This window comes from Pristis pectinata, chromosome 3, assembly GCF_009764475.1.
Source record: "Pristis pectinata isolate sPriPec2 chromosome 3, sPriPec2.1.pri, whole genome shotgun sequence".
In the NCBI taxonomy this organism is placed as follows: Eukaryota; Metazoa; Chordata; class Chondrichthyes; order Rhinopristiformes; family Pristidae; genus Pristis; species Pristis pectinata.
The window spans coordinates 55710642-55848816 of NC_067407.1; the positions used below are offsets into that span (position 1 = coordinate 55710642).

Sequence of the window (138175 nt, forward strand, 5' to 3'; positions counted from 1 at the left end):
TCAGCCCATCCCCCTTGGGTCCGAGCCTAGTATTGGAGACAAGTTGTGGGAGGTCGCACATACCCAGCCCCTGGCTCAAGAAGAGCCGGTGCTTCCGAGCTGGTTGTGGACAGAGTCACTTCCTCCCTCTCCAGGCCTGGCTGAGTTAAGCCTGATCCTTGGGAAGTGGAGAGAGTTTATTCTGACATTGTTACCATGGGGTTTGGGAAGGGATCTGAAGCTAAACTGCTCTCCCAAACTAGGTGGGATTGCCAGCACAGAAAAAGATGTCAAGAGGCTTCAGGATGTGAGCAAGCTAAGTGTATGGGCCAGATTGTGGCAGATGGAATATAAATTTTTTAAATTTTATATTTTATTTACAGCGTGGTAACAGGCCTTTCTGGCCCAACGAGTCCGTGCCGCCCATTTTAAACCCATATTAACCTACCCGTACGTCTTTGGAATGTGGGAGGTAACCGGAGCACCCGGAGGAAACCCACGCAGACACAGGAGAATGTACAAACTCCTTACAGGCAGCGACGGGAATCAAGCACCGATCGCTGGCGCTGTAATAGCGTCGCGCTAACCGCTATGCTACTGTGAGGTTATCCACTTTGCACATAACAGAAAATTGGAGTATTTGTTAACTGGTGACAGATTGGGTAGGGTTGATGCTGAAAGGGACCTGGGTATCCTCGTACACACTTCCCTGGAGGCCAACATACATGTACCATTTGATTAAGAGGGCAAGTGGTAAGTTGGCCTTTATTTGGAGAGGATTTAAATACAGGAGGTCTTATTGTAATTGTATAGGGCGTTGCTGAGACAACACCTGGAGTATTGTCTACGGGTCTGGTCTCCTTAACTAAGAAAGGATGTATTTGCCATAGAAGGAATGAAGCAAAGATTTACTACACTGGTTCTGGGGATGCTGGGTCTGCCACATGAGGAGAGATTGAGGTGACTGGCTCTGTATCTTCCAGAGTTTAGAAGAATGAAGGGCAATCTCAGCAAAACATACACAATTTTTAAAAGGTTTGACAGGCTGGATGCAGGAAGGGTGTCTCCCCTGACCGAGAAGTTTAGGCTCGTGGAGCAGAGCTTCAGGATTAGGACTAAGATGGGGATAAATTTCTTCCCTCAGAGGATGGTAAGCCTTTGGACTTCTCTACCCAGTAGTGCTGTGGGAGGCTCATTCACTGTGTTCACTCAATACACAGATCCATGGATTTCTGGGCATGAAGGGAATCAAGGGATAGTGCAGGAAAATGGTACTGAGGTCAAGGAACAACCATGATCTTGATGAATGGTGAAGTAGAACATAGAACAGTACAGCACAGGAACAGGTCCTTCGGCCCAAGACGTCTGTGCTGAACAAGAGGTCAAATTAAGCTAACTCCCTTCTGCCTGCACATGATCCATTTCCCTCCATTTCCTGCGTATTCATGTGTCTAACAGCCTCTTAATCACCACTATTGTATCTGCTTCAAACACTTCCCCCAGTAGCTTATTCCAGGCACCTACCACTCCCTGTGTAAAACAGTCTTGCCCCACACATCTCTTTTAAATCCCTCCCTCTCACCTTAAATTGCATGTGTCCTCTAGTACTTGACATTTCTACTCTGGGAAAAAAGATTCTGACCATCTACCTTATCTTTGCCTCTCATAATCTCATAAACTTCAATCCAGCTCTCCCCTCAGCCTCCGATGCTCCAGAGAAAACAATTGAAGTCTGTCCAGCCTCTCCTTATAGCTCATACCCTCTAATCCAGGCAACATCCTGGTAAACCTCCTCTGCACCCTTTTCAAAGCCTCTACATCCTTCCTATCATGGGGCAGCCAGAATTGCACACCATACTCCAAGTGTGGCCTAACCAAAGTTTTATAGAGCTGCAACATGACTACCTAACTCAGCTGAAATACGCTGGAAGGGCCTCGTGATCTATTCCTGCTCCTATTTCTTGAGCCATGGTTGAGAATTTTTTTAATCAGGTCTTTTCCTGGGTAGCAGATGTACACAGGTAAGGTCTCAGCTTACTCTGGAACATCAACCCCCACTGAATCCCCAACCCCTTTAACAGAGAAGGTAGGGGATACTCAGTGGGCCAGGCAGCATCTGTGGAAGGAGAAACATAGTTAATGTTTCAGGTCAGTGACCTTTCATCAGATATTCGGCTTTCAGCCTATGCAGCCGGTCGGGACATGTGCACAGCTGAGTAAGAGGTAGGACTCGGAGCCTGTTTCTGGCTAAGACACCGAGGGTGCACCGCAGAGATCGGCTCCGGACGTTCGCTGAACCAGTCCCACAACCGTGCGGAAATCCGCTTAATCCTGAACTGGCGCGCCGCTGCTATCCCGGGATTTCTCCAACAAATCCAGCCGGAATTCCTGCGGGTTTCCCAGCGCCGGCGTTGGGAAATCCGCCCCAGAAGGAGTCAGGCAACAACTTGAATGGACGGCAAGGGTAAGTAGGTGAATTACATTCAGTTTGATTGAATTGTTAATTTACAATGCATTTGGCTGTTTTAGTGTGTTTAAAGGGTTTTTAATTAACGTCAGCACTTTGATATTAGGATATTTAATTTTGAACAATGTTTAAATAGTCACAAATATCTTTCCAAACTTCCAAGTCCTTTGGCTGCCGGTTCAGCCCGGGCGCGGGTGTAACCGGCTACCAAAGTGTCCCGGTCGGTCTGGGACCGGCTCCCGTGTGCAAGTTTCACCCACTGCAGGGGAAGGGTTTGGCGGCGGGGATGATAGGACGTTAGGGGGTGCCGAGCAGTCAAGCAGATATCTCAGGCCGAGGTCTCTCTCTCTGCAAGTATCAGGGGCACTTGTAGACGTTTAAACGACTCTTTCCCGAAGCGACAGATTGAACATGTTTTGTGCACGCTCGGCCCTGTCCTGTACATGTTTAATGATTATATAGAGCCATACAGCACGGAAACTGGGCCCTTGCACTGACCGTCAAGCACCCATTTACACTACTCCCATTTTATTCCCGCCACATTCCCATTAACTTTTTCCGGATAAAAAGTCCAGAGTGGGATGAAGAAGTAAAAGAGCAGGTAACTGAAAGAACGTGGCACAGAGACAGGTCCTCAGCCCTCCGTGTCCGCGCCAAACAGGATGCAAATTAAACTAATCCCTTCTGCCTGCATATGATCCATATCCCTCCATTCCCGGCAGAGTCGTGTGTCTATCTAAAAGCCTCTTGAAGGTAACTGAGTGGAAAGGATGGTATTGTTGCCTCAGTCAGTGTCCTTGGAGGATAAGGAGCAGGGAGTACCTTGAAAGTTGGCACAAGAAATTCTGCAGATGTTGGAATCTGGAGCTACGCACACAAGATGCTGGAGGAACTCAGCAGGTCAGGCAGCATCTACGGAGGGAAATAACCAGTCGACGTTTTGGCCCAGACCCTTCACCAGGACTGGAAAGGAAGAGGGTAGAAGCCAGAATAACAAGGTGGGGGTTGGGGTTAGGGGGAGGGGGTACGGAGTGGGGGTGGGGGAAGAGTACACGCAGGCAGGGGATAGGTGAGTTCAGGTGAGAGGGGGAAGGTAATGGGAGGGGGAGAAGATGTAATAAGCTGAGAGGTGATAGGTAGAAGAGGCCAAGGGCTGGAGGAGGAATCCGGTAAGAGAGGGCAGTGGACTGTGGAATAAAGGATAGGAGAGGAGAAAGCCATGTGGCACAAGATGGCAGCGGAGGCAAGTGCCCAGGAAGGCCACGTGGCTGTGGAAGTGAGTCTGGATGAGCGCCTTGAATGTTGTCAGTTTGACCGTCCGAGTGTTCAGTGGAGAACAGTGTGACCACTGCAGAGTTCAATGTCACGGAGGTAGTGCTGGAGGAACTCAGCAGGTTGAGAAGGAAAGGAAACGTTGACATTTTGGGTCGAAACAAAACTTTGACAATTCCTTCCCCCCCACCCCCCCTCCCCTCCTCCCACAGATGCTGCACAACCCGCTGAGTTCCTCCAGCAGATTGTTTGTTGCTCCAGATTCCAGAATCTGCAGCCGCTTGTGTCCCTGGATATTTGCAGAATCTAATCCTATGTTTGCTGATGTCTAAGTAAGGATGGAATGGAGGATGAGTTGGGAGAGGCCATAGACAGCCCCTTGGAGGACTCCTGAGGTAACAGTGATGTAGCCATTGCTTGGATGTGGTGAACACATTTCCAGTAGGTGGGAGTGGTGGGAAAGGGCTGGCCAACATTGTTGTCACATTGTGTAGTCAATCACACCAAATGTTTGAAGGGGATGAGGGAGAGCCAGTGCACCATAGTAATAATCACATTCATCTCATTATTATAAAAGGCAGAAGTTATACTGGGGGAAATGTTCAGGGAGATCTGAGAGACTTGGACGTGGAGCTGGGAGATTTGTTCAAATTCATGGTCTTTGAAGAGGAAATTGAGGTTATAAAAGAGGAGGTAGGTGGGGAGTGTAGATGGGTCAAGGGTGGTTTATCATTCAGCAAGAGGTGCTACCAGCAGATCTGAAGGGGAAGAGGTCATCAATGAGAATGGAAAAGCATTAACGACGTCAGCAGCACAGTGCGGGAGGGGAAGCTGAACGATATGGAGTGGAGTAGGAACGGCTTCAAATGAGCAGAAGGTTGGTCTCAGAAAAATAGAGCACGCAGACTGCTTGGGGGGAGAAATTACAGAAAATCGACTGGGAATGGAGTGCAGGGAGCCTGGATGTAAAGTCAAGGGGAAGTAATGGAAGCATCTGAACAAAGCTAATTATTTACAGAATACTGAAAGTGAGAGGGAATGGTCAGGGTCAGGGGACTCAGGTAAAGAAACTAAGGTTTTTGCAACTCCCTAAGGTTTCGTTGGAGGAGGAAGTTTTGGCTCCAAGCAATAAATGATTGATCCAAATTCAACAATGAATGATAAGATGCCTCTAACAAAGTGCCAAATCAGGCTATTGGGACAGAATTCATAACTTACCATCTGCAGCGCAAAATGTAAGGAGGATGGATTGGAATATTGCAACATGATTAAAATGGGGTTAATTTTTTCTGTTTGAGTTAAGAAAGTAATTTAATTGCAATTGAGTTTTTGAATTAAGCCTGCTATTTTGACATGCTTCCATGCAGAAAAATAGTCGAATTTTTAAGACTTCATTGATCTTGTGCAACTTCCCTTAATGTGGAGTGACCTCGGGCAATATATGTTCCTGCAGAGAACTATTGTGGCCAGCTGGTATGAGTAATCTGAGTTGGAATACAAACTCCTTCTTCTGTTTCTCCTCCTCCTACTGGTGATTTGCTTCCCCTCCACTTCCATGGCTTCAGAGTCGGCCGACGAGGCCAAATCTGTGTTCCCAACTCAGGGTGGGAAATGCAGATTCCTCCATGGATGGGGCAGGAGATGAGGTTGGGTACTCCTTCTGTCATTTACAGAGGGTTTTAGTGTGCTCCCAGTGCATATACTTGAGGTTCTCAAACCTATCCTGAATACTACTGCTCCCCTTCAATGACTTGTTAGCATTACTTGTTCAGTTAAGTGAAGCAACCAACCACTTAGAATGGATGAATGTGCAGAGAGCTTGATTCAAGTTCATGTTTTGTCTTAATTGAACTTGTATCAACTTCATCTTCTCTTCAGGATTCCATTCTAACCTGATCTGTCTAACAATACTCAATGTATCTGCACTGTGTAATGAATTGATCTGTACGATCGGTATGCAAGACAAGTTTTGCACTGTACCTTGGTACAAGTGACAATAATAAACCAATACTAATAGCTCAGTATAACCTGCACACTTCAGCTCAGGGATTACATTCAAGCTACTTGGGTGAAGTATGGGGTATGATGTGATGAGACTGGAAGGGTAGAGTCATACAACACAGAAACAGGCCTTCAGCCCACAGGTCCCTGCTGACCAAGATTTCCATCTAAGCGAGACCCATTTGCCTGCATCTGGCCCATATCCCTCTACATGTTTCCTATCCATGTACCTGTCCAGTTGCCTTTCAAATGTTGTTAATGTACCTGCCTCAACCACTCTGAAAACTCATTCTATATACTGATCACCTTCTGGGTGGAAAAGTTACCCCTCAGGTTCCTATTAAACCTCTCACCTTAAACCTATGTCCTCTAGTTCTTGACTCTCTAACCCTGGCAAAAAGACTCTGCGGATTGACTCCATCTATGCCCCTCATTTTTTTCCTACACCTCTACAAGATTACCCCTTATTCTCCTACGCTTTAATGAATAAAGTCCCAACCTGCTCAACCTCTCCCCATCACTCAGTCCCTCAAGTCTCAGCAACATCCTCATAAATCTCCTCTGCACTCTTTCCAGCTTAATGGCATTTTCCCTATAGCAGGGTGATCAAAACTGAATACAATATTCCAAATGCGGCCTCACCAATGTCTTGTACAACTGCAACACAACATCCCAACTTCTATATTCAGTGGCCTGACTGATGAAGGCCAGTGTGCCAAAAGCTACCTTCACAAACCTATCTACCCGTGACACCATTTTCAGGGAACTATGTACTTGTACTCTGAGGTCGCTCTGTTCTACAACACTACCCAGGGCTTTGCTGTTCACTGTGAAAGTCCTACCCTCATTTGTCTTCCCAAAATGCAACATGTTGCATTTATATGAATTAAACTCCATTTGCCATTCCTCTGCCCACTTACTCAGCTGATCAAGATCCCTCTGTAATTCCTGATAACCATTGTTACTGTCTAGTAAAGTGAAAATTCATGTCCAGGATTTTGTACAAAATCTTTGTGGAAAAGCAATGCAAAAAAAAATAATTTCATGATCCCATTAATGAGGCATTTGTGCATGTTTAGGGTTTATAATTTTTGCCCAATAAATTGCTGGATTCGATAGCAACGAACTGAGTTAAATGGGGGCAGCTGGGATCCTAGTGAGCAATGGGATAGTGAGATTTAAGGATTAACAAATAAACCAAGGAAGGACTGAGAAGGAGGGTGAACTAGTGTTGGTGAATTCCCGTAACACCACAGGAAGACTGGCTGCATTGCCTGGTCCAGCTTGTGCGAGTGTCCAGAGAAGATCTGGGGTCGATTATAATGGAGCACAATACTTTGTGGACTTTAATCTTTCCTAATGATCAGTGGAGGACAATGTGACCACTGCATGGGTTTGGTACCAGAAAAGTGGACACAGGTGGGGCTGGCTGTGGGCAGCAGGTCTGCAGAAGGTGATTCTGCCCCTGATGGCAATACTGAGGACAGGACCTGAATAATGTGGAGGCGGGGGAGGCCATGGACTGATCCTTGGAGGACTCCTGAGGTAACGGTACAGCAACAAGAGGAGGAAGTATAGGAATAGTGAAGGAAAGGAAGAAGGGTTTAAAGGAGAGGGGAAAGGATGCAATAGAAAAGTAAGGAAAATAACTTTTAAAAATCTCCAGGTAATACCTGGGTAGGCATGGTAGTGTAGTCGTTAGCGTAACGCTATTACAGTGCCAGCGACCTGGGTTCAATTCCGGCCACTGTCTGTAAGGAGTTTGTACGTTCTCCCCATGTCTGCGTGGGTTTCCTCCAGGTGCTCCGGTTTCTTCCCACATTCCAAAGACGTACGGGTTAGGAAGTTGTGGGCATGCTATTGTTGGCGCCGGAAGCGTGGCGACACTTGCGGGCTGCCCCCAGAACACTCTACACAAAGGATGCATTTCACTGTGTGTTTCGATGTCCATGTGACGAATAAAGATATCTTATCTTGTCTTATCTAATATCTGACTAAATGGCACTTGGTCTATATAGAACAGTACAGCATAGGAACAGGCCCTTCAGCCCATGATGTCTGTGCCAACCATGAGGCCAATTTAAAGTAATCCCACCTACCTGCACATATTCTATATCCCTCCATTCCCTGCCTGTTCATGTACCTGTCTACAGGTCTCAAACTTTGCTGTCGTATCTGCTTCCACCATCTCCCCCAACAGTGCATTCCAGTCACCTACTTCTCTCCCTCCCCCTCTCTGTATATAAAAAAAATTCTGTCCTAAATCTTCTTTAAACTTTCCCCCTCTCACCTTAAATCTATGCCCTCTAATATTTGACATTTCCACTGTGGGGGAAAAAGACTCTTTCTCCCTATCTATGCCTCTCATAATTTTATATGCATCTACCAGGTCACCCCTCAGCCTCTGATACCCAGAGAAAACAATCCAAGTTTGTCCAATCTCTCCTTATAGCTAATACACTGTAATCCAGGCAACAGCCTGGTGAACCTCTTCTGCATCCTCTCCAAAGCCTCCACATCCTTCCTGTAACGTGGTGACAAGAACTGCACACGTGGCCTAACCAAAGTTTTATACAGTCGCAACGTGACTTGCCAACCGTTATACTCAATGCCCCGACCAATAAAGGCAAGTATGCCGTGTGCCACCTTTGCCACCCTACCTACTTGTGTTGCCACTTTTAGTGAGCTTCGCACTTGCCCCCAAAGATCCCTCTGTACATCACTGCTCTGAAGGGTCCTGCCATTTACTGTTTTCTTTCCTTTTGCATTTGACCTCCCGAAGTGCAACACCTCACTCTTGTCCAGATTAAACTCCGTCTGACATTTCTCCACCCATATTTTCAACTGGTCTATACCCTGCTGTATCCTTTGCCAATCATCCTCACTCTCCACAATTCTGGCAATTTTTGTGTTGCCTGCAAACGTACTAATCAGCTCACCTGCACTTTTGTCCAAATCGTTTATGTAAATCACAAACAGGAGGTCCCAGCACTGATCCCTGCAGAACACCACTGGTCACAGCTTCAGTCTGAATTACACAGTAGCAGTTAGCACGACACTGTTACAGCACCAGCGATTGGGATTCAATGCCCGTTGCTGTCTGTAAGGAATTGGTACGTTCTCCCTGTGTCTGAGTGGGTTTCCTCCAGGTGCTCTGGTTTCCGCCCACATTCTAAAGACGTACAGGTAGGTTAACATGGGTGTAATTGGGCAGCGCGGACTCATTAGGTCTGTTACCGTGCTGTATAAATAAATAATAAAAACACCCCTCCACCACTACCCTCTGCCTTCAATGGCTAATTACCAAAATTAATCTTTTGAGGTACAACCAACAAGAAATTAATAAACAAATAAAGCAACTTCAAACAACACTGGGGAGTTTAAGAGATTGAAGCTAAGAAGTACTAACCTAAAGCTTAATTTTCCAAAATGGGTAGCTAATAAAGGAACAGATAAAATCTAGCATTGGTCTGTAGTAATTTATTTCTCATGGGATACCTCTTCTCCCATGCAAACTGATGGCGAACATTTCACAATAATAATATGCTTCATTAAGACAAATTTTGTTTATGCCAATTTATGTAAAGATATGATGATCTTGTTGCGGAGGAAGTGTATAATATTCAGCTCTGAGTCAATTAGACATGACTTGTCACATGAAGTTTGCAATTCAGAACATAGGTGGCTCTAAAATTTAGAAATATAATGAGAATACATTTAGCGTAACGTTGGAAGGCAGGAGTCCATTTTCATACTGCTGAGTCTGAAGGTGGGAATCATGAGGCTAAATCATAACTCCCCATAAGGTATAGGTGGGCTTAGATCGGAGATTAATATTCAAACAATCTGAATCAAGAACCCACTCAATTACTTCCAGATCTCGCAAAGACAGAATGAGGGAAAAGTGGCCTAACTACTTGTCGGAGGTTTTGTTTTTCTTAAATGTCTATATCTTACTTTATTAAAAGCCATTTAGACAGCATCCATAGCCTTCAGCTGTGGCTTAGCCTCTGAGTCATGATGTTGTGGATTTAAATCCCCAACTGGAGCACTAAAATCAAGGCTGACCCAGGGGAGTGCTGCACTGTCAAAAGTGCCAACCATTGAATGTGAAGTTAAACCAAAGCCCCATATGCTCCTGAAGGAGAACATGGCTCTATGTTGAAGAAATTATCTGTGTGCCCTAGCCAGTTTCAATCCTTAATCACAACCATGGTTACAGACTATTTGGTTATTATCACATTGCTGTTGGAACTTGCTGTACAACAACTGGCTGCCATATTTACTATAACAATTAACATCAAAAGTAGAAGCAGGAGTAGGCTAATCAGCCTCTTGAAACGTTGACCACCTGCTTTTCTCCACGGATGCTGCCTGGCCTGCTGAGTTCCTCCAGCATCATCGTGTTTTTCGTCTAGATTCGAGCATCTAGATTCTCTATCCTTTTGCATCTACTCCACCTTAAGTCCATCTTTGACCTCAGCTCCACTTTCCTGCACTAACTCCACATCTCCTGACCACATTTCAGAAATAATTAATTGACTGCAAAATATTTTTGGACATCCAGAGTTCGGGAAAGACCCTATGCAATCAAAGTCTTTCCTTTGTGTACACCTGCCACACACCACTCCACTCACTACTTCATTAAATATTTCAAACAAACTATTCCAGTATGAAATAAAACCAGAAAATGTTGGAAATACTTGGCAGGTCAGGCAGCTTCTGTGGAAAGAGATAAGCAGCTAGTGTTTCGGGTTGAAGACCTTTCATCAGAATTGGCAAATAGTCCTTGACCTGATATATTAACTCGGTTTCTCTTTCAGCAGATGCTGCCTGACCTGCTGAGTGTTTTTAGCATTTTCTGTTCCTATTTAATATTTCCATCAAATGTGTTTTTTGATTTTAATTCTGATATAATTTTCCTTCAACAGATACATACCAACTTTCATTTGTTAGCCATTACTTTTCCAAATGCCTATGAATCTTGTCCCAGATTATTACCTCCCAAGAGTTTCCTGCCGTCATTGTTGGGTAGACTAGTTTCCAGTTGCTAGAATACCTCCCTTCTATTTTAAAGAAAAGTACAACATTTGCAGACTGCCAATCTTATTGGGACTGGCTTCAGACCCAAGGATACTGTGGCCAAGGCCAATTTCCACTCTTCCTTCCTTCCTTCAATAACCTAGGGTGCCTTCCATCCTGTCCAAATGTTTCTCTTTCCCTACTTACCTACTGCCAACATTTTATTGCTTTTCCCACATCCTTTGTTATGCCTCTGGCAGAACCCTCTTATCCAGTGATGCCCGCAAAGTATTAATTTGATATCTTGGCCATCAGAGATCCTTTCCTAATCATCCTCGCTCTTCCTTTAACTGTCGTTTTTGTATGTGAATAAAATAATTATGGTTTGCTTTTATGTTAACAGCCAACTTATTCTTGTGTTCCCTCTTTGCCTGTCTCGTTCCTTTACGTGGATCTCCTGTATATACTCAGCTCAATTCCATGCTGGACTATGACCCTTGCATTTATCACAAGACTCCCCTTTCTGACCTATTTTGCCCTCTTTCTTTAGTCATCCAGGGAATTCTGGCTTTGAGTCCCTTTCCACTCATCAGATATGTATTCTAACAAAAGGCACCATTTGCTCAAAGGCTTCCCATTATTCACTTTACTGCCTTGCCTACCAATTTTTAAATTCCAATCCACTTTGGGCAACATCTCTATTTGACTCTGAAATTTGCTTTCCCCCAGGTAGGAATTTGTACGCTGCTGGTGGGGAAAACAAGACTTTGTCTCCAGTTTTCTTCCCTCTCCCTCCTCGCCTCCCCTACCATAACTCAGAATGGTCACTGGTCTGCAACAGTGTTAGGTAAATTTACCTATACTGTATTTGTTTGGTATAAAACAATAGTCTGATATTGTAAAAGAGTATTATGGAATCAGATAGAACAGAAGGAGGCTAGTCAGCCCATTGTTTCTGTGCCAGATCTTTGCTATGGTTAATAAATTAATTTCACACCCCTCTTTCCCCAAAGCCCATGTTTCCAAGATTCTATTCAATTCCCCTTTGAAAGATGTGACTGAACCTACTTTCATCTCCCTCTTTAAGTACCAAGTACTAGATTGTAACAAACCACTGTCAAAAAGTGCTCCCTTTCCCTCTGATTCTTTTGCCACACCTGCCAGTACTTACCATTTACATATTTCACTGCATATTTAATAGTCTTTTTATCCCCATTTATTGCAGTTCTGTCCAGATTTTAAGAGTACTATAAATGTCTGGAAAACAGTATTTTATTAGGACTAAGTCTCAAAGTTTGGAAAATCATCCAGTGTTTTATTGAGCAGACCCCTGGCTGTGACATTTCTAAGATACAAAAAACAGTTCATTTCCAACAACCATGGCTTTGTGAACCACTTGAGCTGGAACATTGCTCCACAAACTGCCCTATAAAGGGCGGCTTAACTGGGATTTCAATCACTCCCAGAGATTGGAATACAGAATCCAAACTTGACACACAAGGGCAGTACTGAGGGAATTCTGCACGGTTGGAAGTGCTGCCTTTTGAATGAGGCATTTAAACTGAGATCCCTCTGTCCCCTCAGAAGGATCCCATGTCACTATTGTGACGAACAGGGGAAGTCTCTCAAATAACTTGGCCACAATGACTACTTCAATAGAACATCCATGGCTGTGGGTTGTGAGCTCCTCACACTTACTTGTTTGTTCTTCTAGTCACTTATAATTGCTGAGCTCAACAGACTGAGTTTCAGTTTTGTAAGAATATAAGAATTAGGAGCAGGAGTAGCTGCAAGACAAGTTTTAACCTGTAAGTAGTTTGTACATTCTCCCCGTGTCTGCATGGGTTTCCTCCTGGTGCTCCGGTTTTCTCCCACATTCAAAAGACATACGGGTTAGGAAGTTGTGGGCGTGCTATGTTGGCGCTGGAAGCATGGCAACACTTGTGGGCTGCACCCAGAGCACTCTACGCAAAAGATGCATTTCACTGTGTGTTTTGATGTACACGTGACTAATAAAGATATCTTATCACTTATCTCTTACCTTGGTACGTGACAAAAATAAACCAATACCAATTCCAGGAGCAGGCTATGTGCCTCCTCTGCCATTCATTAAGATCTTCTACCTCTGTATCATTTTTCAGCACTATCTCCAGGTCCGTGGATCCCCTTTACATCCAGAAATCCATTGATCTCTGCTTTGAGTGAACTCAGTGATTGAACCTCTACAACCCAATTTCTCCTCATCTTACCTTAAACAACCTGTCCCTTATTCAGAGACTGTGACCCTTGGTCTGAGACTCCTCAGTCAAGGGAAACATCCTCCCTGCATTTGGTCCAACAAACCCTTTAACAATGTTATAGGTCGAGAGGCAATCCCTTTAAAGTTCTTCTAAACACTAATGAATACAATCCTCATCTACTCAGTCGCCCCTTAAACGGCAAGCCTATCATTCCTGGAACCACAGAACAAGTGGGAGTGTCACAAAATAAGGGGCCAGCCATTTAAAACGGAGGTGCGTTGAAATCTCTTCTCTCAAGGTAGTGAATCTCTGGAAGTATTTGCCCCCAAGCATGGTGAAGGCCAGATCATTAGATGTATTTTAGGTGGAGATAGATAAATACTTGAAAGATCAAGGAATTGACGGTTATGGAGAAATGGCACAGAAGGGGCCAGCGTAGATCAGCCATGATCATGTTGAATTACAGGACAGACTTGAGGGGCCAAGTGGCCTACTCCTATTTCCCTGTGTTCTTGTGTACATAAAAACAGCACAGAAACAGGCTATTTCCCTAAGTTATTTTTATCAGTGGTTCATATCTCACTGGTGCTACAGTGGCTAGCCTTTGCATTAGTTCAATGGATGGGATGTACATTCAGCGGGGAATGGGCAAGCTGGAATGGTTGCCATGAGCAGAAGGACACTGCTTTCAGTAGTGCTGGTTGCAGAGTCCAAATAATCTCTCTCTCTCTCGCTCTCTCTCTAGGTCCTGATCTGGGCCTGGCAGAGAATGGCCCATCCTACAGCAAGTAGACCAGTAGATAGATAGATATCTTTATTAGTCACATGTACATCAAAACACACAGTGAAATGCATCTTTTGCTTAGGGTGTTCTGGGGGCAGCCCGCAAGTGTCACCACGCTTCCGGCACCAACATAGCATGCCCACAACTTCCTAACCCGTATGTCTTTGAAATGTGGGAGGAAACCGGAGCTCCCAGAGGAAACCCACACAGACACAGGGAGAACGTACAAACTCCTTACAGACAGTGGCCGGAATTGAACCCGGGCTGCTGGCGCTGTAAAGCGTTACGCTAACCGCTACGCTACCATGCCTGCCCATTGTTGTTATTGATCCATTCCCCACCGCTCTGTAATGCTGCAAACCACAACCCCTAGCATAAGCGTGCACGCAAAATACTTGTGGAGAATCTTCTGACCTTTACTACAAGTAGGTTGGAGTATGGACAAAGAGGTTGTCTGATGCCCTTGTACAGACCTGTGGTGTGACTGCACCTGGAAATCTGTGTGCAAATTCGGTGTCTGTACTCAAGGAAAGAAACAATGAAGCATAAATTCACTGGATTTATTCCCAGGAAAGGGGTTTGCTGCATTACAGTGTGGTGGGGAATGGATCAATAATAACTGTGAGGAGAGATTGAGTAGGAGGTGCCTGTAACTCACTGGAGTTCCAAATACTGGAGGTGATCTCATTGAAATCTGCAACACACTGAGAGGTTTTGACACGATCTATGCCAGGATGCTGTTTCCTCTGGCTGGAGAGTCTGGAATTATAAGATGGTCCCAGAATAAGAGATCAGGCACTTAGGGCAGCAGTGATGCTAAATCCCTTCACTCCGAGGGTTGTAAATCTTTGGAATTCTCTACCTGCAGAGGGCTGTGAGTGCTCATGTGGTAGGTATGTCCAAAGCTGAGACTGATAGATCTGTGGACTTGAAGGAGACAATCGATAAGGCATTTGGAAGGGAATATGGTGTTGTAGTCAAAGTTCAACCATGGCAGAGGGTCAGGGTCCATTGACCTACTGATGCTCTTTTTTTTCTTGTGGTCTAATTAGACAATCAGTAAAGAGAAGGTAACTCTGTCAGGAACTTGGTTGGGATGGGGAGAGTTACTGATCCCCAAGCTTTTTTACTGTGTAAAAGCAGCTTGGTTAATCTCTAACTCAGCATATAGTTCTTTCACTAAATCAGTACGTGACTCTTCCTCATTCTTTTGTGTGTGGGTCTCTGTTAATGTCTGGTATGTAGTTCTGTCCCCCTCTCTGTCCCCTTCTCTGTCTGTGAGTGGCACAGGGGTGCTGCTAGTAGCCTGTAGGTCAGATCTGACCTCCAGTGCTATCTGTGTGGAGTTTGCACATTCTCCTTATAACAGTGTGGGGTTCCACAGGTGCTCTAGATTCCTTCCACATCCCACAACCTGATTATTCTTACAACCCTATCATTCTTAAAACTCTGCACAATCTCCTTGCATATTTGTTCTTCTAATTCCCATTGACTATTTGAGGGCCTATAGTACAATCCCAACAATATGATCATCCCCTTCTTATTTCTCAGCTCCACCCATAAAGCCCCATTGGATGATCCTTCAGTAATTTCATCTCTACAGCTGTGACACTCGCCTTAATTAAAAATGCAGCTCCCTCTCCTCTCTTTCCTCCACCTCTATCCCGCCTAAAGCACCTGTACCCTGGAACATTAAGCTGCCAGTCCTATCCCTCCCTTAGCCATGTTTCCGTAATGGCTATAATGTCCCAGTCCCACGTAGCTATCCAAGCCCTAAGTTCATCTGCCTTACCTGTCAGACCTCTTGCATTGAAATAAATGCATTTTAATCCAATAGGCTTTCCTCGATCCTGGCCATTCTCCTGCCTATAAGGGCTAACTAACGTTGTCACTGACTCCTGCATCACTTTCCAGCCTCCCATTTGCCTCCCTGATGCTTGGGATCCCACTCCCCCTGCCAATCTAGGTTAAATTGATGTATTGGTTTATTATTGTCACTTGCACTGAGGTACAGTGAAAAACTTGTCTTGCATACCGATCGTACAGGTCAATTCATTACACAGTGCAGTTACATTGAGTTAGTACAGAGTGCATTGATGTAGTACAGGTAAAAACAATAACAGTACAGAGTAAAGTGTCACAACTACAGAGAAAGTGCTATGCAATAAGGTGCGAGGTCACATCAAGGTAGGTCATGAGGTCAGAGTCCATCTCATTGTCTAAGGGAACTGTTCAATAGTCTCATCACAGTGGGGTAGGAGCTGTCCTTAAGGCTCCTGTATCTTCTACCCGGTGGATGAGGAGAGAAGAGGGAATGTCCCAGGTGGGTGGGGTCTTTGATTATGCTCGCTGCTTCACCAAGACAGCGAGAGGTAAAGCCAGAGCCCAAGGAAGGGAGGCTGGTGTCCGTAATGCGCTGGGCTGTGTCCACAACTCTCTGCAGTGTCTTGTGGTCCTGGGCAGAGCAGTTGCCGTACCAAGCCGTGATACATCCAGATAGCATGCTTTCTATGGTGCATCTGTAAAAGTTGGTGAGAGTCAAAGGGGACAAACCAAATTTCTTTAGCCTCCTGAGGAAGTAGAGGCGCTGGTGAGCTTTCTTGGCCGTGGCTTCTACGTGATTTGACCAGGACAGGCTGTTGGTGATGTTCACTCCTAGGAACTTGATGTACAAAGAGACTTGAGCGCCTTTGCATGTTTGCTTTCAGTGACTGGTCCACGGGTTCAGCAGATAGAATGTTGGCCTTCATTGCAAGAGGACTTGAGTACAGAGGATGTCTTCCTATAGAGACCTTAGTGACACCACACCTGTGGTATTGTGTGTAGCTTTGGTCTGCCAACTATAAAGGATATACTTGCCACAAGGGGACTACAGCAAAGGTTAACTGCTCAGAACCCTGGGATGGAGGAACACTATATGAAGAGAGAGTAAGTTCACTAGGTTCATATTCACTAGATCTTAGAAGAAATGAGAAGGGATGTTATTGAAACTCACAAAATTCTAGCAGGGTGAGACAGACTGGATGTGGAGAGGATGTTTCCCTTGCCTGGGGTATCCAGAATGAGGGTGGTCACGGTTTCAGGTTATAGGGTAAAAGATTTAGGAATGAGCTGAGGAGAATTTTTGTTTTCCCTCAGAGGATGGTGAATCTGAGGAATTTGCTACCATGGAGAGGTGTAGAGGCCAAGTTCAAGAAGGAGTTAGATAGATTTCTAGACACAAAAAGTATGGAGGGGCATGGGGACAGAGCAGGAACACAGTCCTGAGATTGATGAGCCATATCACATTGACTGTCAGAGTGGGCTCAGAGGACAGAGTGGCCTACTCCTGCTCTTATTTTCTACGTATGTGTTTCCTAACAGGAATCATGTACCATTTCAATTGGTAGTCCTGGATGACTGCTATGATTTTTGTAGAAAGTACTCGGTCTATGGAGATGGCATTTCTTGAAATACCTGGCCAAGGGAATGTGGATCTTCTCCACCTTCCAAAGAATAACACGTCTAAAAATTGGATTAATGTAGGATTAACCTAAATGGGTGGTGGATGATCGGTGTGGACTCTGAGCTGAGGGGCTAGTTTCTGTGCTGTACCTCTGACTCCATGACTGAACTTTAGTTGTTGAATTCAGGATTTTCTAGGGATTCGGCAACATGCATTTGACTGACAAAATGACTGCCTGTTTACAAGACAGGACCAAATTCTCAGTCAGTTTGCTAAATGGCATAAACTTCTCTGCTAAAACCTTGTGCCATGCCAATGTGGCAGGCTACGTTTGCCATTTTGATATAGTCAGCAAAGAAGAATTTGAGGGCACTGACATAAACTGAAGGTGTTCTTGTGCCACAGAGGTTTTCAGGAGTGACTTCAGAAAACCAGGTTGATCCCAGGCAGGACTGATCCCTACCAACATTCCAGCAAACAGGACATATCCCTGCAGATACTGTAGTCCTCTGTTGCAAATGTGATCGATCTGGCAATGCCACGTTAAATTTGTTGTATATCATACATACTGTTATCACACTCTCAACACTCAAGAATTGAGGCGATGAGAGGAATGAAATAATGAAACTAATAAGGATTGTGAGAACTTCCCAAAGGAAGGCTTGATCCTGATCCTCTGAAACCTGCAACAAGAGCCCTAATGTTCAGTATTTTACGTATGATGCTTATCCAGTGGCGTGTGTGATTCAGATTGGCTGATCTGGCAAAAACAGGATAAGCAAACTATTGTGTTTATAATCATTGAAACTGCAACTGCCTTCAAGACAGTCTGAACATGTTTGCAAATGACTATGAGGAAATATTCTCTGTAATTAAAGTCCTATAATGTTAAAATTTGGCCAGTCAGATAGAGTATAGCATTAGACTGGACAGAAGCATATTGTCAGCTTGCATGTTAAGAAGTGCTGTTTACTGAATGACCTCCAGCAACACAAAAACACAGAACCCGCAAGGTACATTCCAGTATTTACAGAGAATCTGATTTCAAAGAGAAGTGGACCTCGGGTGACAGATGCCATAAATGAGAAGTGTTTGCAGTACTGACCTTTTACGAAAAGTCAGGTTCAGGTTGCCACAATCCCCTGGTGCCCAATCCTGGGATCGGCACGTTAGCAAGCAAATGACCTGCAGAGCCTGAGAAGGCCACAACTTAAAACAGAACCACAGTTACAAAACAGTGTGAGGGAAAATAACATGAATAAGATGCAAAGCAAACCTTAATTTCACAACTCTGGTCTATGATGAAATTATGACAGAATAGCATGTTTTTGCTTCCCGCTTAAATGACTTCTTACGGGTTTATTCAAACTGACAATATGACATATCACCAAAGATATGCAGCAGTGTTTTGACCAGTATCTATCCTGTTGCCAAGAATCATGTTGTATGCAGTTATCACTTCCAATAATAAAGCAACAAACTTTTTTTTATTTGCAATTTCGATGAAAAAGCCAGTAGAGTAAATATGAATGTGGAAAGGATTTTCTATGGTTCCTAAACAATCAAAATGTTAAAGACTATCATGTAAAGCACATCACTCTAGTTTCAAGACTGATGACGAGAAGTGTTCTAGGGTAACTTCACCGTGAAGGAAAACGTACCATTTTGTGTTTGGTCAAGAATGTGGTTAGACCTCAGATGCTGCATTTCTCCCATGGTGAAGTTTTGGAAAGGATGCAGCTGTTTAAAAGACCCTAGGTAACAATCCTTGCACAAGAGAGGTGGGTCTTTGTACTTTAGAGCTAAAGGGTGGTTCAGAAAAGGGATTAGATAGTTTTCAAGAAAATAATTTGAGGTTACATGGGGTCAGCACAAGATTGAATGTTAGGATGTTACAATAGTGGAATAGGTTACCATGGGTTGTGCAAAAAATGGTGATCATCTGAACTTCTCTTAGAGACGGGGTGGGTCTGTTTTGGGTTGGGTTGTAGATTCTCCCTTACAAGCGGTAGGTAGGTACCTATCTGTATTATAATGCATCAACATGTCACAAGTAGATGGTCCCGCTGGTCTTTTTATACACAACTTTTTACAGCATTCATGCCTAGAATTAGAAGCACTGCGATATTGTCTTTAAGAACTAAATAAATATCATATATGTTGTCACTTGGGAACTGTATATTAGAAGAATTTTAATGGAGTCAAAGTCATGCAGCACAGAAACAGGGCCCTCGGCCTACTGCATCCACCCAAGCCAAGAATTATCTATCTGCACTAATTCCATTTACCAGCCTTCTGTTCCTAGAAAATTCAAAGTGCTTGTCTTGATACTTCTCAAATGTTGTGACTGTATCTACCTCCATCATCTTCCCAGATAGTGTGTTCCAGTTTCCAATCACTCTCTGGCTGAAAATATTCTTCCTCAGATTCTGCCTATAACTTCTCCCCCTTATCCTAAACCTATGTCTAGTTTTTGACCTCTGCCGTGGGGAAACTCTTCCCACTGTCTACCCTATCTATGCCCTTCATCATCTTGTATACCTCACGAGGTTCGCCCTCAGCCGCCGCCTCCTCCATTCCAAAGAAAACAAACTCAACCTGTCCAGTCTTTCCTCGTAACCGAAACCCTCCATCCCAAGCAACATCCTGGTGAATCTCCTCTGCATCCGTTCCTGTGCAATCAAATCCTTTGTAAAGTGTGGCGGCCAGAGCTGCACACCATACTGCAAATGTGGCCTAACCAATGCATTTGTAAAGCTGTGCCATAACCTCCCTGCTCTTATATTCCTTCACCAAGGAAAAGAAGGCAAGCACCCTGTATGCTGCCTTAACCACCTTATCTACCTGTGCTGCCACTTTCAGGAATCCTTGGACTTATACACCAAGGTCCCTCTGTTCCTCAGTGCACCCTAGGACCCTACCATTCATTATGTATGTCCAACCCTTACTAGACCTCCCAAAGTGTCATCTCCTCACACTTATCAGGATTAAATTTCATCTGCCATTGCTCTGCCCAGTTTGCCAACTGATCAATATCTTCCTGTAATCTAAGACTACCCTCCTCACTGTCAATACACCACCACCAGTCTTTGTCTCATCTGTGGACTTACTAATCATACCTCCCACATTCATATGCAAATTGTTAGTGTGTATGACAGACAATAGGGGCACTGATCCCTGGCAATCCACTGGCCACAGGCTTCCATTCATAAAACAACCCTCAACCATCATCCTTTGCCCGCTGCCACTTTTGGATCCAATTTGCTAACTTGATTCCTGGGGGCTCCAACCTTTTGGACCTATCTCCCTTGTGGGACCATGTCAAAGTCTTTACTTCAGTCTATGTAGACTACATCAACCGCATTGCCCTCATCGACGCAGTTTGTCACCTCTTTGGAAAATTTGATCAAATTGGTTCAGACGGGATCTCCCCCAAACAAAGCTGTGTTGACCATCTTGATCCTCCCTACCACTAGCGTTAAGACCAGTTACCAGGCTTATTCCCGCTGCACTTCTTGAATTAAGTACCACATTTGCTGTTCTCCAGTCATCTGGCACCTCACTTGTGGCCAGAAAAGATTTAAAAATCTCTGTCAGGGCTTCAGCAATCTCTGCCCTTGCCTCCCCTAGCAACCTGGGGTTCATTTCATCAGGTGCTGCAGATTTATCCACCTTCAAGGCTGCTAAGATACCTAATACCCTCCTTGTTAATCTTAATGTGCTCTGAAATTTCACTGTTCCCCCCTCCCTGAATTTTCCAGCTACAATGTCCTTGGTAAATATAGATGACAGGTAGACACTTCAGAACTCACTACATCCCCTGGCTCCACGCACAGATTGCCACTATGGTTCCTAACAGGCCCTATTCCTTTTGGAGGTTAACCTTTTGCTCTTGACCCGTGTAAAAAGCTTTGGGATTTTCCTGCTCACCAGTGATATTTCATGCTCCCTCTTTGCCCTACTGATCTCATTTTTTAGTACCCTCCTACACTTTTTGTACTCTTGAAGGGCTTCTCCTGACTTCTCTTCTCTACACTTTGTATCTTCGCTAGCCACAGATGTGGTGCCTGAGGACTGGTGGGGAGCTGATGTTGTTCCGTTGTTCAACAAGGGAAATGGAGATAACCCTGGAAATTATAGACCTGTGAGTCTCGCGTCAGTGGTAAGGAAACTAATGGAGAGGTATTGGTTTTGGTTTATTATTGTCACTTGTACTGAGGTACAGTGAAAAACTTGTCTTGCATACCGATCGTACAGGTCAATTCATTACACAGTGCAGTTACATTGAGTTAGTACAGAGTGCATTGACGTAGTACAGGTAAAAACAATAACAGTACAGAGTAAAGTGTCACAGGATTCTTGGGGGTAGGATTTATGAGCATTTAGAGAAGCATGGTCTAATTAGGGACAGTCAGCATGGCTTTGTGTGGGGCAGGTCATGCCTGACTATCTGATTGAGGTTTTCGAGGAGGTGATTGATGAAGGTAGAGAAGTGAATGTTGTGTACATAGATTTTAGTAAGGCATTCAATAGTGTCCCACATGGTAGGCTCATCCAGAAAATAAGGATGCAGAGGATCCACAGTGACATGGCTGATTGGATCCAAAATTGGCTTGCCCAGATGTTAGTGATGGATGGGTCTCATTCTGGATGGAGGTCTATGTTCAATGAAGTTCAGCAGGGATCTGTACTGGGACCACTATTGTTTGTCATATATCTGATTTGGATGAAAATGTGGTAGGGTGAGTTAGTAAGTTTGCAGGCAACACAAAGATTGGTGGCATTGTGGATTGCATAGAAGATTGCCAAAGGACACAGCGGATATAGATCAGTTGCAGATATGGGTGGAGAAGTGGCAGACGGAGTTTAATCTGGGCATGTGTGAGGTGCTGCACTTTGGGAGATCCAACATAAAGGAAGAGTACACAGTTAATGGCAGGATCCTTACTGATGAACAGAGGGATCTTGGGGTCCAGGTACATGGCTCCCTAAAAGTGGCCCCACAGGTTGATAGGGTGGTAAAGAAGGCATATGGAATACCTGCCTTCATTAGTCGAGGCATTCAGTTCAAGAGCCAGGAAGTTATGTTACAGCTCTATAAAAGTCCAGTTAGGCCACACTTAAGAGTATTGTGTTCAATTCTGGTCACCTCATTGTAGGAAGGATGTGGAGGTTTTGGAGAATGTGCAGAGGAGGTTTACCAGGATGCTGCCTGGTTTGGAGGACATGTGCTATGAGGAGAGGTTGGACATGCTGGGGCTGTTTTCTCCAGAGAGATGGAGGCTGAGGGGAGATTTGATAGTTTATAAATTTATGTGAGGCATAGATAGACAGCCAGTATATTTTTCCCAGGATTGAAATGTCTAGTACTAGAGGGCATGTATTTAAGGGGAGAGGGGAATGTGCAAAGGAGATGTGCGGGGCAAGTTTTTTTTACATAGAGTGATGGGGACCTGGAATGCACTGCCAGGGGTGGTGGTGGAGGCAGATAGCATAGGAGTATTTAAGAGACTCTTAGATAGGCACGTGAATATGCAGAGAAGGGAGGGGTATGGTCAATGTGCAGGGAAGAGGGATTAGATTAATTAGGAGTCATTGGTTTAATTACTTTGGCACAACATCGTGGGCTGGAGGGCCCGTCCTGTGCTGTGCTGTACTGTTCTATGTTCTATACCTGTCATATGCTTGCTTTTCTTTATCCAGGGTTGCCAGCACTTAATGTCATTTCCTTTCACCCTTAAGAGAACATTTTGGCTCTGAACTCTCACTGTTTTACATTTAAATGGTTCCTACTTGTCGGTTGTAGACCTACCTATAAGAAGCTGCCCCCTTGTCTCTTATATTGAAATCAGTCTTCCTCCAATCCAGGATCTTAATCTGCTAGAAATTGATTTTTAATTGTTAAAAAAATACATGTTTGTTTCAGAAAGGATTCAAAATGTCATTTCTGAAGTTTGTAGTAAAATAAATGATGGGAGTTGGATCTGGTGCAAGTGTGTGTGGGTGTTAACATGTGCATCTACAACATGTGTGTGCTTACCCAGATCTGAGAGTGCATGGGTATGCTGAGTTAATTGTGAGATGTGGACATCACAAGCAAGATCACCATCTATTCTTCAACTCTAGTTGCCCTTGAGAAGATGGTGTTGAGCTGCTACCTTGAACATCCTGTGATCTGGGGGTGCTCTCATGTAGGAACATAAGAAATGGGCGCAGGAGTTGACCATGTGGTCCCCTGAGTCTGCCCCACCGTTCAATGAGATCAGGATTTGATATGACCTTGGCCTCCGTTCCATCTTCCTTCTTGATCTCCACACCCTCAACTCTCATACAGTCTGAAAATCTATCGGTTTTGAATACATTCAAGGACTCGGATTCCACAACTTGCGGGGTAGATTCTCTCCATTTCTTCTCCATTTTTAATGGCTGACCCCTTATCCTGAAACTGTGTTCCCTGGTCTTGGATCCCCACATCTGGAGACATCCACTCTGTCAATGAGACAGCAGATGCTGGAATCTGGAACAAAAAACAAACTGCTGGAAGAACTCAGTGGGTCAAGCAGCATCTGTGGAGGCAAAGGGAGTCAGCATTTCGGGACAGATACAGGGTCTTGAGCTGAAGTGTCGACCATCTCTTTGCCTCCATAGATGCTGCTTGACCTGCTGAGTTCTTTCAGCAGTTTGGTTTTTGCTCCAGACTGTCAATCCCCCTCTGAATCTTGTATTTTTCATCTCTCATTCTTATGAAAAATAAGGACAAGTCAGTCTGCTGAACCTTTCTTCAAAAGACAACCCTTTTATCCTGGAAATCATCTAAATGCCTCCACTGTAGGTATATCCCTCCATAACTCTGCTATTTATGACCCTTGTCTGCTGATCACCAGTCCCAGGGATCTCGTTTGCTTTTAATCCCATTAGTTTGCCAACTGCTTTTTCTCTTGTGAAAACAATTGTTTTAAGTTCCTTCCTCTTTGTTGCTTCTCAAATTTGTGCTGTTGTTGGAATGGTTTTGGTGTCTTCACCATGAATGCACTTAGAAATCGAGGTAGGGCAGATGCAGTGAATGGTAGGGCACTCCTAGTTTCAGTTAATGTTCAGTCTCTGCTGTCTCCTGTTACTAATTCTCCAGTTTTATCCAGCTTTGGCTAATTTCTTTTTATATATCTGTGGAAGGTTTTATTTTCTTGGTCATCATTTTTTTCTATCTTTTGGCCTATCATTAATCTGCAACATTTTGTGTTTCTTTCATCATCAGGGATAGTTTGTCCTTGTAGAGTTTTTGTTGTTCAATGGAACATATCTCTGAGAATAACAAAATATTTAATTGAATGCTCATTTATCATAAGTGCTAATCTACATTCCCAGTCCACTTTAGCTAACTCTGCCATTATTTCTTTGTAATTGCTTTTATTTATGTTTATGAGACCAGTTTCAGATCAAACTTTTTCCTTCTTAAAGTGAGTCTGAAATTCCTTCATTCTCTTCTCACTCTTCCTCACAGGACTCCTTGATCTCAGATTGTTAGTTAAACCTGCCTCATTAAACACGAACAGACCAAACCTAGGATGTTACTGCTGGAGGAACTCAGTGGGTTGAGCAGCATCTATGGGGGGAGGGGAAAGAAATGGGGCAGAGTTTCCATCCGAAACGTGGACAATTCCTCCACCTCCCCACCCCCCACCCCCTCACAGATGCTGCTCGACTCACTAAGTTCCTCCAGCAGATTGTTTGTTGCTCTAGATTCCAGCGTCTGCAGTCTCTTGTGTTCCCAAAACTAGCATGTTTCCTGACTGGCTCTGCAAGTTTTAAGAAGCTGCATGATTAGGTTCTCAAGACTACTTTGCCTGTTTGATTTGTCCAACATATATTAAGATAAATACTGTAATAATTATGGGCAATATCTTGCATACATGCCTTGCTTACCTCTTGACCAGTGTCTGAAAAGTGTGAGGTGATGCACTTTGGGAAATCAAATAGGGGTAGGATATGTGCAATAAATGGTAGGGCACTAACGTATGTTGATGAACAGAGAGACCCAGGGGACCAAGTCCATAGTTCCCTGAAAGTGGCTATATGGGTGGATAGGGTGGCAAAGGTGGCATATTGGCATGCTTGCCTTCATCTGTTGGGGCAGTAGAATATAAGAGTTGGGACATTATGTTACAAAACACTGCTTGGGCTGCACTTGTGTGCAGTTTGAGTCCATAGAACAATACAACACAATACAGGCCCTTCGGCCCACCTTGTTGTGCCGACCTTTAAACCATGCCTAAGACTGACTAACCCCTTCCTCCCACCTATCCCCCTATTTTAAATTCCTCCATATGCTTATCTAACAATCTCTTGAACTTGATCAACGTATAGTTGTCGCACTATAGGAGGGATGTGGATGTGCTGGAGAAAGTGCAAAGGAGATTCATCAGGATATTGCATGATTTGGAGGAGTTTAATTATGGGGAGAGATTGGATAAACTGGGCTTGCTTTCCCTGGAGTGAAGGAGCTGAGGGGTGACCCAATGAAGGAATATAAGATTATGAAAGGCATTGAGAAGTGTGAGGTGATGCATTTTGGGAAATCAAATAGGGGTAGGGCACTAGTCAATCTTTTTCCCATAGTAGGGTATCAAAAACAAAAGACAGAGTTTTAACGTGAGAGGTAGAATTTTTAAAGGGGACCTGATGAGTAAGTGCCAGAGGTGGTGGAAATAAGGTACAATTACTACGTTTAAGAGGTATTTAGAGGAGACACTTAAATAGGCAAGGCATTGAAGTACACAGTCCTAATGTGGGCAAATGGCATTAGTATGGATGGGCAAAAAGGTCAGCATAGCTGTGGTGGGTTGAAGGGCCTGTTTCTGTACTGTACAACTCTGATTTGCACTCTGTCCTGAAGCACAGATCCTCTTATGAGACTCCAACAATGACTTGTTTCCCTTGCTATTTTTTTTACCTGAACCCAAACTGATTCATTATCTTGATCCTCATTTATTACACAGCTAGCCCATCTTTTTCTTTCTGCCTAGCCTCCCAAAATGTCAAGCTTCCTTGAATATTCAGGTTGCAACCTTGGTCATCTTGCAGTCATGTCTCTGATGTGGATATTAAATCATTTATTTCAATTTGTATCATTAATTTGATATCTTGCATGCACAATGATTTTTGTTGGGGGCCTCCAGGGTTCCAGCCTATTAATGATTAAGGAACGTTACATTTCCAAGTCATGGTTGTGCCTGTTTGAGAGGTGGAGTTGAGGTTGTAGGTGTTCCCATGTGCCTGCTGCCTTTGTGTTTCAAGGCAGCAGTTATGGGTTCGGGAAGTGCCATTGATGAAGCCTTGGCAAGTTGCTGCATCACAATTAGTAGATGGTCCATTCTGCAGCAATGGCCCGTCAGAGGTGGAGGAGATGGAACACAAGAGACTGCAGATGCTGGAATCTGCAGAAACAAACAAGCTGCTGGAGGAACTTCAGCAGGTCAAACAGCACGTGAGGGGAAATGAATTTTTCTTTTAAATTTTACTTACAGCGTGGTAACAAGCCCTTCCGGCCCAACGAGTCCACGCCGCCCATTTTAAACCCAAATTAACCTACCCATACATCTTTGCAATGTGGGCGGAAACCGGAGCACCCGGAGGAAACCCACGCAGACACAGGAGAACGTACAAACTCCTTACAGACAGCGACGGGAATCGAACCCCGATCGCTGGCGCTGTAATAGCGTCGCGCTAACCGCTACACTACCGTGCCACCTTATGTTTCGATCTGAAATGTCAAGAATTCCTACCCCCCACCCCTGGATGCTGCTTGACTCACTGGGTTCCTCCAGCAGATTGTTTAAAATGGCAAATCAGGTGACAATTAAATCCACCCATCAAGGTTGGTGTCATGTTTTGAGTATTGTTGGACCTGCACAGTATCCTATCAATCTCCGTAATTGTGTCTTTGTAGGTGAGTGGGGAGTGGGAGGAAGGTTAGCCACTCACCATGGCTCATCTGCTCTTATGACTAAATTATTTATGTAGTTCGTTATTTACATTTCTGCTCCACTGGTGAACCTGTGTTGATGGGAGGGAGTTCATTGGTGTTGAATGACAAATGGAGGTGGTCATTGCCTTGCATTTGTAGTGTGAATGTTAGTTGCTGCCACTTTCCAACCCAAACTTGCATGTTGTTTAGGTCTTGTTGCAAGTAGGCAAAAAAGTGCTTTAGTTGAGAAGCTGTGACTAGAACTGAACATCCTCTTTCTGATTTTATGATGGAGGAATGATTATTGGTAAAAGATGGCTTAAGACACTGTAGTGCATAATTTCTGCAATGATATCCTGTGCCTTGGATACAAGGGCCATGTCAATCAAAACCAGCTTTAGCCATGATAGGTATCACTCCAAGCAGTGGAAAGGCTTCCCAATTCTCACCAACTTTAATGAACTATGGTTCCTTTAAACTATTTCATTAGAATGTTTGGAGCAAGATTGTAATGGGGCAGGCACGGTAGTGTAGTGGTTAGCGTAATGCTATTACAGTGCCAGAAACTTGGGTTCAATTCCAGCCACTGTCTGTAAGGAGTTTGTATGTTCTCCCTGTGTCTGCGTGGGTTTCTTCCCACGTTCCAAAAGACATATGGGTTAGGAAGTTGTGGGCATGCTACGTTGGCACCAGAAGCGTAGCAACACGTGCGGGCTAGCCCCAGAATACTCTATGCAAAAGATGCATTTCACTGAGTGTTTCGATGTACATGTGACTAATAAAGATATCTTAGTTTTGGAACTTAATTGGTCCTGGTGCAGCCCTCATTGAGCATCCAATGAGCAGCTTGCTAGTGAGTAAATGCTGCCAAATAGCACTTTTATTGTATTGATTCTGTAGGGTAATTGGCCAGATTAGTTTACACGTTTTGATGGCCCACAATACCTTGTGGTGCCTAATTTTTAATTGTTCCATCTGTTCTGAATCTATCCACTTAGAATAGCGGTACACTCCGACAAATACCATGGAGAGAGTACAAAGGACCAGGATTCCACATCCACTTAGGCTCTCTCTGGAAATCACTGTCACCAATGCTGAGTGACAAACCTGTGCTGGGTCACTCTTGATGATGGGCTTTGAAGTCCCCCACCCCGGAGCCAGCCTGCATCCTACTGCTCCATGCTGTTCAAAATTGAGGAAGATGATTAGGTAGCTGGGAGAATTGGTAATCAGCAGGAAGGCCACTGTTTGACTTGATAAGACAAATTGTGGTGCAGAACTTTCTCCCAATTGTATATCACAACATTTTTGTCAGAGGTGAATCTATTCTGCCTCTAAGAGAATTCAAAGTTGTTTATCGAAAGTTTGTCTAAAAGGAACATGGACTTCTCAGGTTCTTAATTTGACTAATCCCAAAATTCAGGCTTTTTCTTGTTTTTTGTTGAGGTTAGAAGATGGATAGACTGTGTCGGATTTTGTATTCTCCACAGCTGTTTTGATAGAACGGTTCAGCCATATCAGAAAGCAGTTAATTTATACTTAGGCCAGGCTAGGTAAAGGGCAAAATGTCTTCCATTTGCAGAAATGAACCAGGGGGATTTTTAAGATCTTGATCACCGTTATAGATGATAATTCTTTTTATTCCATATTTAATTAACTGAACTTAAATTCTCCAGCTGCCAAAGTGATATTTGACCTGGTGTCACAGATAATCAGCCTCTGGCTGATTAGTCCACATGTACCTTATCATGTCCTGTAAGAATTTGTAAGAGTGAAGCAATTGGAACTTAAAAAACATCAGGTACTTACCTTTTTTTGTTTTGTGTAATGGTACCATAGAAATGCACTCCAGTTTATGTCACAAAATGCACATTTCCTATCCATCAATTTTGTTTGCCTTTCACCATTTTGACTTTTAGTTAAGATATTTTGGATAATGATTTTGCACAAAGTAATTCATTGGGCAGGATGTACTTCAAGGCATCCCAAGGATGCAGATGGTTATATTTAATATTCTTCCTTTCATGTCATTTCTCGTGGTTTTTAATCCCTGATTTCAACTTCTTCCCGTCTCACTATTTGAAGATGTGGGAACTTTTCCCCTGGTCAATGTTAACTTAGGCTAACTTTACATTTCCTCCTAACTGCCTGCATTTTCAATTCCACAGCCAGGATGGCTAGCAAATGCCCTCCTACCAATGACTGGTACCATTCCCCAAGGAAGTGTTTTACTGTAGCCCAGCATAATGTGCCTTCTAATTTTATCTCCATCATACCCTGAGGGAAAATGTCTCGTCTCCAGTTAATGACTCATACAGCCCAGATAACCACATGCTGCTACAATAGCCTAGCTGTGTGATATCCTCCCATGTTTCCAATTTTAGGCAATACACTTTGTGAAGTACATGAAGACTTTGCAGAGTGTACAGGAAAGATTTACCACAGTGCTTATAGAGGGCAAAGAATTACATTTGGATAGATAGACTGGAGAAGGAGGGTTGTTGACCTTGGAGATGTCCAAGAGGAAATTTTACGTAAGTCATGAAGCATTTAGGAAGACTAGATAAAGAGACACCACCTTATTGAAGGATCAATAACCAGAGGACACAGATCGAAGGTCAAGACCAAATGAACCACAAATACCATGAAAATCCTTAACATGCTGAGTGGTTAACATTTGGAATATACCAGCTAATAGAGCAGTGGAAACATAAGAGCAGCTTTCCAAAAAATTAACAAAGGTTGCAGGGATAATACGGATAAACCAGAAGGTGGGAATAATTCCCTCTCTCTTTAAGAGCCCACACAGGCTCATTGAGCTGAATAGTCTCCTTGTATTATAGTCAGCTAGTAACCGATCCATTAAAAATCTAACAATATCATTAACATTTTAAATGTCTCTCTAATTTTCACAATCCTAGTTTCTTATTGTACTTTTCCAAATTGGGGATCACAGTGCCAGCGTATGGAATCATTTTCTACTGCCCTTCACAAGCAAATCCCTCAATGAGTACAAGTGTAGGAGTACCATCAAGTGAGAAATCAGGAGGGCAAAAAGAGGGCACGAGATGGATCTGGCAGGCAAGGTTAGGGAGATTCTTCAGATTTTTTGTTTAAAAAAAAAAGGGTGACTTGGGAGAGAATAGGTCCCCTTAAAGATCAGCATGGCCATCTATGTGTGGAGCCACAGGAGGTGGGTGAGATTTTTACTGAATACTTCTCAATAGTTTTTAACTGTGGAGAAGATCAGGGAAGCTAAGGAATTTAGGCAAATGAGTCATGATGTCTTGGACCACATACAAATTACAAAAGAGGAGGTATTGGCAGTCCTGAAGCACATTAAGGTGGATAAGTCTCTAGGGCCTGACCAAGTGCAATCTTGGACCTATTGGGAAGCTCGGGAAGAAATTGCGGAGGCCGCTGCAGAGACAGTTGCATCATCTCTAGCCATAAGTTCAGGAAGACTGGAGGGTGGCTAATGTTGTACCGTTATTTAAGAAGGGCAGCAGAGACAAGCCAGAGAACTACAGGTTGGTGAGGCTGACATCAGTGGTAGGCAAGTTGCCAGAGGGGATTCTGAGGGACAGGATCCACCAGCATTTGGATAGACAAGGACTGATCAGGGATAGTTGGCATGGTCTTGTAGGTGGGAAATCATGTCTCACAGATCTGTTGAAGGTTTTTCTGAAGAGGTAACCAAAATGATTGATGAGGGCAGGGCCGTGGGTGTTATTATAGACTTTAGCAAGGCTTTTTACAATGTCCCCCAGGAAGGGCTTGCAAAGTGGATATACTTGGCTTGATGGTAGGAAGCAGAGAATGATGGTGGAGGGTTGTTTTTTTTGTGGAGTGGAGGCTTGTGACTAACGGTGTGCCATAGGAGTTGGTGCTGGGCCCATTGTTCGTCACTTATATAAGCAGGCATGGTTGGTAAGTTTGCAGATGACACTAAAATAGGTGGTATCGTAGACAGTGAAGAAGGTATCAAAAATTACAGGGGGATTGTGATCAGCTAGGTAAGTGGGCTGAGGAATGGCAAATGGTGTTCAATCCAGATGAGTGTGAGGTTATTGCATTTTGGGAAGTCAAATCACAGTGAATGGTAGGGACCAGGAGAGCATTGGAGATCAGAGGGACCTGGGAGTACAACTACATAGTTCCCTGAAAGTGGTGCCACAGGTCGACAGGGTGATGAAGTGGCGTTTGGCACATTAGTCAGGGCAATGAGTATATGATTTGGGACGTTATGTTGCAGTTGTACAAGACAAAGGTGAGGCTGCACCTGGAGTATTGTGTACAGGTTTGGTCACGCTGTAATAGGAAAGATATCATTAAGTTGGAAAGAGCGAAAAGAAGGTTTATGAGAATGTTGCCAGGACTCGAATTCTAGCAACAGGTTAGGCAAGCTAGGACTGAGGAGCGATCTTATAGAGGTGCATAAAATCATAAGGGGCATAGATAGGGTAAATACTTCTTCCGAGTGAAAAGGAATTGAAAACTTGAGGGCAGAGGTTTAAGATGAGAAGGAAAAGATTTAAAAGGAACCTGAGGGGCAACTTCTTCATTGGAGAGAGTGGTGGGTATGTGGAACAAGCTGCCAGAGGAAGTGGTTGAGGCAGGTACAACAACAACATTTAAAAGACACTTGGACAGGTATATGGGTAGGAAAGGTTTAGAGGGATATGATCCAAATGCAGGAAATGGGACTAGCTTAGATGGGCATCTTGGTCGGTGTGGATGATTTGGGCCAAAGGGCCTGTTTCCTACTGTATTACTCTGACTCCTTGACTAAGAACTGGGTACAAAACAAAAGACCCATTTCAAAAAATGACTGATACTTTCTTCTGTATTTAGGTTAACAAATCTACAAGCACCTTTCTAAAGATTTGTTATGATTAAGTCAGAGAAAATGGAGAAATATAAATTAGTCTTGATCTCTAAAGAAACTCCTATGATTCCATTGAACCTACTTGCTGTCTTAACAGAAAATGATCTGAAGTTTACGAAGTTTATTCTGGCCACGTTTGCAAGAAATGAGGGTGAAATCACCTACTTAGCTATTCTTCATTAAATCCTCCAGCCTGTAAAATAAAACTTTCAACCCAGGCCTGGAAGCAAACTCAGGTTTTTGAGGCAAGAAAGCAAAAACTCTCAATTTGATTTTCAATAAAAAAAATTAATGAAACAGTGTGCAAAAATATTAATTGGAATTTATTAAATTAAAACAGTTAGCTTGAGTGGAAAGACTAGAGAAGCTCCATGGTGTAAAGAGATTATGATGAATACCTGTTAAATCTCAAAGGATATCAATGAGCAAACAAATATGTGCCCACCTATTAACAACAACTTATGATAAATAGCAAAAAGGCAAAATAGAGATGGGGAGAAATTTTACTTTCACTGTTGATCTAGAAATGTGTTGCCTGAAGGGGTGGAAAAAGTAGATTCAATAGTACTTCTTCTAAAAGGGAATTGAATAAATATATGAAGGGGGTATTATCTTAGGACTATGGTGAAAGCGTAGAAATGTACAACTAAATCAGATGGTGTCAACACAGAAAGGACACAAGCCACCCTCTCTGGTGTTTGATGCAATGACTGAAGTTTGGTTTGTGAACTCAAACCTACTGATTGTATTTTCAAAAGAAAAATGAACAAAGTCGTGGCATTTAGCAATTTGGAGGCTCTACAATTTATGGAACTCAAATGGAGATGGGAATCTTTTCTTGAAGGATACTACTAGCTTTTAAAAAGGTATTTTCTCCAACTATGCAGATCGAATTGTAGATGGCTTTAACTTGTAGTCTGATCCGTTGAAAATGGACTCTAACCTATTTGACTTCCAACAGAGAATGCACAGTAGCAATTTCTAGTGAGAATCCAAGTCAATGCTTCCCTCTAATGCTGAGGGACACCAATGCATTCCCCAAGCACTGGGGAATCAAGTTTGGGACACTCCAGGTGTCAGGTGTGCTCAGCTCATTTCTTTTAACCAGATGATCCACTAGTTGAGCTCTTATTGAAAAGCAGAAGCCACAATTTGACTTTCCCTGTGCACCCTCATTTAAAAAAGCCCTATCTGTGAGTAACGAACTTATCAAATGTGCCTATATCCAGTCTTTTGAGAAAGGGTTCCAGACTTCCACTAACTTTTTTTTGCAAAGACGTGCTTCTTGCTTTCACTCCACAAACACCTGACTTAATTTATCTTGTGGGGCTGTACAGATTAGCAGAAGTGATCAAATTTAAAATATTTCAATTTTTAATAAAAATAACCTGTGAGAATTTTGTATTATTGCCAAAACTATAATAATAGCTGGTCAGGGGAATGTGTGGTTTGAATAGTTGCCATCTTTTGCTACTGGCCAAACTGAAAACTGCTTTTTAATAGTGAGGCAAAGAATTTGCACCTTTTACAACCTTGGGACACCTCAAAGTGCTTAACTGCCAACTAAGTTCTTCCAAGTGCAGCCACTGTGGCAATGTAGGAAACATAGCAGCCTCTTTATATATAGCAAGCTCCTTCACACAGCACTGAGATACATGAATTGTTTACAGATAGTGATATTGGGATACACATTGGGTAGGATATCAAGGGAAACTAAACAAAAACAGAATGCTGGAGATATTCAGGGGTCCACACAGCATTTATAGAGAGAGAAAAGTCACCACCTGAAACATTAACTCTGTTTCTCTCACCACAGATGATACCTGACCTGCTGAGTATCTTCAACAGTTTTTAATTTCAGAGTTCCAGCGTGTAGTTTGCTTTTTGATGACGTTAACTTCCCCACACTTTGAATCTTTTACATTCACAAATGTGACAGAGGTATCACTCCAATGTCCCATCTATGTTGACACTCACTGGCACAATACTGCCCTCAGAAAATGGAATGAAACATGTTTTAATGATAACTGCAGTGGATAAATTCATGCACTATTTACAGATCAGTTTCTGAAATAATCAAAATTCACACAGGATGCAAGAATTAAACACATATTTAGTTTAAAAATAAAAAACACTACATGATTATCTAAGTAGTGGCATCTGCTGTGTTAATTGTTATTTCAATCACACTGTGAAAATTACAGCAAGTGAAAGGTCAGGACTGGACAGAGTATTAGGCAGTCATTTACTACTTTGACATGCCCACATTTTACAGAAGACTGTTCAAATTGAACCTTGCTCCAATCATGGGATAGAAATTCCTTTTTTTCCCTCTCTCTCAATGAACAGTATAATGTGGGAAGTGAAAAGGAACATAAAAAGGACAGCAGAAATCTATGAACCATAAACCACACTGAATATGTGGTATTTCAGTTAACAATCCCCAAAGTGGAATTAAAGTTCAAACTGTGAAAAGAACTATAGTATAATAGCATACAGAAGTTTTTTTTCCAGTCTTTTCCTTTTTGGCAATCAGGGCCACAGACTTGTCTTTTCACTATAATCTCATATCGCCCTTTCCACAAGAATACAAGTAGTAGGAATAGCCTGTATGGCCCTCAAGCCTGCTCTATCATTCAATTTGATCCTTTGCCTCGAGTCCACTTTTATGCTTATTCTCTCAGTATCTAAAGATGTTTCAGTTTTGAATAGTGTCAATGGATTGGACCAATTGGACGAAGCTGTTCATGCTCTCACCTGCACTAACCTTTTGCAGCCACATTGCCCTCAACGATCTCAAGGCCTTGATTCTTTATCCATCCCACAAGTGGATCAAGCCGCATCTGCCGGCCAGGCCTTAAGTTGGCTCCTGAGACCCATCCCACCAGTCACCAGCATCACCCTGATGGCTTGTGGTATCAACGACTGTTTGAGCTTATTGTCACAGAGATTTTAAAAACAGCTAGAATAGATTTAAAAAAATTAAAACTAAAGATGTAAAAAAAAAGTGAAAATATTTAACTATTGTTAATTAATATACAATGAAATAAAAGAAACAAATAAAAACTCAGCCGTATACCATAGTACAGCAAGGAAAAGGGTAACCATCTAATGTTATGGCCTCAAAATCTGAAATTCAGTGAAACATAATTATAATACTTCTGTGTATTTCAGATTTTGATAGTACATGATGAAATTACACAAGGTAATGCTGAAACCTACTCAATGCAAGTTCCATAATATGTGGAAGTTGGGAAGGCAACATGAAATTGGAATTCTGTATGCAATTATACAACTGGCATTTTTCTTAAATGTTGAAAAAATACTTATGTAGTTCAGTTATTACATTACCATTTACTTTGATTCTACTTCAAACAGAATTACATTTTAGCTCATTCCTCAGGTTAACAAGTCTATTTCAGCTGCATCCTCATCTAATACAAACCGTTGTAAGTGATCCCAAAACTAAGTTGGCACTTTGTAAACCTGTAAACAAAAAAAAAGCCAAGTGGCCCACCGTACTTGACTAAATTAAATACATGATCCAGCTACAGGATAAAACTCATTGATAGTTCTACCAGATTACAGCTATTTGATTAGAACTGACAGCTATATAATATCATGGAATCTGAGATAAGACCTTGGAAATTCTACCTTTGAAGGGTATAATTCATTCTTTATCAAATGATAAATTCCATTGAAAAAAACAGGTTGAATAGTCATTAACACTGAAGGAAAGACAACTGCTGATTGATTATCAAATTGCTTAAAAGATCAAGGCAATTTTGGTGTTGGTTTGGAGCATGGGTACATCCTTGTGGAAAGAAAAGTGATCAAATTAGAATAACGTAAACTGCAATACTGGAATGGCATTCTGAAGGAGACTTGAGACAAAACTTCAATTTCCAGATTGAAGTGGGCAAAGTGCACACAACTTGATGAATATTACTTTTAAAAAAATATATATCCTGTTGCTTTTCACACTTACACAAGCCTGGAAATAATTTATTTTCACTAATAATCTGAGGAACAGAACAACAAACTCGGTAATATTGGTGATCAAACAGTAATCAAATGAGGTAAATTAATTGTTTGACTGAAATTTTACCTTAAATCTTAGGGACAGCCTGGGCCTCATGTTTTCATATTCTTACAAAATACACATACTTCCCTTTAAGAAAAAACAGTATTTGTGATAGTGCACACTTTTTATTTTCACAGTTCTCAGTACAACATTCAAAAGGAATCAAAACAATCAAATCACATTATATTGTAAAAACTTTTCAGATGATAAAAAGTATTTTACCTGGAAATTAAGCCAATACTCAGTTTTTTTTTTAAATGGTTTTGGGTATGCTGTTGAATTATCCTTGTTTTCACCCAATTATAAACAGTAAGTGTTTATAAACAGCCTGTACAATGCAGATATACGGATAAAAAACAACACTAAAACAGAGTTACAACACAAAGTAAAACTCAACAAGGTAAACTCCCTTAATATTCAAGTCTTTTTTTCTATTAATGTTTAAAAGAAGTTTTCTTCACTATACCACCCCTAGGAAATTGAATAATGGTGAAAAATATGACATTGTCTTGCAGCCTATTAATTGTCAGAAGCTTTAACTAATGACAACAACCTGCCCTATGAATTGTACAAGTTGATTCATGCTTACTGTGACCCAGTCAGTTGTCAGAGGTGAAGAACTAACAGAGATGCTAATTAAGAGCAAAATATTACTGAGTATACGAGCAGAAGGAAAAATCATTAGACTAAAATAAGTCCACCTCACAGACCATCTTGCAAAAAAAGTCATGCACAAAATGGCACTGGCAAACACCAGACACAGCACCTATATCTGTTCTCTTGCCCATGGGATTATCCATGGTACTAAGGAACAAGGGTGGTGGATGAAGAGCAAGGGAGGGAGGAAGAAAGAGGTACAAATGAACATACACTATTGTAAACATATTGCAGTCATGTTTAAAAAAAAACTAAGGATTTACAAGTTCTATACAGCAGGTGAAAAAGGCAACAATTTTTAGAATTGCACATTGTATGTAAAGCTCTAACTGGGTTCAACGACAAAATAAAAAGGTACAAATTAGACTGCTCTGAGAAAAGTGATTTTGATTACGAATGAAACCCATTTCTATTTGGGTTTGTTCTAGGTCATGTTTTAACCGTAGCAGAACGTAAGTTGGTTCGCAATCCTTCAATCTACGACTGAAAGTAAAAACAGACAAACTTTAAACAGTAAGGTTCTAACATGGCCATAGAACCTTTTGAAACCTATAAAGGAGAAAATCAGGAACCAAATTGTGCTGTTGCTCCTCCATTTATTCAGTTTTAGTGGCCAAGGCTTTAATTGTACACTCAATAAAACAAACTTCTTACTATCCACAATGAAGTGGAAATGCATATTCACAGCGTACTCAATGAAAGTGTTAAATTACAAATGGGGAATGATTTTTTAAAAAATTATAGTTCTACAATATTTGAGCATTTGATTAACAAACTAATCTCCTTTTACAATTGGGTTCACGTCTATCAATTTAGAAGCCAGTATATTCATCATTGGTTTAAAAAAAAATCTACATTTAAGAAGATTTATACTTACTCATTTATGTATATATTTCTCAACTTATCTTTTTATTTAACCAGATGAAACTGCACATTCATTAAGAATTCAGTTATTGCAAAGATTAACCTTCAGTGACCCTCACGAGAAAACAAACAGCAAAAAAAATCAGGTACACCACTCAAGATACTAGAAAAGGACTAAAACATCAATATTGCTGCAGACCAGTCATCTCTTTTCTTACAAGAAGTTACAAAGTGTGATAATGTGGGAAGATATGCTTTTTCATGACTAGAATTGTTTTGCTACTAACTGCTTCTACATTACCAGGGTGTCATTGTGGCTTCTAATTAATTACAATGCATTCGAAAAAAAAATTTAACATTTCTTCTAAAATTCCCAGCTGCTTGATCATGGAGAATGACAGGACACCTGCCTTCAGTTATACTCTATTATGTGAATGCAGAGATCATTACCAAACCAATCACTGTATCTTATTTCCATTTTAAACTTATTTTGCTATCCTCGACAATTGCTTTACATCTTAAGTTGAGAGAGTATCTTAACTCTCAACTTAGTGATTATATCCTTTGGTTCAACAAAGAAGACACGAATCATTTTCTTGCACAATGTTAAATAGCATTCTTTATGACTGCTCAATGCATTTTTACCACACTCACCTCTCATTCACAAACAAATTAAACTAGGAAACCCTATTGGAAAAGTTTTACATTCTTACATTCTTCTTGGGTAGTTTCCAGAGAGCTTGATTATAAACTTGTAAATCTCCTCACTGCTTTGTTAAACTTCTAAGCTCCTATTAACACTTTTTTCTTTTTGAAGAACTTGCGGTGCATCAAGATAATAAATTCAAACTTAGCTATAAAGGCAGCATAGTCTGGGCTGTAAACCCATCTCAAAACAAGTTTGATTAATAGCCAAATGAAGGACACTCCATTATTTACGTATGAAATCAAAAACCTCTGCATATGATTTTGATGCTTCCAAATCTTTTAATCACATGGCTGGTCTGGTTCTGGGTTTTGATGTTTATTTTCTAACGTGGCCTGCATTTATGAGGCCATTATTTAAACAGGCAAATCCAGGTGATTTTACCTACTTATAAATTTCTACAGTCAATCTCTAATGACTGTGGCTTCATGTTACACATTTAAGCTTCTAACCAGGTCAATGACTGGCTTTAGTACATTTTTGCAAGTATAACACTGTGGGACATGTGACAAGGCTTCAAAAGATCTTATTATCTACTGGACAGTTCACTTTTCCAGGCCTAATAACGCACATGTTAGAAAAAGATACAACAAACTCCTACATTACCACTTTTAATAGGCAGTCAAATAAAGAAACAACTGTTTAAAAAAAATAAACTGAAGCACTTTTAGTAAATAAGAGTAAATGAACATACAACTTGATGTGCTATTCCAACTTTGTCACCCCCATTATACTGCACCCAGTATTAAATTGTGAGTATTTCTCAGCCAGAGTTATACCGTCCAACTATACCCTCGAGAGCAAAGAGGGAACAGGCCTCTCCTTGGATACATGCGATTCTCTCTCTAATGTTTCTGTGGTAAGGATTGAAAATGTTGAAATTGAACTCTCTCTATTCTAGCAAAAGAAATTTGAAAACAGCACAGCAAGTTGTCTTAGGTTAGAAAAATAACTTTCCACAGACATAGTCACGCTGCAGCTGATGCAGCGCAAAGATAATTTTACTCCTGAGGTGAAAAGCAAAGAATTAAATAAATCCAGCTCACCAACATCATGTGCAAGTGGCAATCTGGATGATCTATGAAGTATTATGGATTTTATTATAAAATAATTTTTACAATTAAGTAAACTCAAAATTCTGAAGCAAAAAGAAACACCTTAAAACATACAGGACAAAGCATACTCAAAGTAAATAACAGTTTGGCATGGTCAAAAAAATAGTTGCATATAATTTATTATCAATAAGTAATCTCTTAACAAATATATCACATGACTGAGAAAATTCTTCTCAGAAACAGGACATTATGCCAAAAAGCATTGATCCCTACTTCATTGTAGAATCCATTCAATCCTCCTCCACTTCAGTAGATACATCAACTACTTATCTAGTGGTTTGGTCAATTATTGCACCTTCTAATGCAGTACTAAATCACACAAAGCCTGTGGTCAACCCCAGGATTATGCAGGGTTGGTGGATTTCAGTCTGGATGGAAAATAGGGTGTAAGTGGGCTCGGTATCATACGAGCCATGGAACGAGGGGGAAAATTAGCTTGGGTGCTTATTCCTGATCCCTTTCCATTGACCTTGCTGGAACAACTACACATCTACGCGTCTGAGAAAGTGAAGAGGAATGGGTTTTCTTGAGATGTTCTTCACTGTGCAAAAGCACACCAACATTCACTGATTAGACTCGTGTACTAAGAATGCTAACTTGAGCAAGGTACTCTGAAGGGATATGTATTTGTGTAACTTTATCCCAAATGTGAGTCAATTCCCTCAAGAAAATTGGGGAAAGCTAGATGACAATTTGTTTAGATACCACGTTTCACCAAAATCAAATTATCTGTGAAGGGTTTAAAAAAAAAAAAAATTTTCATGGCAATGATGCAATATACTTAAAAGGAAATAAACTACCCTTCCTGTAGATAGCAGTTAGGTAATGTATTGGTCCCCTATTCCAGAAGGGAACTCAATGTGGAGAGTGCTCATGAGTGCAGATTTCTTCTGTAAAAAATGGATAGAACCATAACTGAGATATTATACATGTATCTCAAGTAGTTTCTAGAGACCGAGGCAGTAACTTTCCTGCATTGTCACCGTGCATGTCTCGTCATCATGAGCGGTTCTTCAAAATTACAGGTACTGCAACAAGAAGGAAAACCAATTGTTAATAAAAATGTTTGCTTAGTAATATAGGCATTACACTAAGTTTTAACAACAGCTGAAGGAATTAGCTTCAACTGACCTATTCCTTAATGCAAGGCATCTGCAACAAAAATGGATACTAGATCCTTAAAAAAAGATAAAGCCAAAATAATCCATTCAGTTTTGGAATATTTCCTTCAAAGTCATCTGAAAAACTATTCAACATCAATATGTTTTTCCACATGAATTAATTTAATTCTGCTTATTAAAATTTTTCACAAAAAAAAGTGCTTTGGCTTTTCTTTGTTCAAGGGACAGTCATAGGAAAACACTATGATGCTGGAGGAACTCAGCAGGCCAGGCAGCATCTGTAGATAAAAGCAGGGGGTCAACGCTTTGGGTCAAGACCCTTCTTCAGGACATTTCCAGCATCATATTGTTTTTCATCTAGATTCCAGCATCTGCAGTCCTTTGTTTTTCTGATAGTAATAGGAACATGTGCCACACTGTGGTGAAATATACATTCTGTTTGCTTTATACAGAAATACATAACAATTTAGGGACTCCCTTGTTATTTATACTTCAGAATACTTTGGCAACTTGAACATGGTATTTACTACAGAAATTGAGCCCTATTTACTTTAGGATAGTAAACATACTTACTGATGATAACTAACAAGACAATTACGACAACCACTGATATGATGGCCTTCATCTGAAATGGGAAAGTTAACAAAGTCAAAATATGTAGTACAAAGCAACGTTTCATGAAGCTTTATCAGGGATAGCTGTGAAAAAAATTAAGAGCATCTTTTTTCCAAACAAACATACGAGCTAAAGTTTGATACTTACCGAGTCTCCAGGATCTCTAACATATCCATTTTATGCTATTACAGTGAAGGTTTAAGGAAGAATTTGCACTTTATTTAATGTCTTACATGCCTTTCATGATCTCAGGATATTGCAATGCTCTTCACATTTATTGAAGTTCTGTGGAAGTGTAAATCACTGTTGTAAAGTAGGAAATGGGGCATCAATTGTGCACAGCAAGCTTCCACAAACTGCAATTATTTTAAATTAAGGCTAACTGTGGGATAAATGGTGCAAGACTCTAGATAATGAAAATGCTATGGTTGATTCACCTGTGAGGACTGATAAGGTCTCAGTTTAAAACCTTAACCAAAGAATGGGACATCTGACAATGCAGCATTCCCTCAGTCCCATAAATGTGGGCCAGCCTAGATTTTGTGTTCCTGAAATGAAGCACTGGCGCAATCGTGTAGTCCAGACCCTTCAAGTTTTAATAAAGCCATTCATATCATGAAATAAAGGTGCATCTAAACCTTCTTTATGAAGCCCCATATGCCTTCTACCACATAGACTGGAATAAAGCAACATGGATCAAGAGACTCCCTCATGGCACATCAACACCATTGGCTAGATGAAATTTGAGGTGATCTGTAGATATGTTAAAATTACATAATTTGTTTAAATGACAAATAAATGCATTCAGAACTATAAAAAGTAATTAAACAAAATCCTCAAACAACAAGTAATTAAACAAAATCCTCAAAATTCCAAGTCAATTATGCCTGAATCAGCTTTTGCTAATTAAAAATCTTTGCATAGTTCAGGAGCCTTTTATTGTCCTCGATAGTTTTACTTTACCCATTCACTCAGCAGTCGCTGTACCATCACTTTTCAAAAAAATCACAAATAATTAAATATCTCAAAATACTTAAGCACAAGTTGCAAAAGATTTTGTGTCAAGAAAAAGATGAATAGAACTGGGAGGGAGGATAACATAAGACTATTTTACAGTATACTGTAGGTAAATACAAGTGTCAAGAAGGAGCCACCATTTTGAAGTTTTAGACAGTCATTTGAAGATTTTTTTGTGCTTGGTATGATTTACTAGCCTTGGTGCCAGAATGCAACAAAAGATATTTCTGAAGGGTGAAGAAAAGGTCAGTTACCTTTGAATGAAACGACACAAGAAATATTTCACCAATTTCTATAACTCTGATGTTGTACAAAAAATCAAAGACAGGACAAAAATATTTCCCATTCATTCACATTTCAGATTCTGATTTTGTAATGAGTTAATGTGTTTATCTGTTACAAACTATTAGCAGTTCCATGTTACAAATCTTGTCTGGACATGAACAGGTCATAGAAGCTATGGAGATCACGTCTCTTGGTAGCTAAAGCATCTGATCAAAGTCTGGGTTGTCATGCCACATGTGCAACAAAATCACTCAGTCCTGTGCTTCTATTATCTGGTAGTAAAAAAAAACAACCTTTGGCCATGGTTTTCATCAAATGCAGGCTACTTACAAAGTGAATATTGTGATCAGGGGCATAGGAGAGAAAAAATATGCATAAGATACCAGATAGGATCAAACAATAATGTAGAAGTAAACTTGTAACTAAAATAAAGTGTGGGGAGGAAGAATGAGATAAATTGGGGAAGACAAGTCAAAGTGTTAGATTTTAAAAGGTGTGTTAGAAAAACTGTTAGAAAGCCGAACAAAAACAAGATCATCAAATGACCTAATTTTGCTGTAATGCTAATATTCATGTTTAGTGTGTGAGGTAAAGACTCTTAAAATGACCAATTCAAAATTAATTTCCATGGACCTGCTCACTCAACTGGTAAAAGGCACTGTGTATTTGTTCAACAAAACTTCCACATGACACAGAAGGAAGCCATTCAGTCCAATGGATATATACTGGCTCATGGAGCAATCCCATTCCCCCCTTAATTTTCCCTGTTACCTTTTCACTCCAGGCTCCCATCAACTCCCCCCAGATTTTACCACCCACCTACATACTGGAGGCAACTTACAGTAACCAATTACCCTACTAATCCATATGTCTTTGGGATGTCAGAAGAAACCTGGGGGAAAATCCAAGAGGCCACAGGATGAACATGCAAACTCCACACAGACGACACCAGAGATCAGGACTGAACCCAAGTCACTGAAGTTTCCACTAACTGCGCCACTGTGCCGTTATTTATTTACTTCAAGTCTCAATGTTACTTTTACTGTGCTGTTATTTATTTACTTCAAGTTTCAATGTTACTTTTACATAACACTGTCTACTGGAAGTATATGTTCCTCTGATGTAACAAGTTAAAGAATGGAAAGGCATTTAAGTTGTATGTCATATGCCCATATCTCCATTCATAATTGAATAACAAGTTTAGACAAATAAATATTATAAACTACCTTAAAGAATAAACTGTAAAACAATATTCACTACCTTTATATAGCTCTTTGGTGCAGGTGATGAAGGAATGTGACAGAAACTATGATCAAAGAAAAATCTTGAAGTGAGGATAATGATAAGGATCAGAATCAAGTTTATTATCACTGTCTTATATGATGTGAAATTTGTTGTTTTGCGGCAGGATAATTTGGAAGTTAGCAGATTTGCGTATGGGAACGAACAGAGATATCAGAAATGATCAACAAGTAGAACCTGGACAGAAGAACAGATGAAATTTGGGGCAGGATTAACTAGGGAGATCTAAATTTTAGTAGGATGGGCAAAGTGGTGACATTTTCTCTGGAACTAAGTGGAGTAGAAGAACATGGAGAACAGGGAATATAGAATATATGCAATGATCACGAATAGTTCATAAAATCATAAAAAGAGTAAACAAAGTTCATTTCCAGAGGAACAAAATACAAAAGCAGGAAAGTCATATTAACAAGGCTCTACCTGAAATAGAGACTCTGCCAAAATGGATCTTTCCACAATATTAGGCCTCTTAACACAATTGGAGAGCACGGGAGCAAGCAAATTTAAATTTATAAGGAACCATGGTTAAGCTACAGTTAGAATACCAAGTGCAATTCTAGTCTCCTTGCCACAAAGCAAATATTGAACTAAGGGAAATGGAGAAGGTGTAACTATCAGCAATCAGCAAAGATTAAATAGGCTGAGGCCGCATCTTCAGAAAAAAAGTATACTTGAAGGAGATTTTATAAAGCATGAAGACAGCAGGTGAGTTGCAAACTGAATGGTACAAAATTCAAGTCTAAAAGACCCACATACAAAACACTTGCACAATTTTACTAAAGGAGAGCTTTACTTTTAAAAACTGCCTTTCACCTCATTTAAAAGGTAACATTAAAATCTTTTATTTCTATTAACTTCCCTATTTGAGAAAATGTCTGATTCAAACAAAGTTTCAATGTTAATAGTTCTTACAATAGCTGTAAGAAATTAATGGACTGTATTAAAAGCTGTCAGAGCTTTCGTTGACAAAAAACATCTGGTCCTGTTTATTACTATCCTCATGGCAGAAATCAAAAATTTATGAGGTCTCCCATATTATGCAAAGAACAGAAAATTTACAAATAATAACCATGAGATGGGAGGAAGTGTAAGCTGTTTACATTTCAAGACCCTACTTTCGGATAGAACTTTACATTGAATGCATCACCATAAATTCAATCATACCTTATTAATGCTAATTTGACTTGTTCAAACCAAACTACTACACACTCCTCTAATTTCCTAATTTATGTTATGCCTAATATTACAATTACTATTCGGTGGCTTGTAAGTAACACCTATCAGTGTTTTCTGCCTTTTGCTGTTTCTTAGCAACACCCAAATTAATTCTAATTCTACATCATGATCCACCGAACCAAGATTCTTTTCCTACCACAGATCACACTCCCCACCTCCTTTTCCTTTTTGTCTGTCCTTCCTAAATGTAGAATATGGTTGACCATCCAGCTATCAGCTTTGGTTACCCTGCAGCCGCGTTTCTTTAATGGCAATTAGTTCGTACCCATTTACTTCTATCTGTGGCCTTAACTCATCTCTTTATTGCAAATTGTGTATTGAGGTCATAGTGTTATACTGCGTGGAACCAGGCCCTTTGGGCAACAAAGTCCACGTCAAGCACCAAACATCTATATACACTGATCTTACACAAACCCTACCCTAATACCATCTTATTCTCCCCACACTGCTATCAATTTCCTCCAGATTCTACCACCCACCTACACACGAGGGGTAAATTACAGTGGCTAATTAACTTACCAAACCACACATCTTAGGTATGTGAGGGAAACCAGAGCACCCTAGGAGAATCCCATACAGTCACAGGGATAACAATGCAAACTCCATACAGACAGCACTGGAGGTCAGCATTGAACCAGGGTTGCTGGAGCTGGGAGGGAGCAGCTCTATTAGCTGTGCCACTGTGCTGTATCTTTAATTTCAGCATTTTAACATTTTTCTGTACTTTCACCCCATTTGCCACTTGTTTTTGTTTATGCTGCCTATTTTGATTGCTGCTTTTCTAACTTCTGATGCCTACTTTGTGTTTCTCCTTCCTGAATTCCCTTTGAGACTCCTATTCATCTGCCGAGCTGGTTTAAACCCTCCCAACAGCACTAACAAACTCCCTTTAAGGATATCGGTCCTGCTCCTGCTGAGGTACAAATCTGTTCAATTTGCACAGATCTCATATGTTCCACGACAGTCCCAAAGCCTCAGAATTGTAAAGCTCTCCTTCTGCATCATCTCCAGCCATGCATTCAATTGCTCTATCTTTCTATTCCTGTACTTGGTATCACACAAAATTAGGAGTAATCCCAAGATGAATACCTTTTAAGTACTGCTTTTTAATTTCTTTCCTAGCTCCCTTGAATCTGCTCGCAGGACCTCATCCCTTCATCTACCTATGTTGATGGTATCAACGTGGACCAAAGCTTCTGGTTCTTCACCTCCCCTTTCAGAATGCTCCACAGCCATTCAGTGATGTCCTTGACTGTAACATACCATCGTGGAGTCCCATCCATAGCCACAGAATTGCCCGTCTGTCACCTTAACTAAAGCCGCTATCACAATTGCTCTCCTATTCTAACCATTATTTTCATGAAAAATTATTCGACACTTCAACAAAGTATTGAGTAATAATTGGACTATGACGAAATCTCATGATTAAGTAGTGGACTTGCCCTTGTTTGATTCAAAAGATAATAGGACACTACTGGGGAACAGCAAGGAAGTCACCTATTGTCCAAGTCAAAATTCATCCCTCAACTAACAACTAATATAAAAATAGATTACCCTGATCATTATCTCACTGATGTACCAAGAGCTTGCTGAGCACAATTGCCTCCCATGTTTTCTACCAGAGTGACCATACTTCAAAACTACAACATTGTAAGTGAGATGCTTTCAGATATCCTGAGTCTGGGAAAGGTGCTGTATAAATGCAAATTCTTTCTCTTTCCGCCTTGTTCATAAATCAAACAGACTTGCATTTCAATTTTACGAAAATTTCAAATCTTCAGAAAGGCACATAATTCTGTCTTCAGACTTAACCGTGTTACTTTTAAAAAGAAAACATTCTGGAAATATTATCATTTGTGTGACATTAAAATGTCAGTCAAAACCTATAAATTCTTTACCGGGTACATTTAGCACACTATTACTATGACTGCATACCAGTACAGCCCTTAGCTATTCTGCTCAGAAAAGAATTCTAATGTTCTTGAAGCATCTAAATTTGTTTTACATGCACTTCACCAGCTGCATGCTGTCTACCACCATCCATTATGACACAGAACCTATAATTAAAGGTTATTTATAATGGGTCAATGAAAGTACAAAGCACCGGGGCCAATTTTGAAGTTATGAACTATTTATTAGCTTTCATGAAAAACAATATATTCATCTGATTAGTTGAAATTCAAAATCAATGTTACATATCATAAATAAAATGAATCTTGTCAACATTTATTAATGTATTTGTGAATTATTTAAAGCATTTCTTTTTTGTGTCCAAATTAAGACAAGTATTTATTTTCACAGGAATATTTTAATATTTTTAACTGCTTCAATGTTATTTCTAGTAAGCTCATGCAGAGGAAAACATTTTACTGGAAAGTCACGTTTACAAATCTGACATTAAAATCAATCTTATTGCTAAGTGATATAAAGATAATTTATTCATAATTAATTATGAACAAGAATGGGTAGTCTACAGAATGGTTAACATTTATCAATATAACCAGTATTTATATAATGTGCCATACATTCTTCTTCTCTGGGGATTTAAAAGTAGAAAAGTCTGAAGAAACAAACTAATTAGGATTGATAACTGGCAGGACCCTCAGGTCAATGGAATGTATTAATTCTATGAAGAGACAGCTCTCACTTCCATTTAAGCTCTATGCCCCAGGAATTGCTATCCTGGCTTTCTTGACATTAGTATTTAGAAATCATCTCTGCCAAGTCAACTAAAAAAAAATACACAGCACTTGCCACATCACTCACCTTACACTCTCTCCACCACATCTGACGTCGCAACTGCTTTGCTCTGTTGCTGAAAACTGTGGCATTATCAGATAAACTTTCTGCAAAAAAAATTAACACGTCTAAGACAGAAAGTCTGGAGACAAAAGGAACTGTAAAAGTCTCCAATCAGCTTAAACCTGATCAATAATTCAAACTTTAATAGTAACTTTTTTGAGTTCACAATGATTCCTTTGTTCCGAAAAAGTAATGCTGAAAGGAAAACGGAATTGTGGGCTAGTTTACAGCAACTTTCATAGAAGTTACACAGAGATCAGGTACCAATCTGCAGTTTGCTTTCTTTTCCTAGATTGTTCAAAATGTTTTTACTTCAAAGTATTATTGCTTTAAATATACCATTACACAACACAAAAGATTAATAAAAATCCACTAGAATAGTATCTACCTAGAGCAACAGCTGCAGCAGCTCGGACAAGTAGGATACCACCCCATCTACTTGTTGGTTTATCCAACCCCTTGGATGTCCCCAGAGGCATCACCTGCAACTACCTACACCAAGAATCCACATGGAATTTTTGGAGTTACAAAGGAAGGCCAAAAGCAACTTTACATTGCTCATTGACCTTTCAAAGATGCTTAACCAAGCAGGATACTTACTAGTATCAATTTCATATCTGGTAGCATTTATGATAACATGTTTCTCTGATGCTGACCATCAATAATTTTTCTACACACCCTTCATCAGATCTGAAGCAGACCACCTCTGACCTTCCGTAATTACAAAGGCTAAAAATATTAAAAAGATGTTGGATTCTCCCCCACCACCATCCCAATCTCCTTCACAAATTGTAGCTCAGCTGCTTGTCAATCAAAGAACCATACAGAACCAGAAAGGTTCTCTCCTGTAGTCTATTATCACTTACTGTCAGTCAGGGTGGTTGCAAAGTTACTCCAATAACCTCAGTCAGCGACCAGAACACTAGCTGTAGTTCCTAATCTGCCCTCTCAATGTAACCACTCTCGGATGCAAACTGTATTGAAATGTCCATGTTGAAAGAGAGAACCTTCCACCTCCCTTTCAGAGTACCCTAAAATGTTTTCCCACAAAGGAAGCATCTTTTGGAAGGATAGTCACTGTTGTAATATAGAAATGACACCCACTTGTAAACAAAGTTCCCACAAACAGCTTTCAGACAGTGATCAGACAATCACCTTTCATAATCTGATTGGGGATAAATATCAGCTAGGACACCAGAGATAGCTTCTTTCATCCTTTTCAAAATTGAGCTTTGGGACTTTCTATGTGCACCCGAGAGAAAGGATGTAGCCTTTGGCAACGCACGCTCCCTCACTGCTACATATTAGCATAGGGGCAGGACTGGCACTGGCTGGAATAAATTATAGTTAACCTTCTTAAACAACTGCTTGTATCTATGGAGCAATTTAAGTGTAGGAAACCACTCAAGGGCACTTCAGAGGAGCATCATCACACAAATTTGAGACAGAATCATCCAAGACGATTGGGAGAGATAGCCAAAAGCTTCGTTGAAGATGTAGTTTTTAAGAAGCATCTTAAGGGAGCAGGGAGAGGCAGGTTTAGGGAGCAAATTCTAAAGCTTAGGGCCTTGAAGGTTCTGTCACCACAAGAAACAAACAATAGGAAAATATTGAGTTCTCTTTGGAGGTAGCAAACACCAGTTACTTTGCATGAGTGATGCTACTAAGCAATTTGTTTCCATTACCAAGGGAATCAAGGAAAGACTGGTTATTAAAGTTTAAGAATATGCCCATACAACTCCAAACAATCCTCAGTAAAGTAAACTTGCACAGCATTGGCAATGTGCATTGACTTAGCGGTTAAACTTTAGTGACACACTTTTGGAGAATCCCTTGTAACTAAACTCTTTGAGCTTGCAGGAATATGCCCTGCATTCAGTTTCAGGCAAGGGAACATGGTATTTGTGTGGTTCACAGATGCTTAATTTTGAGGTCCTCAAATAGTGATGGGTTTTTATTTAAGCCCGATACCTTATTGAGCTGTGATCTGGGGTGGAGGGCATTGGTATCAATTTTGATGAAGTGGATCAGAACACAAAACAGGTTATGGTGAATGCTTGTTAAAGAAAGCTGCTGGTCATCTTTGGGCATCTTTCTCAGCTGGGAGGTTGGGACAATCTGAGGTACGGATTTCTTCATGATTGTTGCCAAATTTCTGTTCAGCAGTCCTGGTGACAAACTGAGGTACAAGGTGGACCATTAGTCCAGTTGAGAATTGACTTGAATGATTTGCCCTCCAAGGCATGGATCATTTGTACAGTTGCCCAGAGACCTCGTGACTGGCAACGTAAGCAAATGTGGTCAGACACTTGCAGCAGTACAGGTTCCATATTACTATGGTCAGATTTCTGAAATGCAGAGGGAACTACTACTAGCAGCTGCAAAGAGTAAACAACCACTAGCTTTGAGACCTATCTAAAGTACTTTTATTAAGTAGGTGCCAGAACATCTTTATAAATTATTCTAAGATAAATTTTGACAATAAGGATTTGTTTAGTTAATGCAAGTTCCTTTTAATCTTTTTAATACATGCAGAAGAAAGTGAATTTAAAAAAAACAGCCCTGGATCAGATTTAAAATACCTGCACTAGGGCTAAGTATGTTTTAATGGGTTGGTTCATTCTAAGGAACCCAGTGCAGTGATTACTGACGCCTGTGTCCAACAAAAATATGTGAAAATAAGCTTGTTTTGACTGTTCTGAAGGAAAGAGGTAATTATCCCCTGCAGTTCAGTTTTGGAAAACAGCATTTAGTGAATCAACTGGCATCACAACTTCAATTGATTTCCGTTCCCGGACAGCACAAATCAACATTTTCTGATGTGAAAATACAATTTTTTTTATATAGGGTAAAGTAATAAACCTGCAGAGTTTAAAAGTTTTCTTTCCTCTACCATATGGAATGCAGATTTCCTCCTGCTTTCTTAAAATACTCTCAAAATACAAAATTGCATCTGATTACTTAGGGCCCTCCGCACCGTCTGTGCAGATCTATACATTAATTTTGAAATGCAACATTCAGTTGTCTAGCACATTATTCAAGGATTAAACTAATAGATTTCAAACTAATGTGCTTCTGTTAATACTTGACGTACAACAAAGAAAAACGTATTTTAATTAAGAGAGGCCAGAGTACCTCTCCAGGTGTCATTACAACAATAATGACCCAGCAAAAAAACAGCCAAGCTGGATTTTGAAGGGGAAACCAGGCAAATTTCCTTTGCTGTTCACATGTCTGAGGAAAATCCAATTTAGGTGATGTGCTAAAACCATGTGAAAGGCTGCAGTTACTGGATTTGAAGCTGTAGAAACTCAGGCAAGATCTTGGGAATACGGAAGAGATCGATGGGTGGCAAAACAATGTTTATTACTAAAGCTATCTTGGCACAGGTGGAGTTGGCAAGAGTTGAGTAATGTGGTGGGTGAGGCAGTGAGGGGCATGGTGCCCAAGACTCATACTGGGACCACTACCGATTGTAATTTGTTAGTATTTTGGAATGTGAAATATTGAAAGTTAGTTAAATTGCCAAATGGTGCCAAACCAAAGCTCAGATATGCTTATCTAACAAAATTATATCTACACTTTAGGGTATTAAGGTTAAATTATGTGGACAGGTTACTTGGGTTGTATTCTGTTGATTTATAACAGCGGTGCATGGATTTGTTTGCCTGGAGGGCTGTTCAAAAACTTCAGAGTGTCACTCACTTAAGTGCAAAAATACTGAGCTTCCCGAGAGGTCATTGCAACAGCATTCCAATGCTGCACTGCTCATGGAATTAGGCAGTGGACTGCCATCTTCATGCAATTTCCCAACAATAACCCTGGAAAATCTGCCTGCTGATCTTAGGGGCATTTACCAGAGTTATGTTGACATAAACGTACATAAATGCATAATTGTTTAAGCGTGTTCTGGTGTTTTAAGTGTCATACTTATTCTTGATTTAAGAGTTAATAATTTTAATTGAATTATTTAATACAATTAATTTTTAAAATGTTTTTGTTTTTCTTTTAAAATGCTCGTGAATGTCAGAGGCGTTCAAAGTCTTCTGTCACTTTTGACTGCCAGCAAGTCTGGGACTTTACTTAGCTGGTTGTCAAAGCATTTCTGCAGATGGGGCTTGTTACTTTCAGCCAGGCAGTTCTGCACTGCACAAGCCTCCCCAGTCAGAAGGCAGCTTTTGGGACCAATTGGTTGCTTCCAATAATATTGAACGATGCCTCCGTTACTAGAGCTGAGCAGGGTTAATTGTATGCATTCAAGATACAAAAAGAATTTGATTAATTAAGGCATCAAAAGTGTAAATAAACCAAGACATTTCTGACCAGATTTGTCTTGTAGTTCATCAAGTCGCTCTCCTCGTTCAATCACTCGGGTGATATTCTCCTGCATCACATCAATAACCTCATCGACTTGATTCTGAACACTAACAAAATAAAGAAAAATTAATTTCAACATTGTTTTATAACAATAACACAGAACACCTATCATAGATATGCACTTCATCTCCATTATTCATGACAGAAGCTATTGATAAGGTACACATGAATAAACCTCAGATATCCCCATGGATTTACATCAAGCATCGGCATGCCAAATATCTTTGTTTAAATTTACAATACGAAGTACATTCAATTTACCTTGTACATTATTTCACTGAACATGACCAATTTTTCTGGAGGTGCAAAGCCAATATTCTGCCACACCATTGTTAGCTCATTCACTACTCACTGCCACTATGTGACATCATAACTACCCATTGCATTTTCTGAGTAATTATAAAAGTTTAGAGCAGCATATGGCTAATAAATATTTCCATGGGAGAGACAAAATGTTACCAAATACAATGCATGACATCTGGATTTTCAGAGGACTTTCAATAAAACTTATCAAGAAATCAGTGGCTGCAGTGGATCTTTGTAAGAAAAAAAGGAAAACACTAAGTAAATTGACTGATCATCTATGCTCAAAGATCACTTAAAACTGGCAAGATATTGCTGGATGGCGCATTTTGCAGTAAATAATATGAACTGAACATTTTCCTGTTATCCCTCAAGATCACAGTCCAATTTTACTATGATTTGCTGGCAATGTGAATTGACAATGGCAACAATATCAAAAGGGCAACTGGAACCACAAATGTCACACCCAATGGTTTACTTCCTTAACCAAGCAAGGAGGAAAGAAAATGAACACTGAACAAAGAAATCAATTAGAGACAGGGAAATAAAGAGATACAGAAAGAAAATTTGGATGCTCCAAGAGCTGGCTTAGGTTTAATGGACCAAATCTCATGAGAGAATATGAAAGAAACTTAATACAGTTGTGTTTGAATACTGCTGCATTGGTCTCTGAGAGGTTTATACATGGAATCAAAGGGGAGGTTTGAAAGATGTAAATGTTCTTGAATCAGGAAGTATTAAATCATCATCATAGTCAGAAACAATGGAACTGTTTTCAAGGGACAATGAGAAATCACTAGATGATAACGATTTAGCTCCATCTAATTTGACCATCCTGACAATTACATGACACACCAATAATAAAACAGCTAACTTATCACAGCAATCGACTTCAACATTACCTCTCATAGTCCAAGCTGCAATGTGAAGAAATCCCCACTAGTGTAGTCTTTTTGGAAACTGCAAAACCAAAGTTGCTGAATTCCTACCAAGCATGATACACTTTCCCCATCACATTGTTTTATACATGTTCAATCCCAAAATATGATTTTCTGAAATAAATCTATCTAAAACGGTATTTGAATATTGGAATAGCTTTGTATCCAGAAAACTATTGTATTTTGAAAGTAACAGAACTGTGGATTGCAGGATTGGGACAAAAATATGTCATAAAAGATAAAAATATCAATTTAAGAACTTTTGGCATACATCTGTGGAGGTATGCATCTTCAATTTTAATGTTCCCCTTCTGAGCCTCCAGGATCATAGATAATGACACGGGAGACTGTCATTTGACCCGTCATTTGACCCGTCATTTGACCCGTCATTTGACCCGTCATTTGACCCGTCATGTCCATGCCAGTTGAAAAAGAGCAAATCAACCTACTTCTTCTAGCAACATGTCCAAGGACTTCCAAATTATGGTTCATCAAATGCGCGCTCAACTACTTTTTAAGATGTGATGAGTATTTGTGCCTCTACAACTCTTTCAGGCAGTGAGGTCCAGACTCCTACCACCTCACCTCTCCTCTACTTCAAACTTATGCTCCTTAGTTTTGATCCCTCTGCAAGGGAAAATAGCCTTTCCTTCTTACTTCAACCTGTCTTCTTAATTTTATATATTTCAATTAAATATCCCCTTTTCTGTTCCGAAGAACACAGCTCCAGTCCATTCAATATCTTCTTTGCTAATATGTCCCAGTTCAGGGAACATACTCATCAATTGCTTCTGCATCTTCAAAAGTGTATTCAATTTTGTCTTGCGGTGTTGGGACCAGTATTATATGGAGAACTCTAGTTAGGCCATAGTTTATGTTGCATAAACTCTCTGCTCTTATGTTCTATGCCTCAACTAATAAAAGAAAGCATCTCTTTTGCCTTCTTAACCACTTTATCCATCCGTTCTACTAAGGTTAATAATATGTGGATGTACACCCCAAGGTTGCCCATTCCTTCACATCTCAATATTCTACTATTTGTTTGTCCCTTTGCATTGCTCCAAAAGCATAACCTCACAATATTCCAGAATGAATTCTATTTGCCTCTTTTCTGCCCACATGACCAGTCAGCAACAGCCTTCTGCAGTCCAAAACTTTACTCTTCACTTTCCATTCAAACATACAGCCAATGTTAGTATCATCCACAAACTTCTTTATCACACCCCTACACTTAATTCTACATCATTGGTATACATCATGAAGAGCAAGGGATGAAGTACCAGACCCTGTGGAACATCCAATGGTAATTGCCACCTGACAACCACTATTTTTACCTTCCTGGCACTGGGCCAACTTTGGATCCCATTTGCCACTCTCCCTTAAGCTTTTCCTTTTTTTGACCAGCCTGCCACAAGGGACCATCTCAAAAGCCTTGTAAACATCTGCATAAAATATATTCCTTTTGTGACCGTACTAGTTGATTCCTCAAAAAAAGTCCTAAATAATAATAGATCCATAGAACATGATAAACCAAAGCAAGAGTGGGACATCTGGCCCTACGTTCCTACTTCAGTTCATTGAGATCATGGCTGATCTTTTACCTCAGTGCCATTTTCCTGGACTGACTCAGACCTCTCAATTATCTTACTATCTAATAATCTCTCTCTCTCTCGAATATACTCAGAAACTAAGCCTTGCAGCCTTTTTGGATAGAGAATTCCAAATTCATCACCGTCTGGGTGAAGCATTTTTTTCTAACCTCTGTTTTGATTCTGTGGCCTCTCATTCTAGACATCCCAGCCAGAGAAGGAATCATTCCTGCACCCTCCCTAGAAGGCTGGTAAGAATTTTGCATGTTTCAATCAGAGCACTTCTTAGGCCCAGTCTGCTGAACCTCCCCTCATGTGATACACCACCAGGGAAGGAATCAACCTTTGCTGCACTCCCTCAAATCGGGATTATATCTTTCCTTCGGTACGGATACCAGTCCCACACACAATATTTCATATGCAGTTGCATCATGGTTCTATACAATTGGAGCAAGACATTCCTACTGCTATACTCAAGTCCTCTTGCAATAAAGGCCAATACACAATGTGTCTTCCTAACTGCTTGATGTACCTGCATGCTAATTTTCAATGACTTGTGTGATTCATGATGAATGTTCCCGATTAATCTACATCTTTCCAAATGAAGGCTTGTACTGTTTCTTAAAAAAATGATTCCAATAATTTGTTCATCAAATTTAAAGTAACTGCTTTAACCCCCTTCATTTTAAACAACAGTGCAAAGTTAGCAGTCCTCCAATCCTCTAGCACCATTTCTGTCACAAGGAGAATTATAAGATGATGATCAGCACCTCCTCAATTTTCTTCCTTTGCTTTTATTAATATCTTGTTAGGTATTTTATCAGGCCTGGTGACATGCCTCAATATTTCGTCTCTTGCCATATTTACCCCATTCAATATTTTGCACTCTTTCTCTTTAATGTCAGCATCATCCCCCATTTTGTGAAGGGAAAGTTTTCATTAAGAACCTGACTCACAAACTCTTTCTCCTTAGTTGAATTCTGTGTTAAAATCCCATGAACGATTTGCTTTAAGATTGTAAATAAATGATTTCTATGATGTGCTAATGTTAACAGGAATATCATGACATGTTATAAAAATATTGCTGAACATTTTGTATTAGATCATTCTGATTTCTTATAAAATCTATTTTGAAATAAAACAAAACAATGGTTACCTTTCCGATCCCTATTAGATCTTACTCTATCTTAAGTTAATATTTTGCACTTTATGTAATTTAAAACATTTTGATGTTACTTGCCAGTATTTTATCATACACTCTTTGCTTTCTTAATTCCCCTTTTAGATTCACCCCTATACTTTCTGTACTCTTCCAGCTCTCTGCACTATTGAGTTCTCGGTATCTGACACATTTCCCTTTTTGGTCTCATCTTAACATCCCTGCACTTTGTCATTTAGATTTGGCAGTCTAAACCTTTTGCTGGAACACTTATTTTCCTCTTTGAATGCCTCAGATTGTTCTGATCCGGATTCAAGATTCTGTTTCCAATCCACTTCTGTGAAATCACTTCTTAGCCTAAATGGTCTTATCTCAACTTAAGCATTACCCTTAGTGTATCTTTATCCTTTTCCATTGTTATGGATCATACAGCATGGAAACACGTCATTTGGCCCACCACATCCACGTCAACCAGTGGGCACCCAACTGTATTAGTCCCATCTTCCACCACTTGGCCTGTAGCCTTCCATATCAATTTGAGTGTTCGTCTAGACTCTTCTTAAATACTGTCAGCGAATTTGCTTCCACCACTCTCTCAGGCAGTGTATTCCAGGTACTCACCACTCTCTGAGTGAAAAGGCTCCCCTTGGATCCCCTCTTAATCTCTTACACTCATCCTAAATCTATGTCCTCTGGTTTTATCCAACTCTGATATTGGGAAAAGTTTCCTGCAATCTACCATATCTCTGCCCTTCAATTTTATATACCTCAATCACATTGTCTCTTAACCTCCTCCGCTCCAGGAGGAAGATAGACACAGCCTCTCTAGTCTCTCATGATTCAAATGCTCCATTCCAGGCAACATCTCCTCTGCATCCTCTCCGTCACATCTTTCCTGTAGTGTGCTAAATCTAACTAAATTATGAGCACCATCACCAACATGCTGATATTCCATTTAATTGCCCAGCTTCATTGCCTAAAACTAAATCTAGAATTCCCACACTCTCGTTGGACTTGCTAGATAACTGGCTAATATTGTCCTCCTGAATGCAATTAAAGTAATCTATACCCATAAGATAAGACGTAGGAGCAGAATTAGGCCATTTGGCCCATCGAGTCTGTTCCACCATTCAATCACGGCTGATTTATTTTTCCTCGCAACCCCATTCTCCTGCCTTCTCCCCATAATCTTTGACACTCTTACTAATCAGGAACCTATCAACCTCTACTTTAAAAATACCCAAATACTTGGCCTCCACAGCCGTCTGTGGCAATGAATTCCACAGATTCACCACCCTCTGGCTAAAGAAATTCTTCCTCATCTCTGTTCTAAAGGAACACCCTTTTATTTGGAGGCTGTGCCCTCAGTCCTAGACTCTCCCACCACTGGAAATATCCTCTCCATGTTCACTGAGATCCACCCCCCCCCCCCCATCCTTCTAAACTCCACCGAGTACAGGCCCAAAGCCATCAAAAGCTCCTCATACTTTAACTCTTTCAATCCTGGGATCATTCTTGCAAACCTCCTCTGGACCCTCTCCATTGTCAGCACATCCTTCCTTAGATATGGGACCCAAAACTGCTCACAATACTCCAAATGTGGTCTGACGAACCCTTTTCAAGCCTCAGCCTTACATCTTTGCTTTTATATTCTAGTCCTCTTGAAAGGAATGCTAACATTGCATTTTGCCTTCCTTACTACCAACTCAACCTGCAAGTTAACCTTTAGGGAATTCTGGACTAGGACTCGCAAGTCCCTTTGCACCTCTGATTTCTGAATTCTCTCCCCATTTAGAAAATAGTATACACCTTTATTCCTTCTACCAAAGTGTATGACCATGCACTTCCCTATGCTGTATTCCATCTGCCACTTCTTTGCCCATTCTCTCAACCTGTCCAAGTCCTTCTGCAAACTCCCTGCATCCTCAACACTACCTGCCCCTCCAACTATCTTTGTATCTGCAAACTTGGCCACAAAGCCATCAATTGTCATCCAGATCATTAACGTAACATGAAAAGTAGCAGACCCAACACCAACCCCTGCAGAACACCACTAGTCACTGGCAGCCAACCTTTATTCCCACTCTGCCTTCTGCCAGTCAGCCAATCTTCTATCCATGCTAGTACCTTTCCTGTAATACCACAGGCTCCTATCTTGTTTATCAGCCTCACGTGCGGCACTTTGTCAAAAGCCTTCTGAAAATCCAAGTAAACAGCACCTACTGACTCTTTGTCCATTCTGCTTGTTACTTCCTCAAAAGAATTCCAACAGATTTATCAGGCAAGATTTCCCCTTAAGGAGACCATGCTGACTTCGGCCTATTTTATCACGTGCTTCCAAGTACCCCGAAACCTCATCCTTAATAATGGATTCTAAAACCTTACCAACCACTGAAGTCAGGCTAACTGGCCTATAATTTCCTGTCTTTTGCCTCCCTCCCTTCTTAAAGAGTGGAGTGACACTTGCGATTTTCCAGTCCTCTGGAACCATTCCTGTCTCTAGTGATTCTTGAAAGATCACTGTTAATACCTCCACAATCTCTTCAGCTCCCTCTTTCGGAACCCTGGTGTGGCACGTTGCTGGTGTCTTCCACAGTGAAGACTGATGCAAAATACTTATTCAGTTCGTCTGCCATGTCTTTGTTCCCCATTACTACTTCTCCAGTGTCATTTTCCAGTGGTCCAATGTCCACTCTTGCCTCTCTTTTACTCTTTATATCTGAAAAAACTTATGGTATCCTCTTTTATATTATTGGCTAGCTTACCTTCATATTTCATCTTTTCTCCCCTTATTGCTTTTTTAGTTGCCTTCCGTTGTTTTTTTTTAAACAAAGCTTCCCAATCCTCTAGTTTCCTGCTAGTTTTTGCAATATTGTATGCTCTCTCTGCTTGTATTCTCTCTTTGACTTCCCTTATCACCCTTGGTGCTATCAGGTTGTTTGTACCGTTGTATTGGGTGAAATGCCCCATTAATATGGACCTTCTTTTCACATTTGCTAGGAATTTGCTCTTCTATTCCCTTCAGACTGCTTTCCTCCCCCTTTTTAGTTCATTAGGACACACCGTAGAGCCGTATTTGATGAGGCCAACATATTATTCCTTCACATAGCTGCAAACATTTCTTTAACCCAGTCCTTTTTTAAGCTCCTAATCTATCTTGTCTAAAACCTATGTAACCAGGAACAGTGAGTTGCCATTTCTGCTCCTTGTTAAGCCATGGAAATGGAACTTCAGTTCCAAACTAACATGGTCCTTACCATATAAATTGCCAGATGTGAATGATCATGTGAAATCAACTTGCATTATCTAATTAAATGCAAGTTATTTAGTTAGTGAGAATGCAATTTTGCTCATTCCCAATGTTCTTGATATTTGACAGTCAAGCCATGAATGGAGGCCTAGAAACAACAGACCATTAGATATTTCGTGATCTACAATTAAAAAGGTAAATCACATTTAAAAATGCCCAATGCAATATAGCACCACAGGACTAGCCTATGCAAAAAAATATTATTTATAGTAGTCATTTTCAGTTTGACTGGTCTGCAAAAGAAAAAAAATGTATAGGACCTTTCACAACAATATCAGAGCTCTTCAAAGAGCTTTACAGCCAAAGCTGTACTTTGGAGATAGCAGAAAATGTGACGATTGAATTGCATACAGCAAGCTCCCAAAAACAGCAACACAACACTGACGAGATATTAGAGTATTGGGCAAGGGATAAATTTTGGCTGGGGCACAGGTGGTAAATCTTCAAAATAACATCATGGGATCTTTCCCTGAGAGGAAAGGCCCTCAATTTAAAAACATATTGGGACAGCGCAGCATTAGACCATCAGTATAGGTTTGTATGTTCAAGTACCTGCAGAGGGGTTTGAACCTGGAATATGACCCAGAGGCAAGAATGCTACGCTATCAGCTGAATTAACCACGTCCTTCATTATTCATTTACGGTTTTAAATTATACTGCTGGTACAATGCAACAGTAGTACCAGAGACTGGGCTGTACTGACTTAAAAATATTATTTTCCCTATAAGGTCAATAAAATTCTGTAACAGCAACGGGAAAAGCAAAATGTCAATGGAACATACAGCAAGGTAATGAATAATAAAACTGAAATAAAATATTTTCATGTATTAAATGTATATTTCATTAAATTAAGATGGACCAGGGAAATGAGCATTGTAATTTCTGGCAACTAAAATACCATTGCATTATGACTGCCAGTTATGTATCCGATCACAAGCTCAGGGTGATGAAGTGTTCAATCAATAAAGCATGAATGAGTTAGCAAAGTGTATCCTATGTTCTATTTTCTAAATGACTTTGGTTATGAAAACAATGGAAAGGGGGTTATAGATTTAGTTCACTGTTCTGTGAAGTGTCAGGTCTGAACATAAATGAAAAAGAATGTACATGATCCAAGTTTTAAAACTTAAGTATGAGATTCAACAGGGTGGTGTGAAGTCACTTATGTGCAGCAAATTAACAATGGATCACAGTAAAGTTGACTTAAGCTGTAACTTGTTCACATTTAGAATTATTAGTTTATGAATAGACTGCCATGTAGCACAGTGAATGTAGACTCAGTTGAAGCACTCAAGAAAGGAAATGGAAATATTTCAAATTCAGCATGGGGTAGAAGCTTGACGCCAGGGTAGAAGGAAGCTGAAAATGATCTCAGTGGGTTCAGCAACAAGGACCTAAATCAACAAGACCAGCTCAATGGCCTTTTTTATTCCCATGTTCTTATTTTTATAAGTCAGCTAACATTACATTTGAATCAATGAAGCTTATATGGTGAAAATTTAAATGGTTCTTTAATTACTGACAATTAAGACTAACCAACTTCCAATTTAATTTTATTCACTATTTTAACAGGTATGAAAGATGTGGAGTAAAATACCCATTATTCCACAAAATCACTTCAGTTCTCAGAGTCTCTTTATGTTTCTGCTTTTATTTTCCATTTGGAAGTCTTCTTTTACTTAATTTATTAATATTAAAAGGAATCATTTAATGTCTAGAGATGGGGTAGACTACAGTTTAAGAAAGATATCCATTTACCTTTGGCATTTGTATTTGCATTCAGCCAGACTGGCAGGATGGAAGTTACACTTCATTCCCCCACCCCAATCCTGTAATCACACAGCTACCCACCCATCCACTACCCCCCACGCAGCCCCAACCCCTCCGCCAACTATGTCTCCTGCATCGGAACATATTAAATCAATTTGGACAGTCTCACAGTCCCAGAAGTCAGTACAAAACTGAACATAATTCATTACTAATTGGTAACTCCAAAACAAAAGCACTGCTGTTGTGTTGAGGTAGATTACATGTTGCATTACTCTACATTTCTAACCAGCAAATGTGCCCATATGAATATGCAAATAAAAAGTATTTTCAGCACTCACTTTATATTGATCAATGCAATTGACTTAAAAAAAAATTCATCATGCTTGGAACTTTGTGCATCAAAACATCTTAAAGTATTTTAAGAAATACTCTTTAACAAATTAAAACTTGGAAATAATTAAAATCAAATCCGAGTTGTAGAAGAACCAATGCAGAAATTTGTCTGCTGCAAACAGATTATCAATTTTATTTTATCAAACCTATTATCATTTTCAGCTGAAACAAACAAACAAAACATTGCTAGAAAGCCTCCTTGCTTGCATTATTCCTCCACCAACTCCTCTCAAGTTTGTAAATCTGAAATAAGACTACAGCATTGTTGGATTTGCAAATTTGCTAAAATAAAACTATAATGGTTCTTTTGTGCTGGAGTGTTAAAAGTCAGGCACAAGGACCAATCATCAAAAAAAAGTTAAGGCTTTATCCATCTACGCACAAAATAAATTTGGTGATGATACAAGTGGTTTTAAGTAAATTAACCCTAATTCAAAATTTAATATTGCAGTAGATTTTGCTGGTGCAGGTATTTTGTGTGGCCAATTAACTGGATATTTTAACCTCGCCATTCAGCTTGAAACCTTTTTGAGCTTCAAACTACCGATAACACTGGTGGATAACAGCACAGCAAGGGCAATGGGCTGTGGGACCTGGGTTAATGTTCCATTACTTAATGAAATTTCAGATTGAAGAAGCTAGAGAACAATGAAATGGATAAGCAAATCAGAGTTAAGTAATTTGGAGAGAAAAGGGGGAAAAAAAAGCTGGATCAAGAGAGGAAGAAGAAGAAAAAAACAAAAATCTAATAATTTTAAAAATGTTCAATTTACCACCTGCAGCAGATAAACTTCAGTTTCTTAAGTTCCCTTTCCAGCTTGGAGACATTGTGCAGTATTACATAAATTATCAAAGCAGACCTTTCATGTTAAGTATCAGCCCTAACTCCGTGATGTCTTTAATTTGCAGTGAATTGCATTGAAACACACAGCGAGGTTGAAGGGGAGAACTGCCCTTCTCTTAACTTTGAAGGACTGAGAGTTGCAAACCACCGAGATTTACCTGGTAGCAACTATGTGCATGTGAAACAATTTTGCCAGCAAATTCTTGCCTATAAAGTGTCATATGACTATTATTGTGAACTGAAATTCATACACTCTAATCATTAACAGAAACACAGAAAAATCCTTGCAGATGGTAGAATTCGGAAGTTCACAAAATAGATCCCTTTCCAGACAGTTATAAAAAAAGACAAAGCATGAATTGCCAGTGCTGATGCAATGCTAAACACAGTTAGCACACGGTTACAATTTTGAAACTTTGCACAAGGCAATACAATACGAGCAGTATGCAAGACAAGTTTTTCACTGTACTTCGGTACAAGTGACAATAATAAACCAATACCAATTTGTGAAAGTGAGACAAAAATTTAAAACCAAAGTTGCAACTGAACAAGTCATATTTTTTAATCCTTCAGATGAGAGAACATCAATACGAACTGTCACTGTATTTGTCTCTCAATAGATGCTACGCAAATTTGAGTATTTTTACTACCCACAGCATTTCAATTGTATACTCATGATATAATTCAATAATCTTGTCCTAGTCCTATGAAGCCCCAGGGTGATCCTATCACACATACTTTGATTTTGTTTTTAGTTTATCAAAACTTATCTCCCAATTTTGTTCAGCTTTATTTTCTTTAAAACATAGGACGATACATATCTATTCTGACTTGACATTACAGTGCCTAAAACTTAAATTATTTGTACAATAGAAAATGAGCACATCATAGAGAAGCTGAACAGTAAAAAAATACTGCGGTGTCTGTTCAACAGACAATTATTACCTTATAAAAGAACAAGCTAAACAGCACGAAAAAATACTGTAATATGCATTATGCTGCAGTAACAAAATTAACTACAACTGCCTGTAATATCTGCATACTTAATTCACCAATGATTCTGGGCAAGTATCAATATACAAACAGAAGAGGTTGCTTTTTCTAGCCTTCACTAATCTGAAAGCCATGAACAATGTAACTATCATATGATAAGTCTGTAATGGTGTCAGCATTTTACATTGTACAGTTATTGCTCACAGATCTTAAGGATGCCTGACTGGTTAGATGTTGAGATGTTTCCACTAGCCTGAGAATCTCGAACAAGGGGACATAATTTCAAAATAAGGGGCATTAACAACCGAGGTGTATAGAAATTTCTTCTTGCAGAGGGTGATGAATCTCTGGAATTCTGTCTCAGAGTTGTGGAGGATAACTCGTTAGCAGTACTTAAAGTGGAGGTAGATTTTTTTTAAATATTGGCTGATTGACGGCTGTGGGGAACTGGCACAGAGGAGAAGCTGAGGCCTGGGGTAGATCGGTCATGCTCATATTGAGTGGTGGGGAAGTCAATTGATTTGATGAAATGCTGAGCCAGGATTTGACTCAAAACACAATTCATCTGGTTAAAAGGTGAACGATTAAAGAACAACTTCAGCTAAATAATGTTGGCTTAAAATGCAGTACTGAGGGAGTATACCTCAATCAGTGTCATCTTTCAAAAGAACCATCCTGTTCATCTCACTCCTGTGCACTTTACCCATAGCCTTGCAAATATTTTGTTTTTAAAATCTGAGAAATTCAAACTTTCATGAATGAGACTCCACACAAGTAATAGGTAATATTTGCAGCCAGAAAAGTCGTACAACAACATCTACCTTGCATTGATAATTAGCAGTCCTAGATGTGCAATAACTTTAGTTTTTATCTAAAGGGCAAATAATTACCTTCATGACACTGAACACTAGTCAAAGGCGAGACCAATATGAAAATAAGTTAAAATAAACAGAAGGATCTGACAGCAACCTGTGGATACCTGAGCTTAATCAAACATCAATGCATCTGAATTTACTGAACCATTTATGCATATTTTGGCAGCAAGAACTGTTCATCATCTGAAACTTAATGACCTCAAATGGTGCAAAATATCATAATGGTAGAAATATGCACAGTCAGCATTTATGAATTAGAGAAATGAAAGCCATCTTAAAAAAATAAAAACTAGCAAAGCAAATCTGGATTTCCAGCTGTTTGTAATTATTTTTATGATTACCTCTGTGGCCAAAAATGTACCTGAAATGTGAGAGCATAACTTAAAGGACGTGATGAGAAGATATCTAATGCTCATAATGGACGAGATACAGACAGTAATAAGAAGCCAAGCGTGACGGCAGAGCAAGTGTTGGATTGAATGACAGCACACCGTCTCCTTCTTCCATGTGAAATGATTATGGAGTACTAAATTTATTTTTGGTGTAGTCAATTATCACAACATTAAGGAATCACTGTTATACAGATTTCCCCTCACTCTTTCCTAAAAGCCAAAATATCTACAAAAAATACAAAGATCCAATGTAAAATATTTTTCCAGAACCCTTTTCTTCTGTTGAGGTCAGCAAAGAAACTTGTTTACTTGTGACATATTGCACTGCATGTAGAGATGAGGAAGATTAGAAAGCGAAATATCTGACTTCCTTACAGGCTCAAATGTCAATCTTAGCAATTTGTATAAAACTAGAAGCATAATTTCTTTGCTACGTTACTCAAGCTACTGTATTCTTTCTTAGAAATAGTGACTCAATAATCTTTGAACAAATTTTGGCAAGACTGACAAAAGGGAACCGAACACCCAAAGATCAGATCATGCTGCTTGTTTAGCCAGTTAAATGAACAGCGACAGTCAGTTTATTCTCCACTTCTGTGCCTGCACAATGCAAAATGCAGGTCAGAAATCAGGTGGCGGTCAAATCCCAACTAACTTATTGCACTCAGAGACAAAAGAGTGATAGCAGATGCTGGAAATCTGGAGCAATGAACACAAAATTGCTGGAGGAACTCAGAGTCCTGATGAAGGATCTCAGCCCGAAACATCAACTGTTTATCTCCCTCCATAGATACTGCCTGACCTGCTGAATTCCTCCAGCACTTTGTGTTCATTACTTATTCCTGATTTCTGCAATAAGTTGACCCTAGCACTGCAACTAGTCAGCAACCCTCTACAGAATAGCCCTCTACAAGCAGCATGACATTGATATTAAAAAAAAAATTCCCTATTGGAAGTGATATCAAAATTAATTCAATGATTAATGAGCTCCAAAGTAGGATACAGTAGCCTGAGTAAAATAATTGATACTATGTATCCAATTTTGCACCTTAGTTCAAAAAGCCTTGGGCAGCAACAAGCTATTAACAGCCATCAGGATGGTCTGGGAAATGGCCTCAGGAAATGCCACCTGAGGTCTAGTTGCCATTCACTGATAGCTTTGCTCTGCTAAATGTCAACAGCTCTGAAGACCTGAGCTCATTTAGACTTGGCAACTGCGTGATTAGTGTGGGTGGTGGGTATGAAAAATGACAATGTCTGTTATTTCTCAAAAATTCAGGATTTGTGATGTATCAGTCAAATCTAATGGGAAGGTGTTTGTACTGCATGAATATATTTTGAAATATTTATGCATCTCTGAAGATAAGTAATTGATTTTGTTGAAGGAACCAAATGTAATATTACTAAGTTTGTTAATAATACAAAACTGGAAGAGATTGAGAGTTCTGAAGAGAATGTGAATATTCCTCAAGGCAATTTAGGCAAGTGAGTAAGCAATTACACGGTGGATATTGAATAGAGTGTATAAATGTGAAGTTATCAACTTTAATAAGAAAAAGGCAGACTATTATTTAACTGGTGAGAGATTAGGAAAAATTGATATACAAGGGCACCCGGGAGTCCTTGTACACCAGGAAAGCAAATGGTACGTTGGCCTTCATTGCAAGAGGCTGAGTATAGGAACAAGGATGGCTTGCTACAATTACAGAAAAAGGACTGCAGATGCTGTAATCTAGATGAAAAACACGATGATGCTGGATCGAGATTCAGTTAGTTTTTCATCTAGATTCCAGCATCTGCAATCCTTTGTTTCTCTAGTCTTGGAACCTTGCAGCCTAACGGCATGAATATTTAGGTAATCCCCCCCACCACGCTTCTTCTCTTCCCTTTCCTAGCCTTTTGTTCTTCTCTCTTCTTATCTTTTACCCATCCCTTGGTGGATCTGCTCTCCCCCTCCCCCGCACCTGCTTATCACTATCTTACCTGCATCTACCTATCACCGCCCTGTGCCCAACCCACCTCCCCTCTTTTGTCCACCCATTGCTGCTCTGCTTTTCCCTCCGATATATTGGGCTTCCCCTTCTCCCATTTTCAGTCCTGAAGGAGGATCCTGACCAGAAACGCTGACCACCTGCTTTTCTCCACAGATGCTGCCAGCATCATTGTGTTTTTCATTTGGTTTGCTACAATTATTCAGGGACTTGGTGAAGATCATATCTGGAGTACTGGGTGTAGTTTTGGTTCCATTACTTCAAGGATACATTTGCCATAGAGGGAATTCAGTGAAGGTTCACCAGTCTGATTCTTGGGGCAGTAGGATTGTCATGAGGAGAGATTGGGTCTACATTCACTGGAATTTAGATGACAGAGGATTTCATTGAAACATCTAACATTCTGACAGTGCTAGATAAACTAAATTAGGAAGAATATTTCCCCTTGGTGGGGGAATCTAGAACTAGGGGTCACAGTCTCAAGATACAGATCAAAACATTCACCTGTGCAATTCTCTACCACAAAGCCAGTGGGAGCCAATTTGTTTAATATATTTGAGGAGGTAGAAGACAACCGGCTACAATTGTACTGAATGAAGGAACAAATAAAGCTACAACTACTAATATAAAACCCTACAAATTTACAGACCATTCAGCTGTGTTCCTGCCAGGCCACCAACCGCTTTGTAGGCAAATCTCACTTTCCAGACCTTGAGCCATGACTTTTAGGTTACAATGGTTTAAGAGTTCATTCAGGCACTTCTTATAAAATTGTTTGTTTCCTCCTCTACCACCCTTTCATGGAGTGAATTCCAGGCCTCCACCATCCATGGTTACCCCATCCAAGGCCTTTATAAATGTATACAACTCAGTTAAATCTCCCTCTGCTTCCTTTCTTTCAAAGAAAACCTCTGCCTTGATTACTTTCCTTTTGACTGATAGTTCTTGTGAACTGCCTGTGCACCCTTTCTTGTGCATATCCATTCTGTAGGTGATAACCAGAACCGTATATAGTACTCTTGCTGTAGCCAACGAAATGGTTTAAATGCTTTGACTTCTAAGTTTACAGAAGACATGAAAATTGATGGTGTTGTAGATAGTGAAGGTTATTTAAGGCTATAGCAGCATGTAGATCAGCTGGAAAGTTGGGTGGAGCAATGGCAGATGGAATTCAATCCTGACAACTACAACATGAAGAAATGACAAAGATGATTGAAAGTAGGGCAGTGGATATTGTCCACAGAGACTTTATTGGCTTGGTCATAAAGGTATGGGGGTGTGGAAGGCAGAGTTTGACTGGAGGTTTGTGCCCAGTGATGATGGAAGTATGTAAAATTTTGAGAGGCATACATAGCATAGATCGTCAGAGTTGTTTTCCCCATGGTGGGGATGTCAAATACTAGATGGCATAGGGTTTAAGGTGAGAGGGGAAAAGTTTAAAGCAGATTTGGGAGGCAAGTTTCTTTTCTGAAAAAAACAGAGAGTGATAGGTGTCTGGAATGCACTGTCAGAGGAGGTGGTAGAAGCAGATGCAACAGCAATATCTCAGAGGAATCTAGGCAGGTATACAAAAAGAGCGGAACGGACCATGTACAGCCAGGTGGGATTAGTTTAGACTGGCATCATGACCAGCAGATGTGGTGGGCTGAAGCATCTGTTCTTGTGCTGTACTATCCTATGATATATTTTGGGAAGTCAAATAAGGGTAGGGCATACACAGTAAATGATAGGGCCCTAAGGAATGTTGATGAAAAGAGGGACTCTGGGGTTCAAGTCCATAGTTCTCTGAAAGTGGCAACACTGGTGGATAGCGTGATGAAGGCGGTATATGGCATGCTTGCCTTCAAACAAGGCATAGAATATAAGAGTTGGGATGTCACATTACAACTTTACAAAACATTGGTTAGGCCACACTTGTACTACTGTGTGCATTTCTAGTCACCAGACTAAAGGAGGGATGTGATGGTGCTGGAGAGGGCACACCGGATTAAAGGTGTTTTGTTGTAAGGAGAGATTGGATAGGCTGGGTTTGTCAAATGGCTTCATTCATTGATCTTCCTAGTTTATCATTCTTTCCCCCCGCCCCCCCCCCCCCCCCCCATAGCCTGTAATTGTTTACATAATCCACATTGGAATAAAAAAAGCAGGGAGAGCAAAGTTTTGCAGCAAAACCCTGGAACAAGAATACTGAGCTGCCATTCCTTTAGTTCAATTTCAGGAAAAGCTACAATATCACAGTCAGACAAGTTGATCTGTGCCCTCAGTTCATGAATTTTTATTTCCTAGACTCCTTAAAACAGATGCCATTAAGCACTGCCAGAATTTTGTTGCCTTTTTCCCCAGCCTTTGTTTCCCTTGCCTTCCAAACCTGGTTATTAATCTTCTAAGCTTCCACTTCTAACGTGCTTCTTTCCCTCAGAAACAGCTCTCCAAGTTTCATCCCTGCCATGCTGATATACATAAACAAATACAATAGCAACCAGGTGCATTTAAATATAAAGCTGGTGTCCTATTTCCTACACGGTGTATTAGCAGCTCTCCTTTGGGAAAGGGTGGTTCCCCCTGCTGTCTGGCCAATATCAACTCTATAGCAAGCTGTTATTTTGTGATAATTTCAAATTCCCAAATGAGATAATTGTTGTCTGCATGAAAAACTACTCTTCGTGATTAGCCTTTACAAAATCTTATTTAGAACCTTGAGTATTAGGTGCAGCATAGCCACATGCTATCATGACTTCAAGAAGGAAATAGCTCAGAATTAACAAAAACACTGCCTGGTAAATATGCAAAGATAAAATTGACAATCATGGATTTTTTTTTGTTAGACTGCACATTACGGAGGCTGCGTATTTAAAATTATCCAAGGATGGGAGAAGTTAGATAGAGGAAGACTTTATCAGTCTCGATGAAGTCATTGAAAGGACAAGAATGAAGGACTATAAATTTTGAATAATTTGAGACACCAAGAAAAATGTCTGTGCAGAGAGCTGACAGGCTACTTGCATTTTGATTGAACAGCTGAGGCAGAAATTACAGCAAGGTTCATGATAACATTGAATAGATGAAGAAAAGCAGAAATAGAATGGAGAAACCTGATTAAAAATATTTGCTCATGTGGTGTAAATACTGACATCAACCAGTTGAGCCAAATAGCACATTTCGTAACTTCTATGCATTTGGCAGTTGATTCAGCCTTAAATGGCCATGAAGTGTTTCTTCTTAAGAATGAATAAATTTAAATTAATAAACTTTAAAATGAATACCAGGACTTTAATATTACTTAAAAATAAACTGTAGAGAAACGACATTCGCCTTCAAGGAGGCTGGATTGCATCAACGTAGAAGTGAAAGCAAGTATTGAAAATTCCTTTTTTTTCCTGAGGAGTCAGTCAAATTACATCAATCATTCAAAATCAGACAGGTTGTCACAAGGAGATCATGCAGACATGCAAACAGTACTGGGACCAGCCTAAAATAACTCCCTTTATATAGTACTAAATAAGTTTCCTTTTTGACTGTTTATGTTAACATTATCACATTAAAACATAGTAATAAAAATGATGAATAGAAAACAGTCAAATGTTAACACAAAAATTCTGAATGAAACTCAGTACTTGATGAAGAAAGAATATTTGAATTTAATTAAAATCTAAATTAAGCATAATTTTAAATTCCTGCAGCGACAAGTTAGCATTAATGAACACTCAGCAAAACAAGTTGTTTTACATGAAAACCTATTCTAAATTAAATACAGTCAACAAGGAAAGTCATTAAATGGATAATACAATTACATTAGAACTTTAGTTGTTATCTAACTTAGCAACATTTTAATTGGGAATTCTCCACCCCAAGGCTATAGATGCTCAATGTACTGAAGACTGAGACTGATTATTTGACAACAAGGGATATTAGGTATAGGACAGAAAATTCGTATTGATGTAAAAATTTAGCCAGTATCTCATTTAATGATAGAGCAGACTTGAGGGACTATAGACTTTACCCAAGGCAGCACAAGGACTATTCTTGTTCCTCCTAATTCTTAATATTGTGATTCCTCCAACTAAATGGAGGACTCTAGAAGAAAGCAATGCGCCAAATGCTGCACCACTAAATTAGCATAGTGCCTCCTATTCCCAGCTGTTTCCAACTCATTTAGAACAGTGACGTGGAACCCAATACCTCACGGTGAAGTCACCTATAATGATGTTCCCCACTCACAATCCTGGAGCTCGTTACTGGGTAACCCTAGCAGGTTACCTGCCTAGGATGGGATGCCTGGAAAGGAAAACGGAAGCAAGAAATAAAAGTAACAAAAACAGAAAAGATAAATCAGCATTGAAAGATAAAGAGCAATTTCACATTTTGACGAAGTCCTTTTCAGTGAACTGGATTTTTTTTTTAAAAACTTTTTTTTAATTGCGCTTTCATCCTGTGAACTTCAAGCATTTTCTGTTTTAAAGGAAGACACCCATTATTCCTTGTTCCTTCTTGCAATGCATGTTAGTGTAATTTTAAGAACCAAGTGTAACTCATGGTATGACTTTTGACACGTTAGTTGAGAGTTACTGCCTTGAATAAAGGATGTTCTGCTGATGTCCAGTTCCGAGGATAGGCCCCCAACACAAAACATTAACTGGTTTCTCTTTTTACAGATGCTGCTTGGCTGGTAAAGTTCTTCCAATATTTATGTTTTTGATTCAGCTCCCAGCATCTGCAGTTTTGTTTTCCATGTTCCGTTGATAATCCTACTTCTGCTATTTGCCTTAAAATCTGCAAATATTACCTGGCGTTTGAAATATTATAGCTTGAAAGAGTAGCAGGATAGTGATCTAGTGCAAAAGAAAGAAACAGGAGCAGAGATGATGACAGGCAAAGAACCTTGTGGATATGTCAGTGAGCTCAACACATACTCAGTCATTCACCTGTATTTGAAAAGGGTGCACAATGTTATTGTGATATTGGAATATGACGCACAACAGAGAAATGCAGGTATAGGTGAGCAGAGGAAGGTGACAGTGCTGCAGGTGAGAGGGCCAGAGACACTGGGAGTCCAACACCGCAAACTACGGACAATGTTTTATATGAAGAGTTTAAAAAAAATAACGTTCTTAATCTGGCACTCTAAGAAAACTGCAAAGTTTGATATGTGCAACAAAGGACCAGAAGGAAGAGTTCGTGAATATCTGATAAAATGGTGTAATTTCCAGGTGTTTTTAGATTAGTCTCATTGTAAGCAATCAGAATCAGGTTTATCATCACCGACTTATATGTCGTGAAATTTGTTGTTTTGTGGCAGCAGTACAGTGCAAAGACACAAAATTTCTATAAATTACAAAAGAAATTAGTGCAAAAATAAAATAATGAAATAGTGTTCATGGACTGTTCAGAAATCTTATGGCAGAGGGGAAGAAGCTGTTCCTAAATCATTGAGTGTGGGACTTCAGGCTCCTGTTCCTCATTCCCGATGGTAGTAATGAGAAGAGGGCACGTCCCGGATGGTGATGGTCCTTAGTGATGGATGCCACCTTCTTGAGGCACTGTCTCTTGACATCCTCAATGATGGGGAGGGTTGTGCCCGTGATGGAGCTGACTGAGTCTACAACCCTCTGCAGCCTCTTTCGATCCTGTGCATTGGAGTCTCCATACTATGATGTGAGGCAACCAGTCAGAATGATCTACACTGTACATCTATAGAAATTTGTAAGAGTCTTTGGTGACATACCAAATCTCCTCAAACTCCTAAAGTAGAGCTGCTGGTGTACCTTCTTCATGACTGCGTCGATGTGTTGGGCCCAGGATAGATCCTCTGAGATGTTGATGCCCACCCTTTCCACCGCTAACCCCTCAATGAGGACTGGTGTGTGTTCTCCCGACTTCCTCTTCCTGAAGTCCACAATCAATTCCTTGGTCTTGCTGACGTTGAGTGCAAGGTTGTTGTTGTGACACCACTCAACCAGCCGATCTATCTCACTCCTGTACGCCTCTTCGTTGCTATCTGAGATTCCACCAACAACAGTGGTGTCATCTGCAAATTTATTATATAGATGGCATTTGAGCTGTGCTTAGCCACACAGTTGTGAGTGGAGAGAGAGCGAGAGAGCATTCAGGCAAAACAATTTGGTACAGTGGACTCAACATTCAAGGGAACACTAATAGTAGCTGCCTGTACAAAGACAGTGTTTCAAAAAAAGAAAAAAATGACAGTTTCACTCAGGATTCTGAGGTGCAAGCAGGGAACAAGCCCACAGAAATGGTAATAGCATTGGGGTCTACTTCTACAGGGCTAAGTAATGTGGAGTCTGCAGGTAGGTCCAGTGGGAAACCAGGTTGTGTGTGCAGAGAAGGCAGGAGGCCTTGTTATTGATGCAATGTGATCCATTTGGCCTTAATGCCCATTCAAGAGAGGCTTGTGCTACAATTATCTGAGGGTAAGGTTAGTCCCTGAAGAAGGTAACTGCTGGCAAGGATGGTGGCCAATGAGATGCTGTATTTTGGAACAAACATTAAAGCAATGCCCCACGTGTCTTCATCATTTGATCAGAATGATGTTAAGGAACTGTTAAAGAGAGAAAGGGGCTTTCCCAGATGTCCAAGACAACTTGTGTTTCTCCAAGTGATGTCACTAATAAATCGGAATAATTGACAGTTCATAGTTTCTTTTTGGTAAATTATTGGTCAAAGTGGTTGCTGTGTTTGCAAACGTATCAATCATGGCTGTTTGTACTCAGCCAATACCATTGCTTAAGCAGAAGATGAATCACTCCATCATAATGTCACAAGAACAAATAGCCTGCCTTCTGGCCAATACCTTTTTTTTGTACATTCCCTCAACAGAGTAACAAAACAAAACCTGAGTACTGTAATTTCCTGGACATAAACTTCAAAAAGTAAGTACAAACAATTCCTTTGCTGCATAAAGCACAATATGAAGATATTATAAAGCCATTTTATATAAGCTGTCAACATTATTTTGTTACTACTAAGATTTTCTGTTATAATTTTACACATATGGAGAACTGTGCTTCAGTCACACTGGAAGATGTCCTATTTGTTTACATATTTACACATCAGTGTGCCAGACACTCACCCAAAAGGCTCTGCAATTTAGAAGCCATATGTGGTTTTCTTGTGGGAAGGAGTGAAATGTGAAGAGTCTTGGTGGATGGTCATGTGATTAGATAAAGAATAGTAATAGTGAAGTTACGAGGAATAGAGTGGACAGCCAGCACCTCTTTCCCAGGGCACCAATGCTCATTACAAGAGGGCATGGCTTCAAAGTAATGGGTGGGAAGTTCAAGGGAGATATCAGAGGAAGGTTTTTTACCCAGAGAGTGGTTGGGGCATGGAATGCGCTGCCTGGGGAGGTGGTGGAGGCAGGTACATTGGTCAAATTCGAGAGATTACTGGATAAGCATATGGGGGAATTTAGAATAGAGGGATATGTGGGAGGAAGGGGTTACATAGTCTTAGGCAAGGTTTAAAGGTCGACACAACATTGTGGGCCGAAGGGCCTGTATTGTGCTATGTTCTATGACATATTAGCCTGAATTCACCTTATGAATCTTTTGTTTCAATAAGGTGCCTACATAGTTGCTATCAAATCAATGCTACATACAATATGAAAAACCTTTGGAAGCACTCAGCACATTAGGTAGCAATGGGGAAAACAGAGCAAGCATTTCAAGTCAATGACTTTTTGTTCATGACCTTTCCAACAAAGGTCACCAATTTGAAAATTAACACTGTTTCCCTCTCCACAAATGCTATCTGACCTGAGTATTTTGGTTTTGGACGCTATTTATATCTGAAGCCTTATCTTATATTTTTTGAAAAAAAGAATGCTTCTTCTGGACATTTAGGAATTTTAAAGCATTTAGTGAAGTTATGGGAAGGAGATCAAAAGTAAAATTCATGGCAGATGCCGTTAACAAATATGAGTGATACATACAAAACAATAACATTGTTGGTAAGTTTTGTACGGCCATTGTATTTAGTTATCTTTCACTGATTACCAAAAGAAAATCAAAGATTTTGGCCTGATCCTCCAAGCTAGTGACAAGATTCTGGCCAAATGTCCACGTGATCATTTCTCTTGGGGTACCACATATATGTTGCCTACATACATCACACCTACTTTTTGATCAGGAGGAAATGGGTTTATTGTTATATCAATTATTGCAATATAAAATGTCGAACAGCTGACATTTGAATCTCAGACAAGATGCCAAAATTTGCCTAGGACTAAATCTAGTACAGACTATATTCCTTCTCCACCAGTTCTGCTCTGACCAGAATGTCATTCAAATGCACTGGGATCAATTCTTTTCAACTCTCTGCGTGTACAGTTGGTAGGAAAACTTGACAACTTCTGCTCACAAAGCAGCGGCCTCAGTGCTGTTTGGCAAGGGGAATTGTATCCAGTGAATTAGCAACCAGAATCAATATGGAGCAGAACTGTGCAAACAGCAACAAAAATAAAGCAGATATTATGCAAGGAAGGAGGAATTGGTTGGAAAGTGGATGGGGTTGGAATAGGAAGAGGAAATGTACAGCTGTGCAAGGGATGGGAAAGAACAGAAATGAGTGGGAAATGATGACAGCAGAAAGGGAGAAAAACAATAATGATGGGCATGACAACATGGGAGCAAGGTAACAACACATTTTTGTCTTTCACCTTTAAATTTCCTCTTTAAACCTTAATGTATTTCTGTTGCTATGTTCCACTAATCCAGGTCAAGAACTGCCTATACCTGATGCTGAAGTTTAAAAGTCCATGTCCCTGCTGAGTCAGAGTTATGTTCAAATGCTTTGCTTTTACAGATGGTCTGGTTTGTTTATTCGAAGCAGTTGATCAGCTTTTGCTAATCTTTGAATGTTTGACGGGAGTAAGGCCAGAGTTGGTCCCATCGTTGTGTTGGTCTCCCTGGAATAAAAGTCCTTCTTCACTTGTATACAAAACTAAATATGCACATTACATTTCTACATTTTGCTTCTACGTCGACTTGAATGTGGCATCTTCCCAGTGTATCCAAAAGTTTTCTGCTGCATCAGTTTAAACCTCTAATATTAGTAACAGTTCTCCAACACTGGTTTATTTTTGATGAAGGAGCAGATTTTATTACCGCATTCCATTTGTGCTCCTCAGCCTGTTATTGTCAAATCACTGACTTTAATGGCAGAAAATCAGGGATCAGTGTTCATGGATGTGGAAATCTCTGGCCTTTGTTTTTAAGCAAAGAACATTATTTCCAATTTGCACACTCAGATCTCATAAGCAAATGCTAGAACGCCAAAGAATTTAACATGGGTTAGCAGTTCATTATAAGCCACCAAGCCAGGGCTCAGTAGTATCTCCTAATTGATCTCTGAGAATTCCACACATTTCAGCAGCTGCTGTTCTGGAGGCAGGTTGTTAAACTTTGGCCAAATTCTGTGCTGAGACACAAACAACTTAGTTAAATCAGTTCCACATTTCTTTTTGTTATTGTGGACTTTGACATTATTTACAAGCCAGTCAGACTAACATCCTAGGTCCCCCCCTTGGTCTTTACTTCTCGTTGTCTGGGTGTAGCAGCCAGCATAATCAAAGACCCCACCCACCCAGAACATTCTCTCTTCTCTGCTCTTCCATTGGGTAGAAGATACAGGAGCCCGAGGGCACATACCACCATAGACTTAAGGACAGCTTCTACCCCACTGTGATAAGACTATTGAACGGTTCCCTTATACAATGAGATGGACTCTGACCTCACGATCTACCTTGTTGTGACCTTGTACCTTATTGCACTGCACTTTCTCTGTAGCTGTGACACTTTACTCTGTACTGTTATTGTTTTTACCTGTACTACATCAATGCACTCTGTACTAACTCAATGTAACTGCACTGTGTAATGAATTGACCTGTTTGATCAGTTTGTAAGACAAGTTTTCACTGTACCTCGATACAAGTGACAATAATAAACCAAAGGTGGACAACTACTTGGAAAAATCTGAAGGGTAGTTGCAAGTCACTTAAAAAGGCACAGAGAAATCATTGGCAATCAGCATGATTTTAAGGAAAAGGATTCAATCTAATTGTTCAGAAATCCCAACGATTAGACTTCACTCACTGGATGTCAATCGCCATTCTTCCTCCAGCGCATCAGGTCCCCGTGGGCAAGCTCTTTTTAAACTCACCTGTGCCCCAGTACCACATTCCCTATAAACTCAACTGGTTCCGTTTCCCACTCTCCCTTGAAACTTACCTGGTTCACTCAAAAAATATACTACTGTAACGTGTAACATCTCAAAACGGTAAATTGAAAGCATGTTGGAGTATTAATTGGAATAACAACTAATAGTTCAGAAAACCTGCCAGTTTGGCACCTAAGTCCAAAGTGTCCCACATTAACAGATTGTGGTTATTGGCACATTTTAGGAAGAGAGCAAAAACACTACAAAGATGAAGAGCAGACGTACATAGACATTGCTGGGCCCAGGTGTACAAAAGGGAACACAAACCAGGAAACAGAGTTACTGTTTCAAATAAATGATCTTTTATCAGATATCTGCAGATTTGAATGCTGAAGTTAGGTGGTGGAACTTTGGTGTACTAATTAGAGGGTACACGAGGGCAAAAACTCCAATGAGGAGTGACTGCAATTTTAACATATTTGTACCTGAACAGAACAAAAAGGAAATCAACGCAACTACAACATTGTTACTACCATTAATAGAAAGACAGCCTTGAACCAGAATTTCTCATGTTGTACTGCTACATTTGTTTGATGAACATTTTTTTGGTAATCAAGTAGAACAGCTTATGAAACTTTGAGAAAACAATACATTTTAAATCTCAAACAAGCGAAGAATATACATACTTAAAATATATTTTTCACATTGCATTCTTGCAACATTGCACCGACCTGGCATCTACAGATATTGCCATAGAAAATGTTTGGGCTGAGTCTTCATCAGATGTGGACTAATTGCTTTTGGCATTAATTTTTAGTTATTCATAATTAGAAAACAGTTTGCAGTACAGCAAGATTTTTTTTTGAGGGTTACATAAATAAAAACAGCAGAATATCAAAAGAAATGAACACATCAGAATTAGTCTAAAAGCACATACTGTTTAATCTTGTCATTCTTTGGTCCAAATTTAGGTCCAGTAGGCCCTCTTCTGTAAAAAAAATCATAAATGCTGAATCATATTGAGACAATCCATATTAGACCAGCTATCCAATCTTATTCTTATTATCTTTAATCACAGTCTTCATTAGTAAACCTCATGCAAAGCAACTGATTGAGCAAAGTTAACATTAGCGCCCAAATACACTCATGGAATTGTATATCGCAGTATAAATGACCAAACTGATCAAAGATCAAAAACTAATTGCTATTGCCCACAGGAGACTCAAAACTAGTTAAATAATTTTAGTTACATTATAAATTTAAAGCACTAGTCCAGTTAAAGCTAAAATTTAATTTGGATTGGTGGGAAAAAAAGGCAGCAGGGAAAAAGCATGGAAAGAAAGTTAAAGCAGAAAGGAAGCTTTTGGCCCTATAAGTCCATACCAGCCACAAGAGGAATTATTAGATCTCATCCCTCTTCCCAATTCACAGTCTATAGACTTAAAATTTATGGTTTCGCGAGCACTCATTCAGACACTTTTTAAATATGACAGAGGTTTCTGCATCTACCACTCTCTCTGGTGTTGAGTTCCACCCCTACTTAGTAAGCGTTCTTCAACTCTCTTCTAATCCTTTTATCAATTACACTATATCCTTGTTAGCTGCTGACTTACTATCCTTGGAACTCCGTACTCACGAGGTCAGCCACAGCTGTCACGTCAAATTTGTTCTGAAGGCACAAATTTGTCAAGCTGAAACTTACTTAGAAGTTATTATATCTAGAGGCGTCACTGCCAGCAGCCTTGCATTTTTTGTTTACTGTGGGAAGTCCATGCCCCATCACTTGCAAATAATAAGAACCTAGTGCAATTTAAATCTACATTCCATATTACTGGCCTCTTCCTTGCTGTTCATCCTTCCTAGGCAATTCAAAGTTTTATACAACACAATTTAATCTTCATTCTAAGTAACGTTAGCCTGATCAGATTCTCCTCTTAACTAAATAGTTCCAGCCCTTGCAACATGCTCAAGTTCCTTTACATCCTTTGAAATACAGACATGCCTTCTGCAAGAATGCATAACTCACTGTGAACCAAAATTAACTGAAATTCCTCTCCTGAGATGCTGTGGGAAATTCAGTGTCAGTGCTGAACTTTTCAAATTTTCAATAAGCTGAAAAGAAATTCTGGAGATGCTATAAACTACAGGCTTTTCTTCTGGATCCCTGTGGTATATGATATTACTGAAAGTTCCATGTCATCACAAAAGTAACAAGACGATTACATTGATTTCTATCCTCAAATGCTTTTGAAAATGGTAAATGTCAGGGGAAAATAAACTCATTTACAACCATTTAAAAATGCTGATATAAACTCTGATTCTCTTCCCTCTTCCCAACCAAAGCACCTTTGCTGTGCAAATGGCTTGATATCAAACATTTCCATATGGAACAGTTCATGGTCTTGATGCAGGCAAAATGGATGAGATAGTACAACCAAAAGGGAAGGTTGTGATAATCAAACGAATATGGGTTGGATTAGAGAGTAAGGAGGGCTCAGGGAAGACTTTGGCAACTTTCAGAAAATTATAGGTTAGGGAGGTTCGGCATGTCACCGAACACTCTAACGCTTCTATAGATGTACTGTCGAAAGTATACTGACTGGTTGCATCATGGTCTGGTATGGCAATTTGAATGCACAGGAACAAAAGAAGCTGCAGAGAGTAGTGGACTCAGCCCAGGTACATCCCTGCCCACCATGGAAAGTATCTGCATGAGGTGCTGCCTTAAGGCGGCAGCATCTATAAAAGATCCCGACCATCTTCTCACAGCTACTATTGGGCAGAAAGCACAGAAACCTGAAGTCCCACACCAACAGGTTCAAGAACAGCAAAATCTCTTCAACCATTTGGTTCTTGAACCAATCTGCACAACCCTAATCACTACCTCAGTATCGCAACACTATGACCACTTTGCACTGCAATGGACCTTGTTATTTTTGTTCTAATTGTGTTCTTTCTTGTATAACTTATGTTTAATTTATGCTTTTCTTGTGCATGCTGCTTATATGTATCTATGATGCCGCTGAAAACAAGCTTTTCACTGCACCTGCGCATACATGTACTTGTGCATATGATAATAAACTCGGCTTTGACATTGACTAAACAGTTGTACTACATTCTTTTAAAATATGTGCTCACTGGCATGTTGAGGTCCCATTATCCATCAGGTTTCCTTTTTTGTTTTATTCTACCCTATGTGCTTCTTGACATCCATGGGGATGGTGGGGATGGGGTGGGGGTGAGAGGAGAGAACTTGATATGTGGGGTCCCCCTTCTCTCTCAATGAGAATACAATTTCAATAACTAATTCATGATTTGGCTTAAGCAACATTATAGTTATTTCTTAAAATGGGCTACTTTACCAGACTATGTGAAACATCAACGTCAAGAGTTAGACTATAGAATTCAAAATTACGACAGTGAAATAAAAGTACAAACTCACAGAAAAAAGTCTTCTTCTTCATCAGAGTCATCTTCCAACAGGTTCCGCTGCAAAATAAAAGTCATGTTTATCATGTGGGACACGAACTGGAAATCCTCAGGTTAATTTTGTAAATTGCTCCATCACATCTTAAACTATACCTTTGACAATGTATAGTAAAATTGACTCGTCATATGTATTTGTTTCTCATGCTCTGCTTCACAACACAGTGGTTGTATAGTAGATATCAAAGTTAATCATGCTGAACCCAACTTGACTCCAAGTTACTACATTACACTTTCACCTCAATAACTCAGAAACATGTTCAGATTATTTAATAGATCCAGATTCATAATTGGCATTTGCTAGAAAGGAGCATCATAAGTGTCCTCTGCTGTTGGACTTGATTGTTCCTAAAGTCTTTGGTTAATTTTTTTTAGAAAAGAGAGAAAATTAATAATGGTACGCCAATAGTAACAATGGAAACTCGGTAACTAGGAAAAACAGCAATGAGATCAAAGGACTGGAGAAAGAAACATCTGAGAAGGAAGGAAAATTTAAGTGGAGTGAATTTAATATCAAATCAGAGCCAAAAGATGAAAAAGGAAATAAAGAATAAAAATGAAAAGGAAAAATATAATTTTAAAAAACACTGTTTTCCAAAATCTCAAACATTGATGCACTATCTGAAATAAGATTCCACTGCTTCAATTGTCCATTTTCTAGCAAATAAAAAGAATCACATATTTGAAAGGACACCCATTCCATTAATTAGTAGATTCCACTTTTAGTGGCAATTTCATGTGCAAATGTAGGAATCATGAAAAATCACAGGGCGGTTAAGAGCTAGATGCTCCTAATATGCTACTAAACACAGAGCACCATAAATTGTGCATCAACATACTAATTTGCTGGATCTCTCTCCATTGCCAAATGTTGCTGCCCGATTTGGACATTACAAATATTTCCACAAATTCTAGTCCTGCAGCTTAAGAAATACCATTACATCCACTTATGCCATTGCAATTACATCAAAGGTGACTTCTACATTTACTCTAACAAAGCCAAAAAAAATCTTCTGAAAGCACTCAACCACCACATTAAAACATATGTTTAAAAACATCTTGAAATCATTGCTGTAATTTACAACTGGTATTTAAGAGCTTCATCTACTGGAATCAGAGGTTCCAAAGGGCAAAAGGGGTAATTGCTCTGTTCCTTGTTTTTGTGGCTCCATCACAAGAAGGTGCCCATATATTCATAGTCTGGGTTGGTATCAGCTAGAGTGATGGCAGGGCAGCATCATTTACCCCCATCCACTTGAGTTAGGAAAGACAACAAGAAGAAAAAATGGTTAAGGCATCTGAAAGTACTCATTTATGTTGAAATGTTAAATCATAATTATCAGAATTGATGGAAAAAGTCAGCCAACTCCTTGATGCCTATTGCCTCCTGTTGTAAGTTATCCAGTTTGAAAATACTATGAATTAGATGAAGAATTTAAAATAAAAAAAGGTTAGTATTTACTTAAGGTTTAAAAATACATTGGATAATGAGCCTTACCTACACGTTACCAAGGATTTGGCACAGAACCAGAAAATGCTAGAAGCACTCAGTAGGTTAAGCAGGGAGAGAAACAGAACTGACATTTCAGATCAAGAACCCTGCATCACAACTGAAAAAGTGAGAAAACAAGTATTATTTAAGTCGCAGACAGGGGAACATGGAGACTACAGGCAGAATGTCTATGATAGATGCAGACCAAATTGTCAAGGTAATAAGTACTTTAAAAAAAGAGTCTGAGAGAAAAAGATTGAAACAGAAAAGTATAGCCATATATATGGAGAGAGGGGAAAAAAGGTCGTCATCTGAAATTGTTAAATTCAATATTGCAGCATCCCAGATGGAAAATGAGGTGCTGTTCCTCAAGATTACAATAGGCATTGTTGGAGTAACATAGGAGGCTGATATTAGAATATTTGAGCTGTTGACGAATTATGGTTATTAATTTGTCAACAGACCAGGAAACTAGGAGAGGTCAAACCCAAGAGGTAGAAAGTTTTGGGGACCAAAATTCAACCGATTCCTCCTAAGCATCTTATACTTAACACATGTCTGATCTCAAATCACTTACACATAGGCAATATTATCTCCTGAAAGAAACACATTTGACTTGCATTTGAATTGGGCCTGATATAAAAGAATTTAACTATGGGATTAAAAAAAAATTAATCCCACTTTAGCCACAATTTTCAATCTCACTGTTAATAACAAAATAACAATGTTTTTGGATGGGCCAATAGAAAATGTTATGAACTTGTATCTCCTGATATAATATAAAATTCTCATTGTATTCAAATCCATCCCCTGGGCTTGCACTCCAGCCTAGAAACTTCAGACTGATGTTCATCCAATTTCCATTTCTTCCAACTCCAATTTCTTTCACACTATCAACAGTAACCAGGATGGCCACTTTCAAAAAGCACACAAGCAGAATTTCCAGGCAATATTCCTTAGCAAGATTAACATCATCCTCATAACCAGGAGTTGGAACGGAGTCTTTCAAAAATCTGTCAAAACTAGTAGGGCCTAGACTACTGGCTTGGAAAAAAACCATGCCAGTCATGGTACTATGCACGCAAGCATAGGTCATCCTATGACCATTCATCCCAATTCCCCAACACACTGTCATTGGGAGACCTATCGCCCACTCTCAAAATCTTCTCCAGAGTGAAAGAACCTTTCATTCAAGTAACAAAATTGTTCTGCTGACAAAGACTACTATGCAGATCAGTTGTTTAAGCTAAAATAAATCAATACCTTTGACTCTTAAATTCTTTACTATATTCATTTCAAAATAATATAATTCTTAAATGTAATCACATTGAATTTCATATATGTTTATATAACAGCAGAACACCATTTTAATTCATTTAGAGTCAAGCAATTTCAGTTAACTCAGTGGACTTGAGGATCACGTAGTAGTCTGAGGTAGGACACCCAGAGAACCCTTTCTCTCCCCCTCCCCACCATTCTCTCAGTGATTCTAGCCTTAGTTCCACGCACAGCTCCACTACTGTCCTGGAATGAGATGCTGCCATTTAGCTATGCTACAAGTGGCAGTCTGTTTTCCCCTGGTTACAAAGAGTCACAGATTACGATCTGTGCAGGCCATGGAAGTGAGGCTGCATCACTTCTCTCAGAATCTTCGCTTATGCTCCATGCAGGTCAAGTTCAATATATGCAAGTTGTGTTCACTGTACAATACATAAGCAATATAAATAGCATTTATTTTTAAGCAGGTTTTTTTTCTTACCTCTAATTGCACAATTAATGCATTTAAAAAAAAACACTGATTTGCTTTCACATTAATTGCACACCTTAACATTAATTGACAGCTAATTTGAACAATTCAACAATATCCATTTCCTCCATGTCCTTAGAAAGCCTTAGTTTGAACAATGTGCCCTAATGTGTTTCCACAGATTCATTTTAAACTGGTTTCCTCTCCAACCTAGCCCCCAAGCTGCATCAATCCCACCCTGCCTTTTGTGCGCAGGCCACTTTTTCCACTTACATCGTATCTTTATTTGGAAACAATAATCTAAGCCAAAATTAAAAGTCATTTGGGATGCATATGGATCAGTAAATGGATCCAGCATTGCTTCATAAGAGGCAAATCATGTTGAACTAACTAACCCTTTCTGTTTAATGAGGACAATGGTGTATGGGGACTTCAAAAAAGGCATAAAATAAATTTCACCTAATAGGTTTGACAGCAAACTTGAAACCCATGGAGTTAAAGGGGTAAAGGCAACATGCATAAATAATTGGCTAAAGAGCGCAAAAGGGAGTCCAGGTAAACCATTTTTCTATATAGTGGAAAACAGACAGTGGTATTCCCACCGATTAGTAACAATAGTCAGTGCTGGGCACACTGCATTTTTTGTCATCTATTAATGACTTGGATTTGGGCATTTACGTATTATTTCAAAATCTGCAGATGACACAAAACATGCAAGTACATTGAACAGTGGGCAGCATAGTGAAATAAAGACAGAAAGTGCTGGAAACATTGAACAGACAGCAGCCATGGAAAGAGAAACAGTTAGCATTTGAGGTCGAAGACCCTTCATAGGTAAATCTTGGACCCGAAACATTGTTTTTCTTTCCACAGATGCTGCCCGACCTGCTGCGCGTTTCCAGTGCTTTGTTTTTGATTTCAGATTTCCAGCATCTGCAGTTTTTTTTTGATTTTCAGTGAGGAGGATAGTAATGGACTGCGTATATAGGTGGGAAAACATGCAGGAAATTAAACTTAGTGCAGAAGCTTACAAGGTGATGCACTTTGGTAGAAAGAACAAAGAGAGATGCTGTAACATAGGTATTGTCAGTTGCAGGAAGGGGGGGACCTCGGTGCAATGTGCAGAAATCTTCCTTGGGCAGGCTTAGGAAACATTTTAAAAAAATGTACAAGATCCCAGACTTCATATATAAAAAAATAGAGTACAAAAGCATTGAAGACACGTAGAACTTTAATAAAACACTGGTTTGACCACTTCCAGACAACTGTATCCAATCATGGTCACATATTTTAGGAGGGATATGAAGAGTTCAGAGAGGATGGGGAAAAAATTTATGGAGAGATAAAAAGTTAACATTTCCCAGTTCTGAAAGTCAGAAATGTTCCAAATTTTTCCCTGCTCTGGTGAAAGATCATTCATCTGAAACATTAACTGATTCTCTCTCCACAGATGCTGCCTCACATTAGAACGCAAGAAATAGGAGCAGGAGTAAACCATTAGTCCTTTGAGCTTGTTATGCTATTCATCTCGATCCTGGCTGATCTTTTATCTCAGTTCCATTTCCCTGCACTACCCGTGTTCCACAATTCCCTTAATATCCAGAAACCCATCACTGTTTAGAATGAACTTGATGACTGAGTCTCCACTGTTCTCCGGGGTAGAGAATTAAAAAGATTCATCACCCTAAGAAATTTTTCCTCCTCTCAATCCTAAATGATCTACCCCTTATTCTGAGACTGTGATCACAGGTTGTAGACTCCTCAGCCACTGGGAACATCCTCACTACATCCAACTTGTGCCTGTAAGAATTTTGTAAGTTTCAATGAAATCGCCTTTTATTCTTCTAGACTCTAAAGAACACATACCTAAATCTACCTAATTTCTCATTATATGGCAAACCCATCTCTGGAACTGATCTAAAAAAATCTTTGCTGCATTCGTTTTGTGCCAAGTACATCCTTTTTGTTTTAGGTAATGAGATTAAAACTATACACAATATGCCAGGTACTTCCTCACCAAGGCCCTGTGTAACTGCAGCAAAGACACACAAGTTGCTAGGTTAATTGGTCACTGAAAATTGCCCCTGCTGTGTAGGTGAGTGACAGAATCTAGGAGGAGAATAAAATGGGATGTCTAAGATTAGCATAAATGGATGGTTGGTACAGTCTCAGTGGGCTAAAAAGGCCCATTTCTGTGCTTTATGACCTCCCTATCTTTACTCCTGTACTCAAATACTCTTGTAATAAAGGCCAAAATACCTTTTGCCCTCCTTTATCACTTGCTACTCTTGAATGCTGCCTTTCACTGACTTGTGTATAAGGACACTTGGGTCCTTTTGAGCATCACCAAATCTCACCATTTTAAAAAAATACACTTTTTATGCTTTGTGCATAAAGTGGATAACTTCACTTTTGTTTTTAAACAGTACACTACATTTGCCATATTCAGGCTCACTCATTTGGTTTGTCTATATCCCTTGAAACCTCCTCCACCTACTCACAACCTCACTTGGTTTTGTGTCATCAGCAAATTTGGAAATATGACCTGCTAAGTATTTCCAGCATTTTCCATTTTTATTTCAGATTTCCAACAACCACTATTTGTTGCTTTTGCAGAAAAAAATATTGGTATGGTTCCAGGGATTAAGAATTTAACATTAGGGGAAGGGCAGGAGAATGGGAGATTGGTTTCAGAGTAGAGAAGTTTAAGCTGAACTGTGAAAGGGGTGTCAAAACTAAAGTGTGGGAGGTGTGGAATTGTTAAAGATACAGTAGATAGAAACAGTCCCATTGAAGAAGGATCAAAGACTAGAGGGCACAAATTTACAGTAACTGGCAACAGAACCAAAAGTGACATGACAAGAAAAAAAAATGTGGCAAGTGATTAGTATCTGGAATACATTCCCCAAGAGGGCAATGGAGACAGGTTCAATCATAGCCTGTAAATGGAAATTAGGTCAAGACTTGACTGTAGAAAAATTGCAAATGTCTGCGGAAAAGGTCCAAAACCAGCAACGAATAGAAGGGCTAAATGGCCTCCTTCTGAACCGTTACCTTTTTATGATTCTACAAAATCTTTTCAGTGCATGCATAATTCACAAACATGATAAAGAGCATCTACTTTGTCATAAAGACAAAGGAAAACGACTATTTAAATCTGAAAGTGGATGTTGATCTAGGAATATATATTATAGAAGAAAATGACGTTGATCTGCCTTTTCAAATGTTGTTGAATATTGATCAGCCAGGAGGGCAGCCAAAATGTTCAAGATCTATTAAAGTTAATACATGCTTTCAGTTGAATTGAATTTTACTATTGCAAAGGTTTATAGGACAAATGTCTCATGGTAATTCGATCATGACCTTGACACTTAAATGCATTAGCAACAGAAGAGTAAATTAACATTTGTTCTTTAGCTGTTATCTATCAGACTTTAACAAGCATCATTTTAAAACAAAATATATGACTTTATGTAGTCTCTTTAAAACCTCAGGACACTCAAAAATGCTCAGCTAATAAAATGCTGAAATGTAGTCACCGTTACAAAGTGGTAAATGCTGCAGCCAATTTGCACACAGCAAGTTCTTATAGATACCAAGTTTTCTGTGAAAATAATTTTGATATAAATATCGGCCAAAACACAGGAGGTAACTAAGATGCCCTTCCAAGTTGGATTACGTTTTTTTAAATCTACCTGAGAACACAGGCATTAATGGTTAATTAAAATCCTAAATGTCACTATACCACAAAAAGAAAACTGTATGCCATTTCATTAAATGGTCAGTAGGGGGAGACCATATAGGCCACAACAACAGCACCAGCTCATCACTTTTATATCCTCATAACAATCAAAAAGTGCTGTACATTTATTTTTCAATACAATTGTCCAATACAATTTAAGAACTGAATGGCACTAATACAAACATTCAATGGTAACAGACTTGATTTTACATCCTTAATAGACTCGATTCAACAACATGCATTAACTTGGTAAAACATCCCAATGCAATTCATAGGAGTATTAGCAACCAAATTTGACATAACGATAGATGACAAATGGGGCAAGTCTTAAGGTGCATCTAAAAAGGAAGAAGTGGGAAGGCAGAGGATTTGGGGGCGTGGATTTCAATTCTTATAGCTTTGGCCTCTGAAGGCACAGCCACCTATGGTTGGAATTGGAATTGGTTTATTATTGTCACTTGTACCAAGGTACAGTGAAAAACTTGTCTTGCATACCATTCATACAGATTAATTAATTACACAGTGCATGGAGGTAGTACAAGGGAAAACAATACAGAATGCAGAATAAAGTATCACAGCTACAGAGAAAGTGCAGTGCAGGTAGGCAATAAGGTGCAAGGTCATAACAAGGTAGATTGCTGAGATGTTCAGGGGGATGCAGCTCCTAAGATAATGAAGGTTATGAAGTAGTCCATGTCTGGCTTCGGCAAAACCTGAAAAGCATTTAGGCATGGGGTAATGAGCAGTCAGGCAATGGCCATCTTCAACTAGAGAGATTCTAACCACCTTTTTTTTTTGGATATTCAATAGTATTAGCATTGTCAAATTACCTGACACAAGCAACTTGAGGGTCACTACTAACCAGAACTTAACAGTCCCAACTTTATTTTATTCTAATAAATATGCTCATCTACAAAAGCAAGTCAGAGATTGGGTATTCTCCAGCAAGCAACTTACCTGACACCCCAGACTTTTCCCAACGTCTACAAGATAAAAGTCAGGACTGTGATAAAATACCATTGTCTAGCAGGGATCTATGCAGCTCCAACAACCCTTGAAAAGCTCGATATCCTATCGAATTAAGCAGTCCACATGACCGGCACCCCATTCATCACTTTAAAATTTCACCCCTCTAACACCAATGCACCACTGCCACATCGTTTACCACGTGCAAAAGGCACTACAAAAACCCACCAAGACTTAACTGACAATGAAACCCATACCCATTTCCTCTATTGCTCTATTTGGCAAAGGCAGCAGATGAATGAAAACACCGCCAACTGCAAATTCTCCCCCAATGCTCAGATAACCAACACCAGCGTTCCTTCATCATCACTTGACTTAAATTCCCCAGCCAACCAAACTGTAGTAGCGCATTCCCCACAAGGCCTGCAGTGGGTCAAGGGCAATTAGGAATGCAAAATACATGTAGTTCCTTCCAATTATGCCATTAGTAAAAATAAGGTCAAAGATTACAGATAAAAGACAGGACCACAGAGAGATTTACAAACGAGTTTTGGAATTTTCCATTCTGGGTTGCTTTGACATATTTGGCCTTGGTTGAAGATATTGCGTAACAAGAAACAAAGGTAGATCAGCAACCACAGGGGTGGTGAGTGAATGGGACTTGGTGCAAGTTGGGACACTGTCGGTTAAATTTTGGATATCCTCAGGTTAATAAAGTTTGGTGATCCATTGTAGTATTGAAGTTTGTTGAACAGGTTGGTCAGCAGAAATGTATAGTGATGTCTCAAATATGGACATAGATTTTATCCTGAGTGAAGGAGAAAGTGGTCTTAGTGATATTGCTGCAAGGATGTCTGAACAGGTTAAAGTTGAGAACAGTTTAGTTGAGTCTCAGATAATTCCAAGGAAGGGTTGAGTTGAAGATGGTGGTTAAGAAATGGGTCCTTGCACAAAGAACAGAAAAGAGGTTTTGTTCTATCCACAATTCGAACAAGGCCATTAAAGAATTTAAACACAAAGACAATAATTTTAATTTGGAAAACTCTGAGCTAATGTAGGCCACAAGAGCAAGTATAACAGGTGAACTAGACTCGGTATAGGATAAAGTACAATCTCCAGAATTTTACATAAATTTGAGTTCATAAAAGGTGAAGAATAGGTTGGCCACATGCCTAGTAGAATATCTAAGTCTGATTGTAATCAGAATCAGATTTATTAACACTGACTTATATGATGTGAAATTTGTTGTGGTACAGCAGTGATACAGTGCAAAGACATAAAAATTACTATAAATTTCAAAAATAAATAAAGAGTGCACAATTAAGGAAACCATTGTACAAGATGATAAGAGGCATAGATTGAGTGGATAGTCAGAGACTTTTTCCCAGGGCAAAAATAGTGAACACGAGGGGCATAATTTTAAAGTGATTAGTGGAAGGTACAGGGGGTATGTCAGAGGTTACACAGACAGTGGTGGGTGCATGGAACACACTGCTGGCAAAGGTTGTGGAGACAGATACATTAGGGACATTTAAGATACTCTTAGCCACATGAATGACAGAAAAATGGAGGGCTATGTGGGAGGGAAGGGTTAGATAGATATTAGAGCAGGATAAAATGTTGGCACAATATTGTGGGCCGAAGGGCCTGTACTGTGCTGTAATGTTCAATATTTACAATTCAGCTGGAGGAAAGCTCTGCTCATCCAGCATTCAATGCAGAAAAGCAGTGTGACAATTTGGAGAGTAGATGGACAGCGAGGCAACAGTGAAGTAGAGGGTCACCAGCATACATAAGAAAAACCAATGCAATGCTTTCAAAAGACATTAATTAGATGATATGTGCAGATGAAAAATTGGAGACACTGGAGGGAATGGTGCAGGAAGTCATTGCAGCAGATTTAATACAAGAGGATACAAGAGTAAAGACACCACTGGAATTATATTTAGCTCTGGTGAGATCACATCTGGAATAATGTGCATAGGTCTGGATCCCCAACCTATCCCCATACTGGTAACAGAGAGAATGCAACAAAAGTTCTCCGGCTTGTTTCCTGGGATGGTGAAGATGGTCTTGCAATGAGATATTAAGCAAACTGGGCACCCACCCTGTAGAACCAAAGAGAATGAGAGACGATTTCAATAAATCATTCAAGACCCTTACAGGGTTTGATAAAATAGATGCTGGCTGAGATGTCTAAAACTAGAGCTCAAAATCTCAAAATAAAGAGTCAGCTCTTTATGATGCTGAACAGATGTGAGGAAATTCCTTCACCCAGCATGTAGTATGTCTTTCAAATTCTCTACCCGAGGAGGTTGTGTAGGCTTGGTTGTTGTGTATTTTCAAGGCAGAGATTGATAGACTCTGGATACAAAGTGAATTAAGGTGTACAAGTGAACACATGGAAGTGGCGCTCAGCTAAGTAAAGATCAGCCATGATCTTATTAAATGGTGGAGCAGGCATGATGGGCCAAATGGTCAACTCCTGCCTTTACTTCTTATATTCTTATTCCCTAGCTACAGGAACTCAAAAGGACAGAACAAAACCTGTGTAATACCACTCAGTGATGAGAAATTGGAAAGGGTTGGTGTCGGCAATCATGTCAAATCATGCAGAGAAGGCACAAATTTGGGAAACAACAGAACAGTCAGGGACATTTGGAGGTAGAGAGATTGAATATGGGGGCAATCATTGCAAGGACACAAGAATTGAGGATAATTTTTTGGGGATGCAATTCATCCAGTGGTGTGCAGCTTAAGATCTTTTGATCCCATTTGTACAAGTCCCAGCCAAGGACTTCAACTACTATCACCAGGCCTGGGGAAAAGTTGCTCCTTATTATTTTCCAATGACGCCTTTGAGTGAAGAGACTGGAATTATGAAACACGACAAGCATATTTTTCCTGTATTACCCCAAGTGCAACAATGGCAAATTCATGATACTGCATAATGGTATCGTTGTACATATTTTATGTCATGAATCAATTGCATTCATTGTAATATCTCAATGCAATAAAGACAATTAAATATTATAATCCTGAATGTGGAAGAACTATGTTGTTATCTAAAATGTATCTAAAGATTAGTTATGACATAAATCATATTGCCTTATGAGATAAAAAGGTTGAAACAAGCCCGATGAAGAAACAAGGTATCTATAACATATAAACAGCTCAATTCCAAAACCAATGAACATACTGGCTCCTTGAGCCTGTTCTGCCACTCAATAGATCATGGCTGATCTGGTTATCAACTCAACACTGCATCCCTTTCTATCCCAGTAAATTTTCATTCCTGATGAAGAATGAATTAAATTATTGAATCCAATGAGGGAGACCTTTCCAAGTAGAGTCAATTTAACAAAGGGTGCTGACAAGATGTATGAAACCATTCAAACACAGACCAGCTGCATCTGCTGTCTAGAGCAAAACAAACTTCTGGAGGAACTCAGTGAGTTAGGCAGCATCTGTGGATGGAAATGAACAGTGAATGTTTCAGGCCAAGGTCCTTCACCTGGCCTAGATGAAGGGTCTTGACCTGAAACGTTGACTGTCCATTTTCCGCTGCAGATGCTGCCTGTACTTCCGAGTTCCTCCAGAAGTTTGTTTTTTGCTCCAGCTGTGTCTGTTTGTAGATTGTGAACAATGTTGACATCATTCATGTAGAGCTTGTCTCTCTCAAACTGATCTTCAAATCAAGGACCAAAGAGATTAAATCATTTAATTAAACATTTCACATATCAGCAGTTTCCTACATTCCTATCAGCCCTTCACACAACTCCCAAGTTGAGCATCATTTGCAATACAATTTCATGGATTTATACTTCTGTCACTCCTTCAAGGACAGTATACAGCGGAATAAAATTACTGCATGCTACCGTCTATTTTGCCAGCCAGAATATTATGCAGAACTTTAAGTAATTAGGCTTGTGTGTTCAGCTCTTCATAAACTGGGTCCAGACTGTTGTACTTAGATTATGTACTATCCTACTATAATTTCTATAAATTAATCTATCCAAGAATAAAATCCAATTCCACTTATTATTCAACAACCATTCCAATGTTGGGGGGAGGCATACCCATCCAGTAATAAGAACATTATTCATCCCCAACATGATATTCCAGATTACTTAGCATTTGAGATCACATCTCTGTTCATGAGTGGACCTCTTGTAAGCAATGCAATTAAAAAGTATCTGCACTGATTGATTGAACTTAGGGTCTCTACATGCAAACCCATTTCCACATTGCCCCATATTGACATTTTTGAGATGGAGTCAATGAATAATGTCATGGAATGATAGTCATTCTGAAATTTGGTAATTCGAACCTCACGTGGATTCAACTGAAAAACTAACCATGCCTTTAGTAACTAACAGATGGAGTGGAAAGCTATCAGGTAATGGGAAATCTTTGATTGCAGTTTGACTCAGAACCTTCAAAAAAAAAACATTGACCCCTCATTCAATGGACATTCAGCTTCTGCAGGATTCTGTTTTAAAATGGTGAGCTCAAAGTGCTAACATCTATTGGCCCTTTCATGATTGGAAAAAAAAATTTCTTCTAGTGGTCTGTTGAAATACAAAGGAATCACATTGACAATGAGCCACTGAAGCACTGGGAGTGTTATTAAATCTGTTAAGTACAGCATTGCAGAAAGAAGATTTACTTACCCTTTCACTTCTTATAGAACCTGTCACATCATCATCATCTAAGTGTCGTTTAAACTTAGGTGGCATAGTTACAGTCCGATCGAATGTAGTCTTTCCCTCAAACTGACGAAGAACAAATACTCAACCTAGAACAAATTAAGGTGCATTATTAATGTATTTATTATGAATAGGACCAAGCCATTTAACACCTCAGGCTTGTGTCATTCAATCAAATCGTGGTAGAAATGTACCTCAGTTTCTTTCACTTGCCTTTACTCCATTTTACTTGATATTCTTACTAACAAAATCTATTTTTTTCCAACTTGAAAAATCAATTTGGTTCAGCATCCGGGGACTTTTCTTGGGAGAGAATTCGAAATATCTGCCAGCGGGGAGGAGGAGCCTGAAGAGTCACACTCAAGAATTTAAGAATAGCTTCTTCCCCCGCCATCAGATTTCTGGACGGTCCATGAACACTACTTCATTACTCTCATTTTTGCACTATTTATTTTGTAATTTATAGTAATTTTTATGTCTTTGCACTGTACTGCTGCCGTAAAACAACAAATTTCACGACATACAAGTCAGTGATAATAAACTTGATTCTGATACTGTGTGAAAAGATGTTTTCCTGATTTTGCTTATGGATGACCTAATTTTAAAATCTAATTGTAAAATTACCCCTCTTAATTTAAAACACTCCAGAGCAAATATTGAATCATTTCAACATTTTAGACAGGTCGACCAGATCACTCTTCATCCCTTATGCCTAATGGAATACAATCTAAACAACATATCCTTGTAATTTAACAAACCCTAGTATCTTTCTGATAAATCTGCACTTCATAGCCTCCAAGGACAAAAGATGCTATCCTGACAGCTAAAGGTACAGTGCCTAGAAATGAATATTGAACTCCGATGTGGCCCGATTAAGGATCTGTGCAGCTGATTGCCATAATTTTATTAACAATTTTTTTTGCAGACTAATTATTGTAAAACAAGTAAACTGGCAAAAAAATAGTGCAACTTATAGCATAGTGAAGGTTTCACAGAGCTGTGCTTTGGAACACAAATGCAATTCCAAAGTTGGGTCTCAAAACAGAAAATGTATGGTTCTAATTTAGCATGTTACTGGAAGGTCTGCAGAGCGAGAACAATAATTTCACAAAACTATAAAACAGATGGTCCACAATTTACCTGTGTTCTTCATAAGTTCAGCAAAACAACACCATTAGTGGTCAGGCACGAGTAGTGGAAAGTGAAAAAGTAAACGCACTCTGCTTTGACTTCAGATTTCCAGCAACCTCTAGATTTCCTTTGTAACTTCAGATAAAGATTCTGCCTCTCTCACTTATACCTCAGATCTGATTTAGTGAGTTTACTTGTCCAAATACCACACTCTTTTACCTTGCTTAATCGTTACAACCATCTCTTAATCACTTCCGCTTTCCAATACAGTTCATCCATCTCTCTTCTTAATGGCCTCCATCCTGCTGAGTATTTACAGCATTTTCTGCTTTAAAACCACTATGTAGTTACAAAGCCTTGAACCAAAGAGAACCTTGACCATTTATTACTATAGAGGGGTTCAAAATTTAGCAGCAGATATACAATAATTTTAGCAGAAACTGACGGCCTTTTATTAAACTCATTTACAGTTATTGATTTTAGATATCATTTCCAAATGCTCCACCATATGTCCACTAAAGTTATACAGACAAATGTTAAATGCTCAAATTAGATCACATGTTCCACAACACAATCCAATTACCCTCTTACTCTCCTTCCTAAAGTTATTTAGTTTTACAATGAGATCTCAAGGAAATGTGGCAGCAAAGAAAATTTTTTGACCACCAGGGAAAACTCCTTGAATGGAAAACCTCCAACTTAAAAGTCTAGAGAGAAATGCATATGTTATTTTTCATAGAGGGTATCAGGAATAAAAAATATTTCTTAATTTTAGGTTTAGAAATGCAAGAATGTGTTGATCATCCATAAATTCCTTTAAGATATTGTGGTGAGATGTCCTTGCAAAGTACTACAGTCCTTCCAGTGAATGAATTCCCACAATGGGTATGGAGTTCCAGGATTTAGACCCAGCAATGATGAAGGAACAGCAATATATTTCCAAGTCAGGACAGTGAATAATGACAGTGGGCATCCCAATGCACTCCCTATATCCTCATCCTTGTCTTTCTTTGTGCTAAATGTCACAGGTTTATGAGATGCTGTTGGAATAGTCTAAACATGTATCTATTGTGCATTTTGTAGATGGCACACACTGCAGCCATTTACATCAATGAAGAAGGGAATGATTAGGGCAATAGATACTATACCAATCAAGTTGCATGCTTTATCTGACTGGATGGGAATTAACCAGATTGAATCTGTCCTGTTTTTTTTGCAGCCAGGACTTACCTGGGCAATTTTTCATATTGTTGGGACGGTGTTTTAATGGTGGTGATCTCAGGAAGCAGCACAGTCAAATGGTTCACTTGGCATTTCTGGCTGAACACAGTTGCAAATGCTTCGATTTCATTTTTAGCATCTACTGGTCCTGCCATCACCGAGGATAGAGATATTCTTAGAACTTCCTCCTCCTCTGTTGCCCGCTACCATTACAACCGGTGTGAAAACAGGAACATCTCCACAAGGACTTTGCAGTGTTCACTTCTCAAAGGCTATCATGGACAGATGCACCTGCAATGGATGGACTGGCGAGGATGGGGGTCAAGTAGATTTATCTTTTATATTGGTTTGCTCATTACCTTCTGCAAGTCCAGTCTGGCAGCTAAGTCCTTCAGGCCTCAGCCAGCTCGATCACTGGTGGTGTCTTAGAATAATACAGTACAAAAACAGGTCCTACAGCCCAACTCATCCATGCCAACCAAGATGCCCACCTAAGCTATTCCCATTTGCCCATGTTTGGCACATATCCCTCTAAGCCTTTCCTATACACGTACCTGTCCAAACATCTTTTGAATGTTGTTCATCCTCTTCCTCTTCCTCAACCTCAACCTCTTCCTCTAGAAGCTCATTCCATATATGCACCACTCTCCATGTGGCCCTTTTAAATCTTCCCCCCTCACCTTAAACCTATTCACTCTAGTTTTTGATTCCTTTTCCTCGGGGAAAAAAACTGTGTACATTCACTTTATCTATGCCCCTTTCATGTTTTTATACACCTCTATACTCCTACAAAGCCATTCGTGGTAATGGACAATGAAGTTCTCCACCCATAGTACATTGAGGGCTTTTGCTATTTTTCTCAACAGCGAGGAGGACTGCAAAAGCAAATCAGATGCAGAAAACTCGAAGTAAAAACAGAAAGCTTGAAATAAAAACAGAAAATACACAGGTTGCAATCGGTTTTCATGAAAGGTCATCAACACAAAATACTAATTCTGCTTCTTTCTCCATAGGTATTGCATTAAATAGTGATTAGGTTTCCTTGCCCACGTTTGACTCAATGTCATGAAAGTTCATAAGGTCTGTTGCCAATGTGAGGACTCTCAAGAGTATCCTTCAAACCTGTATACCACCATATCTGGTGTATCTGTCTCACTAATGGTCCACAATATACCACAAAATTGTGATACGAGAGTCTGATGCATTGTAAGATATAATTCTTAAGAATACAACTATCTCAGGCTATTGCTTGACTAGCCTATGGGACAGTTTTCTCAATTTACACACCAGTCCCCAGATCTTCGCAAGGAGGACTTCAGGGTCAACTGTGGCTCAGCAGTTGGCACTGCTGCCTCACAGTTTCAGATTGATGAAAAAAAAATTGCAGATGCTGGAAATCTAAAACAAAAACGGAAAACAGCAGACATACTCAGCAGGTCAGGCCACATCGGTCAGAAGAGAAACAGAGTTAATGTTTCAGGTTCTGACAAAGGGTCTCCGACCTGAAACATTGACTCTGATTCCTTTCCCACAGATGAAGCCTGATATGAAGCCTGATCTGCTGAGTATTTCCAGTTTTTGTTTTACCTTCAGATTGATCCTGTCCTAGGATGTTGTCCATTTAGAGTTTGCACCTTCTCATGACGTGCTTTTCTGCCAGATGTTCATGCTGGTAGGTTAACTGTCTTCTGTAAATTACCCCATAGTGCAAATTAATGGCAAAAAGAATTAAAGGCAAGTTGCTGGGCATGTGAGAGAGCAAATAAATTATAAGGGTACAGGGAAATCAGAGTGAAAATGAGACTAATGGAAGTGTTCTCCTGAGAGTTGGCATAAATGGAGGAGTCAAATGGTCTCCTTCTGTGTTGCTATAAGTATAAAAGATGGGAATGGAATGAACCAATTTTGGTGCCTGTGTTAATGCAGGATGAACAAACTTTTTCTTTTCTGTTTTAATGTTACAATTATGATACAACCGAGTAAACTGTGTGTTTTGATGTACATGTGACTAATAAATAAATATCTTATATCTTATTTCTAGGTCATTTCAGATGGCAGTGAAGAATCAACCACATTGCTGCAGGTCTAAAGACACCTATGAATCAGACTAGGCAAGGATAGCACTGTTGAGAAATTGGAAATAACTCAGCAAGTCAAGTAACATCTGTGGAGAGGGAAACAGTTATTGTTTCAATTAGAAGTCCTTTCATCAGAACTAGTCAGATCTCATACAGACTGGAAAGATGAGTTATTTGAAATTGTTGAATTTGGTGTTCAGTCCTGAGGGTTGTAATGTGCTGATCAGAAGATGAGATGCTGCTCCCTCAGCTTGCATTGGGCTTTGTGGGAACAGTGCAACAGGCCATGGCTAAAGAGGTCAGAATGATATTGAATTGGAAGCTCAGGTTCACTCTTGAATGGAAGTGTTCTACAAAGTGTTCACCCAGTCTGTGTTAGAGGATACAAAATCTTGAGAACCCCTGCTTGTCTCAGTTAAGCACATACTGGAATTATACAGAATAGCACGCCTAGAACAGAGGTGGTTGGGAGAAACTTAACGTGTAGAAAATTATGACTAGTCTAGATAGAGTAAGTGAAAGATCTATTTTCATCTACAGAGGCATCATAAATGGGGGTTACAGATTTTAAAGTAACTGGTATAAGAATTAGAGGGGAGATAAGGAAAAACTTTTTTCATCAAGATAAGGGTCTGGAACTCACTGTGTGAAGGGTTGGTAAACCCTCAGCTCATTTAAGTAGTACAATGGAGACACAAGTGACTGCTCGACCTGCTGACTTCCTCCAGCAGATTGTTTGTTAGTAGCAGTCGGGTATATACTTGAAGAACAATGACTTGCAAAGCCACAGACCACATGATGGTAGGTGAGAATAAGCAGGAGAGCTCTTTTCCAACCCTCATGAACATGGAGCTCATTCAACTCTGTTCCCTCAGCCACTGGTCTGCTCAAAAGTTCCACTCATCAGCCCGAACTACCGAAGTTATTATTCTGACTTTTTGCACTGCTGCTATTCACACAAATGTTTGCTACTGATAAATCCAAAGGTGCTGATTAATGAGGAGAGAGAAAGATCAGAGTACAGGAAGCTCTACAGTTAACATGATTTTCAAATCTAATCAAACACTCAATGTCTAAGTTTACCACATTAAATATAATATTGTTCAGAACCACTATTCCTTGTGCTCAATCTCACATCATTGATCAATGTGTTCTCCAGCCTCTGTGGTCAGTGCCATTTTTTAAAAAAAGTGTTTCAGGGACATTGGGGAAAAAAAACAAAACAGATTACAAATCCAGGACTACTAAAAGCATTACTGCTCTGGACACTCATTTGAGTGGTGTATATATATATATATATATATATATATATATATATATATATATATATATATATATATATATATACACACACACACACACACATATACATACATATACACACACACACACACACACATATATACATATATGAGAGAGTAATACAGGACCAGTTAACCGGCATTTAGCTGCAATGCAGGAAACAATCTTTGTACTTACAAGCAAAATTTTCTGTTAAATGGGGCCAGATACAAATATCAAAATTGATCAGCAGAAAACCAGTTGCATGAAATTTACATCCTTGCTAGTTTGCCACAATTCTCAAGGGAACTATCCAAAAACTTTGGGATATATTAGACAAAATTAATCTGTTTACAGCATATTATAAATCAATAACCCTTAAAACTCATTACCCCTCTGCATTACGACTATGTTGTTTGCGGTATTTAATTAGCTGTACAAGACCTTGCGCCATTGAGAAGTCATGAATGGCTGACTAAAAATGACCTTCCCACTTGTCCAGTTTAATCCAAATCACACATCGCCAACTGTCAATACATACGGCATCAGACCGAGAGCCTTGACCAAAGCAGCTTGCTGCACCTCAGATTCACATCATCAGCTGAAACGCTGTAGTGATTATCCCTTGTCCTGGATGCTGTTGTTTATACTTTAATCTACAACACTGATCAATTGATGAATCTGATATATTCATTGTTTGCAGTACTGATGTTGATATTCTGGTGAAAAGTCAGTCAAATAAAACTCTGACTCAGTTTCTCACTCAGTGGCATGACCTACTGACTATTTCCAGCATTTTCTGATTTTATTTCACTTATAAAGGACTAGTGACAACTATGATTATGCAAGTCATACTTATGAAATCCTCCTTTGCACAGATCTAGTCAGGGGTGCCAAAATCTTTTTACTTGGAGGGTCATTTTTAGATCAGGGCAGAAGACCACGGGCCAAAATTATCAGCATTTCTGTGCACAAGATTTGCGGGCATATGGAAGCCCAAGGCACGTAGTGAGGACATACAATGCTTATTTCACATCAGTTGTGCAGAATTAAACCACACAAACCAGACTCTCAAACAACGCAGACTGCAAATTCTGAAGCAGATCTAAGTTGTAGAGGTGAGATCTACTTCAGTATTCAATGGTACAACCTTAACTAGATCTTTATTGGAGAATCTGAGTTACCAACTTACTTGAAGGTGTTATTTTGAACCCATAAGATGTTTCCACCCACATTCCTTGATACCGAAGTTCTCAAAACTACCTTCCCCAACCCTACCAAAAATCATACACTGCATAACCTCCAGATTTTGATCCACTCCCTCACTCCACACAGACCCCTAGCTTTGATGCACTCTCTTCCAATCTGGATCACAAACGTCTCTGACATTCTCTGCTAAACACAGGTTTCAACCCTCTCTCCCAATTCCCAAATAGAGGGTTCTATTTTGTTTCCAATTTCTCTTCAGTAGGTCTTGAAACTCTGTCCACACCCTACCTACTCCCTTCACCAAGGTTTCAATTCCTTCTCAGACATTGCATGATCTCCCACTTCTCCCCATCTTGATCTCTCTCTGATCACCACAGTTTCAAGCCTCTGCAGCCATCATCGTGCTACCTACCATAATCATCTCCATGACGTCTGCATTTTCACAACAATCTCCACTTTTCTCAATGGCTAGTGATAGTCACTGAGAAAATTCACTTTAAAACATACCTACTGCACAAGTGACACGTGCACAGAATACTCAAGCCTGGGCCAATATATTAAATTTGACTGCGAGCCATATTTTGGGTGAACCTGATAAGATAAACTCAAATTCAAAGCTACTTCTTATTGATGATCTTTTTCCTAAATCTGAGACTGGTCTGGGCCTGCATAGCTCTATTCCTATACTTCTTGCATTGTTCTGATGCACAGTATGAGGATCACTTCTTTATAAACTCAAGCCAAATAGATCAAGTGGACCCAGATTCAATTTCTAACCTGAGCTAAGTCAACTGATCTAACTTCCAACAGTGAATGGACTATAGTGGGTTTTAGTACCTTTGGTCTTCCAGGAACAAGATGGGCAAGGGTCTACAACTGATTAATATCCAGTGACTTCTGCTGAAGTTTACACACATGGTGATCAACTGAAATAAAATCAGACTGTCATCTATAGTTGGGAAAGTCTCACATCTTCCCTGAACAGGGTCAAAAATAGCTACTTGGACTTTGGAACAGTGAGAACTGTCGGAATCAAAACTTCCCTCCAAGACAAAGCTGGATGCTTCCATGATTGAAAGGTGAATAATATAAAACCACAAAATACTGGAAACACTCAGGAGGTCAGGAAACAACAGTGGAAAGATAAACAGTTACTATTTCAGGTCAAAGGTATTTTATTGGAATTGGGAACTTGAGAAAATAAATTAATTGAGTTAAGGAGCATGCAGTGATCTATTTTGTAAACCTGAGACTAGTTTGATCCTGTAAAGTTGTATTCCTACATATTTTGCATTTTTCTAATGCAGGTTATACTATTCAGCAATCCAAAATGCTTTCCGCATTGCACTGTCTGACACGAGTGTTTCCAGTGTTTTCTGTTTTCATTTCAAATTTCCAGCAACTGCAGTTTCTTTTGATTTTCAAATTGTCTCTCTCTTTTAACGTATTGCAACATCGCAGGACACAGCACAAGAACACTGTTAAGTACAGTATAACACCCAGTCAAAGAAACAAGATTTTGGACTAGGACATTGAGGGGGGAGGTTTAAAGAAGGAACGAGAGATAGGAGAGATGTTATCTCCTTTCTTTTTAAAAAGGAAAGAGATAACAAAGTACAGAGGTTTAGGGAAAGAATTCCAACACAGGGAAATGAAGACCGTTGGTGGAATGATTGAAATCAGGCTGATGTAAAAGGTCAGAATTGAAGAAACAGGATTATCCCAAAGGATCACTAAGCTGGAGAAAATATAGAGCTAAGAATGAAGCCTTGGAGTGATTCAAACTAAATGATAAGATTTCCTAAAATAAAAAAAATCAAGCATTACCAAACCAGCAACTATTTGTAGACCAACATGCGCAGGACTGAATATTTCCTTTTGTGGTTTGGGATAACAACATCAGAGGTTTGGATGTTTATGAAGGTGAGAAAAAGGAAAGCCAACCACAAAGACTTCATAAAAAGGCATAGATGAGGGTTTCCACAGATGATACGAGGCAGGATTGAAGTTAACCAATGTTAGAAGTGGAATAGGCAGACATGGTGATAGTGTACTGGTCTCAAAATTCACTAAGGAGACACAAGAGATTGCAGATGCTGGAATCTGGAGCAACACACTAAAAGCTGGAGGAACTCAGCAAGTCAGGCAGCATCCATGGAGGGAAATGGACATTCGACATTTCAAGTTGAGGCCCTTCATCTAGGCTGAAAGATAGAGGGGAGATAGCCAATATAAAAGGGTGAAGGGAAGGGGTGGGACAAGAGTTGGCAAGCGATAGGTGGATACAGGTGAGGGTGGGGGTGACAGGGAGATGGGGGAGGGGAGAGTGGGAATAGCACCAGAAGCTGGGAAGGGCTGATGATGATGAAATCTGATAGGACAGGAAGGTAGAGCATGGCATAAAGAGATGGAGAGAGCAGATGAGAGTAGTGTGGGTGAACCAAATCTCTCTGCAGGGGCCTTTGCAATTTCTTCCCTAGCTTCCCACATGGCCCATCACCCACACACTCCTCCCACAGATTCCGCTTCCCCAATACTCACCTCCGCCCTCTCCACCTCCATCCATTTATCCCATGCTCCACCTTCCTCTCTTATCAGATTCCATCATCTTCAGCCCTTTGTCACTTCCTGCTATCACCTCCCAGCTTCTAGCACTATTCCCACTCTCCCCCCACCCCCCAATCTGCCTATCACTTCCCTCTCAAATGGATCCACCTAATACCTACCAGCTCTTGTCCTACCCCTCCCTTTCACCTTTTTATACTGGCTATCTCCCCCTATCTTTCCAATCCTGACGAAGGATCTCAACCCGAAACATTGACCCTCCATTTCTCTCCATAGATGCTGCCTGACCTGCTGAGTTCCTCCAGCATCTTGTGTGTTGCTCAAAATTCAGTAACATAATTGTTTGCAGGGTTCAGTCTCCAGGAAACACAGACGACACAGGCAATCAATACTAATTCTTTTAGTCTCCCCAATATTTGGGAGAAATTCCTTACAATCTAATACAGAATGTCAGGCAAACAATACAACAGTTTACAACCCCCAGTGGACAGGGGAAAAGAGTAAGGTAGTATAAATTGAGGCAGGGTGATCAGTGCACTTGTGGAAACTGGCACAATGCTTTTAGCACTATCTCCAGAATGGAGAGGCTCCCATGGATTGGATCCAGAAGGAACAACCAAAGAGCAAGAGGGAATGCATTTACTAGAGTTTAGAAGAATGAGGAGAGACCCCAGAGGGAACAGTGCAAGTGCTGGAGGACAATCCATTTGCACATAATTATCACAGCTTTTAACCAATGCCTATTTCTTTTCCACCCTCTGCGCTTCTCGATGTCATTACATCATGCGCAGCAATAACAGGGGTTCCCCGTTCAGCAGGTGCCCAGGGGATCCCGGTGCCTCCCACTGCCAACACCAGAATACATCACTGCGTATCCCGAGCCCAGCCTGGTCCATTCCAAGGGCCGCTGGTGTCCAGGCTGCGGTCTGCTCCCCCCGCGGGGATCCCCTCGGGAGGGGGCCAGGCCAGGCTGCGTCTTTACCTTCCGCCTTGGTGAGGTGCAGAGCAGGAGCAGCAGTGGCAGTGGCGGCGGCAGCAACTGGTGTCAAACGAAGCCGAGAGAGAAGCAGCAGGAATAGGGACCTCTCCCAGCAACCGGCCGGATGGAGAGCTGGTCCTTCCTCTCGCTTTCTCTCTCTCTCGCGAGATCTGCGCAGGCCACGCCCCCTTCTAGTCCCGTCCCCATGGCAACCAGAGGATACGTTGTTAAACGAGAGGGAGGCAATGGAGGTGAGGCAGAATGAACAGGGAGAGGGCGGCGGTGGCGGTGGCGGTGGCGGTCATTTACTACGGGATGATGCGTGATGGCAAGAGGGCAGCCTGGAATGAAGAGGTGAGCATGGGAATATTGGGGAGAAATGTAGAGGGGATAATGGGGAAGGGAGGGAGTTTGGGTGATGGAAAATGGAGAGGGGGAGGTTAAGGAGAGGGGTTGGGCTGGGGAATGTAGAATGGTGAATGGGTGGTGGGGAAGAGGGAATGAGGAGGGGAGGGGAGAGGGGAATGGAGAACTGGGAGGGAGGTTGTGATATGAATACCAAGGAGGGAATAAGGAATGGGGAGGAGAGTGATCTGAATAGGGAAGGAGGAACGTGGGGAAGAGGGAATTGAGGGAATAGTGGTAATAAGCCAATGGGAGGGTGGTTGTGATGGGGGGGTGGAAGGGAGGATGGGGAACTGGAAGGAGGTGAGGGGAATGGGGGTGATGAGGATAGAAAGCAAAATGATGAGGGGGTGGGAGATGGAGAATAAGCAGGAGATGAAGAGGGAAAACTGGGATATGAGGATAGAGAAATTTTGAAGATGAGGAGACGGTAATTGGAAAGAGGAGATGGGGAAATAAAAATAGATTAGAGAGGATGGGGAATGAGGAGAGAAGGCAATGAGGAAAAGGGAGGGGTGAGCAATTAGGAGAGGGGATTGATGGGAAGAGGGAGCAAAAAGACAGATGGGGAATTTGGAGGGGATATGGGGAATGAAAGAAGTAAAGACATTTGGAGTGGGATTTGGATGAGGGTGATTGGGGAAAATGAGACATGCATATGGAGATGGAACAAAGAGACAGGAGAGAAAACGGGGAAATGAGATGTAGCGCTTATAGAAAGTGGATCTGAATGTACTAAAGAATGGAAAAAGAATATTGGGAATAAGAATGAATTTTAAATGAATGGAGGGAAACAGAATTGGGGAGAGGGAGTTGGGATAGCAAGGAAATTGATAGGTGTGAGAATGGGGAGATGGAGATGATGTAGAGGTACAAAAAAGAGAGAGAGGGGAAAGAGGAGGAATGCAGTGAACATTAGGGACAGTGGAGAAATCAGCTTGGGAATGGGGAATAGAATAAGGAAAGGAGATTGATACAGGATAATCAAAATTAAAGAGGAGGAATGGAAAGTCTGGGACTAGGGAGGGGAAGATTAGAGGCATTAGAATGGGAAAAGAGAGATAGGAAACAGTGCTGAGGAATGGGAAGTGTTAAGACAAGGAAAGTAGGAGACTATAAAAGGGGTGGAGACTGGAATCTAGGTCAATAAGAGGAAGAGTGAGTGGGGAAAGGGAATATGGAATGAGACAGGAGAGGGAGACAGGTTGGGGATGAGGTTTGCCTTTTAGCCTTCTCTATTGAAGGAATTTTTTTTTTATAAAAGAAGGAAAGAAATGACATTCATTATATAAACAGAAAAAAAATTAAGCCACACACACTGAACACTTGGTAAATAAATTGTGTAAGTGTACTTTAATATCTTTCAATGAAATTCTGTTGAATAAATCGGTTATTTTTAATTTGGTTCATGGTACATACTGTTGTTATTCTGTCACTTCTCAGTCATATATTAGATCATGCAGAGGCATGGCACAGAACTAGTAGCTGAAGAAAGCAGAAGCCGATTAAATGGATTAAATAGCTCAGAAGTCTAAAGAAGAAATTCCATTTATTATCCTGGTCATATTTACATAAATAAAAACAGAGCTGGAAATGCTCAGTGGGTCACATGACGTTCCATAAATTTTGTGATAAGCGTTCACATTCTTGAAATTATAGAATGTTGCCTTGCCTGTAAGAATCATCATAGAGTAAACTGTAATAAAAGGATAAGAATATCTAGGAACACAATTGATTAATGAGAACATCACATACTAAGGATATCCCAGCAAGGCCATATGGATAGAACTTAGAAATAAAAAAAAGGGGGGGGTTTACTTTGATGAGATTATATCATAGAAAAATCACAGATAGGTGTACAAATAATAGGATTGTAATAGTAGGTGATTTTAACTTCCCTAATGTTGACTGAAATTGCCTTGGTGCAAGGGAATTAGATGAGGCAGAATTTAAGTATGTCCGGGAAAGTTTTTTGAAGCAATATGTAGAAGGCACATTTAGAGGAGGGGTTACACTTGACCTCCTCTTAAGAAATGAGCAAGTGGTTGATGAGTTGATGGGGGTGCACTATGGGATGAGTGACCATAATTCTAATGGTTTCAAGATAATCATGGAAAAAGATAGGACTGGTCCTCACTAATGTATCCTAATAATAAGTCCTAAATTGGGGGAAGGCTAATTTCAATGGCATCAGACAGAAATTCTCAAAAGTTGATTGGGAGAGGCTGTTTGCAGGCAAAGGGATGTCTGCTAAGTGGAAGGCCTTTAAAAATGAGATAAGAAGAGCTCAGCACTAGCATGTTCCTGTTAGACTGAAGGGCAATGTTGGCAAGATTAGGAAACTTTAGTTGATGAGGGATATTGAGGGTCTGGTCAGGAAAAAGAAGGAGGCATTTGTCAGGTATAGGCAGTCCTTAAGCAAGACCTTGAGGAGTATGAGGGATGTAGGAATACAGTTAAGGATATTAAGAGAGCAAAAAAAGGCCGTGAGATATCCCTGGTAAATAAGATAAAGAAAATCCTCAAAGGTTCTATTTATATTAAGAGTAAAAGGGTAGTTAGGGAGAGAGTAAGGTCCCTTAAGGATCAATGTGGTAATTTATGTGTCAAGCCACAAGAAGTGGGCAAGGTCTTAAATGAATAATTCTCGCCTGCATTTACTGAAGAAAAGGACATAGAAGCTAGTGAGCTCAGTAATATTCAGGAGTATATCACCATTACAAAGGAACAGGCGTTGGAGGTCCTGAACTGCATAAAGGTGAATAAATTCCTGAGGCCTGATCAGCTATATTGGAAGACGTTTTGGGAAGCAAGAGAAGAGATTGCTGGGGTTTCTGGCTCCTGGCCAAGAATTTTGTAACTTGGTTAGCCATAGTGAGGTACCAGAAGACTAGAGGATAGTTAATGTTGTGCCTTTCTTTAAGAAAGGCAGCAGGGATAAGCCAAGGAATGACAAATGGGTGAGCCTTACATAAGTGGTGGGAAGGTTATTGGAAAGGATTCTGACAGACAGCATTTATTTGCATTTGGAAAGGCAAAGACTGATTGGGGACAGTCAGCATAGCTTTGTATGTGGCAAATCATGTCTCATGAATTTGATTGAGTTTTTCGAAGGGGTGACCAAAAGGATTGATGAGGGCAGAGTTTACATGGACTTTAGCATGGCATTTGTCAAGGTCCCACATAATAGGCTGGTCCGGAAGGTTTGGAACACATGGGATCCAGGGTGAGCCAGCCAATAGGAAACAAAAGTGGCTTGGTGGTAGGAGGCAGAGGATGGTAGTAAACAGTTATTTACAGTTTGGAGGGCTGAGACCAGCTGTGTGCCGCAGGGATTGGTGCTGGATTCTCTTTTGTTTGTCATATAAATGATTTGGATGAGAATGTAGATGGCATGGTTAGTAAGTTTGTGGATGACAATAAAATTGGTGGCGTGGTGGACAGTGAAGAAGGTTGTCTAAGGTTACAACAAGGCACTGATCAACTGAAAAAGTAGGCAACAGAATGGCAGAAGGAACTTAACAGGTAATTACAAAGTGATGCATTTGGGAAGTGAAAGCTGGGCAGGACAGATACAGTAAATACCAGGGCCCTGGGGTGTGCTGTTGAACAGAGACCTTGGGGTACAAGTACATAGTTCCCTGAAAGTGGCAACATAGGTGGACAGGATGGTGAAGGCCACATATGGCATGCTTGCCTTCATTGTCCAAGGCATTAAGTACAAGATTGGGATATCACCCTACAATTGCAGAAAACACTGATTAGGCCGCACTTGGAGTACTGTGTGCAGTTCTGGTTGCTACACTGCAGAAACGATGTGATTAAGGTAGGGAAGGTGCAGAAAAGATTCACAAGGATGTTGCCTGGATTGGAGTGTTTGAAATATAAGGTGAGATTGGATAGGTTGAGTCTATTCTTCCCTGGAGCAAAGGAGGCTGAGGGGTGACATGATAGAAGTATATAAAATTATGAGAGGCATGGATAGGGTGGACAGCCAGTGTCTGTTTCCCATGGTAGGGGTGTATAAAACTAGAAAGCATGGGTTTAAGGTGAGAGGGAGGATGTTTTGAGGGGATCTGAGAGGTAAATCTTTCACACAAAGATTAGCTGGTATCTGCAATGAGCTGCCAGAGGAGGCAGGAACAGTAACAATATTTAAGAGGCAGCTGGACAGATACATGAATTAACAAGGCATAGAGGGATATAGAATTAATGCAGGTAAATGGGATTAGTATAGAGAGGCATGATGGTTGGCATAGACATGGTGGGCCAAAGGGCCTGTTTCTATGCTATACAACTCTATGACAAGAAATGGAGGGGGTCATTCAGTCCCTTGAACCTCCCAGACAATTGATTTAGGTCACGGTTAACTTAATTCCAATACGTACTTTGATAATGCCACTAAACAATTTCAATTTTGAAATTTTCATGGTCAGAAAAGTGAGGTTGGCAGAAAAGGAGAAGGGAAAGCTAACTCCTGTGGAGTCCTCTCCTTATGAAGTGCTTGGAACAGAGTCTTGACATAACCATCAACCTGTTCCATCGGAGAGAGAAGCTCAAGACCTCATGGCAAAGCCCCCAGTCCTGGCTCCAAACATGGTGGATTATGTTATTGCCCCATGAAGAGACCATAAGGATGTTAGCATCATCTTGTCCATGACAGGTATTGATAATTGTTGAGCCAACCACTGCTGTTCTGTTGGGTGCATCAACCTGGACTGAAAAGAATAGCTGCAAAAGAAGCACTTTTGCTAGAAAATCAATGCTGAAGGTCTCAAGAACCCTGCAATGAAAGCACTTCTCAGATAGTGCCTCATAGACAACTTCATGACTTGCAGCCAGCAGGAACCTCTAAGTCCGGAGTGCCTGGACTGCCCTGAAGTCAACCCATAATTACACATGTGAAGAGATTCTTGGCTTCCCTATCAGAAAACACCAGAAATGATTTGATAAGAATGACTGGCAACTAATTAACCACAAACTCAAGACGTTCTTGGATTGGAAACTCCATCACACGTTCAGGGAAAAAGACTGTACAGTTAAGGACTGACAGCCAAGGTCAACCAAAAATCTCACGACCTCAAGAAAAAATAGTGTATGGAAAAAGTGCAGGAGTTCAAGCAACTAACTGAAATTATACATATGAACATATGATAATTACAACATGCATGGATTCATCAATACTGACAAAGTTTTCAGAACCATTTATGGCCCAAACACCAAAGGACCTATCCTAAAAATGGAGGAGACCTTATCAAAGTCAGAGAAGTTACTAGTGGCTGCTGGAAAGAACATTTTAAAGAACTCTTCATTTGAGACTCTCTCCCTGACTTGAATTTCCTTGACTTCATTCATGCTACTAAACCCAATCTGGCCACCACTCCAGATGGTCTACAGATACATCAAAGCGCTGGAAAGATACTACTTTTGCTGTCTCTGCATAATCTTCCAAATCCATTGGCAGCATAAGCAAACCAACATTTGTGTCCTCTCCCAGGCCAACGTTCCCAGCACTGAGATTCTATTTGACATGGCCAACTCTGATGAGTAGGACCCATCGTTCACATGCCCAGCACCATGTTTCCAAAATTGGCACTCTACCAAGAGCTCTGCAAAAGCAAGAGATTACCAAGAGGATAGAGAAAGTGCTGCAAGAATGTTCTCACAACCTCCTTGGGGGAAAAAAAATGTAACTTCCTCATCAACGTGGTAATTCCTGACTGATGAGGGAGTAGCACCATCCTGGAAGGCACGAGGGACCTCGAGTCTTTTTGTTAGGAGCATATGGGAACCCAGTGAAAATGATGAAAGGAGTATACCACCTTCCAAGTTACCCACTCGTCTGCCCACCAAGCATCTATTGTTCCACTTGTGGCTGAGTCTGCAGAGTCCACATAGGCCTCACCAACTACCACAGAACCCACAGAATGGTTTGGAAGTAAGTCATCCTCAAAACTGAGGGGCGCTGGAAGACCTTCAGGCCATGTATCCTTTGCAGATGAGAAGAGCAGTGGTTTGTTGCTAGACTATTTTGATAGCTGCTTTTAGCTGGCTACCAGTTGATGGGTCAGTAAAGTGCAGTGAAAACTCTACACTAGCACTGACTGCCCTCAGCTGAAGTGTCTGCATACTGTTGACTTCTCTCTGCTGCAAGAACACTAAGCTGAGGAATGCCATGGAGTGAAAAATAGATCAGGACCCTGCCACTGCAACATATACTTCATTGGCACTTCAGTATGCTACTTTTTTTTTTAAGCACTATGGCTTTGTTATGAGGGAAAATGAACAGCTCGAAAAGCTACTTGATATTTCTGCATTCATTCAGGAACTGTTTTTGTGATGCAGTTAAAAATGCAAAAAAAAAATTGTCTTAGAAATACTTCTGATTAAGGGTCATGATCTTAATTGTGTTGTAAGATTGCATTGCAATTTGTATAATCATTTTCAACCTTTTTGGCGCAATCAACAGCAGAAACTCAGCAGGTTGTGTTATAAATTGGTTCCTCTGTACAAGCAATTACTTCTGAGTTCCAGAAAGTATTTGACATGAACATATGAAAATATGATCAACAGATGCTTGTTTATGAATTTCTACACTTGGGAGACTTTATATAACATCTGGGAAATTCTCTATTTTGCCTGTTAGAGGTTTTGAAACCATCCAGAAAATTGCTATACAGTGTGCTGTCTCAGCAAAAGTCCCTGACTTCTTCACTAATCTGAATTTGAAAACTACGGCAGGAGTAAATTTCCATCCACTACAATAGCATTTTTAATACTTTTAATAATTATCTTTGGAGCAGAGCATTAAAAGGAGGAGCAGAAATTTGTCTGAAGGCCCCTTGTGCCTGCTGAAAGATCATACAGAGATAAATGGATACACTTGAAATGTATACCAATTTCCATCATCTTTGGTTATGTACAGATTAATTCTTGTATAATGGTTGCTTTGTCAATACTTCATCCAGCTTCCAATCTGTAAATTACGCACCATAATAGTCCATCTTAAACTATTTAAAAATGGAGAATACACAGCAGATTGATGAACCAGAAGTATGATATAAAGACTTTGGTGACACCCAAAATATTGACTTATGCTTCTTTCAGAAGTAAATAACTAACTCTACATTTGTGTTAAGTTTACTTCAACTTTATTTTCCCAGCATTCAACATTTGGTTTTTAACCTAAATTCAATATTTTTCTTGCTTTGCCATACTTACATGCTATCACTGATAAATGTATTGGTGTATTGCTGGTGTTGAAGCACTATGTAGCTTCTTTGGCCAAAATAGTTCTGTGATTCATGATCCTATTGAATGGCAGTGAAGGTTCAAGGGACGTATGGTCTACACCTGAACAGACTTGTTCTTTTGGTCCGTACTAAAAGTTAAATGTTCACTGTGCCTGGCCCGCTCATTGATAGTTGTCAGGTATTAAAGTAATTTTGCACTATTATGGGACCCAGGTTTGCATAGTTGATGTGGTCCTGCCTGGCCCATCCTGGTGGTTTGGAATAAGAATGATAAATTACAGACCACAATTTTCAGTGTGCTACCACATTATTCCCTCTGATAAGAAGCACTTTTAAATGGGGCAAAGGAATTAATAGCCCTGGAAAGCTACTGAGTTAGAGTTGGAAATGTCCATGGAAAAAGGAGAGGGCGTATAATAAGAAAGTTGGGGCTGGAAATGGTCAATAAGGTTAACACTTCTTGTGTTTCTTACTTAATTTCCTTGAATAGACTGTTGATGCTTCAGGAAAAGAGCAGCAAAATCAAGTTAATGACAATGACACACTGCTGTTTGATTCATTTCTAGAATTATCTTTCCAAGTTATTCGTGGAGGTTGGGAATGAGCTGACACTTGGACTACAGCTGGCTGACAATTGTCTGTGGAACTGCCAGCTGAGAAACAACACATTCTGACCCAAAATGTCTAGAAGTGACCATGAAACAACTGGATTATCTTTCAAAAAAATTGGCTTACTATTAACCTTAGGGAGGTAATCTGTTGGCTTTAGTCTGTATGGTTATATGTTACTTCAGACCCACCAATGTAGTTGACTCCTCCGTTCAGAGCAATTTGAAATGGGTAATATTGGGCAAAGATGCTAATGTCTTCCACAGCCTGAGAACAAATTTTTAAAAATTGTAAAAAGAATTACTTGCATGGAAAATTGTCATACTGCAAAACTGAAACTAAATCATAGCCAAGTCTCAATACTATTCAAGGGGTGAGAATGGATGAAGAAGGGAAAAAAACAGAAGAAAGAGAAGTGTAAACAAGAGAAAATTCATGAATGAAATTATAGAAATTGCAAGTATCCACAGCATGGAAAAATTTAAAAGACAGTTCAGCAAAGACGGCAACATTTTTCCTACTATTTTATCCAAAAGTAATTTTTCGAAGTAAAGCAATTCTGCTGCCAAGTTATCTGCTTCATGTCCTTGCATTTTATAAAGGATGTCAGAAGTCTGTTTACAGCTCCCACTGTGTACACTGGGAGGAATCTATATAATTATTTTTAAAATAAATTTTAATTAGTTGTCTGCTTTTTAACAATTTTTAAATGCCATTGGTCATCAGAGATGTTTAAAGCAGTTTCGGGGCCTTTGACGGCAGTTCAACTGTAAGCTCAAGTGGACCTCTAGGTCCACAAAAGGTAAGTGGTATGTGGCACATAACAGCTATAGACTGAGTCTTATAGCATTGCTTATGGTCAAAAGAATGGGATTTCTGAATGGAGCAACAGCTGGCAGCATACATTGCTGTAAATCAAAAATAGTAATATATTACTGGATCCCAACTATAAATGATTTTTAGTCATCAATACCCCAACAGGTCATCACACTTTTTGTGTTTAATTTATTGGCAGTCTGAGTAAGTAGAACTGATTTATTTTACATTGCTGGCAAGTGTTTAGAACAGCAAGTACAAGATGGATCAAATCAACACACCGGGCTGCCTCAGAAAATTGTCAGTAGAGGTGACCTACATTGTAGTGAGTAGGACTTCTGTGAGAGGAACAGTCTCCTGCTGTCATGGCAGATGAGCATTGAAGAAAACACACTGAAATTTAAATAAAAATGCTGCAATTTTGTGTAAGCCTGCACAGAGAATTTGAATCTCTTCAAAGATACTCATTGGAATTTATGCTAACTAGGCTTTCCCCTTTGGAAATGAAACCATCATAAGAGTGGCTAGATGGAATAATTACTTCAACCTAGCTGTGAAAGAACTAAATGACAATAAAAGGTTGAAATGACAATAATTATTATAGTATAGAAATTACAATTACCAATCAATATTAGTGGCCGGTTAATTAATTTCTGTCTGTGATCTTTGTGGCATTAAACCAGTCTAAATAAAGTTAACTAATGTGTTAAAATAGCAATGAATGTGTGAAATGTCTTTCTATTAATATCACCACAGGTAATTTCTCAGCTTGTAATGATGCTCATGTTAAATCTGCATTTCTCATTCTACCTGAGTAAAATCCTCCACATTGATTTGCATGCTGTTGACATACACTATCACCCCTCTCCCAAAGTCTCTAAATTATTTTTGTTTGATATCTAGTGCTGAGTGAGCAGAATTTTTGTTAATTAAATATTGAGATGACTGAAGCCACTGTTTTTGGTTCCTGCTACAAGCTTTGTTTCTTGGCCACCAACAATATCTATACTCTACTTGTAACTGAGGGCATGCAGCAAAGGTTCACCAAACTGATTCCTGGGATGGCAAGCTCATCATATGAGTTGAGGTTAACCAGACTAGGCCTGAACTGAATTTAGAAGAATGATAGGTCATCTCATTGAAAAATAAGAATTTTAAGAGATTGAAAGAGTAGATGCGGACGTTTTTCCCTGGCAGGGGTGTCTTGGGCCAGGAGATCACGGACTCAAAATAAGGGGGGGCAGTGATTTAAGAATGAGATGAGATGAAATGTCTTCACCCAGAGAGTAGTGAATTTTCTAGCCAAGAGGGTTGGGGAGGCTCAGCCACTGAGTATATTCAAGACAGAGTTCAATACATTTACAGAAAATCTTGGTACATAGGCTCAGTGCAAGAAAGTGACACTGAGGGAAAAGATCAGGCGTGAAGTTATTTCTTCTATGCTTATGTTTCCTACAAGTCTCGGAAGCTAAAGCAAATGGTTGATGACAAATGTGTCACACGGCACCTGAGCTGCTATTTGGACCTTGCATCTATGCTCCTTTTAACCTCTTCCAACACTGCCTCTGCTCCTGTTCATCTGCGAATGAATTCTCATCTATGTCTTTTGTTATCTCTAGATCTTGCCATTCCAATGTACACCAGACAATCCTCCCGTATAACATTCTCCGTAAGTTATTGGTCATCCAGAACTGCTGCTGGTTTTCCAACTCAGATCAAGTTCCGCTCACCCATCAATAATCATAGACCTTATAGATTGAATAGTTCTGGTTAAGTTAGTGGGAGAAGGAGCATCCCCATCCTCAATGATGACTGGGCCCAACATGTGACTGCCAAAGATGAGAGTGAAGCACTGTCATCCATGTTCACCCAGAAGGGCCTGAAGAGCTGATCCATCTTGGAGTCCCCCATCACCACATCGGCTGGTCTTCAGCTAATTTGATTCACTCCACATGACATAAGGAAATGACGGATGGCATTCACTTAGAAATGCACGCATGGGTAGTCAGCGTGGATTTATTAAGGGCTTTAATTTTTTGAGCTGATAACAAAAAAGGTTGATGAGTGCACTTGATTTAATCTACATAGATTCTAGCTAGGCTTTTGACCAAAAGAAGCCTATAGGACTGAGGAAAAAGTGGTAAGTTGGATCTAAAACTGACGGGAAGGAATCAAAAGGCAATGGTTGATGGGCGTTTTGTAACAGAAAGATTGTAACTGGTGCAGTTCCGAAAGGCAGAGTACTTAGTCCCTTGCATCTTACAGTATATAGTATTGTTTTAGACAATGCAGGGGCATGATCAGAATTTTTGCAATGATACAAAAATTGTCCATATGATTGATGGTAGAGAAGAAAGCTTCAGACTGCAGGATTACAATAATCACTATAAACGTGTAATGCGTGCCATTCCAAATCTAATATATTGGCTTTCTTTGAGATTATGACTAAGGAACATGATGAGCTAAGGTTGTTAGACTTTGTACTTTTTGAACCTGTTACACTTAAGTAAACAAAACAGCAACCAGTTAAATGATTTACTTAATTCTTAACTGATTGAACCCAGAACAGGAGCACGTACAAGGTGGGATAGCTGGGTGAGGGTTAGGTTGCACCCCTAATAATAATCCAAAACATATATGTATAATATAAGTTTATGGACACAAAAGCGCACACTCACCCCATAATATTAAAGGTGCACGTGCATTCCCCTCCAAGAGTCGGCAAATTAGAATTTCCTCACACTCACAATTTCCTGAAGCACCATTACTTGAATGGAAAGAAGTCGAAGTGCATGGGAAATGAAATGGGTCTGGGAGTTCTGAGATTGACGCCATCACAACAATGCCTTAATGAGTAAATGTGGTGAGTAAGGCAAGACAGTTTTGGCATGTACTAGAAGGTCAGTAATGAGCCAAAATAGTGATGCAATTATATAAATCATTGTGTGACCACATTTGGAATACGCTTGTAACTACAATAGGGAAAAGGATGTTCTAGCCATTACAAGGATACAGAATGGAGTAACTAGATCGTTTGAGAAAAGGGTATGAGGAGAAATTAAGTAAATTGATCAAGTTTGTACCAGAAACATGAAGAGAGGTAATTTATCTTTTGCTCTTTGAATTCAATTGGCCGTAGATAAGGGCCACCAATACTTTGGGCAAGGGCATCACTTGCCTTGGCCTGTTGAATAATTCCTTGCTCCAGATATTCTACCATGAATGAGCCGATGGGGTTTCCCCAGTAATTTTCATTCTCCACGATGGGTTAGGGGGAGGATGGATGGGAGGTTGTATCAAGAGGTTTGTGGTTTGTGGTAGGGTGATGCACCTGCCAACATGCACAATAATTAATGGGAGAGATTGAGGTTTTACCATACAGCAGTAGGCGATGTGACTAATTCCAAAAGCATTTCTATGTAATTTTGTGGCTGGGGTTCTTTTGTTGTATTTCCTAACTTCTTGTTCTGGTTTTTACCCCTAAGGCTGGTTTTTCCCTTCCTGAGAAAACACCTTTCCTGAGGAAGTTGAACTCTTTGAACTCTCTGGCAATGGCCAAGGGAAGCTTGGGTCTTTTAATTAACCCCAAACCAGGCCTCGCCCTTTAGGTTAGGTCTGTTTCAGTGTCTGAGGTCTATGGCACTAGTGTACCTCGAACATGCAATAGTTTTTGCAAGTGATGTGAGAGTTGTGTGCAATTTAACGTCATTGAACATGCCCAGCAGCCTCATTGAACTGGCATGTCATTTATGCTGACATACCAGAAGCAATTTTGGTCTGGGGTTTTCAGTTCTAACTGAAAATGGCACTTCAAGCATACAAGTTAAAACAACCCTGATTTGCATAATGTGGACCATGAGGTGTTGTATCGCTCTGTTGAGAATAGGGGAACAAAGGGTGTAGCCTGAAGGAGAATAAACTCAAAAATAATCTACTATAACCGTGGTCTGGAGTTTGTGGTGAAGGTATTAGTGCTCACTGTTATACTGTAGGAAACCTTGCACCAATTGATAACGGTGCAGGAGCTATTATAATGGACGATACATGGCAGAGGAATTGAATGAATATTTTGCATCGGTCTTCACCGTGGAGGACATCAGCAATGTGCCGGTTAGTCAGGAGTCTCACAAAATGGAATTGAGTTCAGTTAAGATTACTAGGGAGAAGGTGCTAGGAAAACTAAATGGACTAAAGACTGATAAGTCTCCCGGACCAGATGAGGTGCATCCCCGGGTTCTGAAGGAGGTGGCTTTAGAGATAGCGGAGGCATTGGCGATAATTTTCCAGAAATCGATAGATTCCGGCATGGTTCCGGAGGACTGGAGGGTCGCAAATGTAGTTCCGTTGTATAAGAAAGGTGGGAGGCAGCATAAAGGAAATTACAGACCTATTAGTCTGACGTCAGTGGTGGGAAAGTTATTGGAATCTATCCTCAAAGACGGGGTTACGGAATACCTAGAGGCGCAGGGCAGGATAGGTCCTAGCCAACATGGTTTTGTGAAGGGAAGATCCTGCCTGACCAACCTATTGGAGTTTTTTGAAGAAATCACAGGTAAGGTGGATAAGGGAGAGGCAGTAGATGTTGTGTATTTAGACTTTCAAAAGGCCTTTGATAAGGTGCCTCACAAGAGACTGATTAATAAGATGAGAGGTCATGGAATTACGGGTAGGATAACAGAATGGGTGGAGCATTGGCTGGTTGACAGGAAGCAAAGAGTGGAAATAAAAGGATCTCGTTCTGGTTGGTTACCGGTTACTAGTGGTGTGCCGCAGGGGTCGGTGTTGGGACCGCTCCTTTTTACCTTGTACATTAACGATTTGGATGATGGAATAAATGGTTTCGTGGCTAAATTTGCGGATGACACCAAGATAGGGGGAGGAGTAGGGAGTATTGAAGAGATAGGAAGGTTGCAGAGGGACCTAGACAGTTTAGGAGAATGGGCAAGGAAATGGCAGATGAGATTCAATGTAGGGAAATGTGCAGTTGTACACTTTGGAAGCAGAAATAAGCGGGCAGATTATTATCTAGGAGGAGAGAAAATCCAAAGCACGGAATTACAAAGGGACTTGGGGGTACTCGTGCAGGATACCTTAAAGGTTAACCACCAGGTCGGATTGGTGGTAAAGAAAGCGAATGCTATGTTGGCATTCATTTCGAGAGGTATAGTGCATAGAAGTAAGGAAGTGTTGATGAGGCTCTACGGGGGATTAGTGAGGCCTCATTTGGAATATTGTGCGCAGTTTTGGGCCCCACATCTTAGGAAGGATGTGTTGACGTTGGAGAGGGTTCAGAGGAGATTTACGAGGATGATTCCAGGAATGAAAGGGCTTACATATGAGGAGCGTTTGTCGGCTCTTGGACTGTACTCACTGGAGTACAGAAGAATGAGAGGGGACCTCATAGTGACATTTAAAATATTGATAGGAAAGGACAGAGTAAATGTGGCTAGGCTGTTTCCCTTGGTGGGTGAGTCCAGGACCAGAGGGCACAATCTTAGAATTAGAGGGTACAGTTTCAAAACAGAGATGAGGAAAAATTTCTTTAGCCAGAGGGTGGTGAATTTGTGGAACTCCTTGCCACGTACAGCAGTGGAGGCCAGATCAGTGGGGGCGTTCAAGGAGGAGATAGATAGATATCTAAATAGTCAGCATATCAAGGGATATGGGGATAAGGCCGGTAATTGGGATTAGAATAGTTTCTTTTTCTTCTTCCCCCATTCCCCATTTCTCATTTCTATTTCCCTTTCCTTGGAGCAGACTCGATGGGCCGAATGGCCTGCTTCTGCTCCCTTGTCTTGTGATCTTGTGAACCTTTGCATTCAAACATGGTAAAAGTGGAAATCCAGAGGTTGTTGACAATAATTCCCTACTCCTCCACAAGCAAGACTGACTTTCTATTGTCCCCTGTATTGTCCTCAGAAATCAGTGAATTGAGGATAAATTAAGGTATATACAAACGTCTGTGACTTAAGCACCTTAAATGCTTTGTACCATGCTTGGGAAGAACTGTTGAGTTTTGACTCTTGTTACCAAAACTCTATCACTGAATCTTTTCTAACCTTGTGCCTGTCTGCTGTGATGTATTTGCTGGAGATTAACTGTAACAAGTCAACAACCCCATTTTTATTGTATCAGCAATTCACAGGGCAGTAAAAGGCAAATATAATAGTTTTTTTTGCATAGCAGTCCTACAATCTTACGTAAGGTTATTTTACAAAGTCTCAAAGGATGGATGTGCTATATATTTTGATGTGATAATTGACTTCAATAAGATCACTTAAAATTATTTTTAATTGCATTTATTCTCTGTTACTTTATTTAAAATTAGAATGTGTTACTCGTAAGACAGAATTAAAAGTGTACCCTGTGGCTATTCTAATTGAGTATCTTGAGGAGAAGGCAAGGAAGTGGAATTAGCTGGATTACTCCTACACAGAGCCAGTATGGACTCAACAGGCTAAATGGCCTCCTTCCATTCTGTAACCATTCCATGATATTGTGATTTTGGAAGGGTGATAAATTCTGGGAAGTGTCCAATCGAATTTCAGAAGTGATGTGGCAAGCAGGAAATGGTGGTTTCACTCCAGATAGAGCCAGTTTTCAATTACACTGTTGGAAAAAATCATTGGGCAATTGGATTTCTTAGCCTATATTATTTTTCAGATGTTTGTTGATGTATGTTCTGATTTTCATTGCTTCATCCTGATGTGTGCAACATCAAAATCTAGCCAGAATACTATTATCCTGGCCAGACAAAAGATTGAGACTCAAGCTTGCAACTGGTTTTCAATGGTTGCTTCAATACTCATAAAGCTATTTGAAATTCCAGGCCCACTCCAGATTGTGTGTTTTTTTTTATTTTTGAAAAGCTCTTTACTTTTACGATCTGAGATTTATCTTTACTGCCAAAGGCTACTAGTATGATAGATTGACCCAGGTTCCAGTGCAATAAATCCTGAAGTTTAACATGCTGGATATTGCAATCCATGTATGTCCCCATATGGGCTTCACTCTCTCTTGACAAAGGCAGAACTGATGAACATGTTGTGTGATAAGTTATTTTATTTGCAGATTGCACATCTTCCTTTTGTTAGCTTTGATGCAGTCTCCCCAGATTGCTTAACTCTGTCATTGCCTAGAAACACAGTGGTTTGAACTTCAGTTTTTTTTAAATGTGATTTTTGTTTGGTTTTTGGTTTTGCAAGTTTTTCATTACACCTGTGCATACACATACGTGTGCATATGACAATAAACTGGAGATTGACTTTGTTTCCCTTCCTATCAGTGAATTGGTCAGTAGGGGCCTCATTGAAATTAGCTGCTGTTCCCACGACTGAGGTCCTTAGAAACCATGTTCTGCCGTCAGGAAATGAACATGTCTGAGATCGGCTGTTGAAACCAAAGTAAGATCCCCTATTTTCCATGCACAGGCTGCAAAATGCAGAAGTCCAGTACTTACTGACAGATTCAGAAGGACAAATCTGTTTGTTAGCTCTGGCACTGGATTCCTCTCGGAGACCAGTGGTGGAGCCTAGTCTTGCTAGGGAAGCACCACTCAGATTTTGTTCCAGGTTAGGCTGAGGTCTCAATGATTTCAGTTCAAATTGGAAGGCAAAATGGTAGGAAGCATTTAACTTGTTTTACTTCAATGTTTTGAATTATTTATTAATCTTTTATGTGTTGATTTGAGTTTTAAATAAATATCTTTCAATTTCTGAATTACATATTTTAATTTAATAGTTTTTAAATATTAGGGATGCTTGAAAAGACAACTGAATATGCTGGAAATCTACAATCAGACAAAAAATGCTAAAAGTACTAGGCAGTTTAGGCTACATGTATGAAGAGCCACCATTTTCTGTATTTATCATAGTAAACTATTAAATTGTACCATAAATTGCTCAGGGCATTTTAGTGTGGGTGCCATACACCAGATACTTTCCAAGAAGACTGAAAATTTTCATGCACCTAATTCACTTAATCATTCCAGCATCCTAGCTTATTACAAAATAGCTAAGAATGATGACCTTGATAAATTTGGCATTGTGGTAAAAATATTGGGTTTTGTGATGCATTGACACTAAAAGTAAAAGAAGGCACTATAGGCAAATATAAACATCCCTTAGCCCTTTTCAAAGGTGTGCAGAAGAGATGTGAATGTGTCCTGTCTTTATTCTTCAACCAACAACACTGAAACAGTCTATCAGGTCATAATCTCATTGCTGCTTATTGGATCTTGCAGTGCATAAATTAACAAATCTGATTCCTACATACAACAGTGACTACACCTTTAAGGTATGCCATTGGTTGTATGGAACATCCTGAGGTCATAAAAGGATCAGTTTTAAGTTCTTTCTTCTAAAATCTTGTAAAACAAAATCATAAAAAAACAATTACATGTTTCAATTACATGAGAAATGAGAGCTGCTGATACTATCCCTGAAATTGTCTTTGGAGACAGCATCTAAACAAACCACGAGCTTATCAAATTAATATCACAGTGGTATCACTATTCATCTGGAGTGCTTCAGGCGTTCTATAATTTCCCTCCCTTTGCATTAGTAACTGCTTCAAAATAAGCCATAAAGACTTTTCCATCTGTTTGGCCAACCCATTAACAAACTCTGCCCAGCACATTTGAGAAATGCATTTTTTTAATGGATAATGCAGACCATAACAATGGAAATCTCTACTTCACTACAAATTGCATTCTATATTAAGTATTAAATCAGTAGTTAGGATGGAAAGGAAGAAATATGCAGTACTACAAGCGGGAGGAACATGTGGATAATTTTATTTTCAGGCTGTCCTCTTCATGACTTGGGTACAAACCCAATTTTGGCAGCCTATAAATTTATGCCCCTTGGGGTGTAATTTCTTGCAGGTGTTAATCATCTTCCAATCACTACACAGGAACCATAAAGCTTTACTACCCCTGAACTAAATTTTTATTTTTGTTTAATCTTGGAGGGGGAAATGGCTGCATTTCAGAGGAAGTCTGGTCCATAGTGTTCTCCCGTGTTAAAAGGGATATATTTTATATCGTATGCACAAAACTCACACATAGGGATTCCCTCACACACTGCGCCCACATCCCACACACAAAGCTCGTGCACATCGCACACACAAAATTCATGTAGATCCCTCACACATGGAAGTGTGAGAGAAAAGGTTTCAATGGGCCAGGTAGTGCTGTTGTTCAGACAGCAAGCTGCAGTACTTGTGTTGACACATTCCTGACTCTACGCATGGTAGCACAGAAGTCAGAACTGAGCCAGGGATTAGATGCCAGCGTGGCTGATCTCTCATTCCACTTCTGGATTCAGCACTGGGTGTCAGGGCAGAGCAATGACGTGCCGACCTGATTAGCCGGATTCAATTCCCATCTGGCCCCCTTTGAACCAGAGATATCTGCCATAGGTAGTGCTAAATAGACCGAACAACCTCGGTTGTTCTTTTTCTTACTTTGCTTAATCTTAACACTTTAAAATTAATTTCTAGTAATTAAAGGTATTTTAAAATAGATTTATTTTCTAGTAATTATTTAAATCCTTTTGAAACTTAATAAATGTCTCTAATTATCAGAGGCATTTAAAAATATATCTGACAGCAGCTGGCTATCAAAGGGCCATCATGGTAATCCCATGTGGGGCATCTGAATCCTTCACCGAAGGTCTTGTTGCCTTTCATGGGATGGCCGAGGTAGCCAGGTCATGGGGTCAGTGTGGCCAAATGAATAGCCCAGGATGTGAGAATAGGTGATCAAGAACGATCTGGGCCAATGTGAGATGGAGGTGCTAGATTTGCAAGGCAAATAGCTGAGAATGATCAAGCTCACCTGTATATCCACCTCATCTGCTGCCTGCCATTATCGCTGATTCACCTAGAGAACCCTGCTTGCTCTGACCTTCACACTTGATTACCCAAGCAGCAACACCCTAAACTCATCACTGATGTAGTGTCAGTAGGCTCTTCAGTGCTGTTGCTCACTACAGCAAATACAGAGGCAGAGCTACTAACAAAACATCCTTTACTGAAGTCAACTAACAGCAGTGGCTGGGTCATCAAAGTGTCAAAACTTGTACCACACGACATGGCATATCCACTTCTTCAAGGCACACAGTCACGTGTGTTCCATATCTGGAAGGGGCATTTCAAGTACAGAGTCTCCACACTACATTGCCTGAAGCTCAGTCCCTGTCTGGACCTTGCCACCGAACTCCAGGTGTGGCGGACTAGTGTGAACATTTCTCTGTATTTAGCCCTGGTAGGTGAGGGCATGCAGGGACCAGGAGCAATGATTCAGCTGCACACCCAATGAGTAGGGATTGATTGCAATGGATTTATTCAAGGTTTACGACAAGCAATTGATAGCATCTTTAACTGAGCAAGGTACAACCTGTAACAATTAACAATCACAGATTGGACAAACAATTGGCATTCACAAACTTCAGTTGCTGATTTTCTGGCTGAAAAAGTTATTAGACAAGAGTAAGGAACCTCACTCTTTGCCCTATAATAAATTACTTTCTTTAGAAATAGTTTGTACCAATTATTTATGAGACAGATCACCATTTGTATCACATGTGGGTCCAATAGATCGTTATCATGGACTTTGGGATGGTGATCTCTTTTCCTCACGTCTGCATTCTTGGCTGCAGAGGTCGTAAATAGTAAATTGTTTTTTTTTCCTTCTTTGTTTGTAGCTGTAGATTTAATCAAAGTTTAACTGTTTGATTTTTCTTGTTTTGCACAAGCAAATTAACCAATGACATACCTTCATCATACCTCCGGAATGCCTTCATACAATATATTATAATGTAGATATTAACAGTGCTCTTCTGAAGCAGTTCATTATTGCTTACTCTTTGGGAGGACAAAGGTTACTAAACCTCTCCTGAGGTGGTTGTGATAGGCAACCTCAAGAGGCACAGTGCTGCAGACGATTAAGACACAGTTTCAACCTGATCACATGGTTATGCTGGGTACTACCATCAATAAGGGCATTTGTCAAGACCGTGGCAGGGTTAGTGGGTTTCGTGCCATCCTAAGAGAAGTGCCTATCCCATTAGGTCATTGGCCACTCGGAGGGCTGAACCTCAGCACTCCCATTGGGTGTGGGGCATCTGTGAACAGTTTCAGGAATGAGGGAAGAAGTGTTAGGGATCAGGAGAAAGAGTGACATTGATTCATGTGGAGGATGGTGATTGGAGGGTTGGAGAAGGTAATAGGATCTGGGGAAAAATTGAATGGCAGTGGCTCACATTGTGTTTATTAACCCAGCGTTTGACTTTCACCAGTTGGAGTTTTACCAACTTATGCAACTTTTATGGCAGTAGTATTGTAAATTTGTCTTCTTTGTACCATTTTCTTCTTCATCCCAGGCAGTTCCTCAAGGTGGAGGGTGACATGCTTCCACTTGAGTTTTTGTGGGTTTTGAGGCCAATATTGGGACTACAGAGTCTTCCATAGATATGTTAGGAAGTGCCTGAATGGGTAGGCAGGTGGATGGTATCGAGGAAGGGTATGCTCCTTCTGCCAATTATGCTGGCTTCTGTGTGGATTCGAGGATCTCAGTACCATCCTGAATGCTCTTTCTTCGCTTCGAGTGGTCATGGGCCAGGAATTCCCAAGAATCAGTGGCGGAGTTGCGCTTTGAGCACATTTTTCAATCTTTTCCCCTGTCCATCCGTTAATCTCTTCCCATGACAGAGCTCGGAACAGTGTTCTATTTCAGAAATCTGGTGTCGGGCAGTCTAACTGTTATGTGAATCACTGAATTTAGTGTGAGGGCCTAAGATTGTGGATGGGTAATTTACATAATCTGCAGGTGTCCCAGTTCAGCACATCAGGAGAAAGACCTTGTTGTTCCAGGAGGGCCAGGTATGAATGCTTCAGGACAATGCGGTCTTGGTTCCCATTCAATGCAGAAAAGGGAGCATTGCATGGGGAATGATGTCATCACGTGCCGGCCCTAAAGCAGAAATCATGTTGAAGTTGCAAAGGTGAGAGCTGCCTCCATTTGCTTGTTTTCTAAGCCACAAGAAGCAAAATGAACTTAGTTAATACCTTATTTCACTCCAAAAACTATTGAATTTCAGTTGCATAATGTGGAAAACAACAGTGTCAGGGAATTGAATTTCCATGTACAAGTGTTTAAAGCAACATCTCTGATCAACATGCCATGCAATTTTACCTAATGGAATACTGGAAGCAGGGAGCATGGTTTGGATAAACAGTACTTAAGAAACATTATTTTGGGCAAAAGGAAAGTGAATTATTTGGCAGTGTTACAGTGAGAATTTATGGTCGATTGCTCACAAATACTAGAGATCCTGCCAAAGAATGTGTGAAGGCACACAGTGTATATCAGCAAATATTTGGTGTGGAAGTGCTTTGGGTCCCATTGAGAAGATTCTTTGAGACTGCAGGGAAGATAGCGCAAACAGAAGAGCAAAGGTGTGTGTTTTTCATTTTCAGAAGTTGTGAGAATATGAGCTCAAGATTTTTTGATAAGGGAGTAAATTCCTTTCAAGTTTCCTGCAAAATATTGTGTAAAAGAAAACAGCTGCACCTTGTCTCAAGATTCTCTTTAAAGTTTTATTGCCTGGCAGCAAAGTGAATAGCCAAGTGTTACGGATTGCCTGACTCAAACTTCCCACACATCCTTCCAACAAACACCAGGTAACTAGTTACATGAACAATTTGCACCCCTCTTGAATTTTGTTGTGCAATGGATTAAGAGAAATATTTGTCCCTGAGAATAAAGTTGTAGAGTCATGTAGTACACAAACAGGCCCTTTGAACCCCTGAGACAACACCAACCATCAAGCACCCATCTATACGAATCCTACGCTAATCCCATTTTATTCTCCCCACATTCCCCTCAACTCCCCCCAGATTCCACCACTCACACACACACTAAGGACAATCTACAGTGGCCAATTAACCTACTAACCTGCACTTAATTGGGATTTGGGATGTACCTGGAGGAAACCCACGCTGTCACAGGGAGAATGCCCAAATGCCACACACAGCAGCAGAAGTCAGGATTGAACCTGGGTTACAGGAACTGTGAATGCGTCAAGATAATCTACTTGACAGTGGCAATAAAGTGCATCTTTGTTTCAAAAAATTGCTTAGGATGATTTGTGGTTACCTGGTTGAAAAAAATGGCATTTCCATTTCATCTTTCAGGAACATAAAACATTCCAAACAGTTTTGCATGTTATTGAATGAACGATTTGGAAATCAACCCAGAAACGCCCTTACTTCCCTTGGGCAGTAATATCTGAATGGTGCCAACTGCTAGACAGCAGCAGGCTCAACTTGCAAGGGAAACATTCAGCCACAGTGGATATAAGCCCATTGCCAAATACGTCTTGCTATCATCGTGCCCCTTTGTTTATTCATGGAGGTAACTTCCCTTCATAGCTACCAAGATTCCCACTTGGAAAGCATTACATATTAAAATCTCAAATTTAGTTATATAACAATGCTTTATCTGTGAACCAGGGGGTTGTTGATTTGAGCAACACTCTAAGTCTTGATCACATAAACTGTTTTTATTAATTTATTGCCCATCTCTATTGCACTTGAGAAGATGGTGGTGAACCATTTTTTTTTGGAACTGCTGCAATCCTTCTGGTGAATGTGCTCCCACGATGCCGTTAGAGAGAGAGAGAGAGTTCCAGGATTTAGACCCGACACAGATGATGTATCTCCAAATCAGATTGGTGTGTGGCTTGGATGGAACCTACAAATGGTGGTGTTGCTATGTGCATGATGTCCTTGTCCTTCTTTGTGATAGACATCATGGATTTGGGAAGTGATGTTGGTGAAGCCTAGATATCTAACTGCAGTGTGTTTTGTAAAAGGCACATGTTGCAGCCAAGATGTACCCGTCATTGAAAAATATGAATGTTTAGGGTGGAGGATAGTTTAGGGTGGAGGATAGGGTGGAGGCTGCTTTGTCCTGGATGGTTTTGAGCTTCTTAAGTGTTTTTGAAGCTGTGCTCATCCAGGCAAATGGAATGTATTCCATCACACTTGCACCTTGCAGATGGTGGAGAGGCCTTAGGGTATCAGGAGATGAGTCATTCACCTCAGGATATCCGGCCTCTAATTTGCTCTTTTAGCCACGGTTTTTACTTGGATGGTCCAGATGAGTTTATCATGTTCCCAGAATATTGATAGTGAGGAACCAAGTGATGTCAATGCAATTGAGTGTCAAGGGTTGTTGCCTAGTCTCTCTCTTGTTGGAACTGGTCATTGCCTGACTCTTTTGTGGTATGGTTACTTACTAATTACCACTTTGTCTAGGTCTTTCTGCACGTAGCCTGAGCTGCTTCATTTGCTGAGGAATGGCGAATGGAATTGTACATAATACAATCATTAGCAAACACCCACAATTCTGACTAAGTTGGAAGCAGCTAATGATGTTTGGGCTATCTGCAGTAGTGCAATAATGTCCTGGGACTGGGATAACAGCCACAGCCTTCTTTCTTTGTGTAAGATATGACTCCAACTACAGAGTGTTTTCCCCTTGATGCCCACTGGCTCAGTTTATGAGGGTTCCTACATGTCACATATGGTCAAATGCTGCCTTGAGGTTAAGGGCAGTAACTCTCATCTTACTTCTGGAAATCAGCTCATTGGTTCATGTTTCAACCAAGGCTGTGAGAAGGTCTGGGACAAACTGGTCCTGGTGAAACCCAAACTGGGCGTCAGTGAGTATGTTCTTGGTGTGTAAGTGCCATCTGACATTGCTGTCGACAAAACCTTCCACCATTTATAAGATATCTTTATTAGTCACATGTATATCAAAACACAGTGAAATGCATCTTTTTTTGCGTCGAGTGTTCTGGGGGCAGCCCGCAAAGTGTCACCATGCTTCCGGTGCCAACATAGCATGCCCACAACTTCCTAACCCGTACGTCTCTGGAATGTGGGAGGAAACTGGAGCACCCAGTGGAGACCCACGCAGACACGGGGAGAACGTACAAATTCCTTACAGACAGTGGCCAGAATTGACTCTGGGTCACTGGCACTGTAATAGCGTTACACTAACCACTACACTACTGTGTAATGATCAAGAGGCCATTGATTTGGCAATAATTAGCTAAATTGGATTTGTCCTCTTTTTTGTGAACAGAACATTTCTGGGCAATTTTCCACATTGTCGGCTTGGTGCTAGTATTGTAATTGTACTGGAACAACTTTGCTAGAGGCACAGGATTGCCAGGTCTCAATACCTTTGCCATTTCCAGAGTTCTCAACCATTTCTTGCTATCACATGGAGTGAATCAAGTTGACTTCTCCAATGACAGGGATCTCAAGAGAAAGCAAAGATGGATCATCCACTTCCAGCTGAATGTAATGGTGAGGGAAGCATAGCTGAAACAAGGAATTAATGTGGTATATTGCTTTATGATATGTTACCTTTACTTCCCTGAGGAGCTCTTTGAACTTTGTCTGGCACTGAATAAGAGGGATGCTGAAAGCAGTAATAACTGCCAAGGTGATTTCCTTTCACTTGGTATTTCTATGCACCCTTGGGGCAGAAATCCAGGATCTTCTTATGCTGGATCACAGACATTCATGCCTCCGTTGAAAATTCATGGGCTTAGTGCCTTGAGAAACAGTTGATAAGATAAGATATTTATTTATTAGTCACATGTACATCGAAACACACAGTGAGATATGTCTTTTCGTGTTACTGAGAATGTGCTGGGGGCAGCCCGCAGGTGTCACCACTTTTCTGATGCCAACATAGCATGCCCACAGCACCTAACCTGTAGGTCTTTGGAATGTGGGAAGAAACCGGAGCACCCGGAGGAAACCCACACAGACACACGGGGAGAATGTACAAACTCCCTACAGAACAGCAGCGGGAATTGAACCTGGGTCGCTGGCGCTGTAATAGCGTTATGCTAACTGCTACACTACCGTGCCGCCCCAGACACAACAGCTGGCAAGGCTGTTAAAAACAGAAATGGCTGACACAGCCTTTCCAATTGATGTGGTCATTTAATGCTGCAACAGCTTCAGATTATCCCCATGCACATCTGCTCACAACAGAGGTTGCTGAAAGTTCAGAGCGCCCATTGTGAATATTTAGTGAGGGGCACTGAGGAAACGTGAGCTGAGTTAAAATTGATGGATGGGATTGCAGTGCAGTTTCTCTTCATTTAGAAATTATTTAAATGGAGAGGCTGCAGCTGAGTGGAGTACAGAGGGAACATGGTGTTCTTTTGCATGTAAGTGCAACAAGTAGTTAAGAATGCAAATGGCATGTTGTTTTTTATGCTATGAGATTGGAGTTTTAAAATAGAGAAATGTTGTTATACTGTAACTGTAAAGGATGTTGATGAGGCTGCATATACTGTATATAGTTATGGTCCCCTTATTCAAGAGAGAATCTAGTACAATTAGAAGAAGTACAGAAGCAATTCATTAGGCAAATCCCTGGGATGAGACAGATGTCCGATCATGAATGACTACATTGTTAGGCTATTATCCTTTGGAGCTTGGACGAATGAGGGGGTGATCTTATTGAAACATATAAGATCCTAAGGGAGCATGGCAGGGTAGATGTTGAGATGTGTCCACTAGTGGGACGGTCTCAAAGCAGGGGACGTAATTGTCAGATAAGGGGACGGTCATTTAAAAATGAGGTGCATAGTTATTTCTTCTCACAAAGGGTGGTGAATCTCAGGAATTCTCTACCCCAGGGTGGAGGCTAGAATCCTGGAGGCACTTGAAGAACCAGGGAATTGAGGGTTTTGTGGAAGAGGAGGAATTGAACCCTGGGGCAGATCAGCCCCAATTGTATTGAATGGTGGGACAGGCTTGAGGGGCTGAGTGGTCTACTCCTGCTCCTATTTTCTTGTGATCTTGAGTAATATATTTTGTGCTTTCCATGGGAAAAAAAACAAGCCCCATGTGCATGCAAATTTTCAAAGCTCCCCATAAATGAAGGGGAGATACTTTCTTCTGATTAGTAGAGGTTAAAAAGCATTAAAGTCAAATACATTATGATGCAACATTCGAGGTGATGGAGTTCCTCCAGGGCTTTGTGTATTGCTCCAGATTCCAGCATCTGCATTCTGTTGTGTCTACACTATGATGCAAGCAGGCTTGAGCTGAAAGGTGCAGAAAGATATCCAACTAATCGCCTACACTCAGAGAAGACTCAGTCTGGCAATACTCAGCCCATTGGTTAGATTAGTGTTGAAGTATTATGTGGCGCATCGGGTTTCCCCAACGTAAGTAGGGCAATGGGAAGCATGCATTGAAACATAGAAAATCTTAGGTTCATTCGCTGTGAGGAAGGATTTGAAATATCATTCTACTGGAGCAGAATGATAAGAGAAAAACATCAGAGATCTTTCAGGTGACTGGGGTAATATACTTAATTGCCAGAAATGAAAGATCATCAACATCATTTAATGAATGAGGAGCGGGGTAATAGAAATTTCATGAGATTGTCTGTGGCAAGGCATTTCATACTTTGACAATGTTGTGACAGAGACCATAATATCTTTTAAGGGAAAATCAATAATTCCTCAAATCAGATAGTACAGGGCTCTTGAGAATGCAGGATTGTGTTGTTAGTCAGTTACAATACTCCCACATACATGCCAATCTAATTTGCACAGTGAACACTTATTATTCTGGGTAATAATTCCCAACATTACACACTCATGGAATAAATTATGAAAGTGACAATGGCCTTCAGACAATGGTCCTATTTGAACGGACTCTTGTTTAATATAGCTGCAAACTATGGAAATATGAAGTAGACACTGGGAAGATTAAGGGGAAATTTAATGCAAGTATTAAAAACTATGAAGTAATTCTTTTCTTTTGATAGAGAAAGTAATGAGAGGTTGCTCTTATTGGCAATCATCAAAAGAACCAAGAAGGAATTGAGGACACTTCTTTTGTGCAGGAAATGATGATGACCTGGGATATATTGCTCAAACAGGTGTTGGATCCAGTTTCAACAGCAATATTGTAAAATGAATGGGATAAATCCAAAAGCAGAAAATTGCAGGGCTTCGGGGAGAGGGCAAGGAAGTAGAGCAAAAGGGATATTTATTTTAAGAAAAGCCCATTGAAGGCTTAAAGGGATGGACGGCTGCCTTCTGTGTGTTAGGTTATGACAATAAGAAACTTGACAGCCTTCAAACAAATTGAGAAAGGCAGGTGAATCCCTCAGAATATCTTTACATTTGATGTTAAACTCTTGAGTACATTTCCAGCACCTTCTGGCTTTGCCAGCATTTGTTGTTCTTGCTAAACACAAAATCATAATGGCCATTACTACAGTATCTTGTAGAAGAATTCAAACTAGTAATGCAGGGTGAGGATTGGGCATATTTCTGGATAAGACTACAGAGCTTGGCATTGCACTTGGCTTGGCTACTTCTGACCTCAGAATACACTTGCTGATGGCAGAGGATGATAAACATAATGAGGTTTGGGAGGGGGGGGGTGAGGGTGGGAGTGCATAGATTTCCATTCACAAGCATTATTACTGATATGAAAACAATAATAGCAATATTCCAAGAGTATTTAATTGGATGTAAAATAATTTGGAGCACAAAGATCAGTTTAAGTTGACATTTTTGTTTTTGATACTTATGGAACACTTGCTTCATCTCTGATTTTTAGATAACTGATTTATGAAGACATTTTATGGACAAGCTCCTCCATTCATTTGCTTCAGTGGGTGTGTGGAGTGATGAGAGACAGGAAAAACCATGCCTTCTACCAACTGAAGATCAGCTGGTATTTGAAAAAATGATTGATTAGATCAGGTTAGTTGGATTTCCTCTCCTGTACTCTTAATATTCGAAAATGACAACAGATTCTAAAGATCAAGTGTAGGTAATAATATTGCAACAGATCTTGATGGTTAAAAGCTGTTGGTCAGGAAATCTGGATAAATACTCATTAAGGTACATGTGCATATATGTTAATCTTGTGTGGAAAAACTTGACAAACCAACAGTCTAACAAATATTAAGTTCAACTGCAGAAAATGAACAATGTATTCCTTGACATTAATGTGTACTAAAGAAGTTTAAAATATTGACAATTCCCTAGTAATGGCATTTATGTAACAGGAATTAAATTAATTAAAACAAATTTCAAAATTACAATCCAACTTGAATATCCTTAGAGAAATGCTTCTAATTAAAACAAAACTGTGCTTTCAACATACATTACGTGGGGCAAAATAAAATCTGTGCTTTCAATGTATTTTTATTCGTATGGATCCCGCCTGACCCACTGAGTTCCTCCAGCAGTTTGTTTTTTGCTTTAATTTAAGTAGTAGATTTGTTTGGACCACTACAGAGTAGTAGTTAGTTTTAGATAAAACAGATTAATGAAACAATGAACCAGTGTATAAGATTGGTGGTATATAAAACTTTATATTATTGCATTAATTTGCTCTTCTAGCAGAAAAACATATGAATAGCAACCATCAACTCCCGATAAAACAGCAGGCAATGTAAAACTATTAAGTTTCACCTTTCTCGCTCCAGTGATATTGTATCGTTAGTATGGTTTAAATAACACATATTACTCACAGTTGTTGGGAAAAACTAGGATAGTCATTCAACACAAATTAAAACCGATTATTCATTATCAAATACTATGTAATTTTCATACGACCTATTTTGTAGATTTGAAAAAAAGCATTTACTCAGTCTAAGCATTTTCAAAAATGCCAAAACATGTGCTTATGTGAGTGTGTTGTCAGTCTTTGTGAAGTTGCTTTTTTTTAAAATCAGGCAGCGGCTGTTTGGTTATTTTTTGAGAACACTCATACATCTCCAGAGGGCCCTCTGCTGATCTGTTTTATCGTTTGAAAGTGTTACTCAGACGTTGATTCTCAAGATATGAAGGGGAGCAAGGCAGATCCAGAGGCAACCGTAATTCTGTCAAATGTTTAACGGAAAGAATGACTCCATCAAATGAAACAGGTCAGACCCAATTACTGTCATGTGCATAAATGTTGTCATTCCCATACCATATGTTTGCACTATTAAATTTAGGATGCATGATTAATTTATCGTGTATGAGTTTTGTTGAATGCCTGACAAACTACTTAAATTGTCTGCAGATGGGATCTTAACTAATGTACATTTCTCTAAGGATATTCAAGTTAGATTGTATTTTTGAAATTTCGGCTAAAGTATTGTCATCGACGATTAACTAGACTCTGACAATTTGCACTCGTTTCTCAATCACACTTTATTTACATGTGCACAAGGAACATATTCTGGCCCCTGTCACCGAACTATTCTAAAATTTCAATGAAGAGTTGTCTTCTTTAAACAGATATTAGCCAATTGAAATCTTTGGGCACCTTAGAATCCCTCATTTGCATACATAAAATACTAATCACGTTCCATTAATATAAGTGTTAATGACCAATAGAAACTACATGTTAATGGCCAATAATACCCTCAATTTAAAGTAATTGTCCAATAGTTAGCGTGTGCCTTGCAATCCTTTGTTTGCATCCTTGTCTCGTCTTGGCACGCTTGGTGACCTCGGCTCCCCTGCTGTACTGTCAAGGACCTTGCTCAGCACGGGTGACTGCAGACTGTCTGCAAACCATCTCTGCCTGCACACTATCTTAACCCTTGCCTTGCCACAGCGTCCACACTCCCCCCCTCCCCATCCCCCACCATTTTGCCCTCAAACAACAACACAAACGTTACTGAGTTTCAATAGCACGGAGTTTCTGGAACTCCGTGATGACTTCATCAGGGGAAGTTCGCTGTTGGATCATGATGGAGGCTGCTGCTCTGTGGGCCATCACCCCACAGAGTGATCTCAGGCAAGAGATTAAAAACAAATATCACCTCCAGCAGAAACAAGGCCCCAAGTATCCATTGTCTGATGGAGCGGCCCCAACCCCCCAACAGGGAATGGAGCCAACTAAAAGGACCCCTTCGTCACCTTGGGGACCCATGTGACTTCTGCCCAATCTTTGACTTTATCAGCCTCCTGGATGTGTGCAGCCAAATCAGTGATGTTCCCAGATGAGTCAGGAATGTACGTACAACATTCCCGACAGAAAATGGCACAAGTTCTGCCTTCCTCGGTCAGTAGGAAGTCTAACACTAATTGGTTCTGGAGTGTCACAGTGCAAATCACTACCATCTCAGCTGTAATGTCCTTAGTGGCCTGGCTGGTGTCCTGCAATGCTAGGACCATTTCATTAGCCAATTTCTCCACTGCCAAGGCCATGTTGATGTTTTCGCGAGCCAGCCTTGCAGGTCCCCAGAATGGGGCCACTATTATCCAGAAGCGTTCAGCCTCTGTGATAGCCCTTCGAGGGCGGCCTTGCACAGCTGGATGTGGGGAGAGTGCTGGCAGGTGTCACATTGGCCAGGTAACAGCGACCTCTCCAAGGCCTTGGTTCAGGCCAAGAATCCCATCTGGAGAGGGGCATCCCCGGCAGTCAAGGGTAAGCTTCACGGCCACAGACCCAATAAGTGCTGCTAATAGGGCTGGGAGGGGGGGGGGGGGGGGGCGGGAGTGTGTGTGGTCGGCATTGGTGAAGAAATTGCACGTACTGTTGCCTAAGTCTGGCCCCAAACCCTGGGTGTTACAATAGCAAACTGTTCCCTGATTCTCGTGGAGCAATCTAACTGCTGGAGGGTTACGTGATCTGTCATTGGAAGGCTGATACCATCCCTCAAAGCAATTGCAAAGCCAAGGTTTGTCCTTATGGGCAGTGCAGTTTCTTGTTTCCCCCTTCGGCTCTAGTGTCGTCATCAAGGTAGAAGACGGAATGGAGCTCACTATGATTAAGGGCTACCGGCCACATTGGTTCTCCCTCCCCTGAATGCATGGGCCCTCTAGAACATACCCAACAACTCGACTGGTTAGAACTCAGAGCATAACCACAACCAAGATGTAGGAAAGTGCGGTTCTGTGCTTAAGCAAAGGACAGGCACACAGAACATCCATAACCTAAAACACATAATTACTTAGAACCATGAATGATAGTGGTCAAATAAATTCAGTTAGTTAGTTAGTTAGTTCTTGTCCTCGGGGTCTTCTTTGCCACTGGTTCCCTGGTCCAGTGGTGCAGCAGGTTTGGCATACAATGTGTGGACCCAAGTTGGTTTCCCTTGGAGCTTCACAGCAGTGTGCGTGGTCAGCAACACTTGATATGGACCTTTCCACTGGGGTTCAAGGCAATTTTTCCGTTGATAGGATCTCATGAGTACCCAAACTCCAGGCTGGTAGGTACGGCACTCTGTAGTTGTCATCGCCTTCTGGGCTTCAATTAGCTCTTGATGGAAACTTCTATGAGTTCATGTTAGTGCCACACAGTACTGCAACATGCTTTCACTCATGGCATGGATGTCCATCTGTCTGACAGAAAGTGGATTGCGACTGGTAAGCGCATGGGATGTCCAAATACTATATCATGTGGTGATAGGCCCGTTGTGTGGTTTGAAGCGCAGCACGTCATCATAAGGGCCAGTGGAAGTGCCTCTGGCCATTCCAGTCCCATCCCCTCGCATAATTTAGCCAGTCTGTTCCTCAAGATTCCCTTCTGTCGCTCCACTGCCCCGAGTGAAGTGGTGTTTACACTGCAAAGCATTGTCACTTGATATATTCTCAGGGATTCCAAACCTAGGAATGAATTCTTGTAATAAAAGTTTAGCAACAGTTACAGCATCATTTCTACAAGTTGGGTTGGCTTCTACCCATCAGGAAAACAAACACACAATAACAAGTATATAATTATAATCCATGTAATTAGGTAATTGTATAAAGTCCATAGAGTCTTTTGAGTCCATAGAGTCCATAGAGTCTGATGCATCACACTATGAATGTACGAGTTCATCAACAGGGTTTGGGAAGGGTTTGGCAGTCTGGACACATTGGGGTACCACGGGCCCATGTGAGTCCGCTGCTGCCGCCTTTGTGGCAAAATCAGCCCATTTATTACCATGTTTGAATGCAAAGGTTCACAAGATCACAACCTTTAGACACTTCATTATTTCCATTAGTATCAGCCTTACATTTAATAACATAAATCGCAGAAGGCAATTGAACAGCAGAAAGGAGATTGGCAATTAATTCACTGTGCCGTACTGGGATTCCCAAAGAGATGAGAAACCCACAGGGTCTCTGGTGCTTGGGCGAGTAAACAGTCAGTGATATCATTGTTCTGTGACATAGGAAGGTTCAAAATATGGTGTTTGAAATTGGTGGGTTAAGACACAGACTTGCTGTATGAGAAGACAACTGCCTTGGGAAAAGCTGAGAAGGTTCCTTCTGGATTAGTATGGATGGCCTCTGGTGTTCCGCATAAAAGATGGTAAACCATTGGTTTTGGTATTGGTTTATTATTGTCACTTGTACCGAGGTACAGTGAAAAACTTGTCTTGCATACCGATCGTACAGGTCAATTCATTACACAGTGCAGTTACATTGAGTTAGTACAGAGTGCATTGAGGTAGTACAGGTAAAAACAATAACAGAATACAGAGTAAAATGTCACAGCTATAGAGGAAGTGCAGTGCAGGTAGACAATAAGGTGCGAGGTCACAACAAGGTAGATTGTGAGGTCAAGAGTCCATCTCATGGTATAAGGGAACCGTTCAATAGTCTTATCACAGTGGGGTAGAAGCTGTCCTTGAGCCTGGTGGTATGTGCCCTCAGGTTCCTGTATCTTCTGCCTGATGGGAGAGGGGAGAAGAGAGAATGACCCGGGTGGGTGGGGTCTTTGATTATTTGGAAAAGTGGGTCTGCATCGGGTAGTAGTATCGTAGCAACCGCAATGTCTTCGGGACCCACACAGAGGATGAAATTAGTAATAGAGATGTGGCTGTCTCACAATAGTTGCCTCACAGATTCTTCATACAAATGGTCTGGACCCTCCGCAGATTAATGCGCCTCACAATGGATAGTTATATGCCACTCGGATGTCATGTATGGGTATTTTCCCAGCACTATGCCGGCTTCAGGGAGTTGCAGCAGTTGTTTAACTGTGGCTAACACCCTTGTAGACAAAGATTTATTAGTAAACTTCCACCACCAAACTTCGGGTTTTACCTGAGCTGTCTCTTCTAACAAGTCACAGACAGTTGGGTATACAGTTTCCGGTACTTCAAGTTGTGCTCCATCAGGGGAACATATCAACGTACACCTGGCTTGCAAAGGAGATCCCGACCCAACAAATTAGCCGGAGGGTTCTGTGCTATAAGAAGCTGATGTTCCCCTTGGTGTCCCTGAAGCTGATAAGTAACCTTCCAAGAAACAGGTACAAGAGACTGGCTGTCCCGAAAGTCCCACAATGCTTACTGATGGTGCTAATGGCCAGTTGGAAGCCTGAATTGTGGAATATGTGGCTCCAGTATAAATTAAGAAATCAAGTTGTTGTCCATTTACAGTCAAGGGAATAGCAGGCTCCGAAATCTTCACAACGGGCAGAATTTGGGCGGGGCACCCCTATTGTAACGGCTGGGGACGTTGATCAAATGGGTTGTTTAAAGTGAATTGCGCAGCCTGTAGTGTCGGTGGAGGTGGAAATTAACTATCAATGTTGCTTTGGCGCTGAGGGCATTCTGGAGCCCAGTGGCCCGGCTGTCCGCAAAACAAAACAAACCCCTCGCGGATGTCCGCCGCCCCGACCCCAAACTGGTTGATGTGGAGTAACCCCCAGTGCTGGTACAAGTAATGTGCCCCCACCTCCTTCAGCAGGTTTAGATTTCCGGTGTTGTAACTGTCTTTGACAATGTTGCAAAATGCTCACAATCTTAAATCAAATCACAATCTTAAGGTTAAATCTTTGCCTTCCCATCCCACACAAGTAACAGTGAACATTTCCTTTAATCTGGGTTGCAACCCGTTTACAATAACATTTATCAAGGCGGGCGTCCTCGCCTCTGCTGTTATTCCGGAATGCTTTTGAAATATGGTAGGTATGCATTCTACATATTCGTTAACATCCTCATCAGACTTTTGCACAGTACTGTGTATCTTATGCCAATCTACAGTGCGAGGGGAAACACTCTCTCAAAGCATTTGTCAGGTTATAACTGGGAGCCTCAGACTGCCGAGTACTCGGGGGGTGACACTCGGAGTGAGCCTTGTTGCAGCTGTGGCTGAGGGAGGCGAGGGTGCAGAGGGTTATAGTCATTTATTTCATCCTGTGATACCAGTACTGGTTGTTACTTTTCAAACACTGGGGTAGACACCGTTAGCTCTGCCTGTTCTTTCTGTTTTTCCCCTTTCTTCTGCACCTTTTGTACACTTTCCTTGCTCTTCCTGTGAGATCCATCTAACCCTTCTGCATCTGCAGACCAACCCACATTACTCTTGACATTTTTCTCTCTCTCTGCTAATGCCTTCTGTAGACACTCCAGATGGTCTGCATTTAAAGTACTGTCGGGAGGGAAACTTAGCTGTCCCCTTGGTCCACTTCACCCACTCATCAACATACTTAACACTTTCTGGTCCGTAGT

The 138175-nt window shown here is 40.3% G+C and overlaps 1 protein-coding gene across 3 annotated transcripts; it reads right to left on the reverse strand.

Moving 5' to 3' along the window:
• Positions 1-36251: 36251 nt before the first annotated feature.
• On the reverse strand, positions 36252-115415 carry vamp4 (vesicle-associated membrane protein 4). Of its 3 annotated transcripts, none has more exons than XM_052012887.1 (8): positions 115341-115415; positions 93080-93204; positions 80416-80462; positions 77911-77961; positions 52190-52290; positions 47831-47910; positions 41183-41234; positions 36252-40516 (listed from the first exon to the last, which is right to left on the reverse strand). In XM_052012887.1, exons 2-8 carry the CDS (start codon positions 93143-93145, stop codon positions 40488-40490), a joined length of 426 nt encoding a protein of 141 aa, XP_051868847.1. In that variant the 5' UTR covers positions 93146-93204; positions 115341-115415; the 3' UTR covers positions 36252-40487. The 3 variants fall into 3 exon arrangements, with proteins under 3 accessions (XP_051868847.1, XP_051868846.1, XP_051868848.1); XM_052012886.1 differs by lacking the exon at positions 115341-115415 and adding an exon at positions 103583-103784; XM_052012888.1 differs by lacking the exon at positions 115341-115415 and adding an exon at positions 103583-103722 and having other exon boundaries at positions 77911-77958.
• Between the last annotated feature and the right edge of the window lie 22760 nt (positions 115416-138175).

Bases quoted from the DNA above. Each gene is read 5' to 3' on its own strand.
- vamp4 (XM_052012887.1), bottom strand. From the start codon at position 93,145: ATGCCACCTAAGTTTAAACGACACTTAGATGATGATGATGTGACAGGT. The intron at 52,291-77,910 runs GTATGTGCTTTT...TTATTTTGTTAG, and splicing joins AAGAATGACAAGATTAAACA to TGTTCAGAATCAAGTCGATG. The intron at 47,911-52,189 runs GTCAGAAATGTC...TTTTTTTTGCAG, and splicing joins TGAACTACAAGACAAATCTG to AAAGTTTATCTGATAATGCC.